General features: G+C 36.7%; 18 protein-coding genes, 1 long non-coding RNA gene and 1 pseudogene across 34 annotated transcripts in view; 3 read left to right on the top strand and 17 right to left on the bottom strand.

The window, feature by feature from the left end:
• LOC114732496 (protein N-lysine methyltransferase METTL21A-like) overlaps positions 1-816 on the top strand; it is a 1,057-nt gene extending 241 nt beyond the window's left edge. The window contains exon 1 of the mRNA XM_028919772.1: positions 1-816. This exon is cut by the window's left edge and continues 241 nt beyond it. Coding sequence (XP_028775605.1) covers positions 1-673 — 673 coding nt within the window. The 3' untranslated portion in view covers positions 674-816.
• Positions 817-1,175: 359 nt separating this feature from the next.
• On the bottom strand, positions 1,176-7,821 carry LOC114732497 (vacuolar sorting protein 39). The gene is made up of 12 exons (XM_028919773.1): positions 7,245-7,821; positions 6,798-7,009; positions 6,059-6,190; positions 5,806-5,949; positions 5,451-5,563; positions 4,630-5,059; positions 4,102-4,424; positions 3,478-3,700; positions 3,033-3,275; positions 2,413-2,859; positions 1,998-2,096; positions 1,176-1,724 (listed from the first exon to the last, which is right to left on the bottom strand). Exons 1-12 carry the CDS (start codon positions 7,678-7,680, stop codon positions 1,521-1,523), a joined length of 3,006 nt encoding a protein of 1,001 aa, XP_028775606.1. The 5' UTR covers positions 7,681-7,821; the 3' UTR covers positions 1,176-1,520.
• A 2,258-nt stretch (positions 7,822-10,079) lies between these two features.
• LOC114732500 (protein AE7-like 1) lies at positions 10,080-12,423 on the top strand. Its single transcript, XM_028919775.1, has 5 exons — positions 10,080-10,276; positions 10,558-10,663; positions 10,837-10,936; positions 11,711-11,756; positions 12,056-12,423. The coding sequence occupies exons 1-5, from the start codon at positions 10,165-10,167 to the stop codon at positions 12,154-12,156; spliced, it is 465 nt and encodes a 154-aa protein (XP_028775608.1). The 5' UTR covers positions 10,080-10,164; the 3' UTR covers positions 12,157-12,423.
• A 4,903-nt stretch (positions 12,424-17,326) lies between these two features.
• On the bottom strand, positions 17,327-19,266 carry LOC114732493 (uncharacterized). Of its 3 annotated transcripts, none has more exons than XR_003738987.1 (2): positions 19,076-19,266; positions 17,327-19,006 (listed from the first exon to the last, which is right to left on the bottom strand). It is a non-coding gene; the product is annotated as an uncharacterized LOC114732493 (long non-coding RNA). The 3 variants fall into 3 exon arrangements; XR_003738988.1 differs by having other exon boundaries at positions 17,327-18,993; XR_003738989.1 differs by having other exon boundaries at positions 17,327-18,960; positions 19,076-19,265.
• A 1,784-nt stretch (positions 19,267-21,050) lies between these two features.
• Positions 21,051-21,985, bottom strand: LOC114732492 (uncharacterized). Its single transcript, XM_028919765.1, has 3 exons — positions 21,763-21,985; positions 21,474-21,607; positions 21,051-21,330 (listed from the first exon to the last, which is right to left on the bottom strand). The coding sequence occupies exons 1-3, from the start codon at positions 21,939-21,941 to the stop codon at positions 21,257-21,259; spliced, it is 387 nt and encodes a 128-aa protein (XP_028775598.1). The 5' UTR covers positions 21,942-21,985; the 3' UTR covers positions 21,051-21,256.
• Positions 21,986-23,655: 1,670 nt separating this feature from the next.
• On the bottom strand, positions 23,656-31,550 carry LOC114732490 (succinate dehydrogenase [ubiquinone] flavoprotein subunit 1, mitochondrial-like). Its single transcript, XM_028919763.1, has 16 exons — positions 31,455-31,550; positions 30,934-31,101; positions 30,253-30,340; positions 29,814-29,960; positions 29,587-29,727; positions 29,157-29,242; positions 28,969-29,061; positions 28,816-28,879; positions 28,567-28,710; positions 27,116-27,303; positions 26,244-26,418; positions 25,990-26,160; positions 24,718-24,787; positions 24,519-24,639; positions 24,396-24,433; positions 23,656-23,974 (listed from the first exon to the last, which is right to left on the bottom strand). Exons 1-16 carry the CDS (start codon positions 31,548-31,550, stop codon positions 23,872-23,874), a joined length of 1,893 nt encoding a protein of 630 aa, XP_028775596.1. The 3' UTR covers positions 23,656-23,871.
• Positions 31,551-36,030: 4,480 nt separating this feature from the next.
• On the bottom strand, positions 36,031-40,522 carry LOC114732491 (cytochrome P450 90B1-like). The gene is made up of 8 exons (XM_028919764.1): positions 40,140-40,522; positions 39,747-40,071; positions 39,512-39,664; positions 39,178-39,426; positions 38,997-39,089; positions 38,800-38,878; positions 38,558-38,664; positions 36,031-36,586 (listed from the first exon to the last, which is right to left on the bottom strand). The coding sequence occupies exons 1-8, from the start codon at positions 40,337-40,339 to the stop codon at positions 36,350-36,352; spliced, it is 1,443 nt and encodes a 480-aa protein (XP_028775597.1). The 5' UTR covers positions 40,340-40,522; the 3' UTR covers positions 36,031-36,349.
• A 7,098-nt stretch (positions 40,523-47,620) lies between these two features.
• On the bottom strand, positions 47,621-53,485 carry LOC114732535 (ATP-dependent DNA helicase DDM1-like). Of its 3 annotated transcripts, none has more exons than XM_028919818.1 (16): positions 53,398-53,485; positions 53,194-53,291; positions 52,724-52,963; positions 52,535-52,630; positions 51,949-52,295; positions 51,670-51,859; positions 51,365-51,540; positions 50,702-50,771; positions 50,430-50,619; positions 50,237-50,329; positions 50,056-50,150; positions 49,853-49,972; positions 48,969-49,088; positions 48,779-48,877; positions 48,559-48,669; positions 47,621-48,164 (listed from the first exon to the last, which is right to left on the bottom strand). In XM_028919818.1, the coding sequence occupies exons 2-16, from the start codon at positions 53,254-53,256 to the stop codon at positions 47,952-47,954; spliced, it is 2,223 nt and encodes a 740-aa protein (XP_028775651.1). In that variant the 5' UTR covers positions 53,257-53,291; positions 53,398-53,485; the 3' UTR covers positions 47,621-47,951. The 3 variants fall into 3 exon arrangements, with proteins under 3 accessions (XP_028775651.1, XP_028775650.1, XP_028775652.1); XM_028919817.1 differs by having other exon boundaries at positions 53,194-53,264; XM_028919819.1 differs by lacking the exon at positions 53,398-53,485 and having other exon boundaries at positions 52,724-52,910; positions 53,194-53,252.
• A 3,528-nt stretch (positions 53,486-57,013) lies between these two features.
• On the bottom strand, positions 57,014-60,962 carry LOC114732512 (sulfite exporter TauE/SafE family protein 3). 2 transcript variants are annotated; one of them, XM_028919791.1, is made up of 12 exons: positions 60,523-60,962; positions 60,229-60,388; positions 59,862-60,062; positions 59,376-59,440; positions 59,243-59,282; positions 58,764-58,813; positions 58,592-58,678; positions 58,369-58,419; positions 58,021-58,242; positions 57,826-57,919; positions 57,419-57,559; positions 57,014-57,318 (listed from the first exon to the last, which is right to left on the bottom strand). In XM_028919791.1, the coding sequence occupies exons 1-12, from the start codon at positions 60,748-60,750 to the stop codon at positions 57,236-57,238; spliced, it is 1,422 nt and encodes a 473-aa protein (XP_028775624.1). In that variant the 5' UTR covers positions 60,751-60,962; the 3' UTR covers positions 57,014-57,235. The 2 variants fall into 2 exon arrangements, with proteins under 2 accessions (XP_028775624.1, XP_028775626.1); XM_028919793.1 differs by having other exon boundaries at positions 59,246-59,282; positions 60,523-60,961.
• Positions 60,963-63,401: 2,439 nt separating this feature from the next.
• On the bottom strand, positions 63,402-69,136 carry LOC114732509 (U1 small nuclear ribonucleoprotein 70 kDa). Its single transcript, XM_028919786.1, has 11 exons — positions 68,895-69,136; positions 68,339-68,453; positions 68,162-68,241; positions 67,178-67,253; positions 67,027-67,091; positions 66,869-66,931; positions 65,529-65,610; positions 65,293-65,455; positions 64,936-65,004; positions 64,048-64,710; positions 63,402-63,951 (listed from the first exon to the last, which is right to left on the bottom strand). The coding sequence occupies exons 1-10, from the start codon at positions 68,991-68,993 to the stop codon at positions 64,080-64,082; spliced, it is 1,443 nt and encodes a 480-aa protein (XP_028775619.1). The 5' UTR covers positions 68,994-69,136; the 3' UTR covers positions 63,402-63,951; positions 64,048-64,079.
• A 1,339-nt stretch (positions 69,137-70,475) lies between these two features.
• Positions 70,476-73,282, bottom strand: LOC114732531 (proline-rich receptor-like protein kinase PERK4). The gene is made up of 9 exons (XM_028919815.1): positions 73,159-73,282; positions 72,682-73,053; positions 72,514-72,600; positions 72,317-72,387; positions 72,140-72,216; positions 71,726-71,870; positions 71,038-71,199; positions 70,835-70,886; positions 70,476-70,579 (listed from the first exon to the last, which is right to left on the bottom strand). Exons 1-9 carry the CDS (start codon positions 73,280-73,282, stop codon positions 70,476-70,478), a joined length of 1,194 nt encoding a protein of 397 aa, XP_028775648.1.
• Positions 73,283-75,243: 1,961 nt separating this feature from the next.
• Positions 75,244-93,232, bottom strand: LOC114732513 (F-box protein At5g49610-like). Of its 8 annotated transcripts, none has more exons than XM_028919799.1 (4): positions 80,279-80,454; positions 79,871-80,030; positions 78,035-78,140; positions 75,245-76,759 (listed from the first exon to the last, which is right to left on the bottom strand). In XM_028919799.1, the coding sequence occupies exons 3-4, from the start codon at positions 78,119-78,121 to the stop codon at positions 75,605-75,607; spliced, it is 1,242 nt and encodes a 413-aa protein (XP_028775632.1). In that variant the 5' UTR covers positions 78,122-78,140; positions 79,871-80,030; positions 80,279-80,454; the 3' UTR covers positions 75,245-75,604. The 8 variants fall into 8 exon arrangements, with proteins under 8 accessions (XP_028775634.1, XP_028775632.1, XP_028775630.1 ...); XM_028919797.1 differs by having other exon boundaries at positions 79,871-80,024; XM_028919795.1 differs by lacking the exon at positions 80,279-80,454 and having other exon boundaries at positions 79,871-80,107.
• On the bottom strand, positions 89,494-92,949 carry LOC114732510 (acidic leucine-rich nuclear phosphoprotein 32-related protein). 4 transcript variants are annotated; one of them, XM_028919790.1, is made up of 3 exons: positions 91,850-92,949; positions 91,472-91,558; positions 89,494-90,304 (listed from the first exon to the last, which is right to left on the bottom strand). In XM_028919790.1, exons 1-3 carry the CDS (start codon positions 92,600-92,602, stop codon positions 90,005-90,007), a joined length of 1,140 nt encoding a protein of 379 aa, XP_028775623.1. In that variant the 5' UTR covers positions 92,603-92,949; the 3' UTR covers positions 89,494-90,004. The 4 variants fall into 4 exon arrangements, with proteins under 4 accessions (XP_028775623.1, XP_028775621.1, XP_028775622.1 ...); XM_028919788.1 differs by having other exon boundaries at positions 91,472-92,591; positions 92,755-92,947; XM_028919789.1 differs by having other exon boundaries at positions 91,514-92,948.
• Positions 93,233-96,340: 3,108 nt separating the features above from the next.
• Positions 96,341-102,885, bottom strand: LOC114732530 (probable polyol transporter 6). Its single transcript, XM_028919814.1, has 5 exons — positions 102,751-102,885; positions 101,224-102,611; positions 99,590-99,838; positions 99,277-99,492; positions 96,341-96,764 (listed from the first exon to the last, which is right to left on the bottom strand). Exons 1-5 carry the CDS (start codon positions 102,860-102,862, stop codon positions 96,690-96,692), a joined length of 2,040 nt encoding a protein of 679 aa, XP_028775647.1. The 5' UTR covers positions 102,863-102,885; the 3' UTR covers positions 96,341-96,689.
• Positions 102,886-106,259: 3,374 nt separating this feature from the next.
• On the bottom strand, positions 106,260-108,014 carry LOC114732529 (probable polyol transporter 6). The gene is made up of 3 exons (XM_028919813.1): positions 107,864-108,014; positions 107,112-107,758; positions 106,260-107,012 (listed from the first exon to the last, which is right to left on the bottom strand). The coding sequence occupies exons 1-3, from the start codon at positions 108,012-108,014 to the stop codon at positions 106,260-106,262; spliced, it is 1,551 nt and encodes a 516-aa protein (XP_028775646.1).
• A 2,208-nt stretch (positions 108,015-110,222) lies between these two features.
• Positions 110,223-112,030, bottom strand: LOC114732528 (probable polyol transporter 3). The gene is made up of 3 exons (XM_028919812.1): positions 111,925-112,030; positions 111,095-111,741; positions 110,223-110,975 (listed from the first exon to the last, which is right to left on the bottom strand). Exons 1-3 carry the CDS (start codon positions 112,028-112,030, stop codon positions 110,223-110,225), a joined length of 1,506 nt encoding a protein of 501 aa, XP_028775645.1.
• Positions 112,031-114,362: 2,332 nt separating this feature from the next.
• On the bottom strand, positions 114,363-116,240 carry LOC114732527 (probable polyol transporter 6; annotated as a pseudogene).
• Positions 116,241-120,790: 4,550 nt separating this feature from the next.
• On the top strand, positions 120,791-121,905 carry LOC114732548 (transcription repressor OFP7-like). The gene has a single exon (XM_028919834.1). The coding sequence runs from the start codon at positions 120,791-120,793 to the stop codon at positions 121,787-121,789; it is 999 nt and encodes a 332-aa protein (XP_028775667.1). The 3' UTR covers positions 121,790-121,905.
• Positions 121,906-125,596: 3,691 nt separating this feature from the next.
• Positions 125,597-127,161, bottom strand: LOC114732517 (pentatricopeptide repeat-containing protein At4g36680, mitochondrial). The gene has a single exon (XM_028919803.1). It carries the CDS (start codon positions 127,069-127,071, stop codon positions 125,881-125,883), a length of 1,191 nt encoding a protein of 396 aa, XP_028775636.1. The 5' UTR covers positions 127,072-127,161; the 3' UTR covers positions 125,597-125,880.
• A 741-nt stretch (positions 127,162-127,902) lies between these two features.
• On the bottom strand, positions 127,903-136,972 carry LOC114732516 (DNA-directed RNA polymerase III subunit RPC5). The gene is made up of 13 exons (XM_028919802.1): positions 136,467-136,972; positions 136,305-136,373; positions 136,073-136,180; positions 135,498-135,566; positions 134,665-134,829; positions 133,958-134,005; positions 133,469-133,575; positions 133,315-133,383; positions 132,680-132,731; positions 130,733-131,379; positions 129,865-130,062; positions 129,629-129,749; positions 127,903-128,600 (listed from the first exon to the last, which is right to left on the bottom strand). The coding sequence occupies exons 1-13, from the start codon at positions 136,824-136,826 to the stop codon at positions 128,523-128,525; spliced, it is 2,091 nt and encodes a 696-aa protein (XP_028775635.1). The 5' UTR covers positions 136,827-136,972; the 3' UTR covers positions 127,903-128,522.
• Positions 136,973-139,255: the final 2,283 nt, after the last annotated feature.

The raw sequence follows: 139,255 nt of genomic DNA, 5'->3' as shown, positions 1-139,255 counted from the left end.
GCACAGCCTCCGCTCGATTAACTCAACGGTCGTGATTCGGCAGCTCCCATCTGAAGGTCTCTCATTCCAGCTCTGGCCGGCAGCCACCACTTTGGTTTCCCTTCTGGATGGATACCGATGCGAATCTGCCAGTAGCCCTCTCACTTCCACACTCTCGGTATTTTCGGTTGATCCAAATCGCCGCCCACTAAATATCCTCGAGCTCGGATCCGGCACCGGCATCGTTGGAATTGTCGCCGCAATCACTCTTGGCGCCAATGTGACGGCCACGGACCTTCCTCATGTGGTCCCCAACATTCAATTCAACGCCAACGCCAACGCGGGCGTTTTGGCTTCCAGTGGTGGGGCAGTGAACGTGGCGCCGCTGAGGTGGGGTCACGCAGATGACGTGGAAGTGATTGGGCGGGATTTCGATGTTATTCTGGCATCGGATGTGGTTTATCACGACCACCTGTATGAGCCTCTCCTCCAAACACTGAGAATGCTCTTAGCGGGCAATCAGCGGAGGAAGGCGGTGTTCGTGATGGCCCACTTGAGGAGGTGGAAAAAGGAATCGGTTTTCTTCAAGAAGGCGAGGAAGCTTTTTGATGTTGACGTTTTACACCTGGATACCCCTTGCGAGGGATCCAGGGTTGGTGTTATTGTTTATCGTTTTGTTGGGAAGAAGGGTTAGCTTTCGAAATGATGCATCGCCCTGCTCTCGTTTTGGAACTGTTATTGCCAAAGAAAAACTTGTTTCTTTTCCAGAAAAAGTAAAATGCAAATATGCATCCTAACGTTCGATCAAATTTACGCAGCGCTTGTCATTTTCTCCAAGATATGCTTGCGAATGGGAGTGTGCTCATTTCAAGCCTCCTATTTCATAAGGACGCTTCTTTTCTGATTTTCTAGCGGTACCAGATTGCATCCTTTTGAAAAGCGAGCTAAAAAGCAAGGTTTCAAAGAACTAAAAACCCAAAAAACCTTCTTCCTTTCTTTTCTGGTTGTCTCTCGTGCAAACCCGCGAGACCAGAGTGCGGGAATACTATAACGAGCACAGATGAGGTCACCTTGATTGGGTGGCAAGTCAAATTGCGAACTCTCCCGCATATTTTGACTGGAAAAGGACCGGATATGTATTAGCTTTTTTTTTTTTTTTTGGGGACCTTCGGATGTATATTAGCTGGAGCCTAGCATAAAAGGGACAAAATCTGCTCTCCTTTAATGCTTCAAAATACACGAGTTTTGTGCATACAACAGCCTGAGCCAATATTTACACACTAGAAAATGAACGAGAGAAACACATCACGCCTGCAACATACCAAGCCTCACAATCCTTTTTTTTTTTTTTGTGGTTCAAAAAACCTCACAATTCAAAGTGCAAAGAAACGAGTACATGCTGATCTCCCCCCCAAAAAAAAAAAAGTACGGCATTGCATGATCATTGTAATTCTCCAACCAGCAGGTACTACGCGTAAAGAGAAGTTCAAAAAGGCAACTCGATCACCACTTGATATGACTAGACCCTTCAGTACCCGTATCTATATCCGCTTCCTCAATGACGACCCTTTAGCCACAGCTTTCATGCTCTGAGAATCTCGGAAACAGACGAAGTGCACGAGAGTTTTTCCATTGGGGTAGACTGCAAATACGCTAGTCCCTATCTTCTTATGGCAAAGCGAACACATGCTGTCTCCTGTTATCTTCACCGCTGCTTTCCTCTGATTATAGAGTTCATCTTTCACCTGCGCAGCGCAAATTGAACAATGATGAAAATATAGACAACTAGCTACGAAAACAGCAGCATCTGAATATGCAAGATCATACGGCACTGGTGCACTCTCAGAAACATAAAAGAAAATCAGAAAGAGATAATATAAAAAAAATGGAGCCACTAACATGTCTCTGCACCTGCGTGTACTGGATATGTTACAAGTTTCAACAATACCCCTCAACATTACCAACTTCACCTAAAATTATTACATAAATGGAACTCTGTATCCCTCATGGATGCATACCTGAAGGTTCTCGCTTTGTCTCAAGCTCTTGACCACTGAGTAATTACGGTACATTTCGCTAGATTTTCGCACAAGAGGTCCAAGAAATGGACGCAAGTTCTGCAGGCAACAGATAAAGTTACATTGCTTTATAAAACTGAAGCAACTCAATCATGTTGACAAGAAGGCATTTCTTAATGGACAGAAAAAGAAATAACCCAAGAAATGAAAACAAGTGATAGGTGGTCCAGCTGTGGAACAGCAACAAGAACTAGGCGGACATGATAGTTCTTGTGGCTTCCCTTTAGTGTTCTTGTGGTTACGCACCAAAACCAAGTTGCATGAAATATCGAGTCTATGACTGCCTCTCCCCACATCCCTGAAAAAGAAAAGGGACCGTTTGAAATTTAACTACTCATTAGTATAAGAATAATACCTGTAGTTTAGTTTCTCTTGGTAAAAGTTTGAGGGCCTGAGCTCCATTTATTCTATCCCATCGGCGACTTAACAAATCAAGGACTTCATCAAGCATGATCGTACTACCACCCTCCTCACTAATTTCATCCAGATCACCATCACTCCGGCTACTATCAGTGCTGCTCAAATTAACTTTTGTGTCCTCTGCACCTTCTATTGCCGCAATCTTTTTGCTTCCTCGGCCTGCTTTAGATTTTGAAGTCATATGGCTAACCTTTGGAATGCTTGTATTCTGGGTAGATAATAGATTCATGATTCTCTTTTCAAAGCTGTTAGTTGTCCTTTGTGGATTTAAATAGATTTGCAGAAGAGATAGGTATATGTTGCTGGTAGATTTTCCTGATGGATGATTTGTAGATTCATAAACCCGATCACAATAAGACAATGCTGATTCTGGAACATGAAGCTACAAATGAAGGGATAGTTATTTCCATAATATTCAAAAGTAAACAAATGAAATATTAACCAGTACTTGGCTACTTGCGCACAAATGAAAGAACCAAAATGCATTATGATTATCAGAAAATAACTACCACACCGAACTATCCGTGCACAAATGACTATATATATTTGATATACCTTATGAACATATAAGGACAGTGCCAATTCATGTTGGTTCATTTTACCCAACAGTATAGCACGCTCCTCATATAAAGCATCTGGTGGAAGACGTTTCAGTAGAGCTTCCGGATTGTATCCTGATATACCCTCCAAAGCAGACAATAATTTCTTCCTTGTCGGGGAGAAAGCTTTCTCATCCCATTTTTGTTGAGCACTTAAATCAGCATGCCACTCAAGTACTTCAGAAAGATAGATTTGTACCTAGATTGCAGAATACTCTGATTAAGTACTTCTTTTAGGCAACAAATGATAGTATACATGCTGACCATGAAGCAATTGATCTTGTATCACCAACAAGTTGTTACGGGAATTTATGTGCAGTTTCTACATAACCTGCCCCTCCTCAATCAAAAGAAAACGTGCAACACTAGAGCGATAGAATAAGATGCAACAGAGTCCTAACCATTTCATTTTGCAAATTTTTAGAGACAGCACTCTCATTCATTGCAAGCATGAGTTCCAAGTAAGTAGTCTGCATACTTGGAGAATGTTGCTTCAAATAGGAGTTCACCATATCTGCAGGAATATTTCCAGAGAGAAAGAGCTCAATAGTTTGTGTTGGACAGCTTTCAAGAACAAGCATTGAGTACTCCAGAACAAGCATGGGGTCTGAATTACACAGGGCTGCATCAGAAATCCATCAAATAACTGAGTACTTCATTTTCATGACAAATATGTACCCAAATTAAAATTTACATTTCAGAAGGATTTGGAATTGACGACAGATTGTTACCATAACGTACATTAAGTAACAAGTCTTTCTAATTAATCTCCTAAGTAACTACAGAAAAAATGTTCTCCAGCAGATCGGGATGCTATTGGAGGAAGATATCTGAATTATCGATGCAACCACTATATGATTAACGGTTATAAAATGTCATATATCAGATGCTACAGCCTGCTAAGCAATTTTTTAACGTGAGTTAATCTTGTGAAGAAGAGGGATTCAGCCATCACATCACAATCTTCAAAAAGCCAAAGGAAGAAGAATATGAAATAAATTTATCTTCCAAATTGAAATTTTACCTTGAGATACTCAATAATTGCCTCAGGCTTTAACTTATGTGTGACTTCGGATGGGTTTGACTTTGACTCCTCCACCAACTGATGAAGAAGCTCAAGAGCTTCTCGGTGCATTGAATTGCATTTGTAAAGTTCTAATAAAGCAACATTATTGCTGCCTTTACGAAGTATCTCCTCACATATATTCAGATCACAGTAGTTTGGAACTCTCAGTAGTTCTAGAGCAGAGGAAGATTGTCCAGTAAGAAGCAATGCTTGGAGAAGTGCAGTATCCAATAAAGAAGCCATCTCCCTAGCTCCTGAACTGACAGGAACACTACCGCGCCCCTGACACCAACAATTTACCAAGTCATATGATTTCAATACCAACTATGCCAATAAAATATTGTTAGACCACAACAGATGATTCAGCATACTAGAGGTCCCAAAGCTTCACCATAAATCCAGAACAAATCCCTTACAGAAAATCTGACAAGTTTACTATGTATATTTTTATCCCAACAGGACCCAAAAAAGGGACAGATTCCTTTACCTTGTTTGTTTTCTTAAACCTACTACTGTTATAGGATATTAGGTTGTCCCCAGCTGCATCTAAAACAACCTCCTCTGTCCCCTCAGCAGTGGCCTTCTCAATAACACTATATCTCTTTTTCTGCAAAAACTTTATGAGAGCCATAAGCATATTATGACTCATCTTTTTAGATTCAAGTGCTGCATCGGATTCTGACAAAGGTGGTGGCGGTAGGGTTTCCATATCATCTGACAGACCTGAAGAGCCTCTAGGGAGATATGCAGCATCCAAGGAAATGTCCCCCAACTTCTCTGGCTCAGTAACAATGGTTGTCTTAGGAAGGATAATGGATGGATACAGAGAAAGAACATAAGTTATATCTACTTGAGATGCAAGAAAATGTTCCATTGCCTCCTCATAGCTCCCATTTTCAAAAAGATAGTGAGCATATCTGTAACATGGTCATAAAAGTTTATTTCTAACAGAATATTTGCAGTAACTAGAATATGAGCAAGTAAAAGGAATATCCTTGCACAAGACCAATAAATATATCAAATATCAGGCATTCTCCTATGATATAAGCTTGTCCTTATCAATATGATAGCAAGCCAAATCCACGTTAGTTCAATTCTAAAATAAAATGCCTTATACTGATTCTACAATAACTAAATCTTACAAATTCAAGAGACAAGATTCAGCAGTTAATAAGCAAGACTCCCTGTTAAATAAAAATTTGTACTTCAAAAAAGAGGTCCTTAATGCAAAGAGCTAGGTCTTCTACAAACACAGTGCCTTGCCTAGTTTATTTCTTTAACAGGGAGTACCTAGTAGTAGCAAATCACCTTATATGGATTGAACCCTCCTTTGCAGCACGAAGATTTGACTCTTCGGGTGGAAGGAGTTTGCACAATGACAGAGCTTCTTCAAAGTCGCCAGATGCTGTTAATTGGACAATCTGCAACAGACAAGTAATATACTTAAGTCTCGGTATAGAACACAAGTAAGGAGATCATTTGGTAAGAGTTAAATGCAATGGCTCAAGGGGGCTGTCTGTGCCACAATTACATCAATCAGCTACCACAAAAGAATGATAACTATAATAAAACGGGTAAAAATGATTAAATTCTTTCTCATCTGCACTAGAATTCAAAAATAGGAACCACGGGAATCTATATCATATAATATAATTTACCACACCTGAGCTCCAATAGGAACAGGGAAGAGTCCATGAACAGAATTGTCTAATGCAAGAATCACAGAATTGTTGCTTTGCCGAAGATGTCGAACATTTCGAAGAACAACAGTCTGTATAAGTGGAAACGGGTCTCGAAGGGATCGAACCTGCAGTGCTTTAAAGTGCATCAATACATCTTCCACAGTAAAAGAATATCCAGGAATGATTTTCTTTCTAAGCAAAATGCATACAGTCAAACATTAAATGCTTAGTCACCTCTACAAATCTTGGCAGCAGGGCTATTCCATATGGTTTCCGAATTACAACTTCTGCAGGAGCCTCGGACCAACAAATCCTGCCCTCCGGAAGAAGTTTCCCATTTTGGTCCACAAAGACCCCAATGTTCTCCTAAAAATGCATCAATAGAAATCAGCTCCTCTGACTCAAGAATATAAACTATATGCAGTAACAATAATTGAAATGTTGAACTCAGCATAGACACAAAATCATGCTTGCAATCTGGCTATTGCATGCAGTTTCTTTTGACAGTCTGCCGAAAATGTTATCTTTTCATCCCCATATTAATATTAATATTAATATAATTATTAATAATTGATGACATTAAATATATTGAAGTTAATTTTATAATTTTAAGTTAATGTTCAATTAACATTATTGGCTCAAAATTTTGTGGTTAATGTTAAAAGTTGTTCACAGGAACAAAATTAAACAAACCTACAAAGTTATTAGGAAAGGAACCCGGCACGAGAGTCTGAATGGATTGATCATAAACACAAACAAACCATGGGAATACAACACATTGCAAAGTATGCATGGCAGTATATGAGGGCTTCTATGACTTTACCAAAATAGCATGAAAACCAAAGGGGGATCATCCATTCATATTGGCATTGCACATTCATGAAGCGGACGTCCTATACAAATTCAGGATTCTGCCAGAAGCGTGACCAGTTAAAAATGTCAAGACTACAACAGTTACTGAAGAAGACGATACCTTTCCAAGTAGAAGTTCCCCCGAAGGGAGAGAGACCACTAGAGGCGGCGCTAGTCTCCCAGAAGTAAATACCTCAGACAACGCGCCAGTTGTAGCATTCAGTATTACATATTCCCTTCTAATCCCCAGGCATATATTTTCACCGCACCAACACATCGACTTCACCACATCTGGAACACCCAATTCTTTCACCTCCACAAACCCTCTGCCACCTGAAGAACACCAACAAAACATTCATCAAGGAAGAAATATACAAGCCTCATTTGTACCCCAAGAAGTTTTCCGCATTGCCAAAAAGAGGGCTGCGATGTTTCAGCTATCTTGTAATTGCATATCAATTCCTCAGTTATCAGAGAAACAGAGAGTGCATGATCAAATATCTCCCATCTTGGTCATCGTATAGGAAGGAAAAGAGATAAAGGAACATTGTCGAACAAAAGGAATTACCATCGTGTCTGAAAATACAGACCCTCTTTTGCCTCGCAAAGCATAAGAAACCTCTTCGGTCATCCCAGGAGAAGACATTGGCGCCCTTGGCCTTGGTGATGACTGCTAAGGTTTCAAAATTAGGAAGACGGTGAAAAGCAATAGATTCGGAAAGTGAAAGCAGCAGCTCCCTGGATTCCAAGACCTCCATTGATAAGATAGGTTTCTTCGCGAAGCCAGTCAAGTTTCTTTCGAGCACGTAGGCTTCCTTCCGCAGCTCCTGAGCGTGTTGCTCGGCCGACGGAGACCTATCGGAATCGGATGATTCTGGAGCGTATATGCGGAGGGAGCCATCAGAACAGCCCAGGAGGAGCTTAGAGCCGTAAGATTCGACAGCTTCGATCTTTGAAGGACAATTGTCGAGGAGTTGGAAAGAATCGTAGGCACTGTGAACCATTCCGTCGTAGCTTCCTCCTTCTGATCGAGGAGCACGCAGTGAAAGCTTGGGAGAAACGACAGTGATTAAATGCGACGCCGTTTACTACATCAATCGGTCGTTTTTGACCCCCGCGTTATTATTGACTGCGAAGGGCCGGGAGGGCGGAGAAGGGTGAGCAAAAGCAGCAACAGCAAAGCTGGAAATGGTAAAGAGGCACATTTTGACGCGGCGATTGCCAGCAAACGGGTAAATACTTTTCTGTATTTAGTCTCTGAGTATTTATGTTTTTTTCCTAATCAACTCAACATAATTAAATAAGGGTACTTATACACTCTCTTAGATTTTCTTTATTTCTATCATAAAATACCTCTAAGTCTCTAACCATCACATTATCAGAATTAAGAGAAGCGGTCACGTTCTCAAAATAGAATAAATTTGTATTTTACCCACACTTATACTTTTTATATTTATGTTACATCCTCTCACATAATTAACATTTTAAATAATGATTATATTAAAAAAAAACTAACCATATGCGTTTTATAATGAAGATTGGAGGGAGTATTACTTATTACTTATCGTACATTTAATTCTTATGAAGTTTTTTTAACTTATTTTCCTACTCACTTGTTTTTGCCGTGCCGATACTTTTATTTTATCACAGTATACTGAAGAACATAGATAAAGATTGTGGTGAAATACGTGAAAGTGCAGTTGCCAATTGTACTAGTGAGCACTGAGAAGTGACTTGTAGGTTTCGTGAAGACAATTGGGTTTGTTTGCTTTAGCATTTCAACGGGAAAAAAAATAACTCATTAAACCAAAACGTGTGATGGCGCAGTGTGAATAAAATTAGAAATGTTTGTAATAACGTTGGAGTAATTTAATTTTTTAGATGAAAAGTCACGATAAGTTATAAGTAAAAATTTGAAACTTATGACTTTTAAAAAGTGGAAAGAGAAGATTACAAAAAAAAAATTGGATCACATGTTTAAAAAAATTTATCTTGAATCACATTATACCATCTTACTTGTATTTAAACTTAGACTTATATTTTTTATAGTACAAAATAAAAGCATCAAAATTTTCATATCAGTATATATATATACACACACTAATTATTAATATAAGAGCTAAATAACTAATTTATAAATATTAAAGAAATTAATTAAATTAATTATATATAATATATTCTCCTAAATCATGTGTATTGAAAGCCACCTTTTAATGAAATTCATCAACACGTGTGATTACTATGACATATGGATTACTTAAGAACAAAATAGATAAATATTAGAAATAAAATATACTAGAATATTATATTTGTAATTAAATTAAGTCTCCAATTAGTTTTTATATCAAAGAATGGAGGTAGTATTATTTAATAAAATTCATAACATTTTTAATTATTGTACATCTAAATTTGATCTTTTAATAATAATCCAAACAATTACTTTTACAAACTTACTTATGTACAAAAGTTAATCCAAATATAAACTATATCACTCAATCTAGTTTTTACAAAAATTAAATTAAAAATAATTGCTAATCCAAATGGGTACAATGTAAAAAAGATTGATTACGATAAGTTCATGGCTAACATTTTTAGATGTCGCCAACTCAAAATTCTTTTTTTTTTTTAAAATCATTCATTATTAACGTGTAATGTAAAAACTCTATTGACCTCAGTATTTATAAACTAAGATGGTGCAACTAACTCATGTATGCATTAAAATGACATCTGTTTTTCTTAAACGACTGTTTTCAAGTGATGGTAAAGGCTACTCATCCAAATTCCATGGATGCAATCAATTGGTAAATGGGAAATTATCCCATAAAATCTACTCAAATAAGAGGGGGCAAAGGATAAATTGAATATGTTATATTCCTTTATATAAAACACACGCTACAGGCTCTTCTTGAAAAATTTAATTTAGATATAAATTAATGAACTAAAATTTTTCATCAATGGCCCATGAGAATGAATATAAAAATCAATTTATTATTTTAATTTATTAGATGCAGAATTTTTAGCTCTTAATTATAAATATCACAGTCTTTTAAATAGGCAAATACCGCCAATAAGATGATGATGCAGTTGAAGGGGAGATTCTAATTAGCCAAGTAAATGTTGAACACTCGGCTTTTGAAAAAGATAACAAGGCCAGGGCTTAAACTGTGTAGAGCAAAACTAGATCAGGAACGATGGGACTGTAAAGGCTTCTAACTATCAAAGCTGCGTTGGGGCACTTGATAAATAACTAATTTGGACACCTGTTCGATTTTCCGAAGAAGCCCATGAAAACGATCCAATTTAGGAGTTGTTGACAACTCTAATCATAAATAGCCCAATTTTCACTTCTATTTACTTTTACTCCGGAACAATTTTTTATTTCTTTTTTTAAGTGTTGTGCATGTGAACGAGACTGCGGGTCCAGAACGAGAAAGCTCGGTGAGCTGAATACAGAACGAGACTGTGCGAGAGAAAGTAAGATTGAAGAGATGACTCTTGGTCTGATCAATGCGAACCCCGTAGTTCATGCGAAAAAGGAGAGAGTAGCTCGCACCGAAGATCTCCACGCCGATGATGCCGTGGACCCCCTTGAAATTTATGATATCCTGCGTGTTTTTTGACTTTTTTCTTCCTATTCTTCTTCCCTCTCCCCTCTTGGTTTTCCGTTTTCTTAGTTTAGATTTACTATTGCTATATATCTGGTACATGGGAAATTCTTTGATCGAGCTTCTGAAAATTGAAACTGAATTTGGAAAAATTGCAATTGATATGTAATTTTCCCCCATGGTTTCTTGGTAACAAAAGCGAGCACGGTACTAATTTTCGCCCTGCTTTTGTTATATCTGATGTGTTAACTGCGATCCTTGACTTAGAATCTGCAAATTTCGTGAGAGATATCAGGGATCCGGAACACCCTTATTCCTTAGAACAACTCAGCGTCCTTTCTGAGGAATCAATCACAGTTGATGACAAATTGGGCCGGATTCTGTGAGTAGAACACCCGTTTTTTCTTGTCAAATATTATTTCTCTCAATCTAGTCTAATTCAAATAGGAGTCTTTTCTGAGCAAATGCAATTGCTTGCCCACTTAATGGATGCTACTGAACTCTCTTTGTTTGAGTTTCTTTTGGTTTGCGCTTAATTTCTGTATTTCTGACTAGGATAACTTTCACACCAACTATCCAGCACTGCAGCATGGCAACAGTAATTGGTCTTTGTCTGAGAGTTAAGCTAAAACACTTTTTCCCTCCTCATTACAAGGTTGGTTCCTGGCTTCTCTGTCGATGACCTCTACATTCATTAATTGATTTGCCTACTACTACTACTTACAAATCAGGTTTTATAATTAGGACCGGAGGTAGTATTATTGAGAAAGTTATGCTTTCATTTCATGCAACTAGCAAGGTGAACAAGCAATTATGCGTCCTCTGTTTCATTTTTTATGAACTGTTCCATAGTTGTTTAAACACTTCTATTTTGAGGGGCCGGAATGGAGATTCCCCACAATTTCAAATGGTGCCCTGCTAGTGACCCATTTTCATACTCTTGAGGTCATATATAACCTATTAGAAGGTATCGGCATTCCGTCGGTACCACCTTAAAGGGAATGGAAAGCGCTGTTTCTTCACCTGGACTCAATTTCTCATGCATATGAAATTTTGGTCCAACCCACATTAAAGGGAATTAAATACTTCCTTCCGACTGGGGTGGAATTATACTGATTAAGTGCAACGCAGTATATTTTCTTTCGCTCCCAAGGTTGGTATCGCCGTCTCTGATATGACCTATTGTTTTTCTATATGATCAGTTCTAGTAGCATGATTGGGATGGCGTTGACGCCACCCCAAACACGCTGCAAATTTTCCATTTATCATTGTTGTACAGCACCTTTTTTTCCCACCTTCTCCGCCCCCACCACCCCCACCCCCCGGGCCAAAAAAATCTCATTCAGACCTGTTCTATTTGTCATAATCGTTACTGCATTTCTTATATCAGGCTATCTTTGTCATTCTCTAATCAGATTACTTCTTGTAGGTGGACATCAAAGTATCTCCAGGATCTCATGCCGATGAAGAATCAGGTGCTGCTGAACTTTTCTTTGAACAACATTTGCCTTTTTCTATGAATGACTGAAGTTATGCAGTCTTTATTCACTCTTCACCATTTGTGTTACTGACTCCCATATGAACAAATTGGAACATGGGAAGAGGCATTTCCATTACGGGCCCATGATTTTCTGATGAAAAAAACGAGCTCACTTTGTTAGGTTTCCGACTGTTGATGATGATCATGAGCTCCCTATATAAGTTTCTCATAGAATTCCTTCTTCTGGCGAACGCGTAACAATTTAATAACTCTGCATATTGGTTTGTGGCGCAGTCAATAAGCAGTTAAATGACAAGGAAAGGGTTGCTGCCGCCTTGGAGAATCCCAACCTCCGCCAGCTTGTTGACGAGTGTCTCTACTCAAATGAACTATGAAGAGTTCCATAACCTGCACAATAACTTACAGGGTGTTTGAGGCTGATGAATGCAAATAGTCACTTGTCTCTGGATGCTAGTTGTTTTTGTCCTCCTTCGAGCCGACCTTGGGTATAACCTTATGATCTTATACTGTATGTTGTAAATTAAAAAAATCATGCTCTTTTACCATATTCCAGCTGTCGTATGTAATATTTCTGTAATGAACACTATGATTGGCCCTGATATCTGATTATTATGTCTAGTAGCATGCTTCATGATTATGCACTTCGCTGATAGCTTTGGTAACTCAGTAAAGGAACGGAGAGATCAGAAAATTTTACCCTTTGAAAGTATTTTATACTTCGTCGGTGTCAAATAAAAATATGAACATTATTTACTCTGAAACAGATCTAACTAGTGGAAAAGGACTGGCCATTCTTAAATTATCAACTGCTTTCTTGCCTTCCCAGTTGCTACTGCTTAATTCCTCTGAATGAATGCAACTATCTCGCCTTTGAGGGCCCACTGAGTGTTGAGGATTTGTTTTATTTTTTATTATAACATATAAAATGAAAATATCAATGTGAAATTTGGAAGGAAAAAAAAGAAGAAGCAGGCTACTCAAAAATGGGGGAAAAAAAAACTAATAATGACTCATTTGAACTCTTTGCAAATATAGATAATCACCCGAGAGTGTATATATATTTCGGGCAAAAAACAAAAGTGTGTGTGTGTGTGTGTGTAATCACTTTGGTAAGTCGAAATTAAAAAAGAAAAAGAACTACAATGTCAACAAAACAAATTAGATCCCCGCACTTAGCAACCGAATAAAACAAAAAAATTTGGTTCGAGTAAAATTAAGAAGATCATGTACCAGACGAAGCCATGTTGAGCTCAACCAAGACACTCTAATCAGAGCCAAAACCAGGCGACTTTGACCCTAATAACCTATCTTCAATTCCAAATGCTGTGAAAGCTAACCCAGGATAAGGTCAAAAATAAAAAAAGTCTTCGAATCAAACAAGGAACATAGAGATAGAAAATCAAATATTATATCCTTTAGGTGATGAACATTTATGAATTGGCTTATACTTAAGTCGCTCTCATCGCCCACCCGCATGATGAAGCTAAGCGAGGGTAACAGCAACCGCTGTTGAGTATTCTGTTTCTTGTTCGGCCAAGAAACCTCATAAATATTAACAGCGTAATTGTGCATTACCTCACCAAACACCATAAAGCCATTTGTGTAGCTAACCAGGAAATAGAAGAAGCAGAAATACAAGAGGTGATGGAAGCCCGTGGAAGTTTTAGGTGGTTTTATTCACACAGGTCGGCCCTCCTATCGCAATCTGTGACTCCGGAATGTGCGAGAAGCAGTGGCTATGAGAGGCTAACTAAATCCATGAGATTACCCGGCGAGTGCGATCTCCGTGATGGGCGCAAGAAGGACATCAAGGTGGGTTTGGGTTTTCTAAGCAAGGTCTTCACCTTCAGAAAAATCCCCTCCGACCACGACAGGTTGCCGGTAGCGGTGTCGGCGGCAGAGAAGAAGCAAAAGAAACGATCCTCTTGGCTTCCAGAATCAGAGAGGAGGTGGCCGATACAGGGATGGTAATTGATTTTCCTGTTATTTCTATGTGCTACTGCAAACGAAAACTGAAATCAAGGATGGATTTCTGTGATGACAAACTCAATTGCAATTGCTTTTTCCCTGGTACAAGCGTTTTAGCTTGAACAACGAAGAGGATAGTGAAAATTTTTATGAGATCATGCAGCTGAAGGATAGGATTGAATGTACTCCCTCCCTCCATTGCTGTAGGAAATAATTTTTTAATATGGCTTCTTCCTGTTCATATGAAAATATTTAAAAGTTGTTCCTATTTTTTTTTAATTTCTCTTTTGACTGTCATTTAATTATTTACATTAATATCATTATATTTATTATGAATATTTTAAATTATTTTTAACCAATTCTTCCATAAATATGATTTAATTAGTTGTTTTTTTAACAAAAATGGAGGGTGTATTTTGTTGTTTCGTACATAAAAATAGGATATCCTTTTATGAGAGCGAGATTTCAGGAAATCCGTTATAGAGAGATCGATTTAGGACATGTTTGGATTGGTGTTGGGTAAAACTGATTTTTGTAACTAAAGTTAGAATAAAAATCAGTTAGTGTAATGCAATTTATGTTTGGATAGGTGCTTTTAAAAAGTCAGTTAAAAAAAGTAAAAGTTATTTGGATAATTAATAGAAAAGTTAGTTTAGTTGTAAAATGACTAAAAAGAGTATGGAGTAGTGTTTGAAATTTTATATTTTTAATATGATAATAGTTTAAAAAAACACGTAAAATTATTATGATAAAATATAAATAGTTTATCTGTGAAATTATAGAATAAAAATATTTGTTATGGAGAAAAATTTGAAAACACATTGTAGATAATTAATTAAATATATATATTGGACAAACATGAATATAAATTAAAATTTATTTGGTCTCTAATTAAAGTAAGTGGAATCACATAACTAATTAGATCGTAAGCTTTGCACAATTTTCCTATAAGTCAGTTAGAAAAGTTGATTCAGACTGCGTTGGATAAGTTAGAAAAGTTACCTTTTTCTATAAGTCATTTAGAAAATAAACCCCATCCAAACAATCTTTTGAGCTACAATAAACCAAAAACCTCAGTTTTTCGCTTTCCTGTGTGCTTTTACCATTTGCAACAGCAATCCAAACGAGCCCTTATTCTCAGGGATTGGCGTTTGATTTTGTAGAAAACACTTTTAAAAAATATTTTAATATTATTATTTTTAAAATTAGGGTTTGGTTCCATCCAGATCTAGTGAAATTGAAATAGGGGGTGTTTGGCTAACCCTAGAAGTGCTTTTCAGAAGCATTTTTTCGCAAATCGAGACAAACTCCTTCATATATTTATCTTGTATACTATAAAAGTACTTCTGAAACTATGATTTTGTTTTTACCCAAACAGCCCTGTAGTCATGACGCCTTCCTCCAATTATTGGTCCCGATAATATCAACTATTTAACTTGACTCCAGGTAAAAAGGATAAAAATCCAATTTTTACTATTAGCATTAAATTAAAAAATAAAATGTACAAGTTTTCACAATGTAAAATATGCTACATTCTATCACCGTAGTCTTTTAAATTTTCTAAGGAGCATTTGATTGACATCAAAACCGGAGGCATAAAAAGAATTCACTCAATTTTTTAAAAATTTTAAAAATATTTGATACTACATTTGAGTTCATAATAATTTTATCTAATTCAGCTTATTTTACATAATTCCATACGATATAAAATAAATATATAAGAAAAATTATCTCACCCATTCGACATAAAAGTTTTTCTAGTTGCATATCCACCGCACCCCTAAAAACAATTATATTTAATTTTTGACAATACCTCAAACAAAATGATCATGGATATTGAATTAATCAAACCATCACATCCTCAGCGCAGCTAATGGAATTACGAAAATTTCATGGTCACTAATCCCACTAAGAAAATATTTCACAAATCATTTGGATGACGACCATTCCCGGTAGAACATCAATTTTTCTGTGGAGGGTACTAATGAATGCATTGCGATTTGTAAAATAAGGTCTCGGCTTTTGGGTTGACTCCACAAATTAACTTATTTCGCACTTGCAAGATAAACGTCCTCACACAATAAAGCCTCAGCTCGAGTTTCACATATATTCATTAAATTAGTTAATTTTTAATTAAAAAGACAGATACTAATAGCTTAAAGTCATAAACAGGATTAAAGCACAACCACCTACATGCAACCTAGAACATTTGGGCCAACCCAGTAACCCACGAATCATTGGGCCAACAGAAAGAGCTCAACATCAAATAACATTCCTCGACCCAACCCTACCCGCAAACTACCTAGTTCATCAATCAATTATAAAAAATTATTTAAAATTACAGCTAGAACCAACAAGCAACAGAAAGATCCGGGTGGATTTGAACCACCATCCTCTCAAAGCTCTGCTCGAGTTAACAGACGCTTTAAGCGCTCTTCCATTTTCAGCTTACGGATCTATCAGCGGTTTCTGTAGCCAGACAGGGACGCCTATACCCCACTACCATTTTATACTTCAATACTATTGTTTAAAAATTGAAAAAAAAAACAAAAGAAAGATAGAAATTGGGGATCAATCTTAATAGTTTTTTCTCTTATGCCCTACGTAAATATTATTAAAACTTTGAAAATATAACATAAAAAATTTGGGAGAAATCCCCACTTTAAAAATTTACTGAAAAATGGCCCATAGAAATTGTGAAGAACGAAAACAGCAGCTTTTTCACATACAACATATCAAATCCATTTCCACGTACCATATTTAAATTTAAAATTTTAAATAAAAAGTTTGCTCAAAAATATTTTCAAATAGAATAAAACACAGAACGCAAATAAGAGAACTTAATAATTCCTGTTCAACAAAAACAATTTTACATTCATCACCAAAGGAAAATGCTTTTACACGCAAGACTAATTAAGGATACGCATGCAAGTGCCCATTCTATTCTATTCAAATTGTCACTAAGTTTCCATTTCAATAGGTATAAAGCATGGTTTAAACTTTTATGCACAGCTAAATCCCTTGCATACAATGTATTACGGCACTGAACATTCCATAAGCATATCCTTCACATAGCTTTAAGGATCGTTTTTCCAATTAATTTTTCAGACGAAGATTTTCCTTCCCTTGCTCAAAGACAAAGTCACTGAAATTGGGAAATCTGATCGAATTAAAAACCCAACTTAAAAAGAAACAGCATATTAAAATTACACTCGCTGTTCTAAACTTCCAAATTAAATATGCGCAAACGCATATTAATTCAGAATCTAGTTTATAACCAAAATTAAGGAGACAATTACGTCAAATGATTAGAAAAGGCAACGGCCGGATTTCCTCGCAAAACAAAGCTTTGCAGTTGTCTTCGCAAGTGCAAGACACAACTCCAAATTAAACATGCAAAATTGCCAATTAATCGGACAATGATACTAGGTAGGCTGGGAATCCCTTGAGAAGATATGTCCCAACCCTTATAACATCCCCCCTCCAAAAAAAAAAAAAAGAGAGTAAATTATAAGCAAAAATTATATAAATTATGTACGGAATAAAATTCAAATGAAATTAGAACTCACCCATCCGCAGGTCCAAATTCCATGCATTAGATATTCAAAAAGAGAGAGTTTAGTTTGAAAAAAAAATTCCAAAAGCAAGGCACCTAACCTACTAAGCGCCATGATGTCTTTCAACCATAAATAGCATGAATTAGAGGTTGACATCCAGACTGAGTTAATTGCAGCCAGCAATTACCACTAAAGATCGAACATCCTCGGGAAACCCTTCTTCGCCAGCGCAGGAAATCCTAAGCATGCTACCACAAACCACAATCTACATAATGTAAGAAACACAGTTGTGCATGGGATAACATCAATCATGTCCCCAACATAAATTGAATTACAAAGCTTGTGTACAATAAATTACAAAATCTGTGTACGCAAGACCAGGAACTTAACAGGAATGAGAACAATACCAGCAAACCGATATAAGGAAAAACGAAATCACGCGTGATCTCTCCATAAATGTAAGAACTGAATAGAATGAGGAGACATATTAAGCTTGCTTATTATGTACAAAAATTACCCTCGCTGAGCATACATGGAAGCTCATAACCAAAAGAATATGAATGCTCGAGACTTCCCGCACTTTCAATCCAGTCTATTAGTGAATCTGCATTACAAAGCTCGATTGCCGGGATAATACAAACTATAATCTTGTTGAGTACATACGAAGCATAATCTGGTTGAGTCAGACCAATAACAATGGTAATCAACAGGCGTCAAATTGGATATGCAAAAGCAACATAAGATTCAGGGACCTTGGCAACGACAATTAATGTTAATCTTGCGCTCCAAGACGAAACTGAAGCAACGGAGCAACTAAATGAATGATCACAAAGCAAACACTGAGGAATTTCATGTTCAATATGCGTACAATTGGACATTGTTTAAAAGATGATGTAAACTAACATTAATTTACCTTCGAAAAGAGGGCGTTCAATGAATACTTAAAAACTAAGAGGATCCGGTAGCAGTACTCAGGATACGGAAAATTGCTTGATTCAAGACGAAATATGTTGCAATAAAGAGAAATGATCGTTGTTTAAAAGACACAAAATTCTAAACCTCCTCAAGAGTCAGAAATAAATATCCAATAAATTGTAAGAGGGATTATAACTATATACCTTGTTAAATCGGCCGACGTATCCTTCGCGTCAGTTGTGGTATGCAGGCGAATGAGATAGCAAATAAGGAACGAACGTAAAGGAGCACACACCACACCAAAAAGAGGAGACCCCGGGCAAATTCCCGTGCGGTCTCCCCTTGAACCAAAAAAGACTAATTTTATTAAGATACTCTTTTGACCTGCCATGCAAGCGCACCTGTCATGGCAAAGGTCACATGACAAAGATCATTCAGCTATATGACATACCACTATAGCCCGCTCCTCCCAAAATCTCAAAATCCACCGCACAAACAGATTCCTCTCAGCTTCAGACGGATAATTCATATTACATCATCGAACATCTGGTAAAATACACAGAGAAAGGAACAACACAAATCTTCGAGCGCAACCATGTCTGATGCGTGCACCGATTAAACCACTGTAGGGCAAGAAAACCGTTAATCGTCCGCTGCAAGATCTACGTCGAGATCATCGATTCTTCGCTCACAATACAATACCTCTAGAGCCTTACAGAGAAAGGATTCAACGGTAGCCTACAAACAAACCCGTACGCGAACAACACCCGCCTGGAAAGTAGATCTGAGACAAGAAACCTCAAGCCAGGGGTAAAGGTAAGAATAAAAAGAAATATCACTTGTAAAATCAAACCTCCAGGAAGCGCCGACAAAAGCAAATATTGCTTGCAACGCCTGGAAACTGGCATCGGCTGGTAGATCTCCATCTGATCTATACGGATCCGGCGAGTAGAATGGATGACCGCCAGGAACACGAACAAGATCTGGGAATCACGGGAGACGAGACGGAAAAAGCAAATACCGCAGGACGGGGAGACAAGTGAACCCTAATGTTTCTTTTATAGGGGGCTGAAACGCAATGGACGGCTAAGATCACTTTACTTGTTGGTTAAGATAGGACCACGTGTCACAACTTGTTCCTCTTCTGTCGCTGACGCGGTGTTTGCTATCAGCCTCCAACATCATCTGTTTCTAGTCCTACTGAACATGTACAGACCACAAAAAAAATAAAAAAAGAGAAACGGAGGATTTAAGAACTAATTAATCTTTTTAAAATTTGAGAGAATTAAAAAAAAACAATAACCAGTGATATTTATAAGAGGTGACCATAAAAATTAAAATTATTTATAAGGACTAAATTTCAAACATAAATGTAAAAATATCATATTATCTCTATCCAAACCTAATATTTTTTCCTCTGTTCCTTTCTACAATTTGTTTTTAAACTAATACAAATCAACAAATTTCACTAAATTAAACCTGATTTTTTCAAAGTTTTCAACCTACCTTAAAACCAATTTAAAAAAATATGCAAACACTGTTTATTTATGTAAAAATTAAATTTTCATTTTCCTTATAAAATTAAAATTTTCTTTTTAAAATCAAAAATAAAAATTATACAATTTTATCAAAATTTAGATTATTATATAATTTATTATATATATGGCTTTAAAAAATTCAAAGACAATTTTTATTACTTATTATTTTTATTTTATAAGAAATTTATATCAGATTTTAAAATTAAAAATACATGTAGTGTTAAGAAGTTTAATGCAATCATTTTCTTTAAATTTTTAAAATTATTTATTTAATAAATTATATAATAATCTAAATTTTAATAAAATTATATAACTTTTATTTTCAATGAAAGTCTGCGATGTTTTATAAAGAAAATTTTAACTTTTGACAAAGAAAAATTAAACCTTAATTTTTACATGATTGAACGATGTTTGAGTTCTTTTAGTTGATTTTTATGTAAGTTGTAAATTTTGAGAGAAACCATGTTTAATTGAGTAAAATTTATTAATTCACATTGGTTTTAAAAATGAAATATAGGAAAAAATATAGGAGGCTAAATAGGAACAATGTAGTATTTTTAAATTTATATTTGAATATTTAGTTCTTTTAAACAACTTTAATTTTTATGATCCTTTCTCTTAAATATCACTCCTTATTAGTCCTCCTCCCTAATTCTCCTTTAAAATTTTAGCTTTTGTTCAGTAAATATCGTCTTGACTGTAGTTTCAAACTATCTTGATTAAACGTTCATGATCCATATCAATCAATTAGTACATTTGAAGATCATCAAAGTCTATAATACCAAGTTCTATATGTGTAACGATCCATAAATGCTATGATCGGTTATCCATGCGGAGAAAAGTAGTTTTCCATTTATCCAGGACCCATTTTATATGAGACAATACCTTAAAAGATATCATGAAAGAAATTATATTTTGCAAGCCACAAAAAGAAGGAAATTATATTTATTGATGCAACCGCCACCTTATAACTGAATCTGAATGCGATAACAGGCATCCCTTTCTGTAAACAAAATTCCTGCATTTTTGTGCTCGTGTATTTTATGTTGTATTGCTTTTTTAAAGGAGTAAAAGTCAACTATAAACCATCATTCAAAACAGGGTAAAACTTGAAAAACACATTTTCTGCTTCCGTCATTCTCCTACATAATCAAAAAGCTTAAGAATCAGCCGAGCTTTATGCAATGTTCGCTTTTAAAATATAGATTGTTCGGGTTTTGTTTAAATATAAAGTTCTGATGCGGGCATTATAATTCACTGAAAAATCTTATTTCGTCCCTATAGACGATTAGAAACAATATAAAAGAATACGTTATCAGGTAAAAGGGGTCTACAGGACCCCATGGAAGAGGCTTGATGATAGCTAACATGAAAGATGTTTACAACAGACCCCAAAAAAAAAAAAAAGAGTAAAAAACACATCGTAGAGAGAACAGTCAAGAGCACCAATATAGGGCTCAGTCACAGATATACATGAAAAAGGGCACATGAATAATCTAGCTGCTAGCGTTGGTCTGGTGCCTGGCTTTTTCCTTCTCCTTCACCTCACTTCCTTGCGTCTTGTCATAGGCTTCATGATCCCAATATAAAATCAAATTCAAGAAAATCATCAGTGCCAAATACAAGATCATTTCAGAAAAGAGAGAAGGCAGCCATGATTAGAAAAGTCGTAAACTTCTTGTTGATGTTTGATTAGTATACGAAAAGACAAACCTGGATGATTTTCGTGGATAAACTTATCTGTCTCAATCTTTGAATCCGACTCGTTTCCACCATAAATCCCACCAAAACCTTCCTCATCCGATCTTGTAGCATATCCTTCCCCAAAGGAATGAGACATCACATCCCTTCAAAAAGTAGAAATTAGTTAAAACATGCCATCACTATATGAGCACATTTATTAAGTCATCGCAGGCAGAATAAAAGATCGTCAGTAATCATAACATGCGCCCAAACACTACACATACCAAAAATGAAATTAGGAAGAGAAAAAGGAACACACCCATGTTTTTCATTTGGGTTGTGCGGAGGCTTGTCCATCTTACAACCACTATCGGGTTGCCCGGATACAGAGACTGATTGCGTTTGCCGGAATCTTAAGAGAGAAGTTTGCCGAGCAAGGCTGGAACGGGGGAAGGAGGAGGAAGGAGAAGCTCGAACAGTCTTGATGGCGTGAAACATCTTTGTCGGGTCTTAAGAACGATGAAGCCAAGTGGGGCACTTTATACGCACCGATTGAAACAGCCCCTAGAGTTTGGACACAACAGGATAGGGACAGCCACCGATTGAAGTGTCGCTCAGAATTCTGACCCTCGGCAAAATCTATTGCGTTCTATGTCTTCACACGTGGCGTGTTTTAGAGGACACGCGTCTTTCTATCGACAAAAGCCTTTTGCGTCTTCCTGCGTTGCTTTTAGCCGAAGAAACGGCACGTTGAAGCTTGAATCAGCTTCATTGCGCACATATAAAATATTACCAGTATCAAATTAGATGGGTGAGGGATGCGGATAACATATTAAAAGGAACCAACCACTATTCACTGGGTAAAGCCGTAAAGGTGCTCATTGATGATCTGTCAGGAGAAAACGATATAACTACTACACTTGTAACTCTACCCGAATCATATTCTATTAAAAACCCAAAAAAAAAAAAGTTGAAATTGGTTTTATTTTAGTTGCTTTTTGGCTGGAAGAGCATTAAGCTGGGGTTTAGCGTTTGAAGTTCTACGAAGTAGCACATAGGCGCTTCCTCCTTCCAGATGGTGGTTTACAGGACTCATGCGGAATATCAAAAGCAGAAGGCTCGCGTGCGACGTGCATGATGGGATGAATGAGTATGATCTAATATTGGTTGGTGCGTCTGTTTATATATTTGCTTGAATGTTGTGGTACCTTGATAAAATGCTCTGTGAATAGCTCTTCTACTTTTTTTCCTGGTTTCATGCTGACTTGACCTTTTTCATCAAAAAAAAAAAAAACGGTTTTGCCCATTAGGAAATGAGAATAAAAGAAAAGAGAGAGAAAACTTCGAGAAGAAAAAAAATAATGATGGACGGAATATGTTTTGAACAATTCAGGGATAAAAAGAAAGAGTCATTGGAGCCGTTTACCCAGCACTTTTGACGGTCATGGCGTCGGATCAAGCAGTCCCAATTAGCAATATACAGAAGAGAAATGAAAATAGTGGAACAAAAAAAAAATCCCGTTATTCATGCAGATGAAACTACTGCCAGCTCCTGGTAAGTATTTGTTGGTGTTTACCACGTGATACGTGGTAGCCACTTTCTCAGTTGGGTTTTTTTTTTTTGTTGTTCTTTTTGTTTTTTGCGATGTTTTAAACTCGACACACTGGAGTTCTAGAGGACAACCGGGAATGGCGGGTGTGATCGACGAGGCCGGGGCATTGTGTCTGGTCTGAGGCTTTCGTGATTACTTGAGACCCATTCAGCGAGAGGCGTACTTTCAGAGAGGGTAACATGAGCACCAATTGGCTGGCTAACTAGAGTGCTGTCCCCTGCAGCTCACATATCTGCCCTATGGAGATTGTGTTCGTGGACGCATGATAGCTGCCCACGGTTTGTCTTCACCCTAGATTTTTTCCCCACCTGTTTGGGTTTTGGCCCCGTTCGTTTAACCACACAAAAAATCCCTTATTTCATGCTTCTAAAATATAATGAAAGAGGTTTTCTAGAAGAATAAAAAGAGATGAACGTTTCCGTAATACCACCGAGCTTCCAGGGCCCGTGTAGTCAGTATCAGTATTGTGATAAAACGATCATATTGAAATTGATTTTCTGCGACAGGTGGGAAAAACATGCAACTCAACACACGAGACTGGCAGAACACTAATTTACATAACCAACAATTTTCTATCTACCGCCAAAAATAATTCTTTCCGTTGTGTTGCGATTATTTTGCACTGCAAATACAATGTAATTAAGAGTGCCTTGATATAATCAGTTCAGCGTTCATGATGAACGCTTCAGTTTATTCGCGGAATCAGGCATCTACAACACTTCTTGTTTTTCGCGTGTTTTCTTGTTTCCACTAGTCACTCGTTCCGCTCTAAAAATCCGCATAAGCCATACACAATAATTTAATGAGCACACTAATTAATACACACGAGCTTTAGGAGGGAATGATTCAACCTCATCATCCAATGTATTCATGTGCACCGGCCTGTAGTCCAAGCGGACCTTCTCATTCTCCCAGTATCTGCAAATCAAATGCTCAAATCTTAATTACAAAACAATGCATTGGCACAAACCTATATCTTTCTTAAAAAGAGTCACTACAACAAATTCTGCAAACCAACGAAAAATTCTTTCACGCTAACCGACCCAACAACCCCCGCCAAATTTGCAGATACTCAAATTTTCAATCAAAATATGGGTGCTCAAAATATTTTCACTGTAGATCAAATTTTCAATCAGTATTATTCCACTTCAGTCTCTGATTCGTCAACAGACTGGCTACTCAAAGGCTCAATTGTTCTTTAACAAGAATAAGCTTAAATGTATTGGAAAAGAGCTAGGATCAAGGTTCCCACAAGTAAAAGAGAGACTAAATTCTCTTTAAGTACCTTTATTGTTTAAGCAAATAAATAACCTTATCATAAAATTTGAAAATGACTTACCCTAATGTGTGCTTCAACCAATTCTCATCATCTCTTTTCTGCAGAATCAAACAAAGAATTCAACTACCATTATTATTGACGTTGAAGAAAATCCAGACAATTGATAGAAACTAAATCACTGACCGTAAAGTCCTCACGGGCATGTGCTCCTCTACTCTCTTTCCTGGCTTCAGCCGAGTGCATGGTGATGCAGGCATTTATCAAAAGGTTTTCCAACTCAAGAGTTTCAGTCAAGTCAGTGTTCCTGTAAATAAACTGTCAAGCAGAATGTCTTGAATAGTAATACTACCAATTCTTGTAACACTTGCAAAATAAGCTTTACCATATCAGACTACGGTCCTTCAACTTTACATCATGAAAGCTCTCCCATGCTTTATCAACTAATTGACAACCTGCCAATCAGCAACGGAGTTTAGAGGGAGGAGGTAAATACTGAACCGTCAAAAGTCTATATTGATTAAAAAACTATATTTAATACTTCCAAGTACATTTTCCTGCAGATAAATGAACAAGTTTTGATTATTAAAAAAAAAAAAAAATCTAGCTTAACCCTAGAGATTGACATCCTAATGGGCGTGGCTTGGTAAATGCAATATTTTAACTTACACGGCGTGTTTTTTCAACCAGCATCCTAGTTAGCATTTCTTCTCTCTCTCCACAACCACCACCCCCCCCCCCAAAAAAAAAAAAATTCTGTTCTGCTCTTCCCCAAGCCAACAAATTGGTGCTCGTAAGACCCAAAACTCTTCCCTTGGTTGAATCTCAATTTACCCTTGCTTTGGCCCCTTGATTGAATAAGCTTAAGTAGAGCTTTGAAGGGGAAATCGGAAGTTAAAATTGCCGCGCAGAAGATTTCCCTCTTCTCAATCTTAGTCAAGAAACGGATTTAAATCATTCAAAATCAAAGGCCCACAAACTTGTGAACTTTCTTCCTAGGAAGATGGATTATTTTCCCAATTGTTGCACTAATCATTACAATGGTTTGTTTCATTATATATATATATATATATATATATATATATTCCATGCTCCAGATAATCTAAAATAAATAACCGACGGATTAAACGATCTCTATCAAGATGACAGAAGTTGAAAGTCTAGAAATAATAGAAACAGAAACAGAAACAGAAACCATTGATCGTCTGTTTTGCGAACTGTGAAAATGAAGAGAAACTTTTCAATTTCGGTCTTCGCTGGAACATGAATCAAATTCAGAACCGGAAATAGAAAACAACAATCCTCTACTAAAGAAGAGAACATCAATTTCTGGACTTCACCAGCAGCATCAGACGGGAAGATCAATGGAGGGAGTCAATCACAGAGAGTGTGCGTGTTCAGGAAAAGAGGGGATTGAGAGAAGAAAATGACGAGTTGGAGGGGAGAGAAAAGTGCCAACTGCCAAGAAAGCAGGCCACAGATCATCCTTAACAGCATTAATGGTGTTATCCTCACTCTCTGGGAATACTTTTAGGGTGACTTTTATTAGGGCTAAAGCACGGTATGGACCATATAGAACTGGAGAGATTGAAAAGGATAATTGAGAAAAAGAAAGGAAGGCAAAGTGCTTGATCATATTTGATATAAAAATGTTTACCTTCTTCTAATGTTTCCTGTGTACGAAACACAGCAGCATTATTTTGCATTACTCGTTGCATATTTAATCTAATATTTGAAGTTGGTAATGAACCATTTGAATTTCTCAGCTTGTCCAGCCATGCAATTGTCTTTTGACCAGCATCCTTCTCCAGCGGCTTCTGTTTTGCTCCTGTAAAATGGAACGTAGACGCAATTTTATCGCAACCATTTCAACGCAAAAATCCAAAACAGTAACTCGGGAAAAAATCTTGCCTGGCCTTTGAATTTCTGCAACCCTATTTGCACAAGCTCTACCGAAAACAACGATGTCGAGAAGAGAATTTGCACCAAGCCTATTGGCGCCATGGACTGACGCACAGGCTGCTTCCCCAGCAGCCATCAGACCTGGTACTACTGCATCTGGATTGTCTCCTTTAATAGTAACCACCTAATAACATGACGGTAACTCAGCATTTTTCCTCCAACCGCCTAACCAACAATAAGGTAAAAAGCACAAAGCAAAATAGAATTCGTATTCACAATGAACAATATCATTCACGACTGTCCAAGTTAATTTCATTTTATTTTTATATTTTTTATGTTTATCATTAATAGATGTAAAAATTTAGAATAATCTTCTAACTATAATTTAAAAAAAAATTAGAAACTTCAAATCTGATTTAGATGGTCGAATCTCATTTTTGCTTTGAACATGCAAAAGCAGCTCAACGAGCTCTTATCTGGACTACACATAAAGGCTATTTTGCCTACTACACATGTAGCAAAATAAAACCAGGACTCTGACTGACTAAACCACCGTCCTGTGTTTCCACCGAAACAAAATAAATAATCCCAAGCCCACAGTCCAAACAAATGATCAAGAAAGAAAAGTCACTTGTGATCAATTAGCAGGGGCCGTGATTTGAATAACTACATTTGGAATTGTATCATCGTATGAACAGGAAAACATGTTTATTTAACAAATATTTTTGTGCAAATAAATTTGATTTTAAGGGACTAAAACCCTGCACAAATATTACAAAAATTCTGCCCACCTTAACCCCTCACACGGTTCCCTTTTCATTACTCCCATCCAAACCAACATCGCATGGCTTATTTCAGACTACTAGCTTTAGATTTCATACCTCTCCGTGATGGTTAGTGGGAATACCACCCATGTTATAGTGCACAGTTGGCAAAACAGGAATGGGTTCTTTTGTAACATCCACACCAGCAAATATAGCAGCAGTTTCAGAGATGCCAGGTAACCTTTCCTTAAGCACATCTGGGGGCAAGTGATTTAAATGTAGATAGATGTGATCCTTCAGAGGTCCTGCAAATTTATTCGACCATTATTGTAAACCTGTCCGACTTAAACAGAAGGAGCACGCGAAAAACTGAAAAACTAGCAGGACAAACATTCTTCTAAATAGAGAATACAAAGGTCATGGTTTCATGCTGATCAAACAAGCCACTAATTTAGAAGTTTAAAGAATAAACAGTGAGCGAGAGTGTTCTTTTTATAGAAGTATTTGATATATGGTACTGCTGGGTCAAATTTGAATACTGAGTCTTGCTTGAATCTGACCAAACAAATAATGTATTATACCCCCAAGGCATGTTGCACGAATTACCTACAAATTACCATATGACCAAGGTTAATAAATCAAAAACTACGAAAGATTTTTTCAATTATTTAGTAGTGAGCAATTTTTTTTTTATAACTTTATTTGGCTTCCAATTAGGCCTTCTATATTTCCTATTTTATGCATTCTTTTCTAAGAGTTTAAGTTACGTTTTCTTTCATTTTTGCTTTTAAGAGTTTATTTCAATGCAGGTTTAAATTGTAATTATTTTAATAATTGTATTTCAGGGTTCTATAAATAGTCCTAGGTAATTTTCATTATTAGAACTTTTGATGAATTATTATTGAGCTTATTTGCTTTCACTCTCCCCTCATCTCCCTACTTCTCCCTCCTCCAATTTCTCCCTCCTTTCTTCTACCTCCTCCATCTAGGGGTATCGCTACAAGGTCCCTCACGTTCCTTGCATGCTCCCATTACTGGAAAATCTCCCAAATTCCATAGTTTCAGATGTCAAATCATCCAACTTACCATGACACTGTATGCATCACCAGAAAATCAGCACATCCACCAAAGCATGTTGTCAAAGACTCTTCCAGACACCAACAAAGCTCTCCAGGTGTGGGCTTCGCATGCCACATGCACTGCATGCCTCATTCTAGGACCCAGTTTTGCAGCATTTTACATGAATAGATGTTTAAATATAAAAGATATTAATTGGATGTTTTTTATTACATATTTGTAAATATATTATACCGATACATGTCTGGTTGTGAAAAAGTGGGTCAGGCCAGGACGGGTATCTTACAACCCAGACACTTAGACCAGGTCCAGAATCTTAAAATACCTATAAAAGTACCCGTACCCAGACTCAAACGGGTAAATTATATGGGCACCCATAACGTCTATTGCCCATTGCTACTCTAAAAGCATTCAGACTTCTTATAACTCATGAATGGTCAAAAGAAGAAAAAACTTCCAACAAGTGGATTTAAAAATGAAAACTAGCATACCTACACCACGACCTTCCCGGATCTCCATAGTCATTGATCTCGAAACAACATCTCTTGATGCAAGATCCTTTGCAGTAGGAGCATACCGTTCCATGAATCGCTCACCTTCACTATTCCTAAGAATTCCACCTTCTCCACGAGAACCTAAAAGTCCAACAAGGAAATTAGAAACACTATTTCAACTTTGCTGGATAAGGGTGTAATACAAGTAACAGGTAGCACCAGCAGGTGAGAAAGTACACCACTAACCTTCTGTGATTAGGCAACCAGCTCCATATATACCTGTTGGATGAAATTGCACAAACTCCAGATCCTGCAAAATTCATGCCAAGAAATTGTGAAGGATACCAGACACACTCCATAAGATAACAGCAGAAAATTTCAATGGAAAAATGAAGAAACCTGAAGTGGGATCCCTGCACGTGCGACCATGGCATTACCATCTCCTGTGCAGGTATGTGCAGAGGTGGCAGAAAAGTATGCTCTTCCGTAACCCTGAATAAAATTTAGAAATTTGACACACAAGTCACATCCATAACAAAGGCAGGCAGATAAGAGTTTCACTGTCAAACATGCCAATAAAATCATACTCCTGTGGCCAAAATTGTTGAAGCAGCTTGGAACCGATGTAATGTTCCATCCTCCATGTTCAACGCAACTACTCCTTGGCAACTACCTAAATTTCCAATATAAATAATCAGGTTACTTTTCCATAAAATACAACACAGACCAAAAACAAAAATTGTTCACTTTTCACTGAATTTCCCTTGTGAACAATTTTCATGGGAACTCTTGATTGAAGAAAAAAAGTTGAGCTTATCAATACACATGATGAGTAAATGATGGTTTCAAGAAATTATAACTACAGAATGTCTAATTCATGTAGCACTGTATGGGCATTATTGTATATAAACTTTTACCCCTAACTGCCAGTGTATAACTGCTGAGACTTGGTTCAATTAATTGATAGCAGATTGTTCTGACTAAGAAGCAAGCCATTCATTCTATGCAACAACTTACCATCATTATCCATTAAAAGATCCAATGCAAAATATTCCACAAAAAATTGAGTATTATGTTTCATGGCCTGGCCATAGAGAGAGTGCAATAAAGCATGTCCAGTTCGATCAGCAGCACATGCACAACGGTATGCCTGCCCGCCTGTGCCACAACAGATTAAGGAAATCAAGTCAAGAACCCCTTTTAGATGAAGAACAAACCATTCCTGTTCCAGAGTCTGCACTCACCTTTTCCAAAGTTCAGGCTCTGACCACCAAATGCACGCTGGTATATTCTTCCATCCTCAGTTCGGGAAAATGGTAATCCATAATTCTCAAGCTCAATGACAGCTTTTGGCGCCTCTCTGCACATGTATTGGACGGCATCTTGATCTCCTGCACATCACAGATGGCAAGTATTCAGATTGAAACATATTATGTTGGTTCAGCCGTACTCATGCTAGCACAAGAATCAAAGAAGCCTTTAGACTTTTGGCAAATGCCATATAGCTGCATTTGCTGGAAAACAAGCACAGGAAATACATTCTCCTACCAACACATTCAACAATGAAATCAAAGTAACTCAATATATCATAACTTCCATTATAGCAAACGCTTGGGCATAGCTTATATTGAATTTTGCAGGGCAAATTGATGGAAGATTTCTGAGATTGAAAAAATTTAGTACCTAGCCAGTCACTTCCCTTGACTGTGTCATACATGTGCCACCTCCAGTCATCCTCTGTCATATTTCCCAGTGCAGCATTTATACCACCCTATAAAAATTTAAAATTTCCTTGATTATGGCCTGTCGGTTGGGTTGAAATAATTGGATAATCAGACATACTTTGGTGTGTCACGTGATACTTTATAATCATGAACCAGGTGAAGAAGCAGGAAGAATTCAAGGATATAGCATAACCTCAGACTTCATTGTTGTTCTTAAAACATCAGCAATAATGTGTCAAACAAAGATGAAATGGTGATTTGCAATTACCCAGAACAAAAATGGGTTGAATAAGACAAACAGGCCTGTTACAACAAAATCTAAAGTCTAATTTACACAAAGACTAAATATTACTTCGCCGTCATAGGAAACTGCTGGAACTCTATGGGTAGGGTTATCCAAAAATACATACATCTAGAACATAAAGAAATAACTACTGCGTATACAGATCACTTATGTCATGGGAGAACCCATCCACCGAAAAACTGAACATTAGCAGGAAGGATAGAGGGTTGATGGATTCAATTAACAAATATGAATCTAAACAGAAGTTATTGTACGTAGCCCTTAAACTAATGCATATAAAACATATAATGATATGACATGGAGTTATTGATAGCTTGAAATGTAAATGTATTAAACCTGAGCTGCAACCGTATGTGAACGAGTTGGGAAAAGCTTAGTAATGCAAGCAGTATTGAATCCATGTTCCGAGAGTCCAATAGCTGCTCTCAACCCCGCACCCCCGGCACCTACAACTATTGCATCATAAGTATGATCCACCACAGTGTATGAGGAGTTGCCCCCAGTCTGCAAGAGCAAAAGCAGGCACATTCAGCAAAATGCAACTCTGTCAAGAAACAAGGCGAATTCTGCTTCTGCCTAAATCAATCAACGTTGGATGAGAATTCCAAAATCCAGCCAGTTACAAGCTAAGCTTTGGAGTAAAGTCCATAAAGACCAGAACGGAAAATGATCAAAAACGCGTCCAGGACAAGTTGCTCAGACATTCAAATAAGGATAGTACAAAAGCAAAAGTTATGAAGGAGAAGCGGAGGAAAGACGGGTACAAAAATCCAAGAAAATAAAATCCAATAAATTTAACAACACCAAAAACCTAAGATTGGTACGTTATCAATGATCGAGGAAGAAAGAGATCGTACAGAGAAAAATCTCGAAATGTGAGACCGAAGAGAGTCATTGGGAATGGATCTCTTGGAAGCTGGTACGCGAAGACCACGAGCAACGCACCGCCACATTTCCTTAACACTGTCGCTCCACAAGCCCGAGCTGGCTTTCTGAGTCTTTTTGTACGTGTGCCTACCTCGAGACGCTCTTGTCCTGACTCTTCTGTCTCGCCGCGGCTTATTGTTGCCGCTCTTTTATAACTACCTCAGTTGATGCCTGACGAATTACTTAGACCGATGGTGGATGGGACTGGCCAAACCGAACAATTAACGATGTAACGGAGGCTGTTAAGAGAGTTGATACATTTATAAAGATAGTATGCCTAAAAACTGAAAGGGATGCATAATCTTGCTTCATATATAATATGTTTTCTACGTTAAAAACGAAAAATGTTTCTTTATTAGAATCGGACAGGTAAAATCGTTACTGGCAGTGGATGGTGCCCGAAACTCCGGCGTGTGTTGCAGATTCCTCTTCAAATAATGAGTGGTTGAAAAAACTTGTAAGATGATTCGAAACACATCAATATTTTTGTTTTGCCTATGGTTATTAATTGAAATCTGAAGCAATTTTGTTGCTCTTTTGATGTTCACCAACATCATTGGATCTGACTGTTGTGCCTAAAAAAAGGTGTGATATAATCATATATTAATTTCATTTGCATTGCAGAATGAATTTTATATTTAGGATTGGAGGTAATATTATTTTTAAGTCCTACTTATTAATCATTAATTATTATTATTATAAAAATACTGTAATCCAAAATAAAATCATAGCTATACCCGGGGGGGGGGGGATTTGTCTGCGCGGTCCGCGGGGAAGCCAGAAAGGAGGAATAGAGTTTGAGAGACGTGAGCGTCGAAAGAGAGTTTTGGATTGGAAGCCGGTACACGTAAAAGAACAAAAGAAGAACACGTGGCAACGCTGGAGTGAATTGAGAGCTGGGAAAGTGAAGAGGCCCTTGGTGCTCTCTCGGCCACGTCATATCCGACGGAGACGCCCCTCCCCTGGCCACGTTGCCTTCAACTCGACCGCAAGCATCCAAAGTCAGACACCCCTCCCCTCCCCAACATCTTTTCTCCAAGACCGACGCCCTAAGATATTTATCCCGTTATTGAATTTCAGAATATTATTACATTTTTCAGGTTCAAAAATTATGTACGCTTTTTAATGTTTTAATTACTATTCATAATGTTAAAATTTTTAAAAGCAACACTGGTTTAAAAAGTTAATGATATCTTATGTCCTGAATGGGAAATGACTCTCAGTAGGAGGGAGTTCGGGACTGAATTGTTTATGGGCCAATCATGAAGATACTGATTAAGAGGCAGCAACACTTCAGGTCTTAAATGTTGGGCCGAAGAATAAAAGTCTCAAGCTCAAGCCCATAAAAGGAGATGCTGGGTCATATTAAAAAAAATAGAACAAACATTTAGTAGTGCCAAAATTAAAAAATAGGTTTTTATGCCGACTACAAATATATAGATGTATATATATTCAGAATAATACATATTATATATTTCTCCAATCTTTAATATAAGACCTAGTTATTGAGTTGATTTTGCATCACTTTTTTTCCTGAATTATCCATGTCGATACTCTTTTGATCATAATCAAGTAATAAAGAAAAAGAAGATATTAAGAAAAATAATTATGATGTTTTTTAGAAAAAAAATATGTCATATTTTTTTACAATTAACTAATTTAATTAGTATTCTTAATCAATTCGAATTAGTTAATTAGGAGACCAGAGGCATATTATTGACATTTTTTAATGTTATGGAGACTTATTTCACCATGGATTCATACAACTCATTCGTCGTCTTAAACAAATCATTTGTAGAAGCAACCTTTGAGCTTGAACTTTCTGGCTTCGCGTGTTTATGTTACCATAATTAGGCTCTCATGATTTATGCGGCTTCATCTTCAGATTGAACAAGTAGCTGTGGCATATCACTTTATTTTTGTGATGATCATATTGATTTGTTTGGCTTGTTCAAGGTGACGATTTAACATCTAAATTAACGAAGTACCACACATATATCTGGACACGTAATCTGATGAATAGCTTGACGAACAATATCGTAGATTCCTGGTTGTTAATAAATAAACTAGGCATATGTTCGCGATATATACTAGGAGCTCAGCGAGTGCGTGAATGATTAAATTAAAGTAGCATGTTCCTTTTCTTGCAGGGCATATTTGTCCCAAGACACGGGGTAAAAACAAAGCCTTTTATGGCTTGAAGAAAGAAAATAATAGTAAGATGCAACAAATCATACACAAAAAGATAAACCAGTCAAGATATCGTAAACATATACGCCCTAGCACCAAAGGCGCCTGTACAGATTTGAAGTTTACAACAGCGTGGAATTTAAACATATTGGCTTTGCCGATCCCGGCTTATGCATGGAAGGACTATTTATACTCTCTCTCTCTCACGTGCATAATGATATACATATATATATATATATATATATATATATGCATATGTATATATTGGCTTTGCAGGTCCTCCCTTCTGTCTGCCTCGCGCAGGAAAAGGTCCTCTAATACCTCATTTTTTATGGTCTTTTGAAATGCATCAACTTCCCAAATTTTTTTTTTTGGTTATTAGATTCTACATGAAATAAGTGACATTTTGATATCTTATGAATAAAAATAGTATATTTTTTATATTTCCTTGTGATTTTGTAAAATAAAACACTCTAAAATTGTGCATTTTCATTTAAAAAATCATTAAAAAAACTGCACTATTTCTTGCTCATAAAATGTCAAAATATTACTTATTTTATATAAAATTTAATAGCAAAAAAAAAAAACACACAATCTGGGAGGTTGAGGGCATTAGAGGCCCTTGTCCACTTGTGCGCCAGGCCTACAATCCACAGAGATATATGGTTATATATTAAGAGAATGTTTAGGTAAAAATCACTTTTTAGAAAGTTTTTTTTTTTTTTAATGAACAAACACCCCACCTAAGGCAAACACGAACGCTAAATCAAAGATAGACGTGACTGCGATGGGTAAACCTTTAGGAAAATTGTAAATATCACAAAATTAAATTTATAAACAGGGGTCGTGGTCAAGGGGTCGGTCATGTGTTGGAAACGCTCTTCATCCCTTATTCCCAGAGACATTTAGTAATTCCTTGCTACTATAACAATATGGAAAACACACCCGTTCGCAAATGCAAAGATCGATTCAAAGAGATGGGTTCAAATACGCTTCCATATTACTAGAAACTGATGTAGGATTTGATCTTTGGGATTTTGATTCTAATATGTTCCATGTTAAAACTAGCCACGGGAAGAGTTCCTTTGATCTGGGCCCTTCTTAATGCGTGTGTTAGTATGTGCCTCTCCCCTCTTTAAAGTGCACCTTACCCTAATCTTACCAAGCCGAACAATTTTGGACGGCTCAACACTGCAATGCAACTTAAAGATGTTCAGTAGTAAATTATTAAACTCGTTATATGCATAAATGAGCGTGCTACTTTTCTTGCAGGCCATGTATAAGGATGAAAATAGGCCAGGCGGTCTGTCAGGAACCTGTGACCTGGCTTGTAAATGGCCTAACCTATTTAGATATCAAAACAAGCTTTGGCCTATAAAAAAGCTTGTTTACTTTATCAAGCCAGGCTTAGACCTAATAATAAGCTTGTTAGGCTTATCAGGCAGCCTGGGCCTGTTATCTTTTTTTTTTAAGATTAAAATTCTAAATAGACAGGTATTGAAATTTAACCAATTGCCCACTACCTTACCCTCGGTCAACAAGGTGGCTCCTTCTTATCTACCTATAGTTGTTATTTTAACCGAAATTAAAAACTATCAGTGCTCAGGGAGCATGAATACGTAGGGGGATATATATGATTGATCAAAGTGCTATTAATTATGCATATATATTGATATATAGTAATTGTACTTATTAATTACCTGAGGACCAAAAGGGTCTCTAACTACCCAAGCTTTTGCCTTTTACACCATTTTTTAATTTGTTTTTCATATCAGCTTTTTAATTTGTTTTTCATTTCTCAAGCAATAAGTATGGTTTGAAGAGGAAAGCAAATGTATAAATTTTGAATTCTAAAAATAATACCATTTCTTGCATTTATTAGTTATTAAATTTTGTTATGATCTTAACTAATACATATTTGTATTTATTAGTTATTAGCAAAAATAAATTGTATTACTTTGATAATTTCATATTTTCTGTTTGTATTTCAAATAAATTGGGTTGAATTATTGTAATTTTGAATTGATTTATGTGTGTTTGAAATTTGTTAAAAAAAACAAACCCCTTAACAAGCCACAGACTAGGCTTGATTATAGGCCAGGCTCAGGCCTAATAAAAGACCTTTCACAGGCCAAGGCCAGGTTTAGGCCAACAGGTCTCACCACAGGCTGGTCCTATTAAGAGTGAGGCTTGACCTGACCTGTTTCTACCCTTAGCCATGCATAGCTATTCCGAGATATGGGATAAATTCAAAACCGTTTTGCGGTCGGAAGAAATTAGGAAATAATAAGATATAATAAATCATGCACAACGAAAGATGAACCAATCAAGATATCATATATATTTACACGCGCACCCCAAAGGCGCATATACAGATCTAAAGTTTACAACAGTGTGGAATAAACTAAACTTCAACATATTGGCTTGCAGGTCCAGGCTTATGCATGGCAGGAATATTTATACTTTATATTCACACACACATACATATAATGAAGTGGTCTGATCTAATGAGTATGTTTCGTAATTTCTTTTTTTGGTTTTTTCAGTTTGTCTCCTTCTGGCAGACTTGTGCTCTAGCTAGGCCACATAGTCCATAGAGATATATGGGTATATATTAAAGGAAACACAAACACGATCAAATCAAAGATAGACGTTGGACCGTGATGGGTAAGCCTTTAGGAAAATCAACGAAAGGGTACACAAAAGCTTGATCTTGTTCAGCCAACTGCCATTCACAGTTGAGGATGAGATGGTGGATGAAAATCGCTATTTCTAGCTTCGCCAACTCTGATCCCGCGCAGTATCTCCCCCCTCCTCCAAACGGCATGAAGTTATTGCTCGTGCCTGTGCTGCCTCCACGACTCCCATTGTTCTGCGCAGTATCAATTATCAAATCAATAAATGAAGAGAGAGAGAGAGACTAGGGCCTGAGGAAAAAAAATCCAGAAATCTATATACTACCTCGGTTCTTAATATAAAATGTCATTTGATTTTTATTTTCGTTCTAAATATAAGATCTCAATCCACTTTATTTTTCATACTTATTCATTTTTTTTTAAGATAGTTCTTCTAATAATAATAGTTTTAACCAATAAACTTGATTAGCATAGATATTTTAAGAAAGACAATACCTATTTATTACAAATAACTAATTTAATTTATTTTCTTAATTTACTCAAATTAGTCAACTAACTCTTATATTTAGTACCGAAGGTAGTATCACCGAACGAGTATGGCTATTAATCATACGTAAGCAAGAAGAAGCAGAACTCATATGAGAAAGAGAGACTCAAAGGCCAATATCAAACAACCCGAGTCGTCTAAGGGCATATTGATAATGTTAGATTTGGTTTTAGAAGGTTGCTGACTTATGATGCCAGTATATCTGTCTGAGGTTCCTATCACCGTCTTCGTTATGGTTGGGTCCCTTTGCCCTTGGCTATCTATGAACTCTCAAACTGATCTCTTTGAATTTTTTTTCCCAGGTAAACATATGAGAATGGGCATAAGAAATTAAATCTGGTTTGGACCAGACAGGAGATAAAAGCACAGATGCAGGTGCAAGAGGGGAAGCCCACTTCCACATGGGCATTGATAGTATATAGGAAGAGAAACTGGCTAATTAGGCCCTGACCACACGTTCCAACGGAGCAAATATGATATGATCATCGTCTTCACGGCATCAGGTGGGGGACGCCAGCTCTTTGCTCCCTCATCGATCATGACACTTCATGCCCACAAAATATCCTTGGACACTTACCCAGACGTGCGGCTTCAGCTGATTTGACCACTGTTACTGGTTGGGTCCATTGATCAGTCCTCCATCGTAAGCCACAACCTTATTAATCTGTCTCCACGGTCTCACGCCCGATGTAAAAGCCATAATCGTCTTTGACGAGTTAGGATGATAGCATTTATGGATGAAAACACAATGTCGTTTAATTTGAAATAATTTACGCTGCTTTTTCTTTTCTTTCTTTATGTTACTCTACTCACCATTACTTCATTGCTTCAACATTTTCTTGATATGGGTAAGGGGTTGGAAGAGGAAAACGACAAGTGTACTGACACTAATTAATCATGAATATAGCTAGAGCCGTGATGAAAATGTCTTGCTTCCGAATGAGGATGATATGAGTAAAAGTCAACATTAATGAATGTTGAGTTGATGGAGGACTCTTTCAGCTTGTCAAAGCCGTACATTTATGCTGTACCTGGGTGTGGTCTGAAACGCCAGACTGAAAATCCTACTGTGTCCTAGAATGGAAGATGACGAGGGCTGGGATTGCGTGTAACACTAAACGACAATTTTAGCGAAATCCACAGCCTGTGAGGCTGTGGTACGCTGCGGGGACCCGCACACACCAATAGAATGAAGGAGAAGTTACTCCACATACATGTGTCAATGCATGCATTACGAACTAGAAACGATTTAAATTTCATTCATGCATGGAGCGCTGTACCTTTAATTAGATTCCTTAATACCACCTTTTATTCTGGTTATAAAAACAGTTAACTAATTTAAAGAGATTAAAAAAATAATTTGAACTAGTTATTTGTCCTAAATAGGTGTTGTCTTTCTAAAATATCCTTACTAATCAAGTGTATTGACTAGAACTATTATTGTTAGAAGGGCTATTTTAAAAAAAATGTATAAATATGAAAGACAAAATGGATAAGGATATTATATTTAGAATCAAAATAAAAATTAAATAAAGTCTTATATTAAGAATTGAAGATAGTATATGGTTGTAAGGAATGGGGTTTAGAAAAGTGAAAAGGGAGTATGATAAATATTATAAATCAGGCATACGGAGTGAGATTAATCGTAATAAGAACTCACTTGCCATCTCCATGGATCGAAGAGTTGAGGGTGGTCAAAATTTGAAGGATCAAGATGCACGGCGGCGAGAACCGGAAGGACTTTCCAACCACGTGGAATGTCATAGCCTTTCAAACATGAACAAACATTTTCAATATACATACCGAAAGGAATTTATACTATAATTTTTCTTCGACTCCAACAAACTGGTCCTTCTCTATTCTTTCTCTATGAAAGAAAATTTTCATTTTTTAAAGTCCTACCTTTGTACCGTATATCCTTGATAGCCTTCCTGTGAAGAAATCTCACCACGTTTCCCAGCCGAAGTGTTTCGTTGACGACCTTCAGGATACGAAGAGGAGCTTATCTTAATGGAGTGCGAATCGTACAATTATTAAATGAAAGGAAATCAGTCGAAAAGAAAAATTCCCATTTTTTTCTGTCATCTTTTGTGTCTTACCCAGTGAGTAAACTCCATCCGCCTGTAGTCATCCCAAGTCAATTCCACATCACCCGCTTCTCTTTTGGCTCTGGCAATTTCTCTGTGTTCTTCCTATTATTTCCCCGGAAAAAGAAAAGAGAATTCAGTAAAAATTTAGATTTTCATATACCGCACACGTGACATCGTCGTGCCTGCTTACCCTTAGCTGCTGGACAGCTCTAGGACAAGCCGGTAAAAAGTAAAGTGCCAGAGATATGGCTACGGATGAAGTTTCATGCCCAGCAAAAAGCAAGCTTAGAATCAGGTCAAGAACTTGTTCTGATGTCAGATTTGAATTCTTTAAAACCCAGCTTAGAAGGTCATCGTCCAAGCCTTTATCACCCCCTTTGATGTTTTGGTTTCTTTCTTCCATTTTCCTCTCTATGAACTTCAGTATGGTGAACCTAGACTGTAAAATTATGACACACACAATATCAAAAGCTAATATTTAACGGATACTGAACGGGGTTCATTAAATAGTTATGGATTATAACCTGTAAAGCCTTCCGGTATGCCGTTCCAGGTAAGTTCAGAGGCGCCGAAACCACCCCTTTCATGAAAGTGGCGTACGCTTTCTTCAACGCCTCTGCCTCAGGAGTTTCAGGTTCGAGGCTCAAGATATTCTTCACCATCAAGTTGAAGGTGAACTGCAATTTCGAAAGAAAGCATAAGAACTTATTACCGTTTCACCAGAAATCACAAAATCCACCAGCCTGAAATTTTGTTTACCTTCTTCGCTTCTTCTTGAGCGGAAAATTTAAAATCCTGCTTCCACGAGTTAAGAACAAGCAGGGCGTGCCTCTCCACGTCTTTCAGCATCGTTGTTCTGAGCATGGCATTGCTCATAAAGTTGAGCGCTATAGCTCTCATGTCTCTATGCATGTCGCCGACGACGACCAACATGGACCATTTTCCTAGTATTCCGCCAATGCTTTTTGGGTAGCTACATTCAAACAATTTTCCTTCGTTGTTAAATATGAACTTATTCAGCTCTGCATCTGCTGAAACAATCGCTGGCTCCCCAAACAATGACGACTTGAAGATTTTACCATACCTACAGAACAAGACACACTTTCTGAGTCGTTTCTATGAAAAAGAAGATTGAATTTGCTTTTGGTGTACCTTGCAATATGCTGTTCCATGAATTCTCCTATGGTCGTAGCAGGGTGTGGCCTCAAGTACCCAATAGTTTGCCCAACAAGAGGCCATCCCATTTGGCCGGGGGGGAGATTAAGCTTGGGTTGCTTTCTTCTGAAGAGAAGGATAATGGGGAGGGCTAGAATGAGAGAAAGAAGCCATAGATTGAGGTATGAATCAGACATGAGCGTCTTTTTGATTTGTCTGATTCTGTCGTTCTGATTTATAATACTAGTATATAGGTAGAAAGTGAAACAGAAAGACGTTTTTGCAGCTTCCTATAAATTGAGAAAAGCCTTAATCTTATGCTTCCGACAAAGAGTTTCCATTTTCTGGTTGTAACAAAATGCCTAAATCAAGTGATTTCAATGAAACTGTAAAGTCGATAGGCTGCTTTTATAAGCTTCTCCCGTGTCTTTAAGCGATAACAGCGGAAAGTGGCAACAAAATCGGCTTTACACTTGGGAGCATTACATTAAGGCATGATTATGAGAAAAGATATATTCAGAAACCAATCAGCAGACTCAATGTTCTTTGTGAATGATTATAAATAATTAGGTTGCGTGGCCTAAAAATATTCAGTTAATTAATTATTATAGATACCCTCGTCTTTTTCCGCGCACCTTTTCTATCACTAACTTTTTTTTTTTTTTTTTTTGAAGTTCATGGTATATAAGCCTTTCCTAGAAATATTTTAAAAACAAAACCAAAAAAAAAAAATCCAACATATATATATATATATATATCAGGAGACAGTGGACACGCTGTACTGGGTTTCCTAGCATCAAGAGTCACACAGGACAAGATGTTTCTGAAGTGCTTCCATCTACAAAAATTTTATGTTTTCATTGTTTCGTTTTCAAGAATCTTTGCGGGCACAGCACCTGTGCTGACTGTAGAGACACCACCTTATTTCTATTTGAATGTATCGATACGTCTTTAATTATTCCAACACCACAGACGTGGTTTTGTCTCTATAGTCTTGTTCTTCTGGATATGAGTTAATTTCGATGTACTTAAATAGTTAGGGTTGTGTTATGCTTAATTACGTGAAGATGACATGCACGGGACTGCAGAATTGGAGGGGAGGTAGGAATAAGAAGGAAGAAGTAACAACCGCATGGACAAAGCTACTCGTGCGGGTGACCTACAATCACGGTCATACGCCAATGATTGTTGCCACTTGCCACAACGCTCTAATGAGAGTGTGCCGCATGGCGGGACGGCACGTGCGGACATGCGCCCTTTCATTCCTTCATCATTATATACTACACCTGCTCTTAAATATAAGAACTAGTTGACTAATTTAAAAAGATTAAAAAAATAAGTTAAGTTAGTTATCTGTAATAAATAGATATTGTATTTTCTAAACTATTCTTGTTAATCAAATGTATTAGCTAGAACTATCATTATTAAAAGAACTATCTAAAAAAATATATCAATAAAAGAGATAAGGTGGATTGGGGTCTTATATTTAAGATTAAAATAAAAATTAAATAAGATATTATATTAAAAACTAGAGGTGGTATATGTATTTCATTTTCCGTTCTTAATACTGTTGTCACTTTTAACAACAACAAAAATGTTAACTCAACAAATTTAAAAGAGAACTCTATGATTATTGGGAAATTTGGTTAAAAACCCTTATTTAAAAACTTAATTGATTAAAATGATTTAAATTTGAGCGAGTGTAACTATAAACCAAGATTGTGTGCAACTTTTCTTTCATTATGTGTAATATATCTTTTGCTGTGTGTAAATAATTTTTGTTATATATTATTGATGATATGTTACACACAACAACAAAAAAAGTTATACTCAAGTTATAATTGTAGTGTTTAATTTTAGATCCTTTTAATCAATTAAATTTTTAAATGGAGATGTTTAACCAAATTTCTCAAGATTAAATGATTAGATTAAATCTTAATTTGTACTGTAGTGATGAAAGGGAAGGAGGGGGGCTATAACCCTATACCATAGCGTGACCACTTTAATAAAAGTGCTCCCCCCCCCCCCCAACTCCACAAAAGCCCCGTCGCCGTCCTCTCCTTCTGTGGTGAATTAATTGTCGGGTTATCGTACAAAGTACCACCCCACGGTCCTAGCTAGTTGTACTGTCAAAATCACTCCTGACATTCAGCCTGCCTGCGTTTTGATGACTTCGAACTGTGTGAAGCCTACAAACCGGATAACATAATGAAGGCAATCCCCAGGCTGCTGCTCCCCACCATATACCAACTGCTTTCTGCTCTCAATGTATATATACTGCAAATGCAATTGGTGGATGAACTGATTAACGCCAGTGTGATTTTAATTGACATCAACTTAAAAGGTCAAACCACTAACATGGTTTTTTTTTTTGACTCCTCTCTACTGTACTGTCACATATCTACTCAAAAGAAGATAATTAGGAAGACAGAAGTAAAGTGGTGGTTCATGGGGGACCTCGACGTTTATCGTGGCCTTCCGGGGGGCTACCCAAGCCTCAGTCTTTGACCCCTCTCACCCACATTCTCTCTGTGTTTCTCCATAACCTTGTTACTATTGCAACAACGTCTTTAAGCACTACTTTATTGTGCTATTTACACCCAACCATCGATTTCTTATATCACTAAAAGCATATAAAGAGACTAGAAGGAGAGAGAACATACTTCAGGTAAAAGGCATAAATAGAATTCAATAATTTAACGGTCCAGCGCGACACCAAACTTCGTTTATATGAGATTATGGGTTTGAATTTGTTTGCACTCAAATTGTTTCAACCTGCCTTTTGTACTTTAGGAAAAATAAAGCACATTATAACACATGCCATATTCATCAATTATCAAATACTCCTCCCTCCCAAGCATAGAAAGCAATACTTCTCCGGTCCTAAATATAAGACTTTTATAAGGGTACTTTATTTGTATCGGTCTTTGTGGTCTGAATCATGAAGGCCGCGTAGTTCTGCTGCATGCAAAAGCTAGTTGAGGTATGGAGTAGCTGCTAGCTGGGATAGATCCTCAACAACAGGTGGCCTCATTATACCTTCATGATTCAAATTGGATATGTCGTTACTCTATTGACTTTCAGTATTTCAAAATACTCGATCCTCACAGCGCGCACAGAGAGAGAGAGATGAAACCAAAGCTAAATTAGTGTTAAAGGGCTCATTTACTTTTGCTTTCGGCCAAGCCTCCTTGTAGTCCCCACCAACAAGCTAAGGTCATGCTTCAATTGAATAAATTATAGCATGCTTTGGATTATTGCAACCCCCCCTCCCCAAAAGATAATAATGAATACCCAAGTTCCTGCAAACACAACGCCATTAATCAAACTCAATGGAAGCTCTTTGTTTTTCCCCCCCTCAACAAGGCCACAGATTGAAACCGTGAGGTTACAAACAGATTACACAAAGTTCGAGCCTCAAATATTTTAACACCCAAATGGTGGATCATCAAAGTTTCGATAACAAACTGTTATGATCCGTTTGATGAGAGAGCCAGTCAATGGAATAATTTGTTTTTCTCGGAGAACATGGTCAGTGGAGACCTTCCAATCACGCATAAGGAGATTTTTGATCCTTTTGCTTCCATATGGGATGTATAACTTCATTAGAGCCGCGGTAGAATTCCAAAATATTCAGCAGCAGTGTTCTCTGATGATGGCTTAGATATTTTGTGAAGCCCTTTAACCAAAGAGACGAATCAGCCCACGGCAACTAAACCCAGCTAGCTCCAGCACTGTAACTTCGCATAATAAAAGTGCTTTGCTTTAATATGTGTTTCCTCCTTCTTGAGTAGTTCGACTCTCACTATCTTAAAGAAAGCAAATTTCACATGCATACATGTCACCGAAATGCATAAACTAGGATATATAAGGCGATTTATATATGCTCTTTTATATAGACCTAACCTGAATATTGAATGATTTCGAATATATTCTCATCCATCACGTCACGTGATTTAAGGAAGTTCCTTCTCTGAACTTACAATCCGACTAGGAATAGATATTGTGTGTGTGTGTGAAACAAATTATCTCTCTATAGCTTTAGGTTGCTGCCTTCAAGTTAAAGAAGGCGCAAAAAGTGAAACTTCAAAGAATTCTTAAGGATTTGTTATCCAAGTCCCCTGACTCTGAAGTAGAGTATATTAATAATTTAGCTTTCAATAAATGGTACTCCTCCGGTCTTTATTATAAGACCCAATTTGACTTTTTATTTGGTCATAATTATAAGACCCAATCCATTTTCTCTCTTATATTTATGCATTTTTTTCCAAGATAATCCTTCTAATAATGATAGTTTTAGCCAATATACTTAATTAGCAAGGATATTTTAGGAATAACAACACTTATTTATTATAAATAACCAACTTAACTTACTTCCTTAATCTCCTCAAATAAGTCAATTGGGTCTTATAATTAGGACCGGAGGAGTATATCAATTTAGTCTTTCAAAGATAATTCTCTAAATTTAGTCATCGAAGATTATACACTGCTCCCAATCAAAATGATCCTTAATTAGCCACAAAAAATATACCCCTCAAGTCTTTAATATAGGATTTAATTGTTGAGTTGATTTTGATCCTAAATATAATACCCATTTCTCATATTTATCAATTTTTTTTAAATTATCCCCATGGATATCCCCTCAATCATAATCTAGTGAAAGAGAGGGGAGGGTATTAAGGAAGATGATTATGGTATTTTAGGAAAAACATATCATATTTATTTTAATTAACTAATTTACCTAAATTCTTTAATTTAATCAGATTAATTAAATAGGTCTTATACTAAGAACTGAAGGTGTACTATTTTGATTCTAAAAGAAATAAATAACGGGAAAATCCATTGAGATTTTTTTCTCGAGTATCGAAATGAATAAAGATGATAAAAATTATAGAGACCAAATTTAATATTTTATTTTCGAAAAGCAAATGAAAAATACGATTCTTATAATATATTGATTTTCACACCCCGAGTTATGGCTTTTCAGTTCTACTACAATGAACCATGGTATAAAGTGAGGATGTGATGAGGTGCTTTCAGCTGCCCAACCCACTTATTAACGAAAGAGAAGCAGCATTTCATAAATTGGACCACCATTTAAATAATTATAGATTGTTCAGGTGGGATGGCAAGACACAATAATGAGAACCAATCAGTCCATCAAAGTCCAAACAAAAGAATATGATAAAAAGCAGGCATCAGTTTGTGCCTTTGTGGTGATGTTATTCACATTATTGTACCCCTGAACGGTAGAAGAGTTAGATGAGGTTTTGAGCTTGTGATTCACAGCCTAAGTTATGAAACGTAGAAGAATCATTATCATTCTTACTTCAGAGTTTTGAGAGGCAACACACAGATAGATGACAGATCTTTGGGCATTCATCTTCTTTTTGCAAGCGCAGCCATATTTCTTTCACTCTTGCTTATCGTGCTTCGTAACAAAATGGACACATACGTGCCGTTTAACAGGATGTCTCCCTAGTTTAAAATTCTCATTTTGATGTTTTGCTATGCTATGTACACCTATCGTTACCCAAGGAATCTGGACCTTAATGTTCCTTTCTAGTCTTTAATTTTTGTTTGAACATGAAGAAAAATAGAAAAGAGAGAACATTGGGGGGGAAAAACTTTTAAATGAAGGGTTAGTCTTTACAACAAAGTATAACCACTCTTCAAATCCTAAGGTCCCCTCTGTTGAGCAGCATTGAAAATAAGTGGTAGGGGTTGAGATTGCAATTGAGAAATATCATTAAAAAAAATTTAATATGAGTGATTGCTTGTTATATGATATTAGACAAACCATGAAGGTAACATTAGAAATAAGTAATTTCTCATGCTAAATATTTTTTTTCAATTTCAATTCTAAATTTTATTTCTTATTTTTAATACTTCGTACCAAACAAAATATAAGTGTTGCAGGAAAAAACCTCCCCCGGGGCCAGGCCTAGCAAACAACATTTGGTCGTCCACCACGATCAGCGACTATACATTCCACTTTGGGAACTGTTCACATCATCGACTATCTGACAACAAATTTAAACTTTTTCGATGACCTTGAACAATTTTGAAATAGAGCAAGCTGACATTTACATTTCACTAAAATAATGGTTATGAGAATGGCACGTCAAGTCAATTATTTAGGCTATAAATTAAGACGTCATATTCTTCTGTGGGGCAATCAACTGAGAAATTTTATATTCGTGAATTATAAACTATGCGTTCGCATATGATACAGCTACTGCTAGACCCTATCTTATTATGAGGTTGCCCAAGTTATTATCTTTACGTGAAAAAACAGAGCATGATAACGTCATTTTGTTCAACTATATTGGTTGTGAACGTCTCTTTCCCATGTTACTGATATTGATGTGTATAATGATTGACGAACTACAGAGTCCTGTGCTTTTCCAACGCGTGTGTATCGCACAGGAGGCAGTGTACATAATGATGGTATCGCCACAATGCTCAAATAGAGCATGGCAATATTTTCCTTGTCGGTGTTCTTATAACCCTGCATAGAAAGAAACTAGCGGTCACCGTGGCATGATTAGGGAAAAAAATTGTAAGTTCATAACTTATAAATAACATGATTTGTTTTAGAAATTTTGTAAATATATAGGAACTGTAATTTTATATTGATATATGCTAGTATATGTGAATATACGTTAAGCACATGATAAACCATAAAGCCCAAAAACAGTAATCAGACACGACGAGACAGAAATATAAAATACACACGACATCAGAACAAAATTGTTAAAGAAAGCAGCAAACGGGTCACAAAATCACAATGGGTCAGATTAGGATGCAAAATAATAAGGCAAAATTACAACAAAATCCTAAAAAAAATAATTACCAGAAAATCTTAATAACAACTTAAATAACTTGTAATCACAAGTCTTAAAATAAAAAATTACAACATCTAAAACTTAATTTGTAATTTTTTCCCTTCAAATCTCATTGTAATTTTCCTAAATAAAAATCAAAAAGGGAATACTTGTATGTGAAATAAGCACAATTATTATCATTATTATTTTTAACGAGATCAAAAAGTAGGCGCAATCATTATCAATAATCAGATAACACCGATAGGAATCATAAAATTGTAATAAATCATACTGCCACGTCCCTATATATAACACATAGCTGCCAATATTAAGCACGCTAAGGAATTTGTTTGTGTCTGAATAGTTCATTCTTTCTAAATTAGCCCCCAACTAAACAGAAATATTTTTTTTAAAAAAATAATTAAATAGGGATTTTTTGTTTAAAAAAACAACTTAAGATCAACTCCGCATGTTAGCATTTGACTAGCCACCGACTCGCTGGAAGAATCATATGACCTAGACCCATAACTGCTTAAGATACAACTCTAATATAATACGAACTCCAGTTCTGTTAATAAAACCCTGTTTGTAGACTACAAATGAAGTTTTATAAATAAAAGTATAGGACTGAAAATAGTAACATAGTAGAAGTCGAACCACTTCTCGTTATTGAACAGGATGTTTTCAAGGGTACACGAACGTTAAAATAGCTAAATATAAGAGCACCATTCCTGAACTATAATAAATTCCATTTAGAAAATTTACAAAATGAAAGCCATTGGGTGGCTCTGAATGCGGAAAGTTCTTCAAAGCATCATTCCTTATCTAGCCCATTTCGAATACAAACAAAATGAAAGGGCTATTCGACAACTACGTATTTGTGAAATATCATTCATTGAGACTAACTCGAAAAGCAGTTGTGTTACTGCAAAAGGAAGTATTTTTCAAAAGTATCTCAGGCTATGCAAATAGATAAGAGAAATTAGCTGTTAAGAGTAGAAAGCATGCTCCCAGTTGGAATCACCACCTCCCATCCAGGCCCTTTAAGAGGAATTTTGCTCGGACAATTTAAGTTACCAGAGACAAGATCACTGCGATCCAAAAGCTTCTCTAAGTCTTCATCACTAATATCTGTTTGGATCGCTTTGTCTTCAGCAGATTCTTCCTCTTGAAGCAATGCCAACAATTCCTCATCCTTATATCAGATCATGTACAAATTCCATATTAAAACTTGGCAACAAAGCTGAGAAATTATCTTAATCCCAACCATTAATATAAATGAACCTATAGCCAGATTTTCCAATCCTAATGCCCTCTTCATGCTTCCAACTTTACTACTGGAAGAGATCCCATATCCATGCTTTATTATATTATTAGACCCTTTTCTCACTATTTATGCGCTAGTTATATGAATACAATGATAACGTGAGAAAATGAGGCTTGCCGAGTTGCCGGACTTTTTAAAGACTATTCAGTAAAATGCATGCCTACTAACAGTGTAAAAGTAGTATGCTTAAGCTTGAACCACAGAAGATCAGAGGAAAGCAAAATTGAGAAATTAATGGAAAAGAAACTGCTAATGGACAAACCTCTTTGTTATCCATTGAGTTGGGCTTCATCCGTTCTTGATGAAATTGCCCCTTTCCAATCACCACATGCTCAAGCTTCAACTTGCTGAAAGCCCTTTTCAACATGCGACCCTGTAAAGAGAGTTCATTATATACATAATTTTCAAGGAACATGCACTTGATATCCTGATAGGCAAACATAAATCACATCACCAAACCACAATACAAGGTAGCCATGTACCTCCACGGAGTGAGCTGTAGCAAGCCTGTAAACATGAACAGGTTTAGTTTGACCTATTCTGTGACATCTATCCATGGCCTGTAAATCAATCTGAGGATTCTGGAGCATGATGAACTTATGTAAGCAAATGTACCATCAAAGATGTAAAATGAAATAAAGCATACAGTAAAATTCCAAAAAAAAAGGGTACCCAATCACTGTCATAAATGATACAAGTATCAGCTGCAGTAAGGTTGATTCCCAATCCCCCAGCCCTAGTACTGAGAAGAAAGATCCTGTAATTGCTATTCACATCATTGAACTCCTGAATCTGTAATGAGCAGGTGAAAAAAATCAATGAGCCAGAGAGGCATATATACGGCTAACATGAACTCAATATAATGCAACCACTGATAACATAACATAATTTTAATCCCTGATCAGAACCAATGTTTTTCAGAACAGATGCTAATCTCAGTAGTATATTGCAAGCAAGATTCTCGTCCCTAATTAAACCGATATTTTGCATGAACAAAAAGCTTGAATTGGACAAAAAACCAATGAATTAGCTGCAGTTCCAATATATTTTCTCTTTTAAATTGACTCGCCAATAAACTGGTCAGAAACTCCTGTTCTCTGTTTGTCTAAATCAAAATATTTAGCACTTGATAGCAGAAATTTATGGTATTTAATAGACTCTACTCAATCTGTGTAAGTATAGGTAATTATATCCATTTCAATATTATTTTACACTACATGTATTATTGTAAAATATTACACTTTATACATTTTAAAAAAAAATGTTTCAACTGCAGTTCAACTGTGATCAAAGCATAGCATCGTAAATAACTTCTTATTGCATATGAATAAGTGATCTGAATTTCAAAACATTACTCTCAAGGAACAAGTTGTTTGATGTTCCAATCCTGTCTGATGCTTACAATGCGCAAAGACAAGGAAAAACCCATTCAAGAAATTACAAAGAATTGAATGCAGCAAACAACTAGAAGATCAAACTAAACACTCCTTGGTAACAAAGGTGTCAAGGAAACTAATGCAATATAGTAGAAACTAGATTATATCATACAGCATAACCTGTCTTTTCCTCTCATCTAGCTTTACACTGCCATCAATTCTGCAGACTTCAAGGCCCCTTTCACTAAAATAGTAATCCATTATATCCAAAATTTTAGTCCACTGGCTGAAGATTAGAACCTGCAGCAAAGGCAATTACCAGTAAATAACAACTCTCCAACAAAAGAGGTGCACCGATGTAAATAGGATACTTTAAAACATACTTTGTGCTTCCGTGCAAATAAACGAGCCAACAGACGGTCTAGTAAACGGAATTTCCCACATTGTTCAACTATCTCATCGACAGGTGGATAGAGAACTATCAAGATAGCAAGAATACAACGTGGTCATCATAAAGCATCAATTCATTTTTGAAAAAAACAATTTAATTTTTAAGGTACATACACGAATCATCGAAGGCTGACTCTAAGAGGTCAGGATGATTACAGTTCTTTCTAAGCTGAATGACCAGATTACGAAGATTTTTGGAAGCACGTCCTGCAATAGAGCAACATAATACAAAATTGAGCTGGGGCACAGGAAAATTCTATGAAGACATCTCTTATTTCTTGATTGAAATCATGAAAGAAAATCTCACCCACTGCAGATTTTTCACGAAAATATTTCTCCAATGTCTTATTAATTAAATGTTCCTGAAAATTCTTCTGATGTTCAGTCATACTGGCATATATAATTATCTCTTTCTTTCGTGGTAACATCTGCTCAACATCACTCTTCATCCTTCGGAGAAGAAAGGGGCGCAAGATGGCATGGAGCTTAGCTACCACCTACATGCGATAAAAACCTTGAGCCTTCTGGTTCAAATATGCAAAGGATAAATTATACAGAAGCTGTCTTATTAATGCATGCCTGAGCTCTTCTTCCTTCTTCTAGTTCTTCTTTTGTTGCTCCATTACTGCACTTTCCTGACAGATTAAACCTACAAAGAAACTTGGTTAGATTAAGAAAGTAAATTCAAGGTTAACATGTGATGTTTCTGGCTGCAATTGAATGAATTTGACACCAATACTGTCAAATGGAAATACGCAATCATCTATACAGCTGAAAAATACAACAGTCGTACGCAAAAATGGAGGAGAAGCAAACCAGGCCCTGCATAATAAGATTTGATAAAACCACTTTTCAATGGAGAAATGTAAAAAAGGAAGCACCACAGGATTTACAAGAAAGACATCAAAAGGGCCAATAAAATTACATAAAAACCAACATAACATTTGTTCAAAACTTCCAGAGAAGGAGTAAATTAACTGGCAAATTCTATTTCAAAATAGGTGCCCATTGGAAAACCGGTCAAACTACCATTAAATGCTATAAAATTGATCCAAATCGCTTGCCTTCAATACTCAAGATATTTATTAATTATTATGCAGCTAAAAATACCCAAAAAGATTACACAACGGCAAAGTCATATACTATCAACAGTCACATTTGAAGACGCAACTCGCAGAAACTTGAGGAGACAAGCAAAACATGAAACGAACTTGGAATGACAAATAAGCAAAGAAAACTAACCATGACTCAAATTCTTCAAGGGATGAGAAAATGTCAGGTAAAATGAAGTTCAACAATGACCATAGCTCAGCCAGGTTATTCTGAAGAGGTGTCCCAGTTAAAAGAAGTTTATTTTCAACGGGCAAGAATTTCAACATCTGGACTAATTTGCATTTGGAGTTTTTGAGCCTGTGTCCCTTCATTAAAAGAAAATTACAGTTAGAATAACATAACCAAATACATTTGAAATATCAAATGAATTTTTGCTGATAGCATGCAACTAAAAAGAAAATCTCCAATCAATCACTCTCAAGTGAACATTTTACCTCGTCAATTACAACATATTTCCAATGGTAGAACCTGAGATATTTCTTAGCATCATTTAACGCAACTTCATAGGAAGTGATGACTATGGGAAATTTTGGGCCAATCGTTCTAGGCATATGCTTCCTTCGAATCTCATCTCTGTCCTTCTTGTCACCATGGTAAATAATTGCAGTGAGTGTTGGAGCAAACCTATATTCATGTATTGAAAACATAAGGTTCTACTACAAAACCATGACAACATATAATAGCATGGAAAACAAATTCTGTAGAACATTTACCGAGAAATTTCACTCATCCAATTAGAAAGGGTTGATAGAGGAGCAATTATCAAATATGGGCCATCCAAACCCTTCCCTTTCAGATGTGCAAGGAAACCGATAGTTTGGATTGTCTTCCCAAGACCCATTTGATCAGCCAAAATCCCATTCAGTCCATTTTGCCACAAGGAGATCAACCATTTGACACCCTTCATTTGATATTGCTTCAACTTTCCACCTGTCAACAGAGGTATGAGCTCTTTCTGTTCCTTATCAATTCTTTCCTCTTCCGTCAGGTTCATATCTTCAGCACTCTCACTTTCTTTAGATCTTGTAAGCATGGCAGCTACTGCCCTTTTGGCTTTCTTCTGAAATAATTTCAAACAATATAACATAATTAATTGCAACAACATCAAACTGGGTGCAAAAATCATAAAGGAGTGCAAAATAATCAACAAAGTTATATGGGAAGCAAAAGGCAATAATTGGTGCTTCTCACATCCGCTTCCTGTAGAAGCGTATCAGCATGACACTATTTAATTTCCCGGACACATTAAGTTAAAGGAATGAAAAAAAGTGAATATATGCAGTAACACTTCGAACTCACATTATTGTATTCTGATTTTGCTCTTCTTTTTGAGCCACGGCCCCTCTTTTTCTCAACCGGTTCCTCCTCTTGTTGGCCCTCTTGTTCACCGCCATTCTGGTAATCGAAATTCAAATATAAGATTCTGCAACAAGAAGAAATAAATTGGAATGCACAAAAAGTTAACACAATAAAAGCACAAGGAAATACAAGTGTGATGTCATCCATTTTCTCCAGCAAAAATTCCGAGTAAAGTTGGGTTTGCGTTAAAAGCTCATCCAACTTGCTAAATTGACTTTCATTAAGCTTTGGTGCCTCGTCTGGCTCATGTTTGGATTCCTCCTTCTCTTCCTTGATTCGAGTTTCCAAAAGCTGTTTTTCCTCTTCTTCCATTGACCTTGATATAAAAGAAGGCTCGTCATTCTTAACATCTACTTCCTCTGTCTCCATCTTCACATTTGAAAGGACCAGGAAAAATAGAAATACAACCCCCATAAGCAGTTCGTCGGAAAAACAGAAACACTAGCAACAGAAAAGTTCTGATAAATTCGGCGTTCCATTTCAGATTTACTGCCGAGTCTCCTGGTGGGAAGAAAGATAGTACTTACGAGAAACAAATACTTCCCAAGCAAGTATTTACTCCTGAGAAAGAACAAGGAGAACTATATACGAAACTATACCTCAGTCTTTTCTACCAAAGTCGGTGACTTTGTATCTCCATTGCTCTTCACTCCGTTCTCCATTCTGAGCCCTAAATCAAAGAAACAACACAAGATGTCTACAGAAAATCAGAAGAGCCAGGAAGAAAAATGACGTCAGAGGACACACGCCTTGATCGTTCAACATCAGGAGTGCTAGAGGTAACATTTGCATTGGCAAAATACCTAACAGAGGAATAATGGAGCAGCAGCAAGAGAAAAAAGAAGGAAGCAGAACGTGCGATTCGAACAGAACGGGTTTTCCTTTTAATCGCAGAGAAATGGAAGCCCTACGGGCCACGGGGAAGCCAGAAAAGATGGAATTGGACGACCGAAGCTGAAGAACAGCACTGAGAGGTGAAGGAAGCCAGCAGCAAGACCCGAAAAGGCGCTTTTAATGGGCGGGAAAGGCTATTTGACAAATTGCCCTCGTACTGGCGCCTTATTTACAGGGAAAACCAGACATATTGACAGCCAAGCTCGCTTTCTTCGGCCAACAGGTAGGGTCATTTATGGACAGTTGATTCCATTTTATTTGGACTTCCAGACAAGATTTAGACTAGAACATATTTTCAGGCTAAGCAAAATTAAAAAGGGAGTGGGAGACAAAGAAAGATCGGATATGTTTTGAAAATTTTGATTTTATTTTGCAGGGTGGTTAACTCCACGGAGCAATAAATTAATACGCAGCGCAATGGTTTAATAAAAAAAGTAGTTAATTAATTTAGATAGATTAAAAAAATTTATTAAATTTATTATTTTTTTATAATACTCTTACTACTCATGTATGTTGATTAAAACTACTTCTAATGAAATATTTAACATGTATAATTACTAAAATAACTATTTTGAAAAATATATAAATATAAGAGACAAAATGAATTGGGTTTTGTATTTAGAACCAAATTAAAAGTTAAACTAACTCTTATATTAAGGATGAAAGGCAGTATTATATACTACCTCCGATCGTTAATAGAAGATCCCATTTAACTTTTATTTTGATTCTAAATATAAGATCTCAGTCCACTTCTTTCATATTTATCTATTTTTTTCTAAGGTAATCCTTCTAATAATAGTAGTTCTAACCAATATACTTTATTAGTAAGAATATTTTAAAAAAGACAATATATGTTTATTATAAATAACTAATTTAACTAATTTAACTAATTTTTTTAATCTATTTAAATTAGTCAACTAGCTCTTATATTAAAAATAGTGGTAGTATTTTTCACAAGATTTACTTTATATTACCTTCAATTTTATTTATAAGATCTCGTTTGTAGATTATAAATAAGGTCTTATAATTTAAACACGTTTGGCCAGAATTTATATCGTCCCCAAACACAGCGTTGCCTCGTGGTTCGTTTCATCCCATCCGGAAACATCTGTCCTCCATTGAACACCGATCAAAGCGCTTTTTTAAAGTGCCAGGACAAGATGATGGGCACCAAAAGCAAAACGGAACTGCTAGAAAGTGAATAAAATAATAAAGAATTGCCTTTTCGAATTAATAAAAAAAACATTAGATTAAATTATTATTCTCGCGCGAGAAGATATCAAATTATTATTTGATTAACAGTTGTTGGCAAAAAAAAAAAATTATACTCATCCGGACCGTTATATATTTAGAACTGGATGAGTAATATTGTTAATTGCCAATTTGTTGGGAAACTAGTAATTCATTAGACACCGATTAAAATTACCTGGAAATGAACACGATTTCAATTGGCCCATAAACAAATCAACAACAATACTGTTGCGTAATGTCAAAACGATGTCAGTTAAAATTTTTGCAGTATATTTTTACCTACATCTTTTACGAAGATTATCAACATGCCACCTACATTTAATATAAAAGTAAATAACTAATTTATGAATATTAAAAATTAAATTAATTATTTATAATAAATAAATATTGTTTTTTAATGTAGTTACATCAAAACTATTTTGAATAAAAACTCCCTTTGATTATTATAAAGATTATTTATTAGAAGAAAAATAAAAATATATTAAAAATAAAATAAATTGAGACATTATATTTAAGATTAAATTAAATTTTCAATTAGTTTTTTATGTCGAGGAGTCTAAGCAGTAAATACCAATATTATTTGGTAAGGCACTTTCCATGCAATAAAATAACAAGCTAAGTGACCAAGTGCAGTAAGGTCTAAATATTCACTAAGACACATCATTGGACTTCACGTGGTCATCACTTCATTGACGCGTCAGCCCATGCAAGCTGGAGGCTTTATCACCCAGAAAACATGCCTTCTGTTTACATGGAAAAAATATGCACAGGTCTCGGAACAGGTCAGGGGTGTTCAAGGCCGGTCCGCCCCGGTCGGCCCGTTCTGATCCCGATCTTATTGGGACGGGATGGATTCCATCCTAAAATTTTTCGGGACGGGACAAAAAAGGAACCGGGACGGGGTCGTCCCGTCCCGGTCCTTTTTTTTTTTATCCTATTTATATAATATCATTTGTTTCATATTTTTTTAAGATTTGAGACTATTGTATGGAACTATGGATTATTTATTTAGAGTTTTTATATTTGTTAATGATTTGAGATTATTGATGATTAGAATTTTTAGCAAGTTTTTATCGTGTTAAAAGCTTTTGTTTAGAGTTTTTAATGACTATTATATGTAATATTTTGATATTTTGTTTAAGAGTGCCCAAACAAATAAAAAAGAAAATAAAAAATGTTTTTATAAGATTTAAGCTCAAAAAAATATAATTAAAAAAATCAGATTTTTAAAAAAATTTAAAAAAATTTCGGGACGTCCCGGATCCGTCCCGTCCCAACCGAGACCGGGACAACCTCGGGACGGGCTGGGAAATGGGACAGAAAATCTATCCCATTACTGTTTACCGGAACGGAACAGGGACGGGCCTGTCCCGGTCCCGATCCGTCCCGTGAACAGCCCTACAGGTTAATGTAATTTCCAAAGGACCATCGGATAATGTAATAGGATGGCAACCTCCAAACAGCGGTTGGGTTAAGGTTAACGTGGATGCTGCTGTTGCTCAGTCAACTATGAAAGCAGGATGTGGTGGAGCAATCAGAGACACGTCCGGCTCCTGGATTGTGGGGTTCTCTCATTTCACAGGGGACTACAATGTTAAAGAGGCTGAGGAGTGGGCAATCTTGAAGGGGTTAACTCTGGCATGGGAATTTGGTTTTAGGAAAGCTATTTTAGAATCAGATTCGAAAGTTACTATTGATGCGTTACAACGGGTGGCAATGCTGTCTTCATGCAACTCGGTGTTCATGCAATCTCGGTCCTTCATGAAATATTCATGGGATCTAGTCTTCATATACCCCGAAGGTCGAATATATATGCTCGCTGACTCGCTGGCAAAAGATCGTCTTTGTTCAGCACGTGTCCTACTCATTTGAGGAGAATTTCCGAAAACGATTTGCTGGGATCTAATCCCCCGAGTATTTAGTTTACTTTTTGGGCTTTTGTCCTCTTGTATAGGGAAAAAAAAAAAAGCCTTCTGTTCTTGTAAAAATGAGTCTAATATTTAATTCAGTTTTAAATGTAATATTTTAATTTTGTCTTTTAATTTTTTTTTTAAAAGAGTCCGTATAATACTTGTATACGTTAAATGTTCTATTACATAATAGTTTCAACTAATACATATTATTAGTAAGAGTATTACGAGGAAGATAACACCTATTTATTACAAATGATTAATTTAATAAATTTTTTTAATCTATTTAAATTAGTTAACTAGTTGTTATAATAGTATTGTTTAATTCTCACTTATACAGTGGTCATTATGACTCCACAATCCATTCATTACCAGGTCTAAAATAACCATTTATTTATCTTTTTATTTGACATTTAATGAACAAAGCTCAAAAAGATTCTACAAAAGGAATGGAAACAAAACAAAAGCAAATTACATAAATATTGCAAAGCCTTTTGTTTGCTTGAAGAAGAAGACGGACAAATAGACGACCGTGTTACCACCATGTCTGGAAAGATTGTCATTCAGAGAAAAAAGCACGAGACGCCTAAGTATGATGACAGAGATTCTCAAACCCCATATACTCTTTGTTTTCCATCTTCTCAACCATGTTCTCTATTCCCACCCCACCTGTAATACATACACCCAGAAATGGACGTGAGCTAACGAGCATGTTTGAATTATATAAAAACTACACGAAGAAAGGTATTAAGGGGATTACAGAAAGTACCTAAACTTATTGCGCTGACAAAAATAGTGAGTGCAAGTATGAAGATGATTATGGAAGCTCTGCCCAGGATTGCAATGATCCTTCTCACCACATGCTGTCCGGTGAATGCAGCAATGGTCGCCACCAGAACAAAATATGAAGCTGCGGCAAAGAGCATTGATCCCCCATAATAATCAGTGAGTTTCCCAGCATTTGACGTTAGATGATAAAAAAAGAGACAAAAGCCCTGGCAATGAGTATTTATGATGGGTCATAGCAGAAAAATAGAAGATCTTGCACCAAAAAGTTTAAGCTTTCACTTCCAGTCGAAATAATATTTTAGTGTATGTGCTTCACTGCTAGTTTTTTCTCACTTTTTCATCAACCTGAATAGTAGGATAATTTTGGTTTTATCTACTTTTCCCTACCGTAGGGTACTGGGAAGCGATCCAGAAGGTAATACTGCACCACTGACATGGAGGATGAGAAAGCCATAGAAAAGGTTGATGTTGCACTTGCTACCTGCGACAGAAGAAACGTATGTTTGCCGTAATTTTCATTTGTTAATGTTCCTTTGGGAAACGTAAAGATCAGTCACTGCGCGGGAATAGTTGAACTAGTACCTGAGGAGGAATTCCCATTTCCAGAAAGAGTGGTCCTAAAATAAAACCACCTCCAAGACCAAGCAATCCGCCAACCATGCCAGCTATAATTCCACAAGAACAGTAGAGACAGATCTGATGAAACTTCCAAACCGTGATTTCTTTTCCCTTCGAAGCGATCACTCTTTTTCCTTTGTAAAGGCATATGGCCTCAAAAAGCGTCACAGATACAGCAATAGGCACCTAAAAGTTATCAACAAATATTGTCATTCCTTGGATATCAAATTCTGTTTAGTTAAGAATCCAAATTGCTTATTGCCTGATTTATTCCCCTATAGGGAATGTCCTAATGTATTGGTTGTTAGTTACCTGCAATGAATTAAGAATCCAGTACGCAACGGAACAATTTTCAGTGTATGTCTGCATGAGCAAAAAGATTATCAGTAAACTTAAGGGAAGAACGTAAATTTTGACTGAAGTACAGCAAATTAGAGGTTGAAACATCATTTCTCAAAGACGGCTTTGAAAGCTACCAGCATTTCGTGGGGGACTCGTGCATTAGAAAAAGTTGTTTAGGGTATTGATAACTTACCTTGACAATCTGAACAACGAGAAAGCCTACCCAAACGTACATAAGAAGTGCAACTTCTTTCCAATGTATGTTTTTAATTAAAGGGACCTAAACACAAATTGATAAAACTAGGTTAAAAAACAACTAACTGAAGTAGTGATGAAAAATGACTCGAAATGACGCTGGGAATTACCTCTTCATCTTGGGCGTCAGCGGGGCCAGCTGGTAGTGATTTATATTCCTCTGGAGAAGCATTTGCAATATTTGGCAGTAAGTAGAATGCTGCTTTAGAATTTGGATTCTTTGAAATACTTGATCAAAAGGATAGGGTTGATATAAGAATCAGGTTATATGGCCTACTTCTACATATGTGGGTCTCACAAGAGTGGGCCCATCGTTTTTCTTATTTCTTTCTAATTTTACGGTAAATCGTTCTGGAGAATCCTCTTCATGTTATTTTAATAGCATCATGTAAAAAGCAAAAATTTCCATGACTAGTTTTACCATAGCTAGATTCCTTGTATGCATTTTGATATGCAAAAGTCTTAGTCCTCTGTGGTGCTTGGTCTCACAATTACAGTCAACTTTTTTTTTTTTTTTAAGTTTTCATATACTATTATATGTATAAATATACATATATATATATATGGAAGCAGGTTTTTGAGGACTTGCCACCTGGTTTAGACTCTGACTCAATCATCTTGGCCGCTTCCTGAAAATCGAACAGCATCATTCTTATAATCAATAGAGGTCATATGAGACTCCATCAATAATTAAAGCTTTTGAGTAAGAAAAGTAGTCGTACCCTTTTCATCATTGATTCCTTTTTCCATGTATCTATGCCTTTAAATAAAGCTTTTGATGATGTACCTACAACCAATTATACTGATGCTGAGAATCAACTAATCTATATTTATATTGAATATCGTGAATACTCGAATACTAAATCATGAATGTTATACAGTTCAGATTTTAGATTATGCTAGCAGTGGAAATTTGACGAATACAATATCAAAGTAATAAAATCAGTTCTTCGGTTACTTGGGGAGGAATAAAAAGAAAAGAGAAAAAATAAGAGGGAGGGTGAGAAAAAATCCTATATATATATATATATTGTCTCGCTCTCTTATATACCGCACACGGTGCATTACTATATAAAAGTTTGAATTTGATTGAAAAGGACGAAGCAATAAGATGTGTGGAAAAAGAATAGGATAATACGCAATTTGGATTAACATACATAGGTTGGAACAAGATTAAGGAACACAAGGAGGGGGGGAGAGTACTTTACCTAAGAACAGGATAATAAGCAAAACTGTGACCATCCAGTCAGCAAACATGACATTAAATGCGACCCCAATGCTGATTCCAAGCATTAACATAGGTTGGAAGAGCAAGGCCAAGTCATAATCTATAAGTGGCATCTCCAATGTTGGGTGTCTGAGCCTCAGATTATAGTAAACAGTCGACCCAGCAGCGCCCATGATCATACCTGTCATTACAAAATGACACAAAAATATTCAAACCTCAGAAACTGGCATTCAGGTCGAGTTCTGTTAATATTATAATATCAACTCTGCATGCATAAACATTTTGATCATTCATACTAGCTAGAACTCCAAGAAATTAAAATCCCAGAGACTACTATATATACTAACACTTGGAAATTGCCGTGGAAGACTTAGGATCAAAACCAACGATCAAAGTGAGCATAGGGACGAAAATGCCTCCGCCTCCTACACCTCCAACGCTGCCTAAAGCTGCTCCGAAAAACCCAATGATTGATCCTACTACAATTTTCCAACCAAACTTCATCTCCTGCACAAAACAGCCAGCACAACGTACCTTTAGAGTTGATGGGAAAATCCATAAAAAATAAAGAAATGATAAGTAGTATGGTACAACGAGATGCCGAAAGCTCATGGCATGCAGATATTTTCTGAAGAACTCACAGGCCAAACTGGTTCATAGGAAGACTTATCATTCTGCCACATGAATTCAATCACTCTAGCTAGAACTCCACGTCCCTCATCTCTCTCAACGACAAGATTGTCAGATTTCTTGTCTTTGATAATTCTCTCAGCTAAAGTGACGTTACAGATCATGAACAAGCTGCACAATAGAAGCCATGTTGCTTTTGCTGCTGCTCTTGAACTTTTCCGGTTCACCTGTACAGCCATGGATATGAAGTTTAGAGTTTAGATTACAATGCCGAATGGCGAATATGATGCTTCTGGATCCCTTGAGTTTTTCTTTTCCGCTGCGAACTGGTTTATGCTTTTGCAAGCATTGCTGAGAATAGGAAACTGCGAAAAGTGAGAAGTGCACTTGAGTACTTCTGCCAGTGTGTGTCTTTATAATAATAAATTCACTCTTTCTGTCTTGTTTTCTCTGGCCCCAATGGATCACATTGTGTAATTTACAGAAGGTTTTTGTTTTTGGGTGGGGGCATACGGACCGTTTTGTGCATAAGGAAGATAATTTTATAATTAAAAAATTTATTTTGTATGGCTAAATGAAGAAAACTACTGTTAAATAATAAAATTACATATGTCCTATTTTGTGTGAGAGAAATAGATTATTTTTCTTTTAACATGTCAAGCTGGCCTTAACATTTTCTCATACAGAAATTGGATATGTTTCCTCAACATGAAAAATTTTTCTTTTAAATTTTCTTATAGTAATGAGTTTCATTAGTAAATGCTTGGCTTCAAAAGCTGACTGATCCGCTACATTTAATTTTTAATTAGAACATCTTTTATATCTCTGTCTTATGAAAAAATTTTAATTAAAAATATATAACAGAAATAAAATGCATATTTTAAAAATTAAAAAAATTATAAATTTTCCTGCGTCCGGGGCATCAATATACGCCGAGGGTTTTCCTTTGGGCATGAACATAATTACCAATATGTAGGTGTGACAATCTAAGAAAATCTAGAAAATAAGAGATTTATTTTTCTATGTTGATTCTCAGTTTCTCACTCATGTTAACTTGGTTAAGGGACAGATATATTTGGAGGAGAAGCAGCAATGCAGCTTGTCGTATTGAAGAGTGCTTGCTTGTTGAAGTTTCGCGGAAGCAGGGTCCTAATTTTGATTGGGTTCAACTCAGCCCTCGTTCGTCTCTACTGTTTTTATCACCATGGAGTGTGTTATTCGAGGGCTCTCTTTCAGAAGGCAAGTTCTCTTGTTTAAACAAGACAACCTATAATAACAGAGGCACCTCTGGGATCTAACACAGCAAACAAGCCAATGTATGTTCCAGGAAATTTCATAGAAGAATCATTAAGCATTGTTTTTCGACGCGATTAATGAATAGTGAGAAGCTTCAAACTCAAGCATTTATTCTCTCTCTAGGATAAATTAAGGGACATGCCATTCCGACGGTTGTAGAGAATTTTTGAACCGGTACATGGCGAAGCCATGAAATTTCTTGGCAATTTCCACTGATTTTGGATTTTCTTGTACTTTTTCATAAAGCCAACTAAAAAAGACACTGAACATGCACAGGGTTCTTCCTGATTTGGTAAGTTTGCTTGTTTTAAGGGACTACTGACACTAAAAGATTTCTCACCTGACAAAACAAAGAGCTTGCGGGTTTAACCCCGAAAATATCTCCTCTTATAGATTTATTTGGATAGCCTATGGTCTATCATTTTATAGCAGTTACACCGCATCATATTTACTGAATGTGGTATTGTTCAGTTTAATTCATTAATAGTTCAAATTTGGTTATATGGGGAGTAATAGTACCTCATATTTAAGCATGAAGGGTGACGTGCCTTGTGCTAGCTAGATAATTACTCCAAGTGGCGGTGAGGGGCATATTAATTTTGTATTGGATTCTTAGTGAAGTGTTTGAGTGAAAATCAGACTATAATTTTAAAAATAATTTTACAACATATAAAATAAGTATATGAAAAAGTTTTATTTCGACTTGACACTTTTAGGAGAAACTAAACACCTCCTCAGTCAAACTAACTTTCCAGTAAAACTCGCCATATACGAAAACAGATCAATCTACTTCCCCCACCCTTCTAAAAGTGGGTACTAATCAATATATACATGTATGCATCTACACGTATATAACAGTATTATCTTTGATTCACGAGTAAATTTTGTATGGTTATGAAAGACTTGCATCGGGTAGGATTGTAGCTGTGCCATCTAGCTTAGATATTTTAGTAGCCTCGGCACTTCCACTTTTTTATAAAAATTATCTTGAAAACCGTGACAAAATAATTACGAGTACAATCAACATCTTTTTACTGCTGATCAAACGAAGAATTATCTTCTTTTATCTTTTCGGGAATTTAGTCACAAAATCCATATCAGAATCGAGACGTGCTTCGTTCATCCCAGCCTAAACTAGGAATTATCTTGAAATGAAGAATGCTATTCCATTAATGAATTTGAATAAACGGGCAAAGAAGACATCAAATCTTCTTCGATTGCTTTATGGATCCCGTTTGATCCAATCACCTAAGAGATGCAATGAATCAACACATCAAAACAGCGGGCGCTACTTAAACAAAAACCGTAGTATCAAAGAATTCTACTCCTATATTCCATACACTGTATGTAACGGCACCTACATTTGTATAGCACCATCAAAATGCTCTCGTTTTGCGCCTTAACTTTTCGTATCATCTAATCATTTTTTGGGGGCAGAGCAAATACCCTACATTCAAAAGTTGGCTCATAAATATCCATCATGCGTCCTCATCTAAAGCTAGATGACAAGGATGAAATTGACACGAACCCTTGGGGGGTAATCTACAAGACAGCAATATCAGTTCTCTTGGATAGGCTAAACTCCCATTAAATCTAGTCAAGTGAAACGATAGCTGAAGAAGCCTTGCACCAAACCTTGTGCAATTATAGGGCAAATAATTTAAACGACTGAGCATTTCTGACCCTCCTCGCCCTCAGTTAGGACTTCGCACAGAATACCTATAATATGGACACTTTCTAACCGGCAGAATCGCTGAAATAATCGCATACACAAATCCAATGCTGGTCGTTCTATATGTAAACAACATTGATGTTTCACCAGTTTAACCAAACGGAGTTCCAAGCATTACCCACAACCCAACGACATGATGAAAATACAAGACTCAGACGATTGTTCACCACAAATACATTAAAACGATCTTCTGTTTCTTAAACGTCTGCAGAAAAGACATCAAAACCCCAAATTAGCACCAGCACCATCAGTTCAATCATATCCCCAAAAACACCAAAGATTGAGTAACAGAGAACTACTAAGCTACAGCAATAAAGCAATCAAACGCAGACATCATAAATCCAGAATCAACTATTTCATGGAGATGATAGCAGCAACTAAGTTCTCCTGTGGTGACTGGATCATTCCATACCTGAAGTCAATTTCAGACATGTCAATAATGAATACCAAGATTCACGTCAACAAATGATCATGACAGGAATGCTGAAATGCAAATCATTGGTCTTACCATTGAAGTACAGAGATAATATGCTTTCAGTACTAGTAATCATACTCTCGAGAACGAGACCTCTCTGATTGACTTCTCTCCCGGTCACGAGATTCAGATACTGTGTGTTCCTTGTGGTAGTCGTCCTCCAGCCTATCAGGGTCAGGATATTGATCATAATCGTCACCATCTCCACGATCATAATGCCCTCGCCCTTGATGATGCTCATAGTGGTCATACTCCTCAGCATCCCGCCCAGGGTCCGCATGCCTATGTCCATGCTCAGGTTGATTGTACCATGCATGATTATCCTCAGGTTCATAGTCTCGCCCCCTTTCACCATGTCGGTCCCTCTCATGTTTGGAATCAACACGATCATAATCAGACTCCCTGTCATGCGAGCGTCCACGTTCAAGATCTTCATAGTCCCTATCCCTTTCACGATGGCGGTCACGATCCCTCTCCCTATCACGATCACGTCCTCGCTCCCGATCACGACCACGATCTCTATCTCGGTCACGACCACGATCTCTTTCCCTTTCTCTGTCTCTAGTCCTATCCCGATCTCTGTGATGTCTATCCTCCCTATGATCCCGAGTACGGCTCCTATCATGAGAGCGTTCACGTGATCGTTCCCGTTCTCTATCCTTGTCCCTCCCTCTTTCACGAGATTTTTCTCTATCCCTAAAATCATCTCAGCTACCATTAGTCACAATGAATGCCCATGTTCATGATCGACATTATAAAAACTTCACAAATGATTATTCAAAGAGCCCAATGTTAAAACAACTACTGCAGGAGAACTTTAAATTGAGATGCTCCTTCCATTTTTCTTCACCTTTTGTTTCTTTTTCCTACAATGGCTGAGCACACCAATTACAACTTGATAAATTGAAAATGACAACTTACCGATCAACCTGTCGTTCCTCCCGCACTTTTGGTTCTTCAGAACGAGAAGGTCCTGATTGCAGTTGTTCCCTAGAAATAAAGGCACTTAGAAATACACTTCAAGAAAAAAAGAAAACATCAAGCACACTCTATATCCGACATTCAATAAGTTAACCAAGTGTGTTACCTAATGATGTAGAACACAATACCTATACATTTATTCAATTACCAGACAAGATTTCCAAACCCCATGGGCCATACATAACGGAAGATAATGACAATACAGTCTCCTTTTTCACTTATCCATTCAATTAGTTAAATTCAACAAGCGAGTACCCTGACAACAAAGACACAAAAATTTGCAATCAGTCTGCTTACCTCCCAGAATACCGCTGATTAACTTCTTCACCCCCTACTCTTGTAGTACCAAGCCCACCGCCTAGTCGGCGAGGCCTCCAATTAGGAACAGTCCTTCCACGTTCAACATCCACAAGCACCCTTCTACCCTCAATTTTCCTACCATCAGCTTGCTTATAAGCAGCTGCATAATGAACAAAAGATGAGCTTGAAAGGCTACACAAAATGAAGAGAAATCAATTTGCCATCAAATGGACCTTTCATGTCCCTTGTGTGAAGGTACTCAATGAATGCATAACCCTTGGGTTTATTTGTGCTTTTGTCAGTAACCAATCGAACCTATATGATAAAAAAAGAAAAGGAGAACACAATCAGAAGAGAAAATTCAGGTCACAAGGGGAAAAAAATAGAAGATACTTTCTCACTTCAGAATTAACTAAAACATTACCAAAAGAAAAAGACTAATAGTTTAATCCTAAATGGCACGGCAGGCAGGCACTATGCCTAATTAGCCGTGCTCACCTTTAAATCACACTGCTCCCATCGCGAGATGCATCACCACCAGCAATAGTTGCAGAAAAACTGATGTATATGGGGCCAATTAACCACTTGTTGACTAGACTCCCCTTACCAGGGATGTTTGATTTTTTAAAATGACGTAAAGGAAAATAACTATAAATAATATAAAATATACCATGACATCCTCTCAACTGCTGAATTGTTTTTGATAGCCTTTAGAGCCAAAGATAAGATTTAGCAACATCAGAAGCATGCTAACTAAGAATTTAAACAACAGAGGAGGAGATGGCAATACTCCCGACATATTTTACCCAGTGCAGGAAAAGAACAGAAGTTGTCAGTCTCCTTTTCTTGCTCGAAAACAAGGCCAAAAGGCACAATTTCGCATCACTGCTCTGTCCAACTAAAATATTCAGCTATGCCATGCAGGAAGAAGCGCTTGAAACTGAGTGGGTTTGGTGGAAGTTTAAGAATCGTTTACCATTTGTTGAAAAAGATTACCTCCCCCTTACCAGGGACGCTTGTTGAGAAGCTATCTTAATGCTAAAATAACCCCTAAACATACCCAAGCCCCAGGAAGACCTTTTTTATCATCAACAACTAATGATCTATAAATTATGCGTAACTTGAGTAAACAAATTATGTATTATAATAAGTAACTGGTTAACCAACACTAAAGTAGAAACTCCAAAGAAACCATACATAATAGCAACTAGGTTACTGCTAAACCTTGAGAACCACTCTAGTAGCAAGAAAATTATACTAAAGCATTTTTCTTTTCAACAACGTGAACAACAAGGCACTTCATCATGATGACTAAACCAAATATGATTATCACAGGAAAATCGAAAAAATAAATAAATAAATAAAGGAAGTCCACAGCCGGAAAAGCTTCATATAATATCAAAACACAAAACACACGTGTATTTACTTTTGCAAATAAAAACTGTTGATATGGGCATGACACACATCTAGGGTTCATAACTTCTAATGATGCCAAGAAGTAAATAAAAATTACGATGCCTAACATGTAGGAAACTCTTACCGAACTCCTTTGGCAATACTCAAAAATACCTACCCGTTTGATTGGACCATATGACTCAAACTCCCTTTTGATTCTGCTCTCAGTCGTCTCATAACTCTGGAAAGAGTTGGTAACAATCAGATATGACAATTGACAAGGAATACACTAAAAGGAAGTGCAGCATCAAGACCATAATGAAGGGCATAGCTTACAAGTCTGGCCACAAACAGGGTCTTGTAGGGATCTCCTGAAATATTTGGGTCATTATGTGGATCATCTGCAAGAAAGCAGATATAAGAAAAACACCCAAGGAATATACAGGCACAAAAACTAATAATTCGATATCAATGTAGGATTCATCACATTTTTCTAGCTCTTCAGCAGCCTTTGCTGCTCCCTTCTCTAATCTTAGCTTGTGTATCCTAGCTCTTCTTTGCATCTGCATTACACAAAAATAAATTAAAATCATATGCAGATCTAAAGAGTATACTCTGCTCTTATATTTGCTATCATGATATATTAACACAAATAAGTTCCAAATAATTGTTATATATTAGCTGTACTTAAAGAAAGACAGACAGCCAGTAAACTAGAACCGAGTCAGTTCATTGAACATTTTAAAAATTAAAAAATTAAAGTCTTTCTCACATATGTTGAATAATTTAACAACTGATAAAAACTTATGTAAGGCCATGCGTGATCATGGTTTGCTCAATTAAACTTCTAGAGCTGATAAAAAAAGTGTTCATAGAGTAGCTATACATAACACAACACTTCGTATCATCCCTAAAACTTAGAGAGAGAAAAAAAGTTTCCAGGGCAAGTCTATGAGGCAAAACAGTAGTTACTACAATATAAACAAACATAAAACATTTGCAGAGCTTTCCCCAATGTGAAGCATAAAATGTAGAATTCAGGAGTGCACATTATAGTCTGATAGTAAGTAACTAGATTGGAAGTAAAGAACTCAACAAAAAGTCCACAAAAACAGAAATGTCACAATAAATTAATGATAACATTTGTAGTTGTCATTAGTTTAGTATAGCAATCAAATCTTGGTGAAACAAAGATACAAATCAATGTAACCCAATAAAAGAGACAAATCATGAAGACACTCCAGAGAAGCAAAATTTTCACTCTATCACGTGATTCTAAAGGAAATTCAAAGCCTCACAATTGGGGAACTTGCTTACAAAATAATTAGCAACAAATTTACACAACCAGGAATATGTTGCATCAAACCTCAAGAGAAAGGATGTCAGATGCGGCATCCACACACAACACTGAAATCATATTTAGCATAAATATTGTACACGAGTACTTAATCTCAGAAGAAGCAAACATTACCGGAGTCTCAGCTTCCTGGACAGGAGGAGAATATTCGGGATCTCCAGGTTCAGCGAATTTACTCACAAATTGTGCCATCCCTGGGGTTATAAAGAACGTAGGCATATCAATAATCATTCTTTAAAGCCTAAAACTGACGCCAAACAGATAAGAAACAAATAGAAAATGATTAAATACCTGTTAATGGCGGACATTTCCTTTTTTCTGGAGGTGCTTTATACTCTAGCGGAGGCCGAGGCTCAAACAGCTTCAAAAGATTAGCCGTGAGACCAGTAGGATGACTCTGTCCGATCTGTGATGCAATCGAATAATACACAGAAAGATATCAAACCATCGGTAAACGTATTCAAAACCTAGCTGCATGATTAATGAAGCTGCTACCGGTTTTGAAACAAGCGAAGCGTATTTGTTTTATTATAGTACAAATAATCAACTAAAAGAAGTAAAAATTAATTCTACGCCCCGCAAGAGTAAATCCCATCAGTGTACAGGAGTAAATAGGAAGAACCCTCTTCCTTCACAAACCAACTTACTGAAAACGACAAGAAAAAATTTCAAGTCATTAAGAAATTGCAGTAGATCGACATATCACAACATTTGAGATGTTTAAGATCAAGGATTGTGAGAAAACAGTAGCGATAAACCCTAGAGTTGGCGATGGATTATTTCTTTTTCCGGAAAAGGAACGCCAAAGTATCTCAAAATAAACATAAGAATGATGATGAAAACAGACCAGCTTGAGTTGGAGGACGTTGGCACGGTTCTGAGCTTTGGTGCGAGCCTGCACGGCGGCGTTTTGGTTTCGCATGAAAGCATCATTGAAGTCTCCCATGGCGAATCGATCGCAGCCGAAGTTACGCTCAGATTGCAAGATAATCACGACACGAGAGGTGCAAATTGAGTGGGAAAGCTTAAAGATGGGATCCGATTTGAGGCCGTCAGGCGCAGATAGAAGGCAGTAGAAGGCTATAAGCCCTGACGCGGCAGCTTGAGGAGCTCTGACTCCCCTCTCCGAAGTATTTATAGTATATTAGGGAGTGTTTAAATAAAAAACAAACCATGGTTTCAGAACTGCTTTTACGGATTACAAAGTAAATATGTGGAGGAAGGAGGTTATCTCGTTTTGTAAAAAAGTGCTTCTGAAACCACGATTTTGAAGCATCCAAACAGAGCCTTAGATAGTGTTTGGATAAAAACCAAACCATGGTTTCAGAAGTGCTTTTACGGATTACGAAGTAAATATGTGGAGGAGGTTACCTCGTTTTGCGGAAAAGTGCTTCTGAAACCACGGTTTTGGAGCACCCAAACAGAGCCTTAATCCCGTCAAAATTACTTTCTGCCGCGGACTACATATTTAGCTCTTTTTTGCTTTTCCTTCTCCTTCCTTTTAATAATTTATCTCTTGGGATAATAAATGGGCCGTTTAACATGATCTGTGATTGTAGCCACAGTAAACATAAACCATATTACGCATATTTTTGCAACATGTTCTTCGTATTAGTCATCAGAATGTGATTTATTATACCACTATTAGATAAATCAAAATCGGACCTGTACATTATATGGGGCATTCTTCTAATCACAGTTAATTAATTGAATAACCTAAATTTGACTGAATTTCAATAAGAATATATTTGAGCATAAATGGAATGTCATTTTTATATTTAGGACAATTTTTTATCCATAAATTAATGCCAACTATGTAAAAAGACGAGATTATCAAACATAAATTGCATTTTATTTACAATTAATAAATAAACATATTCCTCTGTGTAAAGAGTGACATGAATCAGATTTAGGTCATTCAATGATAACAAACCATTCGCTGTGTGTAAAGAATGACAAGAATTCTGTTGATATTATATTGCTTTTAATATAGACTTAAAACTTGGTGACAAATCAATTTAATTTATGATTTATGTTCATTCATACTTTTTGAATATTTACTATTAGATTTTCTTTCTTTTTTTAATATTTTAATATAATTTAAACAAGCCTATTCACACAAACATGACGTCAAGTTTGGTGGTTGATAATGTTGATGGCCCTTTAGTGGTCAATGCTCAGAAGTTGTTCCTACTTCTTCCCGTTCTGACCAATTGACTAATTTAAAAAGATTAAAAAAACAGGTTGAATTAGTTATTTGTCATAAATAGGTGCTGTCTTTTCTAAAATATCCTTATTAATCAAGTGTATTAATTAAAACTATCATTGTTAGGAGGATTACTTTGGAAAAAAATGTATAAATATGAGAGACAAAGTGGATTGGGGTCTTATATTTAGGATCAAAATAAAAATCAAATAGAGTCTTATATTAAGGATTGGAGGTAGTATTATCTTTCTGATTATCACTTTCCCGTTCAAAGGGATTCAAAATTGCCCACTCGTCACTGTGAATGATGTCATTTCCAGGCTTCTCTACATAGAATGTAGCAAAAAAAAAAATTAAAGGAAAAAAAAGCCTCAATTTGCTTTATATGTGCAGAAGAGAGCTGCGACTTGCAAAGTTGAACCCCAGCGTATTAAAACAAGTGAATAGTCTGTCGATTGAAGAGGCAAGAGTTAAAGAAATCTGCACATCTCAAGACATTCAACCAGCGATGAGCGATGACCCATGAGCACCTTACCACACACCAAGCATCGCAGACTAATTAAAATCATGAGGGGGTATACCCGCATCCATCAAATCCTCCTCTGATGCATTCCCCTCCAAAGCTAATAGAATCTACACGTATCACCACCGTAATAAAATTTATGTCATCCAAACATTTTAATTTGAGACAGAAAGTAAGTAATTCACTAATTCTTGCTGAGGCAAATTATAATTAATTATTGTCAGTCAGGTTAAGGGTGGAATAAGTTGAGGCTGTGTGTACCTGTCTCATGGTTGGGCGTTTTTTGGGAGAATGACGAATGCTGGCCGCAGCGCAAGCAGCAATGCGAGCAACTTGTTGATTATCGTAGTTTCTTTCCAAAAATGCGTCCACTAACTCTCTGAAGTTTCCATCTTCCAACCCTCGATTCAGCAGTGGTCGAGCCTGTTCATAGTGTGTGTAATACACATTAATGAAATATTACCTCTAGTACTTAATACAAGACCTAGTTGACTAATTTGGAGAGATTAAGAAAATTAGTTAAGTTAGTTATTTGTAATAAATATTTATTGTTTTTTTTTCTAAAATATCTTTGTTAGTCAAGTGTATTGACTAAAACTGTCATTATTATAAGAACTATCTTAAAAAAAAAAGAATAAATATGAGAGACAAAATGGATTATAGTCTTATATTTAAGACCAAAATAAAAGTCAAACAAACTTTTATGTTAAAGACTAGAAATAGTAATTTCCGATACTTTAGTCAGCAAGGCATGTTTTATACTTCTGTATTGACTTTTAACTGTTGGATGAAAATCTCTAGTTTCTTTTTTTTTTTTTTCATATTGCTGATAATCTGGTTTTGTTCAACATGGTGTGGTAGTTTTGAGAATATTATTAACTAAGAGAATAATTTATGGAAATTTACAACTCTGCCTAATGAAAGTAAGAGTGTGAGGGTAGGGGGTTACCCAGTCCACCAAGGTATCATCCAAGGCATGTGAGAGATCCATAGGCCGCTTCCCAGTCAAAAGTTCTAATAGCATTACCCCAAACGAGAAAACATCAGATTTTTCTGTCAACTTTCCACTCGATGCATATTCTGGAGCTAAGTACCTGCTCCACGTTAAAATCAAAGCTCTTCAATTATGCACAACATCTCTTTGCTCGTTAGCCCTTCCCATGCAAATGTCTCAAAGTCATGATTTAAATTAGGATAGTCACCTCTACTCGGTAAAATTTAAAATTAAATTGAATAGATTGCGCATTGCTTACATAAATAGGAAGCAAATCATACTAATTACTGATCGGAAAAAGGAAAGAAAAGAAGAAGAAAAAGTAGTGTACGTGCTGGCTGAAGAACAAAATGAAAAATAATTAATTACCCTAGTGTTCCCATAACGCAAGTTGAAACGTGAGTGTTATTATCGGATACCACCTTAGCCAAACCAAAATCTGCCACCTGCAGATTAAAATGCAATATAGTTAGTCTTGCGGGATTAGCCTTAACAGCAACAACATAAACGCATTATAGTATTAATTCATTGTTCCTAGAAGAGTACTTTGGCCTCAAAGCTTTCGTCAATCAGGACATTAGCTGCTTTGATATTGCGATGGACTATTCGGGGATCACCTGATAGTGCGTAAGAACACAATAAAAGCAAGCAATCAAACAGAATTGATGAATACGATCCCAGAGAATGGAAGACCGATCATAATTTAGCAGACTTTTTTTGGGGGCAAAAGTATGTGTTCTTACAATCTTCGTGAAGGTAGGTAAGCCCTTTGGCAATTCCTATTGCAATCTGTATCCTACGAGACCAACTCATGGGAGGCACCCCTTTTCCTGCCACATACCACAGTTAAACATATGCTTTTTGGTAACAGTAAAAAATGGAACGGTAACAGACCAAAATTACCAAGTTACCATGAAGATGATGTTCCAGATTGTAATTAGGAACAAATTCGTAAACGAGCATTCTTTTTCCACCATAAACACAGAATCCGAGGAGCAACACGAGGTGGCGATGATGAACACGAGCGATGGCCTCGCTCTCAGATTTGAAGGCCTCAAGTCCATTTGGACCTCCTTCTTTGAGGGTTTTAACTGCAATAGACTTTCCATTTGGTAAAACACCTTTATGCACGTAACCAAGTCCTCCTTCTCCTATCAAGTTCTCTTTCGCAAATCCTTTCGTCGCTAATGCCAATTCATCGTACATGAATGTACCCTCGCTTGCCTCTTTTACCACTTTCAATTCATCGTATCCTTGTTCCGGACTTTTTGTCTCCCAGATTGCTGTGCACTGTTATAAGTCTGACCGCCTGTGCCCACATACATTAATGTTTCTATAACAATACATTAAAGAGATGCAAAACTCGAGAAGATAAATTGTGGTGAGACCTTGTGCAAGAGGAGGATCTTCGTAATTACGAGCCTTCTTTCTTTTCTTGCAAATTGCATACAAAGCAATGGCAATAATAACAAGCCCCACGATTCCCAACACTGTTCCGACTGCTTTTGACATTATGTATTGTCAGGGTTGTTGCGTTTTCGAGTTTCCCGCCGAAAGGTTATGACCAGAAAAACCTCAATGCCGGGAACTTCATCCTTCCCTCACCCGATCCTTGATCGGATCTCTTTGTTGGGAAATCCCAGGAATACGTCAATGCCAAATCAATAATATATGCTCTTTGTCGATTCAAATCGTGGGATGTTTCGAAGTTATTGAGAATATATCTATCTGTTAGGGCTTATGGGTGGATAGACATGTGGCAAAATGAAATAAAAGTGAATAGGTGTCGCATCATCACATTTGCTTGGCTCGAGTCAAATTTAGATTCTTGCCATTTTCCTGACTGGTTCTCAACGTGCAACCGTTAATTTTCATTTATAAGATCATCTAGGAAACTTTAATTTCTCACAAATTATCATTTACTCATTTAAATATTAAAATCGAGGCCTTCACCTTCGCAAAGTTTGATTACAGCATAAATTTTAGGGAAAATTAGGCAGAAGGACTAAAAAAATTAGTATTTATTAAGAGGGATCTTTAAAAATTGTAATTAATTTGAAAGACCGAAAATTAAAATAAAATTTTATAATTATCAAATTATCCCTTATCAAATCCTTACACTATCTTCAACGCCCTCCTATCTCAATTTAACGATTAGTTATCAAGTCTCTCTCTCTCTCTCTGTATCTCTTTTTGATGTGCCCAAAGTTTTTATCAATAGCAATTGTCTCTTTGTAAATCCAGAACAAAGAAGACAAATTAAAAAGAATCAACTAGCAAACTATTTATTGGATGGTTCGTATATTCTGAACATTATTTTCCTTTCTTTAATTTATTTGTACTGAATGTTTTCTTATTTTCTCGTGGCCTCTATCGTACTGTTTAATCTGTGAACTGTAAGCATTAGTAATATGCTTACACTATTTATATGTATATGTTTCACATCCAATTTTATTACAATATATATTGTATGCAAATCCGGATGAATACGGACTAACAATGATGATAAGATAGGTAGTTGATCTGCTCACGACATTTTGTACAATTATATATCCAGGTTCAAATTGAGTTTCATGGTGATGGAGACAATGTAGGAGATAAGGTCTTGGGTAGCTAAGTAGCTTCAATGATTCGCGTCACTCATAGGATATATGCTTTGCTAAAGTGAACTTTTAACTTTTTGATACTTTCTTTGTTGCTTGATTTACTTGATATTAACCATATATTTTTTAAACCTATAACCGTTGAGCATTAGTTTGGTGTCATAATATTTGGTTTAACTTTCCTTAGTAATGCAATAATATTGTTCAAATTTCCTTATTAAGTTAACGAGGAGTTGTAACTACTTAAATTTTAATTCGTTAGTATCCTGGTTTGCTAATATTTGATTAAAAACATCCAATATAAAGACTTTTTGGATGAACATAAAAGTATATATTTGTACCTTCATTCAATCACAACTATACATATATATGAACATAGTCATGCTACTTATACAAAGCTTCTTAAATGAATATAAATATATTTCTTTCTGTTAACCAAAATATGAAAATCAGGAAATACTATCGCTTCGTAACCTTAGCTTCACTAATAATTTTTCCAACCTCATCAGAATTAGGGGCAAAATCGCAGCCATGCAAGCTGAATTTTTCCAACCTTATCGGAATGAAAAGCTAGTAGATGTAGATATAAATGACTGAAAAATAGGACTCTATTTTTTTGTTAATTGTTGTATTCAATTTTAAATTTTAATGGATAAATTTATATTTCAATTGATAACTAATAGTCAAATATTGAGATGGGTGTTGGAGATTATAAATTCATATTTTAATTTTTAGTCCTTCAAATTAATTACAATTTTTAAGATCCCTCTTAATAAATACCAATTTGTTTAGGTCCTTCTCCTCAATTTTTCCTAAATTTTAAGGGAATAGTATTTATGTTTTAATCGGTCCATCAATCAGTCCGCGCCAGAATTCGCCCGTGCCTTAGTGGTTAGGAGTTAAAACTTTAGAAGTAACTTTACGCATTGTTCAGAACCACTACATTAAACCACTTCAAGAGAAAGTATGACCCAAAAGGGATTGGGGAAAAAAAGGGAAGCTGCAGAAACTGAGAAACAAAGAGAAAAAAGTTACAAAAAGAAAAAAAGAAAAAAAAAGAAAGCAAAAGGATTGTCTTGACTCTTGACTGCTAAACAAGCTATTGAAGAGAACGTCCAAGAAGCCCCACAGGGAGAATAAGGAATTTTTCTAATAGGGGATCAGAATGGTTTTCCTTGGAGATCTTGTCTCCAGGTTGCCAGAACGGAAAGGTTAGAACTAGAATCCATTATCAGAGTTGAGCTGAGACATTTCTGATCTCTCTGTACATCTGGTGATGGCTCACAGGTAGCAGGCTGTTGACATAAGGCAGAAACTTTCCTCCTTCATAGATGCTTCTTAAGTCCAAAGATTCAGCGCTGTTCTCTTTGACATCATAGACCACCAGATTCCAGCCGGCAAGAACTGCGAATCTGTCTCCACTTAAACAAGGCAAGGCACGGAAACATTCCTCCTCCTCTTCATCATCATCTTGATTCACCGAATTTCCAACAGGGAACGAAATTGCGTGCTTCAGACCCATACACATACCCCCATATACTTCGAGGAGGCATTCGTTATTATCCAGCTTATAAGGCATGACATAGCATAACTCCCCACGACACTCGGTTAAAACGCCTTCTGGTCCTCTGTTAGCGGGAAGCGGAAAAATGCTATACAGTTCATACCTCATATCGAACGCCAGAACTTCACCACAGTAAGTCTCCCAGCAGGCATATCCCTTTATGTATAATCCATCTCCACAAAAGTTCGTGCTGATCAGGTCAGAGCATACTGTGTCCACAACCCTCCAAGTCCTGGACCTTGATGAGAAAATCTCAAAGCGAACAACAGGTTCGTTGATCATAGGAATAGCACAAACGAGCTCATAACTTGCTGTGAAGTTTAAGAGTGATGGTTCATGGGCAAGCACCAAAACTGATTCAGGTCCATGGTATAGATTTGGCTCGGGAATTACATGCCATTGCCTGTTAGCAGGGTTGCAGATGTAGTAACTATTGTCCCCCGAAGTACCTCGGCAGCAAATCAAACCATTGCATGTAGCCCTTACAATAACATATTCGGGCAAGAAATTGAGAGAGGGGCAAGCAACGCCATAAGCGCTTGAATCCAAAGAGATGAAGACAGGAAAAGTGTCGGGGCACTGATAAAGAAAACCACATGTCTCCTGGAAGCAGTAACTTTGTCGGTAAAGAAAGAAAGGATTACTTATCCACTCTTTCCATGCCTTGCAGACAGCTTTGAACCTGCAAAGTGATTTTGCAGGAAGAAATGGAAGAACATGCTTCTTTACAACATCTTCAATGGTCAAGTCTTTCTTATGCTCTGGGTAAAAACTTTCATGTGTAGCTTGCCATGATGCCCTCTTACGTGGAGCTTCAGGAAACTGCAACACAAGTAACATTGTCATGAAAACATCAAGATGCCAACCTGATCACTGCTTAACAAACCATTGAAGATTGTAATAGAGATTGGTAAGCGTAAAATTATATCAGGTTCACTCCCCTTACGTCACTGGTTTTGTTTCAAATTTCCACGTCAACAAATTACAACTTTTGAGTTTACCAAAGTAAAAATGCTAGTTTTTCTTTTTTGGCCGGGGTGGGGGGCGGTGGGGAACCATTAGATGCTAGTTGGGTTTAGAAGCACCTTCTTGACTAAAGGTCATGAAGGGAGACGGGATTTAGTTATATAAAGGGGGTCAAGATTGAAAAGCTTATATAATACAAGATTTGAATATACAGTACAAAGCATGTTAGTAAAGGTTGAAAACTCAGGGGCCATGCCCCCGCCAATTCCACTGCCCCAACTAAAGGGTTGATTTGAAAAGTCATCTCACTTAGAAAATTGGAAGCGTGATGCAGAGTGTTTGTAGTTTCCTGTTGGTAATCATCACAACCACGTTTTGGTTTTGATGGTTTTCCTATTTAGTTTAATCCACGTATAATAAAGAGTCTATGGAAGACAAGTTCCCTGATTTAAATATTAATGATACTGATGTTTATAAGAAAGCTGAATTCAGGGATTTTTTTTTTGGGGGGGGGGGGGGAGTGTTTGCCTGACCACTACATGATATTGCCTTGGCAGCTTGGGACTTAATTAAACAGAAAAGCATTAATTTGAATGAAGAAGATAATATTTGCTTGAAGCCTTATAAAACAGGTGAGTACTCTCGATCGCCAATACTAGGATTGTTTGGCTAGATATTGGTCATAAGGTTACTTGATAGAAACTTATTTGGGGAAATCAGAACATTCCTAGATATAATTTCATCTAATGATTAGTATTGGGAAAAAAACTTGGTTGTGAGAAGTTTGTGACGCAGATGGGAAATCACTACTAATGTTTTTGTAGCATTTGTAAAGATATCTGGAAAGACGTTCTTAGGAGGTGCAGAATTTATAGAAGCCCTAGTTGTTGGACTAGAGAAATTAGTTGGTTCTACGAGACAGCAAATGGGAAGAATTTCGAAGCAAGGGCTAGAAGAGTAGCACCAGTTTCAAGATTACTTAGAACTGCATGAGCTTGGACTTGTTTTCAAAATAGAATTATTTCGCATCCCCCCTTTTATTTACTAGCATATTTCTGCAAACATACTGCCATTTAACAATATATATCATAAACGTCTACACTCCCAGAAATAAAGCAGCTTCAAACATACCTGATCAGATGCTAAACCGTACATCTCTGGAGTGTTCTGAGCAGAAAAATCTCCAGTATCAGATGCCAGGTAATCTTGGTTATCCATGAGCTCTGAATTATTATTGCTAAGGAAATACCAATAAACTCTGGTTAGAAGTTTATGAATTAAAAAAAAATATATGCCTTACTAGCAAAGAAGAAGTTTGAAGCACAAAACATTAGGTAAGGACAGAAATCATAGATCCATAAAAGGGATGAACAATAGAAATCGTACAAAGGTCATTTCTGCTCTCGTATGATACTATTCATTCTCGGGGGGGGGGGGGGGAAGGAAAGACGGGCCGGCACAAAAATGCAGATGGCTGAAGCAATTACAGCTATATCATTTATTCTAGTGGACGACGAACAATCCACTAGTTAGGAATCTGTACTTTATCAGAAAAAGGGAAATCCCCGCACTAGTATTTTTTATTCAACAATATAAATTATACCCCGTTTTACACTCAGGATCTTTTTACAGGTAATCAATACTGACGAGCAAACAATCTCATGAAAGCTAACCTTGTACATTCAACTATAATTACCTCAAAATTACCAAATAAGGTCTATGAGAATAATCATTATGAAAAAACAATAAGAATCATAAATAATCTACGCGCGACCACATTTTGACCCCCTTTGTCCTGCATAAGAAGACAGAGAGGAAGCAAAAAGGTAACAACTTTTGCCGCTACGAAATCCTCAGTGATGACTTCTGTTACATTTGTCGGTGAAACAATTCCACTATATTACTATCATATGCGTACGCACGTACATATTCATATATTGAACTCAATGTCAAACAAGCGCAGTAGCAAATGTCAAATTGAAAGCAGCCAAGCCAAACAAGAAGTAGTAAATGTTCATCAATGAAAAACCACCAATAACTAACTGAATACCACATTGTACTTCTTTGTCCTATAAGCCGAGGAACATATCAGAAAACAGAAACCAGTATGGTTCTTCCATATGGGGAGAAAAGGGGTGAATGTGGACCCAGGGCAGAGTGGAGAGCAGCATGTAATTTGTAAAAATCAATTTAAAATCATTCATTTTCATGTATCTTCAAACTTTCCCTTCGAACGAACAGAGCACTACAAAGAAAACGATTAAAGTTCGTGCTGATTACATAATTAACAAAAAGAGAACCCAATCCACAATCTGTCAACCAGAGAAGAAAACAAAGTGCGACGAAAATAAAGGTAAGCCCTCAAACTTCTATTATCATTTTTCAAAGACCACCTGTTACACGACCCAAGAAAAGAACGCAGGGAATCCAGAAGTGGGCAATTCAAATCGAGGAGTGGGATTGGAAATGTGCAAGAGGAGTCCTCATAATGATTAAATAAACCAGGAAGATAAGGTATAATGAACATTAAAGTAAACTCTACCTCTTTTCTTTTCAATTGCAAAAGGCTGGTTGCTAAAACGACAAAAAAAAAAAAAGGGAATCCATAAGCGGGCAATTGAGTAATGGGGTTCAAGAAAAGGTAACATGGATCGTCATAATGGCTCAATAAACTTATTTCCCGTACTATGAAATGAAATCATCCGCGAAGAAAATTCAATTCCATGTGTTCTTGAAAAACTTGGAGAATCCACAGCCCAGAAATATCCTATTTGCTTGCCTCCCAAAGCCCAAACTAATTCACAGATAGACAGATTTCTTTCCACAGGCAGACAAGAGCCGGAACGATCGAATTTTAAAGCTTAAAAAGCGCAGCAAGAAGACCTCAAAATGATATCATAATATAAGAATCAAGAGGCTTCAACAGAAATAGAAAGCACAGAGAGAGGGCCTCCCTAAGCAATATACCTTTATCGTCAGCGAAGAGGCAAGGATCCTTTCTTCACGGCAGTCACAGAGAGGGGGACGGTAGCCAGCGTGCTTTGCAAGTTTGTGAGAGTGTTGACTACTCTGTAAGTCCAAAGATCACAACGCGACGCCAACTGGGCTTTGCCGCAAAATCCTGCAACTATTTCTTTTTTGATATTATTATAAATCCGACACGTGGCCCAGTTACATAGGCTGAATGGATGCAAGCGTCTATGCGAAGTCGTCGCCACCATTAGCGAGAGAGAGAGATCAAACGTGACAAAAAAGAAAAATAATTCAATGCATAATCCTTCACAAGCGTAGAGCTTTTACCACATACGATCTAAAAATGTCGCGAAAAATCACAACATTAAAATATGGTCAATTAAGGTAGGGTTCGAGTCTTACCTTAATTGAGTCGTCCGAGCAAGAGAGTAACAGGAATTAATTGATGAACCCTAGTTGGATAGCTGATTTGGGAAAAGAAAATTCTCACCGAAAAATGAGAAACAGAACGTGCCTGCTCATTCGTAAATAATCAATCGCGATAGAATTATTAAGAATGAGAAGGTAAAACCGGTTGATTCATCCTTTTTTTTTTTTTTTGAGAATGCTCACAATTCTAGAAAATGAAGGTCGAGAATCAAACATAAAATTAAGTGATTTCCCTTCTTTTTTCCTGTCCTCACCCACTCGATTATTGCATTCCATATGTGACGTTGGGGAGAAATGCAACGAACAATTACCACGTGAACCCCCAATCACGAGACTAGTGAGATGCGACGGCGTTCCTTTAGTGCATTTTGTTGTTATCTGTATCGCTATTCGAGATAATAATGGCATAATAACTTGTATTCATGACACCGTTCGATAGGAACGAGGGAAGTGAATTTATTTTCTTCAATTCTCCTACACAATTTATTATGTCTTTAATTGTTATTTAATTCTCCCTCCCTTCTTATTCATCGGCTTCAAATTTTTTTAAAAAATCTATTTTATAAATTTTAATTTGTGTTTGTCTTAGTATTTACTCTATTATTTTTCCCAATGCTACTCTTAATTATTTTTTTCTTATCACATTTTCTTACAAATTCTCTTTTATCATTTTTCTCATTTATTATAAGGACATATTTAAAAATAAAATTATATTTTAATTTATTTATTACTTTTAACTAATTGTTATCTTTTTAATTTATTTATCGTTTTTAACTAATTGTTCGTTATCTGTAAATTAGTTATTTGAAATTTATAATAAAAATTTTTAGATGGGTCAAAATGTAGTTTTAGCTTTTAAATTTTATTTTCAATTCTATAAACGAAATTATTATAAGTCAAAATATTATTACCTCCGGTTCTAATTATAAGAGCCAGTTGACTAATTTAAAGAGATTAAGGAAGTAAGTTGAGTTAGTTATTTGTCCTAAATAGGTGTTGTTTTTTCTAAAATATCCTTACTAATCAAGTGTATTGACTAGAACTATCATTGTTAGAAGGGTTACTTTAGAAAAAAAATTATAAATATAAAAAACAAAGTGAATTGGGATCTTATATTTAGAATCAAAATAAAAATCAAATAGAATCTTATATTAGAAACCGGAGGTAGTATATTGCAACTGCATGATATGTTAAGGCGCTGATTTTTGTTTTTTTGATGTACTTGTTAAGGCGCTTATAGAGTACTAGTAAGATGATTGGGAAAATGACATTGAGGTCCCATGCAACACAAAATACTACAAAAAGGTCCCAGGAAATTTGGTAATGATTCTGAAGTCCCAAAGGGACTTCAGTGCAATTTGATGAATTACAAAATGACGCCTCTGCCCCTGGTGAAATGCCTTGTTTTTCAGTCTGAAATGAACACTCTGTACGCAGGAAGCAAGAGAGAAAAAACCCAAACTTCATTCTGCTTCTTCTCCCATTCCCATCTGAAAATCTCATCCACTCTATTAATGTTAATCATTGGCAAAAATCGCTTGTGTTTTTGGTTTGGTGTGTGTTTGGTCATTCAAGTTGGGGTTTTATTATAGGTGGGTAGGGTGATTATGGGTGTTCTGTTTCTGGGTATATTGTGGGTGGATTGAAGGTGGGTTTGCTCTGTCTGGGCATGGTTTAGGGGGAACTGATGAGAAAGATGAAGGTTGCTGTGATTAGAAACCCTTACTGCGAAATAGGAAAATATGTTGTCAATAGAGCCGCGACAGTTGTCAATATAGCTCCTTGACTTGTCAATAATAACAGCATTGTACAGATTTACATTAACTGATTTTTTAAATTTTTTACACAAAGGCCATGACCTTCTGTACCTTGACTCATTGGTAGAGGTCACAAAAAGAGGAAGAAGAGGCAACAAAGAAGGGTGAGTAGTTACATGAGGCAAAACAAAAAAAAAAAGCCACTTTGATCCTAGACAAATGATGGCAAAAGAATTTTTTCATAAATAGAAGTGACATAAATTTTTTGGTAGATGTCACAACACACACAAATAATTAGTTTAATACTGGATACATGCAACTATTTGCTTTTTTAATGGGGTTATAAAATCAGTGTAATTACCTGTATATGAAGTTGTAAATGAAAGTTAGCTGTGTATTACATTCTGATGCATAGTTTGTTGTCATTATCCACACTCTTCATTGTCAATACATGCTTCGTCACTTGTCACTCACTGCACCATCAGTTGTCAATTAATGTACTGATATAAATTTTAAAAAAAAATATGATTTTGATTATATAATGTTATACAACGTCATACAATATCACTAATTCCTCAAAACTAATATATTTTTTATAATATGATATAGAATAGCTATTAAAAGTCAATAATCACTGATATGAAATCATAAAATCACTTGTCATAAACAACATATTCACTTGTTAATGGTTTTCAGTGTGTAACATCTTAAATTTTACTCCAAGTATTTAAATATTTAAAAATTAGAAGAAAAAAATAAAAGGGTCCCAAACTGTTATTTTCTCCATTTACCTAGGGTCTTTAACTTCAGTTTACCCCGAGTGTTTTCTTTTTACCTTCCCCCGTCTTTCTTTTCTCTTCTTCTTCTCTCTCTCCGCGTTCTGGCTTCTGGCGTCGCTCTCTTCCTCCCGTTTCTTTCTCCATCATTACAGATCATTTTGGTAAATAAAATTACTTCTAATTACAAAACTTCCTTCATGAAAGTTGTTCTACTCAGTCAGATCTACCTAACAATAGTAATTTTGTGTTGCTTAGAGGAAATTTTTGGTATAGAGTTTGGAGAAAGTATTTAGTTTTGATGAATGTTAACCATAGTATTGTAGATCTATTACAGTAGATCATTTCTACCGGTTTAGATTTGTTATTTGTTAATTTTAGTATTTAAAAATTTATTTTTAATAAAAAAATGTTATTTATGAGATATATTATATTTATACGATTAAAATTAAGTTAAATAATTTATTTGAGTTGTTTGATATGTTATTGAGACTTTAATCGGTTTAGTTTTGTTTATTGGGTGACTGGAGGTTTTAAAATAATTATTGTAGTTAAAGTTCATTATTTATGAAAATATATATATGCCATTAAAATTTTGATTAGATTATTTATATATATAAATATTTGAGACACTATTGAATTTTTGATGGTTCGGTTTTGAGGTTTAAATTTCAAATGAGATTTTTAGAATTTAGAATATACTAATTTCATATTTAGAAATTTTAGAAAATTCTTTTTATTAAAGTAAATAAGTTGAGGGATGTAAATAAATAATTTGGCTTGTTAGAAAATTACCAATTAGTTCTAAAGTACTTAATTTTGGATTATAAGAGTTGTGAGAATTTAGAATGATAATTAAATTAAATTAGGAATTTAACTAATATATATAAGCTTAATTAATTAGCTTATATTAATTTGTGGTTATATTAATGGTGTAGATTGATTATTGGATTGTCGGTTTGAGCACGGGGTTGACTTTGTAGTAATTCTTTTTATAGCCTTGGTGAAAGGTAACCACTTTCCACTTGTTATGTATGCTTGTATGATGTTTGTGAGTGATTTCGAATTATATGAGATTCTTGAAATGCCATTGAATTATTATTTGAGCAATGAAAGGCATCATTGTTGAAATTGCCTTGAGATACTTTATGTTATTGAAAAATAGTATGAAATTATGAATTTATAATTTGTCATGTGGAACAAGAATTTATTGAGAAATGGTTTGAGGACTGATGTTGATTATTGAAATTTCGAAATCTCGATTTTGGTAAATGTGAAAGTTATTATGTTATTGGTAAATGATTATTCTCATGAGTATAAATACGAGAGGGGACGGTGAACGTTGATTTGTGGGAGACATGTTATAGGGAGAATAAGGGGGTGAATTTTTGTACATATTATAGAGGTAATAAGGTGGGAGGACGCCAGATGTACACTGGTTGATCCTTTGGCCCTATCATGTGTTGTAGGGCGTATGACACTCCGCTAGTGGACTAGAGGGGGAACCCATGGTCTGATCTTGTGCTCTGTGGATTTTGGCCTATTCACATCACTTGATCAGTGAGCTTATTATGTTGAACTACCAGTCACATGGGACAGTACTAGCCCATGGGTTCAGTCAGAGGAAATAAGGTGTGAGGAAATAAGGTGGAATTGAGAGTAAGACATTGCATTTTGATATGTATATGTATATATATATAACCATGTGACAATTGTGAATGTTATGATTTTAGTAACTGTTCCACTTGACACCTCTCAAGCACTTACTTGTATGCTTATTGAGTAGGATTGTTGGTTACTGAGGCTTTTGTCTCACCCCGTGGTTTAACATTTTCAGATAATAGCTCTAGGGCTGGTCCGTCAGGGAAGGCAGCAAAGGCTTAGCTATCAAGTTTATCTTGTATAGCCTCCTTTTAGTCATGTGATGAGTATTGTATATTGCCACATATAGCTCTTTTTGCATACTCTGATTTAATCGAGACTTATGGTCTTAGTTACTTTTGTTGCTGGGTTGCTTGGGTCTGTAAGCTGTGAACCCACAATAACTTTTGAAAGTAGTTGACTACTGTTGGTTTGGACAAATTTTATTCTGAAAATATCATATTATGGGCTTAGAGATGAATTGTGATGTGCTGGGCTTTGCAAAGCCCAAGGCCCAGTTATTGTGAAATATTATTAGTTACGGTATTCATATAATTTGCTTAGTAAAACTCTTATAATCATGATAGACATTTTGAATAATTAGTTCAGGTCTTTTCTATCATGATTAACATTCTTGGCGAATTAAATTTCTTTTTATAACCATGGTAGCCTTTTCAAATATTATACTAAGATTCTTTTCTACCATGGTTAGTGTTATTAAATTTGGAGTTTAAAAAGGTTAGTAACAGGTTAGAGATAACTGATGTTACACAGTGTAACTTGGCATGTTAGATTCTGCTGTCATTTCAATTGTCATTATTCGCACCCTACATTGTTATTAGACCTATTATAACTTGTCAATGGAGCATTGTAACTTGTCAATTAATTTGCTGATATAAATTGTCAACAATATGAATTCAAGTTACATAACCTGTTTTAGTATCATATGATATCTTTAATTACTCTGTCATATTATATTTTGATTATATTGTCATATATAATTATTATTAATGAAGTGTTAATGATGGCACTATGACTTGTCAATGGAAGCATTATGATTTATCAATGGTGGCACTATGACTTATCAATGGTAGCACACTGACTTGTCAATGGTAGCACTGTGACTTGTTGTTCACCGAATAACTTCTCGAAAGGTTTGGGCACTGCGGCGGATATGATTAGGTGCCCCGGTGCCTTACACAGAATGGCAACTCCTTGGGACAGATGGGGGTGCCGCAACAGATATGGTCAGACGCCGCAGCGGATTATCAGTTGTCAATGGTGGCACACTAACTTGTCAATGGTGGCACTGTAACTTGCCAATAGAGTACTGTGACTTATTAATGTAGGCACTGTCTCTTATCAATTGAACATAAATCTGAGTAACACCTTCTTCTTAATAATTATATTTTAATGCAAATATCACTTAACATTATAAATAAATGACACCTCCAGTTATAAAAATTTTGAACATTAATTATTAATATTCACACATTCATTTGTTATAAAATTGTTATATCACTTGTTATTAACTTCTATTATATTATTTGTTATTTTGGATAACTCAGGTTGTTAATTTCTACGCCAGATGCTGTTGAGCTATACACAACTGAGAATTTCAAAAGAAATGAGTCACTTTCTTTTCTAGCAATTGATGATATAATTTCCTTCAATTCTTCATAACTTGTGCCCTCCTTTATATTGTTGTTCTTACACTACCTCCCACATATCTCATATCATCTTCTCTATCATTTATAAACTTTCTCTCTATGTGAACAAGCAAAATATATGCTTTTCAGATGTATTCGCTATCAGTAATTTAAACCTGCATCAAGAATCATGCAACTGTCATTGACAAGTTAAGGAGCTACGTTGACAACTGTCGTGGCATACATTGACAACTATCACGGCATGATTGACAACACAATATCCCATTTCGTGCTAAGAGTTTCTACCCACATTAAACTTCATCTTTTTCTTCCTTTGCTACTAAACTAACATCAGCACAGAGCAAAACCATTAACAAGTGAATATGTTGTTTATGACAAGTGATTTTATGATTTCATATCAGTGATTATTGACTTTTAATAGCTATTCTATATCATATTATAAAAAATATATTAGTTTTGAGGAATTAGTGATATTGTATGACGTTGTATAACATTATATAATCAAAATCATATTTTTTTTAAAATTTATATCAGTACATTAATTGACAACTGATGGTGCAGTGAGTGACAAGTGACGAAGCATGTATTGACAATGAAGGGTGTGGATAATGACAACAAACTATGCATCAGAATGTAATACACAGCTAACTTTCATTTACAACTTCATATACAGGTAATTACACTGATTTTATAACCCCATTAAAAAAACAAATAGTTGCATGTATCCAGTATTAAACTAATTATTTGTGTGTGTTGTGACATCTACCAAAAAAATTTATGTCACTTCTATTTATGAAAAAATTCTTTTGCCATCATTTGTCTAGGATCAAAGTGGCTTTTTTTTTTTTGTTTTGCCTCATGTAACTACTCACCCTTCTTTGTTGCCTCTTCTTCCTCTTTTTGTGACCTCTACCAATGAGTCAAGGTACAGAATGTGTACATCATGGTCAATGCTATATTGTGTAAAAAATTTAAAAAATCAGTTAATGTAAATCTGTACAATGCTATTATTATTGACAAGTCAATGAGCTATATTGACAACTGTCGCGGCTCTATTGACAACATATTTTCCTATTTCGCAGTAAGGGTTTCTAATCACACCAACCTTCATCTTTCTCATCAGTTCCCCCCTAAACCATGCCCAGACAGAGCAAACCCACCTTCAATCCACCCACATATACCCAGAAACAGAACACCATAATCACCCTACCCACCTATAATAAAACCCCAACTTGAATGACCAACACACACCAAACCAAAAACACAAGCGATTTTTGCCAATGATTAACATTAATAGAGTGGATGAGATTTTCAGATGGGAATGGGAGAGAGCAGAATGAAGTTTGGGTTTTTTCTCTCTTATTTAGGATCAAAATAAAATCAAATAGAGCCTTATATTAAGAATCGGAGTAGTATATTGCAACTGCGTGATATGTTAAAGGCGCTGATTTTGTTTTTTTGATGTACTTGTTAAGGCGCTTATAGAGTACTAGTAAGATGATTTTCTCATGGCTGACACGGGAAAAAGGAACTCTGGTTCCCATGATTTTTCTACTGTTTGGCACTGTATATCCTCCCCATAGTACCCTTGATAACCCCATCTAAGGGAGAGATTCGACCGGTATAATGGAAAAAGGGAGCGGAAGATAAAGAAATCACTCAGCTAAAAATCAGACACATTTAAAGAAAATAAAAATGAGAGGATAAAAGCCAGTTTGGATCGTTAATCAATTATGATAGCTCAAATGATAATTTTCTTGAAGAATATCCAAACACCATATGTACATACTTCAAGCAATGTACATTTATGTTAAAATCATTTATGAACCCCAAAGCTTAACACTCAAACGTCAATCAATTATCAATATAAACCTAATATCTCTATTTTTTGGGCCAAATTATAAATCTGATACCCCATAAATTACTGTACAAAATAATTCTCTTGTACTACCTCCAGTCCTAATTATAAGAGCTAGTTAACTAATTTGAGGAGACTAAAAAAAGAAGTTAAGTTAATTGTTTGTAATAAATGTATATTGTCTTTCCTAAAATATCCTTACTAATTAAATTTATTGGTTATAACTACTATTGTTAAGAGAATCATTTTTAAAAAATGTATAAATATGAAAAACAAAGTGGATCAGGCTCTTATATTTTAGGTAGTATGTTGAAATTGAAATCAATTGTGAAAAGAGTAATTGAATAATACTTTAGCTCGCTGTGTTGCCAAATTTTTTAACATTAAATATTTTTTAAAAAAATTGTTTGCCTTATTGCCTAAATTTTAGAATCGTTTTCTCTCACACCTGGAAATTCACAAATTTTTATAGCGAATATTAGAAAACTAGAATATAAACCTGACACTTTGGGGGTGTTTGGCAAAACCAAAACCACGGTTTCAGAATCACTTTTCCGCAAAACGAGGTAACCTCCTCCACATATTTACTTCGTAATCCGTAAAAGCACTTCTGAAACCATGGTTTGGTTTCTATCCAAACACCCCCTTTGTCACTGAATAAAGGAACAATATCAGCGTTTGCCAGCACAGTCGATGGCGGTCCATACATTCCAAATTCCATTGGATTCAATTTAATTCTAAATATAAAATTTTAATTAATTTTATTTTTTATATTTATCTATTTTTTAAATACAATTCTTATAATAGTTATACATATTAAATATTTTATCAAATGATAATTTTAATTAATTAATTAATAAAAATAACACTTATTTATTACAAATAACTAATTTAATTAATTTTATCAATCTACTTAATATTAAATGAGATTCCAAAAAAAGTGCAAAAATGTGCGCGTAGACCTTAGTACAAGAGTCCAAAGAGAGGAAGCACAAAAGAGCCAGGTGAAGTCGCTAACAAACTGACGACGTGGTCCACGTCAGCCGGTGAAAAGCCGGTCCGACTCGACTAATGGTCCCCCCTTTACCAAAAAAAAAAAAAAAACAGACGATGTCCCTTCCTCGTACAATGGCATTATTATTATTATTATTAATACTAATAATTCCCAATTAATCAGCAGTAGCTCCCAAGATGAAAATGCCAATCGCCGCCCATTCCAAGCTTTACATGCTCACTTCCGACCCACGTGCCAAAAGGCGGATTTACCTGAATTACACATGCATACCCACGCATCAGATTCTTGTTCGGGATTAAAAACATAAAAATCCGTCAAAGACTGGTTGGACAAAAGAGATGTCATACCTATCCGAGGGCCCCATTCGTCTCACATGACCTGGCAGTTCGCCAGGCTCAACGAATATAGCGCAACTTGAAACGGAGAGTAATTCATCGTCTTGTTGCAATAATTTATGAAAGCGCCACGTCATTACTACGGATCACCCGCTTTGATTGATCGAATCATTTCACAAAAACTTATCTACAACTGTTTTACACGCTTCAATTCTTCAAGGGGGGAATTAAAATAAAAACAAGTCCTCCGAACCCCCAAATAAAAAAAAAAGCCAAAAAAAATGGGAAAAAAAAGGGGTGAAACGGGCTTCTCCCCCACCCCTACTCGCGGTTTTCTTCCCCACAAATCAGTTCCCCCATATGCCAACATCTGCATCGAGAAAATGGGCGGCAAATCCCATCTAACTGTCATTTGAAAACAAGAGTAACGGCTATATGTGAAAGGCCAGCAGGGAAAAAACGCCAACGACTTTTTGAACTAAACATGCCACCCAACATACAATTCCTTCCCCTAATATATCTTATGTCCAGGAGTTCTAAATTCCTAAAGACTAACCATCATTCTATCCAAAGTGAAGTTTTCCCTGCTTCCAACACTTGGAAGACATCAAAACAACATGAACATTGAGACACGTCAGAATGGCGCCTCAGTGGTGCTTCTTTGATGACTTACTGTGTGCTACCCCATCATCGTTATCATCATTCTTCTCGCCATCCTCATCCTCATCTCCATCATCATCCCTCTTCCTCTTGAGGTTTGAAGAACCTGGCGGCAACACCTGAACATCGTCCTCGTCATCAACTTCTTCCTCATCTTCGCCATCATCATCATCTACTTCTTCCTCATTCTGACCATCGTTTCCAATATCCATCTCACCACTCCTGGTATTAACTGCCTCGGACTGCCCCACTGGCTGAACAAGATATCCTGCACCGTAATCTTCTTCCTGAAATTTTTTTTTAAAAAAATAATAAATTAAATTAATATTCATTATTAAAATAATTGATAAAGGGCACAAAATTCCAATAAAAGCAGAAAAATCGGAGCATAAAACAAAGCTTCACAGTGCATCAATTTCCTACAACACAGGCAGAAATAACTGAAGCATTCCAGAAATTCTAATTTGGCATTTTTTAATCCTCCCGTTAATTCTAGAAAACAGTTAAAAGAACACATCACAAAATTACAGGAAACAACGATGAATTTCTAAGCTTCACTTTTCAACACACACACAATGATATCCAAAATCCACAAGCTCAGCAAATAAAACAGAGACGACGTTTTCAGTTACCATATTACACCATACCTGCCAGTTTAACAACAAAACTAATTCACTAAGTTTCAGGACATGCACCTTGAGTTAGAACACTTTTTTTTTTTTTAAAAAAGGGTCGCCAGTCACTGGCCTATATCGGATTGTAATAAAAGCATTAACCATTAATCAATAAGAATAAAGCAAATCCCAAGCCTTTTATGTTCCCGCCTTATTCCTAGATACAAGTAGGTAAACTCAGTTGCGAGACAACAAACATATCCTGGGTGTTATTTGACTCAGCATGCTCAAAAATGCATGCAAGCCAAAACACCTCACCCAGCCGAGGGAGAACAAAGTAAAAACAACTATTAAAACAACAATAGCACTATCAACGGCTAGGTGGTTTCTCGTTTTCCAAAGTAGATGCCTCCATGTGGACTATCTGAGTAATATAATAGTCTCAGATCACCCCCAATAAACCACCCTACAGCTCTCCAAAAAATGAAACAAGGAATAAAAATAATGATTAAGCAAGTAACAGTTAAGACACCAGGCTGAAGCACTCTGTGAAGCCATGCAGAAAAACCTTTATAAAAAGAAACAAAACAAAGCAAAAGTTAACAGAACAGGATTAAAATTTAGCAGCGAGCAGTCAACACGATTTTATCATAATCAGTAACAATTAAAACTCTCTACTCTTCAACAATCAGGCATCAATCAATAAATCAATCAATCCAACAGAGAAAATTAGCAGACACAGATATTAAGAAGAGATAACAAACCACTCAAGCACATGTAAACAATAAATAAATGGCATGCACGATAAGGATGAAAGTTCAAGCAGAAGGGCTATATTACTTCATCATCATCTTCAAACTCTCCATCATCTTCAACACCTACCTCATCTTCACCAGTCTCTCCATTGTCATCTTCATCTCCAACATCCTCACCTTGTTCATGCCCATCAATCTCCCCTTCGGTGCTAGTCAAGCGGCCAGTACTCTCAGGCGCTGCAAAATCCCCCTCATCATTGTCCACTTCCTCCTCTTCCTCATCATCATCGTCCTCATCATCCTCATCATATTCAACTCCATCCTCCTCGTCATCACTGTCTTCAATTTCATGAACCTCAACCACGTCGTCAACCACGTCGTCATCATCCCCCTCCTCTTCATCAATCTCCTCCCCTGAATCATTCTCTTCTTCCTCATCACCATCCTCGTCATCCTCTTCAACATCACCCACCGCCGGTGCAACCCGAAATCCATTGGCTTGATGGCTTGAGCCATTCGTTCTCCTTGAGGTTTCGGTCTCCTCCTCATCAGCGTCACTTTCTTCATCCTCCTCAGCATCCACAACCCCATCAACCCCCTCGCTATGTCCGTTGTTCATTCCAAATGGACGATCCTCCCCATCGATTTCTCCACTCCCGGGGTCGTCCTCATCGTCCTCATCCTCGTCTTCCTCATCATCAGACTCGGGTCTCTCGTTCTCTTCCGCATCCATCTTATCCAAGTACTTTAGCGATTTAATCAACCCAAAAACCCTAGATCGATAATCCTTGACCCGCGTGACAGGACACTCGTACAGATCCAGTGAAACAAGCTTCAGCTGTGCAAGTGGTGCAAGATCTTCAATATATTGAATCCGATTATTCGAAAGATCTAGATCCCGCAGGGAATCAAGCCCCGCTTGAACAAGAAATTCGAGGCCTCCAGCAATTCGGTTGTCGGAAAGGATCAACTTCTGAAGATTCCGAAGCCTGGGAAACTGCTCAAGCGACGAAACACCTATGTTGGCAATAGAAAGGTGCTGAAGGTTCTGAAATCTCTCTAGCAGGCTCGGAGGTGGCAACCGACCTTGTATACACTTAACTGCACCATCAAGGGTTAGGGTTCGAGCAGAGGCGTGGTCCGTCTCGCCCTCTAAAGCTGTCTCCACAGCCCTTTCCCAGATCTCATCCATCAAATAGGAAATCCTATATCTCATACACAGCCAAAACCACAAATATAAACACTTAAATATGGAGCCTCTATACAAATCAACTAAGTAACTCTATCAATCTTAAGAATCGCAGGAGTCTAAACTGCAGCTACGAAATTTGGATGAACCAACGAGCTTCCGCAAAGCAAAAATCTAACCCAGAGCGGCGGTTCAATAGCAGCCCGAAAAAGGAAACCCTAAATTTGCAGCTGGTACGGTCTCTACGATGGAAAATCAAATAGTCGGAGAGGAAACAATAATTCGCATAGCCAGACCTCTCTCTTTCTCTCTCAAATTTCTCTCTCTTTCTTCTATTGGCAAAGGGAGACGAGTCGGGATAAACCTCTGGGCAACGGACTCGCGGTTCGGGTCTAGGGTTCTTGGGGACAAAGGCTAGGCCTTGTGGTTCTAGGCGTTAGGGGCTGATCAGGGCCCGTAGTAGCCGTTGGATTTCCCATGCCAGGGATCGGTGAGGTGGAATAAGATGTATGGCTAGGATTCAATGTTTGTGTGTTTGTTTTCGAGAAGGGTGTAGGCTGTGCAGAAGCGCGGATCGGGGTCGCCTTCGACACGTCAGCGATTATGCAAATATCGGTGAAGGTGCACATATGCCTCCGCGTCTAACTAAATTTACGAGATTGCCATCCTCGTCGAAACTAGCTTTGCGTCTTTGCCCTTGAACCGTGAACGAAAGTTTGGGGCAAGAAACCGCAACGATTCCGCTTTCGGGGCCCGAATCAATGTTTCCTTTCTCCCGGATCAGTGAGCAGAATAAATAACTAAATTACTTGAAATTTTTTAAAAAATAAATAAATTACTTGCTAAAATCAAGAAAGAAAAAACCAAACCAAACACTAAACTAGCAAAACAGTAATTTAAAAGTCATCTGAGAATCGGATCAAACCGGTTATATTAAAATAATATAATTTAATTAAAAATAACAAAATATAATAATATTAATAATTACAAATAACAAAATACGAGAAAATATAACAATAATTTGATTAAAATAATAATAAAGTGCAATGATGTTGAGAATTTTGATTTTTACAATTTATCAATAATTAAAATTAATAATTATTAATATCAAAATTATTATTAAAATTTATTTAAATCTATAGTGATTGAGATATTATGAGCTCAATTAAAAAACAAATGACTAATAGCAACATAATCATGTGAATCGGTTTATATTTGGTTTTTACCAGTTTTCACCACTTCATCTCGATTTGATCAATTTGATACTGGTTTAACACCCAAACCAAACCAAACTACTAGTTGATTTACCTATTTTCTTACTGAGCCAGTCAAATCTGGTTTCTTGTTTCTTGGCTGGAATAGATATTATAAATTAGTGTAAAATTATACTTTCCATACTCGTGAGCAGCATAACTACTTATATTTGGTATGGATACTAATTAAGAATGTTAATAAGTTGATGATTGATATTAATTTGTCGATGAAATTCACCCCAGGTCAGCGACATTGTTGTGCAATGTCAACTTTTTAATAAGTGAAATTAGGATTAAGTAAAATCTAACCCCAAGAATTATATTTGTGATACAACAATATTTATAATATATACAAATAAATTGGGAAACCCTGTCTATCTTGATAATGAATTTTCACAACTTTTAAACAACTTCTTGTATATTCTATAATGAATTTTCTATCGGAATCATTCTATTGAAATTAGATCAATTACCATATTTACGGCCGTTAAAATTTTAAACATCTTACGATAATATTTTTTTACCGACCCACAATGAAGAGCGGTGAGAAATGTCTCCATTTACTGGCTTTCTCCGGTTCCCCTCCATTGAGCCCAAGCTCACTCTTTTCTTAATAAAACAAAACCTGGGCCATTCTTTTTTTCCATGTTGGAACTTCTTTTCAATTACTCTAGTTAGGTGTGCAATAGCAGCACACATTTGTTCCCCATGTCTCATCTTCTGCCATAGTCGTGCCCCTCTCTTTTCCTTCGGGTTCCATCACTAATCCAGTTTCTCATAAATTACAAAACTTTCAGCTAGCGAGTTCAATGAAAGAAAGACAGAAAGAACCTTGCTCTGGAAATGTGAAGGAAACTACAGTGTTTTCTTCTTATATACTTCGGTCCTTAATATAAGACCTGTTTGATTTTTATTTTGGTTCTAAATATAAGACCCTGATCCACTTTGTCTCTCATATTTATGCATTTTTTCCTAAGGTAGTTCTTTTAATAATTATAGTTTTAGCTAATATAGTTGATTAGTAAGGATATTTTAGGAAAGATAACACCTATTTATTACAAATAACTAAGTTAACTTCTTTCTTTAATCTCTTCAAATTAGTCAATTGGGTCTTATAATTAGGACCGGAGGTAGTACATAAGTTCTTGACATGTTACATGGCTTTGGCCCCAACAAAACGCTAAATAACAGGTTACATTAATCTGTATCAACACAGAAAATCACTTTATCAAATCTTCAAGATTGTCAGAAACATATGTACTGAAATGTATTGGAAGAGTTGAGTTTGACTCAAAAAGGGTTCTACTTCAAAAGGAAGAACGCCGATCAAAAGCAAAGTAGTGGTAAGTTCCCTGACTATTGCTACATCTCTGTTCAAATCAAAGCACCCAAATTTCTCATAACTAAAACCCCGGAGAGTACTCCTAGAAGATGAGAGATGGGGATCGAATGCAGCGGAGGCACGTAATAACAAAGCAGCAAATGAGGGGTGGGGTTGAGGCATGTTTTTGTTTTTAGGAACAGCTTGCACACAAGAGACAGGGAGTAGCTGAAAAGAAGTCCCAACAGCCCCGATTGAAAAAAAAGAATGACCTAGATTTTATTTTAGTAAGAAAACGGCGAGGTTGGGCTCAATGGAGAGGAAATGGAGACATTCAGAGAAGGTAAAAATTCGTATCTCTTGGACAAATAGTTAAAGATTTAATTCCTAGAGGCATGGAACAATCTCCTTCAGCCACTGATTTTTTTTCCTTCATATTTTTAAATAAAGTTCGTTAAATATGCTACCAAAAAAGTAGGAAAAAATTAGTTACAAATACTATATAAATTCCCACCTTTACTTTTTGATATACCGGATATAAACAGCTAAATTTATTTTAAGATATAATTATTTTTTTTACTTCTTAATAAAATACTAAAATTTGAAAATAATAATGTTTCTGTGTCTGGTGCCAAAATAATACACTTCATTAAATAAATAAGTTGAATAACGTCATTTACAAAATAAAATAAAAAAAGATGCAGCTTGGTCAATCTATTTTAACATTTTTTCGGTCAAAAATGCAAATAAAACATTAAAACACAACAAATATTCCCCGCTTTAGTAGTGAGACATTCTTTTCGACTTTATTCTTCTTCTTCCCTTGCTTTCCATGTCCCCTCTTTTTTGTTGCTCTGCCATTTGTTATCTCTCAGATTTAAAGCAAACTATACCAATTTTCATGGGTAGTTAAATCATGTTTTAAGGAAAAAATTTCAAATATTAAGAACGTCAGATATAATTTTCTCTTTTATCAACTCAAATATGCAATATATTCATAATGATAAAAAATATAATTTTCCAAATATAGCAAAATATAATTTAACCCTTCACCAAATGCTCCATTTACGCTGGCTACTTAATAAGCATATTGTGAAAACTAAAAGAATCAAGGAACTGCCTATATAGGAAGGACTCAGAAATAAGGGAGGGGAGGTTGATCTCGTAAACTTAAAAATGAAGCAGGGATAATTGATCTGACTATCCAGGAGACTCCTGAGAATCTATTATCAAAAGATAAAGTGGATTTTGCTATGATCTTAACGAGCTGAACCTCGAGAAACATTCTTTGGCACGAAATAATCTGCCCAAAAAGGTCGTGCTCCAAATTTACTATCCCTTGTATTGTGAAGATTTTGAATGACCAAAAAATTTGGAAAAATACAACCTATAATAATAAAATGCATAATTTATCCTGCTCTAAAAGCATTGTAAGCGTACTATGGCTTGGTGGATCACTGCCTCTTCACAAACTTCTCGCAGCGCATGGGCATTTTTAATTACAAATCATGCCCTTCGATGCTCTCAATTCTTCTTATCTTTAAGCTCCAGTAATTGTTGCTGCTTCTTTACCTTTTTGTTGTTGCTTCAGGCTTTTGCTAAATTCTTGTGCTCTCTGCAGTGATTATACATGGTGAAAAATATAAGGCCATAGCAGAAGCATGCATCAGATTTCAAATTATATTATGGTCGCTGAAAAGCTTGGATAAATTAGCGCAAGTTCATAATGTTAATGCCTTAAAATATAAATTGGCGAGACTTGTGGTTTCATTAAGATTCTGATTCTCCCTCACTTCAATGTAATATACTAATTTCCCTCATGCGCCTTACCCTCACTCCCAAACACAAATAGATAGAGAAGAAAAAGTTACATTATACTATATCAACGACATCCAGGCAAGAAAAGTTATAGTCTTCACATAAATAAGACCGCACATTTAAACCAACTAGTAAATTTAACTTTCAATTCCAAAACAAAGGCCAATTATTGTGTATTTTGCCATCATCGTGCCACGAATATATAAAGCTCAGAACCAAAACTCATCATTTTTCTACATAGAGTCAAGAGAAATGAAAGAAACCCTCAGCCACTACAACTCTACAAGTTTGAGTTTTCCCCATGTCCGGCAAATATTTAAACTTGGAAGTTGGAAGAAACAACTAAAATACATTAAGGTGCCAGCAGAATTAAGCAAACTACGCCATTAGAATCACAATGTCCAGTCTGCTTTTTTGTATTAGCCACACAAGAAAGCTGATCTTAGCATATATCACTTTCAAATTGAAATTGTTTGAAGAAGTATATCCTCCTAACAACCCTTTTGGTTTGAGACTATTTCATTCCAAAAGCTTAAGTTATTAAGGAAAGAAACCTCAAGAATGGTTTTCATTATCATCCCTAACATGGTTTTCCATCATCTTAACTGAATATTCCACTGTACCACTCCACGTAAGCACCAGTCTTGTTTCATTACTACATATCCGGGACACTACTTCTGAAACAACCACTTGAAGAAGGATTCATCAATAAGACTCTTATCAACTCATCATGATGCAGTAAAACCTTAAAAATAGAAATACAAGTCTAGCAAATCGCCCTAACATGCTGTGGTCATTTTCAAAAGAAACAAAAAGAAACAACAATCACCAGGTACTTGAAGGTTATTACGAGTTCTTACAGGAAAAAAGTGATCCATGAACTACAAAGTGTTTTCATTACCTAAACCAGTATAAAGCATATATTCGTTGGTATGCTCACTTTTCTCCAGTTACACTCTCTCATCTGAGCAAAAGCAAAAATAGCCCTGAGCTGAACCTCTAAAGCTGAGCACTACCTAAGGAATGTTGGTGACAAATCTCAAAAGGGTTGCAGTAAGAAGGGCTGCTGGGAAGTTAACAATCTCAAGGGTTACAGCAAGAATTTTTTTTCCTTCTCTAATTAACATACTGTTAGAGGATTGATTCACGCACTTATCTGAACGCAGTTGATATTTTATTTACTTCTGTTAGTATTACAGAACCTCTAACTTAAAAAACTTGGGTCATATATTTGCATGGGATATGATTCACTGAAATCTCAAAATTTGCACAACTTTTGGAAAAAGTTTAGTACAACTCTTCCACTGAGAAACATGAAACATCTACAGAACCAGGCCATAGTATATAACATCAGCAAAATGAAGCGATATTCAGTGACTGAGAAAGACATGCACAGATGCCAATAATACTACCTCCGGTCCTAATTATAAGAGCCAGTTGACTAATTTGAGGAGATTAAGAAAGTAAGTTGAGTTAGTTGTTTGTTATAAATAGGTATTGTCTTTCCTAAAATATCCTTGCTAATGAAGTGTATTGACTAGAACTCTTATTATTAGAAGGGTTACTTTGGAAAAAAATATATAAATATAAGAAACAAAGTGGATTGGGATCTTATATTTAGGATCAAAATAAAAATCAAATAGGATCTTATATTAAGGATTGGAGGTAGTATCAGACAATTAAAACAATTCAAAAGAAGCTATTTTTTGAGTGAAGATAAAAATGAAATTGCTTCGCCTCCATCGCATGTCCAAAACCAAGATAGCCCAAACGTCAATTCAAGACAATTGAATACGATAGCAAAGAATGATGACAGAATGATATAGACCTGTTGTCAATTTGGACAAACTGGTCAAGTGATATACACAAGTCACATTCCGGCATCAATCTCCTAATCAACCCGTTCTTCCAATATTCATTTAAAGAACAGGATTGAAGATGGCGCTAATAACTAGTTAAGTGAGTTCGATTAACCCCAACAACCATTTCTAAAATTCTGCACAACGAAACTCCATATGGATTATATCCGATAAAAGATTCGAGCAGTTTTTAGTTCCTTTTGACGTCACCAAGAATTTTGACCACGCAGGGCACCGGCGAGAGGGGGAAAACAAAGGAAAAAAAAGAAAGCTAAGCAATGCCCCTGGAACTGACAGCAATGTATTTCCTGATAACGACACGATTGCACAGAAGTTTAAATTCTTCCTTTAACACCATACCGCAAAACCAATATTCTAAAAACAACACAGTAAATAAACTTAAAAAGAGGCCCTGCCAAAGAGATCAAAGATTACGAGAGAAGTACCAACCGTTGATTGGATGGGAGGGGAGTCGAAATCAATGGAGCGCACAGACATCTTGGCGATCTCCGTGATGGCGGCCTCTCTGACCCCAGGCGCATCACTAGTTAGCACTTCATAAGCTGCCTCGAATGCCTCCTGCCAGAATCGCGGTAATCTGATCCGACGGCTGTTGGTGTATACATCCCACATGTGTTTCACCACCTTCTCCCTCTCTTCCATTTCCTGGACCACAAAACCAAAATTCCCAGTAAATTCCACACAACTCCTTCATATTCTGCATGAAATTCACAGCAGAGATCCAAACGGAAAACCAACTTACAAGGACATCAAGGTCGTCATGGATGGGAGTATCGAGGTCCTTGGACAAACTGTTGAGACTTCCGGACCACCGAAGAGATACAGTACCGGTGAACATGGACCAAAGTGCGAGAAGCAAAATGGCAGCTAACGCCCAGAATTTATACTTCCCTTTCCCAAACAAACCCGAATCGGCACTTTCCTTCTTCGCAAAGGCTGTGGTTGTTGGGAGTGCGTCATCATCTTTCATTTCTTCGTTCAGAGGAGATATTCAAGGTAGGTCTTAATCCAATTCTGATATTAGAAGATGACACTTTCCTATTTCCGTGATCGCTGCATCACTGTCAGGCGGACTCAGATTTGCGAAATGTGAGATGAGTCCGATCTCATATATGCGAGCGTGTTACTGGGATATACACTGACGAGAGAGATAAAAGAATTTCTTTATATTCAACATGGCTTCGCCCCAAATCCAATAATCATACCGCAGGCGGGGAACCAAATCACATCTTTTTAAGCCAATGTGGACGCCACATCAATGCCTATGACTTTTGATTATAGTGGCCCTGCCGAAGAGAAATGAATAATTTTATCGGAAAACGTCTTTGAGAGTGAGAAAAGGCAACCGACGTTAAACGTCACCGTTTGACTTATTCTGTTTTTGACCGGATTCTCATTCTGTTATTGTTTGACGTTTAATGATCGAGTTATTGTTGTTGGATTGATTTGGCCAATTCCTACTATAGCACCATGTTGGCGGTTGGTTAGATTGCTAACCTAACAAATTTTTTTTTTTTTTACCAGCATTGCTAGCCTAACAATTTGCTACACAAAACCAAAAATAGATTACATTATTCTTTAGACCATTTGATGTCTTGTGGTATATTAAAATGTTTCAAGCTATGGCATAGCATGTTTTGACCAAGAAATTAATAGTCTGCAGGCCTAACTCTTGTTAATTTTATAGTTTAAATGCATTGTATTTAATAATTTCATAACATTCTTTCACGTCGGTATTTTTTTTTTTTGGGGGGAAACCAGCGCTACACTGTTGATTTGTTTTGTCCTGCAAATTGATTTTTTTTTTTAATGCTATGTGAATTTCTATGCAACTTCTATGTACTTCGTATAATATATTAGTATACTATTGTCTACTGATGCTAGTATAATATAAGAAGTACTACATCCGATCCTAATTATAAGAGCCAGTTAACTAATTTGAGAAGATTAAGAAAGTAAGTTGAGTTAATTATTTGTCCTAAATAGATGTTGTCTTTCCTAAAATATCTTTGCTAATCAAGTGTATTGACTAGAATTTTATTATTAGAAGCGTTACTTTGGAAAAAAAATGTATAAATATGAGAGACAAAGTAGATTGGGGTCTTATATTTAGGACCAAAATAAAAGTCAAATAGGGTCTTATATTAAGGACCGGAGGTAGTATAATATAAAAAGTCATATTATCAAATATCGATACAATAATACGCATTATCCGCATAATATCCAGAAAAGGGGGGGGGTTCGCGGGAACAATTCCCCTCACTGAGCTCTATGCGTGGTGGCAGGTGGCTACAATCTTGCAGCCAACCTCTTGTTATATCCCGACTGCAGAATTTTTTTTTTTTTTAACAAAAAAGAAGGTCCTTCTCGTCAAACATTATTTGCAGGATCAGTTCCAAAGGCCCCAGTTCTGGAATTATTATTTTTAGTAAAAAGTTTCTCCATCTCTTCCAAGGACTTGCCTTTGGTTTCTGGGAGGAAAAAGAAGAAGAAGGCCCAAGCCAATGCAGATATTCCGGCAAACATGAAGAAGCTCCCACCAATAGTGATTGTCTTGTTGATGGAAATAAAGCTCATGGAAACACTCGCATTCACCACTCTGTTCACAGCAACTCCTATACTCGCCCCTTGCGCTCTCAGCTTCAAAGGGAATACCTCAGAGCTGTAGACCCAAGTGACCGGCCCAAGCCCAATGTTAAAGAACCCAACAGTAGTGTAGGTGGACGCTATGCTCAGGCCCAAGGCCCATACCAGTTTCGTTGTAGAATGATCTGACATAGTCAGGCTGAACCCCAATACTGAAAGGGCACAGATCATCCCTCCCAGACTTATTAGCAAGAGGCGTCTTCTTCCAACTTTGTCTAGCAACACCGTGGCTATGATCAGACAGGCAACCTTTGTAAAACCGATTCCAATCACTGTGAGTAAGAGCTTGTCCTTAGAGGTGACGCCGGCTTGCTTGAAGATTCTTGGGCTATATAACATCACGGCCTCTATGCCAGTCGCGTGCTCAAAGAAGTGAATCCCAACGACCGTAATCAGCATCCATCGAACACAAGGCGAAGGCCTTAAAATCAGTTCTTTCAAGACACTTTCACCTTGACACTTTGTAGAAACCTTAACAACGTCCTCTTGGCAGGCCTCGTCAATCCCAGCAGCGACTTTTATATCCTTGAAGCGTAGTTCTGCTTCTTCTGTGGTATTGGAAATCTGCAGCAAGACTTTCTTGGCTTTTCCAAGTTTGCCTCGCATGACTAGCCACCTTGGAGATTCTGGCATTCTTAGAATGCCAAGAGCTAAAGCAAGAGAAGGAATCGCTGCGATGCCAAGCATCAATCTCCATCCAAGTCTTAAAGGCAATTTGCCGAAGAAGTAGTTGGAGACATAGCCAAGAAGGATGCCTATGCCGATACAAAGCTCAGGAAGAGAGGTGAGAAAACCACGCGATGAGGCAGAGGAAATTTCTGCAGAATAAACTGGGGCTACGAGAAGGGCAAACCCTACGCCAATACCAGCAGTGCACCTTCCTGCCATCAGAACTAAGTAGTTTGGGCCGTAGCCCATGAGAAGCGAACCGAGCAGGAAGAGGATGGATGCGAGGACGATGGAGTACCTACGACCTATATAATCAGAGGTTCTTCCGGCAGTCAAAGTGCCTACTAATGCGCACAGGTTAAGGATTCCTGCTAGAATCTCCACTTGCGTGTCGCTGATTTTCAGGTCTTCCTTTATGAATATCATAGCTCCGCTCATGACACCCGTATCTGAAAGTCACGTATATAACAACATATCTTGCATGAGCTTTTCATTTTGAACTGGCAAGTGAATATTATAGTTAATAAAGGAGTTCTAATTGAGGTTCATGTTGAAAGAGAGAAGAGGGGGATTGATATAATTTAATACCATAGCCAAATATAATGGATATCATGGAAGCGACGATAGCACAGGCAGAAGCATATTTGTTGAAGCTAATGTCATCTTCTCCTCCACCTTTGGTCGCTGCAGCCTTCACCATACTAAAAGATCTGTGCTTCTCTCTTCCTCCCTATATCTTTAACTGCTTTCTCAGTGTGTTTATGTCTGTACTTGAGGCTTTGAGACTCTTATATAGCGGATGGTGAATTATAAAAATACATTTCCTCCTTGTTGGGTGAATAGTTTCAGTGGTTCCCACTATCCCCAGACAACGCACTCGCCATACAGATTATTGAACGAGACAAAATAAAATCTCAGATCAGCCAGATTTCTTTTGTATTTGTGGGAAGAAGAAAAAATGTATAATAATGACTATGAAATTTCATCAATACCGACCCTCATAATTATTAGTATTCAAAATCTTGGCTGGTATAAGAAAATCGTTCAAGTATTCTAGTCAGTTCAGATATGAGTTGACCAAATCGGACCTGTTTCTTGATCAAATCCGTTCCGCTTGATATGCCGCTGTGCAGGAGGCAATCAGCTCTGAAGAAGTAGGTATCCAAAATGTTAACAGTTGCAATGTATAGTATATTCATGGTGAACTGTTAGGGAGGCTCTAGATATTTTTTCTCAGTCCGTGGTGGGTAGTGGATGTTATACGTGCGCCGTCGCTGTCAATATAAAATGGGACTGAAGATCCATGGGTAACAAGAAAAGAGTATATTAATTCCTTCTGTATGACTTTGTGATGGCGATGACTTATGCTTTGCCAAATTCCAATCACATGCAATAGCCACCCAATTTCTGAACCATATTATGAACAATTATTCCCTTGTCTAATGTTTGGATCATAAATAAAAGCCAGTTATAGAAGGAGGCCAGGACCACAAGTGCTTGAAGCCAGAGCCAGAAAATCGGCTCATCATATATAGCTGGCTTCTGATGGGAACTCTTAAACCAACGATCGAGCGCACTTAACATCTTTGCTTGAGCCAGCACTGATTTATTCACAATTGCTTTATATATATAGGCAGTTTTCAAGTTTAAACTTTACAGGGCATTTGTGAAGCCTCAAAATTAATACATGTTTTTCTCAAAGTTGATATTTTGATGGGTTAATTTACAGCAGCCACGTGAAACACGTTGATACAAATAATGCATCCAAAAGTAATCCAACAGATCATACGTGCTCTCATCATCACTAGATATCTCTCATGCGATGAACCTTTTAAGCTGCTCGAATGACTTATAGGAACATGTCTCGCCCTTTCGATTTTCCACCATTTATAGTGGGATGAGCACTGGACAATATTTCGATAAGGATTTAGGTAGTACCTTGGGGGGGTATACCTCAGAACAATTTTTCATACGATTCATCTGACACGATGAACTTAGCAGAAAGAGACTTGACATGTTTGTGAGGAGCAATGATTATTGTTTTGAACTTAAGTTCCCACTATATAGGCTCCCAAAATATACATAGGTACACACACACACACACGCACATGACATAATCTGACATCAGAGTTGTGCGAGACACATACAGAATGGTGAAAGGGAGCTACCACTGGAACTTTAGAGGAAAAAAGCATTGGTTTCTTTATTGGTTAGACCTTTGAACTCAATGTTGGATAAAACCGAAAGGGAAAATTCCTATCAAAAAGGGGATGGTAATTCGGCCGGTGAAGGTTGTATTCAAAGAGCCTGAGTGCGTTCAGAATCCACGATGAAAAGGGGTAGAGAAAAGAACAACATAGTGGGCCAACCGTATTAATGACTTTATACAGAGTGCGATTTAGTGAAGTCTTATTTCCCGGCTGTGAGTAGCATGGAAGGGATATCAAATCTTGTTTCTGTAATATCTGTATCTCACCCCACAATTTTGCAGGAAACTAATTTTAAACCCAACATCTCAGTGCGGATGCCACTTGACAAATAAGAAATTGAACTTTTATCCTCCGAGATTGTGTGACAATCCTTTGATTTGACAAAAAGCGGCCTTAAATTCAAATGAAATTAAAGCACCATGCCAAGAGCTGACCAGTTTCTTTTAACTACCATTGCGATCATCATATTGGCAATGGCCCGGAGATAATCCCCAAATGAACGTGTTTTGCCAATTTGCCGATGGGTTCGTTTGGAATAGCCGTAAAAAAAGTAACTTATTCTTAATATGATTTTTAGTAAAGCGAGGTTGAGTAAAAATTAGATTAAGTAATGTGATTTATGTTTAGATTAACTTTTATAAAAGTTAGTTTGTAAAGTAAAAAAATTGTTTGGATTATGATTAAATAAATAAATTTAGTTTGTAAAATGACCAAAATAGGTATGATTTTTATTAAATAATTAAAATAAAAAATATGAATTTATAAATATAATAATTTTAAATTATTATAATATGAAGAAGCTATATTTAATGAATAAAATATATTTAAATTACAAATCATAATAATGTGAAAATTCTTGAACCAAATAATATTACATAATTAATTGGATCAGCATAATTTATCTAAATATAAAATTAAAATAATATTAAAAATTAAAAAATATAAAAACTGTTAAAAATATTTTCACTTAAGAAAATATTAAAAATAAATAACTAGAAACTGATTGAAAAAGCATAAAAAATATAGAGAGAAGTATAAAAATATTATAAACATAAGGGTAAAAATGTTTTTTAACTTTAAAAAGCTGTTTTTGCATAAGTTATAAGTAAGTTTTAGGTGCTATTAAAATTATGTTTAAAAAAGTAGCTTTTGACATATAAGTTAGATTGGCTAAAAACTATAACAAGTAGCTTCTAAATTTACAAACCGACTTATCATCTCTATAAGTTACTTTTTTTCCCCTTCAATCGTGTTGCCAAACAGGCACAACATCTAAGAGATAGACCAATTACAACTTCTTGAATCAATATTTGAATAGTCATCACAAATAATCAAGTACCGGATTCCTACTTTACAGTACGTCCTAAAAATTGTACGATTTGCACAGAATCTGAACGATGATAAAGTTGATTAAAAAAACTCAACACTGACAAAATAATTTAAACAATTTAATGAACAGGACAAGGCGGATCAGTTAGTGTACTTTTATTCTGAAAAAAAAAAGAAGAAAATTTTAGTTTTATCAAATATTTATTCAACTTGGGCCGGGTGGCAGATTGAACTATAGAGAAGGCGTATTTCATCTGAGGAAAATTAAATCGTTGCTAGAAACAAATTTTTTCCACGAAGAAATTGAAATTCTTCCATTTAAGTATTGACACATACGTGTAACACGATAAAATTGGATTTGCCTCAGCATTAAAACTTGAAAGCCCCCATTACAATCCTTTCTTTAATTCCAAAATTCAAGCGTGTTATCGGCACAATTGAAAATGATCCTCGTTATTCATATTCATGCATTTTAAATAAACATAAGTATATATTGGAAGGCATACATATACCACATACGGTATACTAATGAACTAATCTGCCGTCTGTAATACGCAACTATGGGTCAGTAGTATTACTTTCTGCTTTATCCATCTGGACCTCCGGCGTGCAACGTCCACCAAAGATGATCTCCATGTCTTCTAGAGATCTTCCTTTCGTCTCAGGCAAGAAGAAATAGTAGAACAACCAAGCTAACACGGTGATACCAGTAAACATGAAGAAAGTCCCACTCATGGTTATGTTCTTATAAATTGTTATAAAACTCATAATCACTGTCACACCCGCGATTCTGTTCACAAGCACACAGATTCCAATCCCTTGAGCTCTAAGCCTCAAAGGGAATATCTCGGAGCTATAAACCCACGTCGCAGGCCCCATTCCAAGAGCCGCGAAACCTACAAAGGCATAAACGGAGACGATAACTAAACTTACTGGCCATAATAACTTGTCTTTAGAATGTCCCACGATTGTCAAGCAAACACTCAATCCTACCAAGCTGACCACCATACCCCCTGCGCTGATCAGCAGCATAACCCTCCTCCCTGCTCTGTCCAGCAAGGTCCCAGAAATGAATGTACATATAACTTTGATGATTCCGATTCCAAGTGTGGCTAGAAGGAGCTTGCTCGTGCTGGAGATTCCTGCTTTCCCGAAGACCCTGGGACTGTATAACAGCATGGCATCATTTCCACAAAGACGCTGGAACGCGTGGAGTGCTATGCCTGCCATTAGAATTCTTCGTACTGAAGGTGAAGGCTTACAAAACAGTTCTTTCAAAGCTCCTCCTCCACTCATGGTCTTCTTTGGCACCTGCTTAATCATGCGTCGTACGTAAAAACATTAAAACTCAAGTCTTGAAACAATGTAGTTACATGTCACCTTCAATTACTGTTATGGTGTATTAATTACCGTGACAACGTCTTGGTTGGAATTTTCATCGATACCAACGGCGATCTTGATGTCCCGCAAGCGCTTTTCGGCTTCATGGTGAGAGTTTGAGACAAGTAAAAGAACCCTTCTGGCCTCACCCACACGACCTTGCATGACCAGCCACCTCGGAGACTCCACCATTGTTAACATGATAAGGGCTAGGGCAAGGGAAGGGAGTGCTGCAACGCCGAGCATCATCCTCCATCCGAGCAGGAGGCTCATCTTTCCGAAAAAGTAGTTTGAGACGTAGCCAAGCAAGATTCCCACGTTTATGAACAAGCTTGGGAATGACGTCAGAAAGCCTCTGGAAGAAGGAGGTGAGATCTCTGAGCAGTAAACAGGTGCTATGACCAATGCAAAGCCCGCCCCAATTCCTGAAGTGCATCTTCCGATCATTAGGATTGGGTATGAAGGGCCGTAGCCCATCAGGATGGAGCCGGACATGAAGATGAGGGAAGCTGCCATGATTGTGTAGCGCCGACCGATGACGTCGGAGATTCTGCCGGCGACCATGGATCCAGGGAGGGCAAAGGCGTTTAAGATGCCTGCCAGGAGCTGTACCTGTTGATCATTGATTTTAAGCTCCTCCTTTATGAATAGTAGAGCTCCGGACATGACACTAGTGACTGCATGTGGAATTAGCAAATTTTCATATGTGGTGGCCCGAGTAATATATGAAATCAGTGGGTCATAGTAATTTTATATATGTATGAGCAAGCAATTGAACTCACCATAGCCATGAATAATTGAGATAACGGTGGCAACAATAACAGAAGTGCAGGCATACATGTTAAGCCTTTTCAAACTCTCATGATCATTTACATCGATAACGTTCTTCGTTGGTTCTGGGAAGTGTCCGTTAGTTTCTTTTGCCCCGGACATCTTATGATCTTCTAAATTCATATCTACAGAGTTATCGATGATTCGTTGATCTCCTTATATAAGGAGAGAAGCAGTTCCTTGAATTTGCAATACGTTAATTGTAACTGGTGAGGACCGAAACAAAATCCTTTTCCCTTTTCAATAACTCTCTGTAAATGACTTTTTAAGGTGATCGGAGGGGTGCTAACTATAGCTCCTGGTGTTGGCCACTCTAATCAAGATATGATTTATTAAAAGATGCTAACATATTTTTCCTTTGGAATTAGTTACTAATTTTACTCTATTTTTAAAAATTCAAAATAATACCATATTTAACCTATAAAAGGGAATGAAAATAATAATAACAATAACACTTGAGTTTAGTCAAATATACCGTATGTGTATATTTAAGCCACGCAATGGCACAATATTATTTGGACATGAGGGGTTTTGAGCGCATATGAACATATATAGTTTATTAAACTCAAGAAGCCAAATGGCTTATAAATGGTACTAGTTTTTTGACTTCCGGGGGAGCTCCATGTTGCTCGTAACAAATTTCTCTCTAAATTTTAACACAGAGCAATAATCACATTTCTGTTTTTTTTTTTTTTTACTCATTATCGTGTTTATTCTTCTCAAAGAATTTTCAATTATTTCTTCCAAAGAATAAAAAAAATATTTTTGGTTTATATTCATCATCTGTCACTGACCATGACTCAATTACCTTTATATTTTTTGTCACAGCGCACGTCCCATATAACTATATTTATATATGTACGTTTAACTTTTCATCAATAGATCTGGCCAAATATAAATGTATATACATAGACATATATATATATATATTACTTTGTAATTCTTCGTCCCCTCAAATAAACCAAATGCATCTATAGAAGTTAAAATGAGAAGTATTGTGCTACTACATTATTGATGGAATATGATTTAGTTACCATTGCCGCCATCACGCATGCATAATGAAGATGGCCAACCAAAAAGAGGTTTTTGAAACTACCTCTGGATGGTTCCAAGCAATGCGAAAGCAGATTTGTCTCAAAAGGCGTCAAAACTCGTTTTCAACAAGAAACAAAATATTAATAAGTAGGTTTTGACCAAAACCAATGAGTTTACAGCACACGCCAAATCTTAAGTGAACGTGTTTTGCGAGTTTGCAAATTTGATTAACATTAATTTTCATTTAATTAAGGTTGTTATGATTTGTTCATAAAATGTGTAAATAGTCATATATCGACAGTTGGATCTTATTTACTGTTATTACTCTAGACCTATTTGTGATCAAAGTTTAAACAATATTTGAATTTTTTATCTGAATGTATATTTTCTTAAGACTTCTACCTTTTTTCCATACAACGGAAAAGATTTAACACTTCTGCCTTCCCGTGCACAAAAAATAGAGATTGATCTGAACACTATTTCATATGATTTCATTTAAATAGTCTGCTTTACATGTGCATATATATCATCGGCCTTTGACTCACTTAGACTCAGTAGATTGGGCTCCTAATAACTATCGGCTTTACGTTACACGAGTTCATCAGTCCAGTTACTTGCACTAATAGACCATGCAAGATCCTGCAAAATCTTTGACATTTGCGTAAAACAGATAGAATTCAGAAAACGTATACGATCCGAACAAGTAATCTTGTAGGCTAGCTGCTTATGTGTGCAAAGCGAAATGAGAATGATTTCCATTTTTCATTCCCATCAAGTCATGGTTTCGGGTAAAAGTTTAAATGGTCACTCTTAAAATTAAAATTAAAAATAATGAAAATTATACCATGGCTAAATCATACTTGATGGGAACTATTTTTTTCAATGAAAATTATATCCGTCCCCTTTACTTCATCTTTAGGTGATGAAATTATCCATGTTCTTTTAAAACCCATTTTAAATTATTGTTTTTATAATGTTAAGAACAAAATTCAATGTTTCATGTTATATCAAGAATAGCATCGATTCCGCATGCATGTGCGCGCGCTAGAACTCGCGAAATCCTATAGCTGCAATTAGAATTCTTCGCATGGAAGGCGAATGCTACAAACAAAGAGTTTTTCCAAAGGAAAAAGTTCAAGGCTCCAACTGGACTCCTTTGCAAGTAGATTAAGAAGATCTTCCATTCAAATTCATGCATTTTTAAATAAACATAATTAGAAGGCATATATGCATAAACCACATACGGTATGCTAATCTGTCATCTGTAATAGGCAACTATGGGTCAGTAGTATTGCACAGTGCTCTGGCCATTTGAACCTCCGACTTACAACGTCCGCCAAAGATGATCTCCATGTCTTCCAGAGATCTTCCCTTTGTCTCAGGCAAGAAGAAATAGTAGAACAACCAAGCTAACACGGTGGTTCCAGCAAACATAAAGAAAGTCCCACTCATGGTTATGTTCTCATAAATTGTTATAAAACTCATAATCACTGCCACCCCGGCGATTCTGTTCACAACCACGCAGATTCCAAGACCTTGTGCTCTAAGCCTCAAAGGCAATATCTCGGAGCTATAAACCCACGTCACAGGCCCTGCTCCAACAGACATAAAAGCCACGAAGGCATAAACGGCGACGATAATTAAGCTTATTGGCCACAATAGATTCTCTCCAGAGTGTCCCACGATTGTCAAGGAAATGCTCAGTCCTATCAAGCTGACCACCATACCCGCTGCGCTGATCAGCAGCAGAACTCTCCTCCCTACTCTGTCCAGCAAGGTCCCCGAAATGAATGTACATATAACTTTGATGATTCCAATTCCAAGTGTGGCTAAAAGGAGCTTGCTCTTGTCGGTGATTCCCGCTCTCTCGAAGATTCTGGGACTGTATAACAGAATGGTGTCGATTCCGCATATACGCTGGAAAGCGTGGACTGCTACGGCTGTAATTATAATTCTTCGCACGGTAGGTGAAGGCTTACAAAGGAGTTCTTTCAAAGCCCCTCCTCCACTCCTGGTTTTCTTTGGAACCTGCTTAATTATGCGTCGTACGTAAATGAAAACATTAAAACACAAGTTTTGAAACAATGTATATAGTTACTTGTCCAAGAATGAAACTAATCTTCAATTACTGATATGTTAGTAATTACCGCAACAACGTCTTGACCCAGATTTTCATCGATCCCAGCTGCGATCTTTATGGCCCGCAAGCGCTTTTCAGCTTCGGGTTCAGAGTTTGAGACTAGTAAAAGCACCTTTTTGGCCTCACCCATACGACCTTGCATGACCAACCACCTCGGAGACTCCACCATTCTTAGCATGAGAAGGGCCAGAGCTAGCGAAGGGATTGCTGAAACGCCAAGCATCATCCTCCATCCGAGCTTGAGGCTCAGAGTTTTGAAGGAGTAGTTTGAAACGTAGCCAAGCAAGATTCCGATGTTCATGGACAGGCTTATGAACGACGTCAGAAAGCCTCTGAAGGAAGTTGGTGAGATCTCTGCGCAGTAAACAGGTGCTATGACCAATGCAAAGCCCACTCCCAATCCTGAAGCGCATCTTCCGATCATCAGGATTGGGTACGATGGGCTGTAGCCCATCAGAATTGAGCCCAACAAGAAGATGAGGGAAGCTGCGATGATGGTGTAGCGCCGACCAATGACGTCGGAGATTCTGCCGGCGGCTAGAGATCCTGGAAGCGCACAAGCGTTTAAAATGCCTGCTAGAAGCTGTACTTGTTGATCACTGATTTTAAGCTCCTCCTTTATGAATAGAAGAGCTCCGGAAATTACACTCGTGGCTGAGAAGAAGAATTTGGAATTAGCAAGTTTTTCGTATTAGGTTGCGAATATTCTCGAGCACAGTTACCTTGTTGAATTAATCAATTCATTGTAGATTAAAGCTCTTGTGTCTTTTTGTTACCTTTTATTTTCCAAACAAATTGTAATTGTGTGTGTGTGTGTGGGAGAGAAGGAGAACTCACTGTAACCATATATAATTGAGATAACGGTGGCAACTACAACAGAAGCGCAGGCGTACTTGTTAAGCTTTTTCAGACTTTCGTCATCTGCGTTGATCACATTCTCCATTGGTTCTGGGAATTTGATCAACTAAATTCATAGATGCAGTTACATGTTATGAATGATTCTTATACTGGGGAGAGAAGCTCTTTTAATTTGGCAATATGTTGACAAATAGTATACCACGCTACTCTATTAAAGAATAAGCTATCTCCAATCCTTAATGTAATAGTTATTTTAACTCTTAATTTGTTACTAAATATAAGATCTTAGTTCATTTTGTCTTCAATATTTATCTATTTTGCACTCAATTAATCCTTATAGTAGTTGTATAAGCTAAGAAGTTACTATCAATACGTAATTCAAATAAACATGATCAATAATAGTATTTTATGTGAGACTACATCTATTTACTATAAATAATTAACTAAACTAATTTTGTTAATTTAATCTCTCTAACTTGGTTAACTAAGTTTTATAGGTAGTGCTATATTGCATCACCTGTATCATTAAAAAAAAAAAAAAACATCTGAAGGAGATCGTTGTCTCCATCTCGTGCAAATTTTTAATAGGGTCTCTATAAATGACTCCTAGGGTGATAGGAGAGGATACTAACAACTGATGTTGGCCATTCTTACAAGCAAAGATGCAATCGAAAGACGTCAACAACTTAACATGCACTTAGTTCCGCTTTGTTCTTTTCCCAGAAAAACAAAGAAAAACCGCTATATTTAACTAATCTGAATGGAGCTTGGGGCCAATTAAAATAAAAAAAAAAAAAAAGCTTATACGAGTATTTAAGCAATGATATTTAATGTTGGGCTTGAGTTGAAAGCATATGAACTTGATTTATTAAACATAAGAAGACAAGTGACTTACAAATGGTATTTCCTCCGTTTCAAAATATATATTTTTTAAATTGTAATACATAAATTAAGATTTAAGAAATACAATCAACATATTAAATTTATATTGACTACATCATCAAATTTGCTCTCGTAAAGAATTTTCTTGCACGCTCATATCACTCAGATAAATAAAAATATAATACAACAATAATTGAAAAAACTGTCTTGAACTTTTAAAAAGACCTGGCAAAAGAAACTTAAAAAGACATACAAGATGAAAGAAAAATTTTCTCTTAAGGCCATCTACATTGTGATGTGAAACGGAGGGCGTAGTACGACTTTTAGAAATAATATTCCCTTTTTCTATGAAAAAAAATATAATTATATCTTTCAAAAAGTCACATTACCTTAAATATACGTAATGACATCATTAGCGATGGAGGTTTCTAATCTCAAAGAATATAAACAATATTGTGGATCTACATTCATCGTTATTAGTTTGAGGACCTCTACGTTTTATTTTGTCACGATTAATACACGTGCCATGTAACTATATTAGTATATTTATATAAATTTAGCTTTTCAAAATAGATCTAGCCAGAAAAAAAAAATAATATTGCTTTTTTAAGTTTTCGTCCCTCAAATGAACAAAATGCATCTAGTTGAAATGACAAATAGTGATCAAGAACTGGATCATTACTCATATTTTTTGTCATCACTAATTAGATCTAAATTATAACGAAGAGTAGAGGTACCAAGGCAGAGTTGGCTTGGTAGTGTAAAGGCCCACTTGATTCCCCTAAATCCCAAGTTTGAGTCCTACGAGCACCTATGCTGGGGAGGAATAGCTACGATTCTACGAACACCCAACCGGATTAGTAGTTTTTAATTTAAATATTAATCTAAACATGCACAATTTCATAAGTCTGCGTTTGCATGCGGATCTCATAGGCCTTTGATTTATAAGGTGTTTGAATTAGCTTTTCAAAAGTGATTTTTTGGCATTCAAGATAAGTACTATCTCTGATTTTTAATATAAAAATTAATTGACTAATTTAAGCAGATTAAAAAAATTAAACAAGTTAATTATTTATAATAAATATGTGTTATATTTTCTAAAATATTCTTATTAATGAAATGCATTCGCTAGAATTATCATTATTGCAAGAAATGCTTTAAAAAATAAATAAATACAAAAAACAAAATATATTGAGGTCTCATATTTAGAACCAAAATAAAATTAAACAAATTCTTATATTAAAAATCAAATATAGTATATGAGAAAAGTTTTTTTTTTTTTTTGGTTGCCGGGATTTCTGCATACGCTGAGACTCGAACTCGAGACCTTACTTAAAGTGTACCAAGCCGCTTACCACTGGACCAACCCCTGTTGGTAGAAGAGTTTTATTTTGATTTATATTAAAACACTTTTTTAAGTGTTTTTAGGATTTTCGAAGCACCCCCTCCTCAGTCAAATGTTTTCGAACTGGGCTTGTAACTATCGGCCCACATCACATGAACTGGAAAAAAAAAAAAAACAACGAAGGCAGCTATTAATAATTGCAACCTGCAGGTTGATCCGTTTGAACCTCCGACTTGGGAGATTTATCAAAGACGGCCTCCATGTCCTCCAACGACCTTCCCTTTGTCTCCGGCAGGAAGACATTGTAGAAACACCAAGCTATGGCGGTGGCCCCGGTAAAGACAAAGAATATTCCGCCCATCGTTATCTTCTTATAAACTGTTATGAACGTCATAACCACCGCCACCCCCATAATTCTGTTCACAACCGCGCAGATTGCGAGCCCCTGTGCTCTCAGCCTCAGAGGAAATATCTCGGAGCTATAAACCCACGTCACAGGCCCCAATCCGATTCCCATAAAAGCCACAAACGCATACACAGCCACGATGCTGAAGCTTACTGCCCACTGCAGCTCCTCTCTAGAATGTTCCACCATGGTCAAGCACACACCCAATCCTAACAAGCTCACCACAATACCTCCCGAGCTGACGAGCAGCAGAACCCTCCTCCCCACCCTGTCCAACAAGAAGGCTGCCATGAATGTGCATATAGTTTTGCTAATTCCCATTCCAAGCGTGGCTAGCAGCAGCTTGCTCTTGTCGGTGATGCCTGCTTTCTGGAATATTCTAGGCGTGTATACCAGAACGCATGGAATCCACTTAGCTGCATAAACAAGTGCAATCCCGCCGCCGCAATTAGAATTCTCCTTACTGAAGCTGAAGGCTTGCACAATAGGACTTTCAAAGCTCCTGCCCCACCCCTGCTTTGCTTAGGCACCTGAATATTATATTAATCCACACAATCAACGACAGGCCATTACTGCATGTTGAATAGATATGTATGTATGTATAAAAGCCAAGTAGCCGCAAAAGGATATATATTTAAAACTAGAGAATGAAACAAATCTTTAGTTCTTGTTATGGTGTTAATTTTCGTACCGGAACGATGTCTTGGTCGCAATTTGCATCGATGCCAGCAGCAATTTTTATATCCCTCAAGCGCTCTGTGACTTCGCGGTCAGAATTAGAGACAAGTAGAAGAATCTTTCTGGCGTCACCGACACGGCCTTGCATGACCAACCACCTGGGAGACTCCACCATTTTTAACATGAGAATGGCTAGACCTAGCGAAGGGATTGCCGTGACACCAATCATTATCCTCCATCCCAGTGTGAGGCTCAACTTTCCAAACACATAGTTTGAGGCGTAGCCAAGCAGGAGTCCTATGTTGATGGACAATTCCGGCACGGAAGTTAGAAAGCCTCTGGAGGAAGCCGGTGAGATCTCGGCGCAGTAGACCGGTGCTATCAGCATCGCGAAGCCCACCCCAAATCCTGAAATGCATCTTCCGATCATTAGGACTGGGTATGATGGGCCGTAGCCCATCACGATGGAGCCCAACGTGAAGAGGAGGGAAGCTACGATAATGGTGTAGCGCCGACCGATGACGTCGGAGATTCTGCCGGCGGCCAAGGATCCTGGAAGTGCGCAAGCGTTTAAGATGCCTGCAAGCAGCTGTACTTGCGGGTCACTGATTTTAAGATCGTCCTTTATGAATAATAGGGCTCCGGACATAACTGCTGTGACTGAAGAGAACATAATATCCGGTTAGCAACAAAGAAAATTGATGTTTCAATCTCATCATCTCGTACTTTCATAATGAATTAATTTAAACCATGTATTGATATATGCTCTCATGTGTTTTTTTCCGACTTATTTTTCGGACAAAATTCCAAGGTAGGAACTTGTTGGTCGTCGTATGATAACAATGATTATATCGGCGAGAACGAGAACTCACCGTAACCATATATCATGGAGATGATAGAAGCAGCTACCACAGAAGCGCAAGCATACTTGTTGAGTTTTTGCCAACTTTCTTCAGTTTCATCGACACCATTCTCCCCTGCCATTTGGAATCGTTCCTCCCCCCCCCCTCTTGCCACTGACTTTATTTGTCGTTGTGCTTCTGTGATCTTAATATTACAGCTATATATATATGTATATATATCTGATCCTTATACTTTATATGGAGAGAGTTTTCTATCTGGAATATGCTAAAAAAGTGTATAACGATATTTTTAAAATGAGTCGAGTCTTAATCTACTCGGTAAGAAATCATTCATTGTAATATTTCTCAATGTCTAAGAGATTACTTAATACATAATATATTTTTTGTGAGCATTGATTTTTTTTAATCTAGCTAGTATCCCCAGTTAATTATAAGACTTTCTAATTAATTAACCCGATTCTTATAACTAATTATTTTTATTGAGAACAATTTTAATATTTTACAAAAGAAAAACTTTAACTAACTTTATTAATCTGTGTAAAACTGTTATTTGGTTTATATCGAAAATAAAAGGAATATAAACAAAGGTCAAAGAGAAAGCACAAAAGCTACCTCTTGGATCATATTTCCCCTCCCTAAAATTCTCTTGGACTGACTCTTCAAGGTGATCGGAGAGCTATATCAGTTTATTGAACGATGTCATCTAGTTTTCCATCGCAACACACGCTTCATTTAATTATATATATACAAATATATATTTACATTAGTTTAATTTAGTCTTTCATCAATGGATTCAGCCGGAAAATATGAATCTATTTTTCTAAATTTCCTGCCCGATCGACAATGAACAAAACGTTTCTATAGGAGCTGAAATGACAAATATTGAGCCGCAACACATGTATGTGCTAGGCCCCACGTACGCTTTGAACGAAGGGGCTTGTTTCACTTTGAAAACATTAATCAGCATATATACCAGTTGATGATGAAAGGACGAGATGAGAGGCGCTTTTGCCATCGCATCTAACTATCTTATTATTGAATATGAAGTGGGAGATTTTAGGCATCATGAAAGTGTCTGTTAACTGGGTTCTAGCTTTCCCCTGAAATCAAAAGCCCCACCTTTTGTACATATAACAGTCAAATGATGATGAAGGAAACGACGACCCTGTAGAAACTCGACCGTTTCCTTCTCTTCAAGTATTGATGGCTATTAAATCCCCCTGTTCATGCATGGTGTACTCGTCGTCCTTTATTTCTGCTTTTGCATCTAGTTTATCAGAGTGAATATTACTTCCTGTTGTTTTTATTTCTCGAACCGACTCTTCCATAATTATTCTCTATCTTCGCTACTATTCATACCTGATATAGGAAGTTTTCTAACCGGCCAATACTTAAGCAGTATATATATGACGCTGTTATTTTTAGAAAGTATAGGTCTTAATCTCCGCTGAAAGAAACTGGTTTAACACATACTGAAATTCTCCATCTCATGATCTGAGGTATTATTATTTAATATACAAATAAAAGGTGGAAGAGAAAGCGCTGCCTCTTCAACCTTATTTTGCCCCCGAAACTCTCTTGGAATGACTCTTCAAGCAGATGATTAGAGAAGTATTCGGTTTAATTAGCCTTTTTAATGGAATTTGTAATTAAGATGAGATTTTTTTTCCAATGAAATTATTTATAATATACTTTATTCTTAAAAGAAGGAATTAAGGCTGAGAATTAAACTTCTGTGCACATATTTAAGAAATGAGAGTTTCCTCATATCTACTTTAATTAACTGGATGTAAACCAAATTTGTCTGATGATCTTCATGTTAGATGTGGAGTTTTATGACAAGACAAATTTGATTAACTATAGCTTGAGATTTTTTGTGTTGGAAAAAAAGTAGAGGTTGCACGTCTTTTCAATGAAACTTTATTTTTTCATCGCAACAGGCATTTCATTCAACCATATATTTATACACAAAATATGAAAGCTTAAAAAAAAATTCTCCTTCCAATAAACAATGTATTTCTATAGAAGCTAAAATGAAAAATATTGCCCACACAGAACTTATGCTTGATGAAGCTATTCTGGGAAAACTACATTTTAATTTAAATATTAAAAAAATACCAATTAGCTGTAGATGTTAAAAGAGAAATTAAAGCCTAAAACTTTGTCAAACGAGTGAAGACTAAATGTCTCTTAAAAGCAAAAACAAACAAAGAAAGGAATCAAAAAGACGTGCATATAGATGATTTTGTTCCCTTGGATCCGCACCTCCATGTTCTTGAAGAGGTGCTTCTTTGGATTGACTTTTCTTATGTTGCACCAACATCCACAGATTCAACATTCTACAACCCACAAAGCTATATCCAGGCCCCACGCTTTGAATGAGTTGGCTTCTTTTTTCCTTTTTCACAATATTAGCATTCATTCAAGCTACAATATAATGATGAAAGGACGAGAGGTTCTTTTGCTTTCGCAACTGACCATCTTCTTATTGTCCATGGCAAAAGATTACCAATGAAGTGCCAGATTTTTATGCATCATGCATGAAGGCGACCACTCTTTCGACTTCTGATCCGTTTTATGATTCAGGTGCTTGCTGCGTTCTGACGGCCGGCCCCTCCACTGCGTACCCATACATATATATTACCACTGTGTTTTCACTTTCAACCTTCCCTTCTCAGTCTCATCAGCTGATAATTAGCCTTTCTTCATCACTTTCAACCATTCAAGATTAAAAACTGACACATATAACTAATAAATTAAAGCTGAAGATAAATTAACTGATGTGTGTTGACTTTTCTTGAAGCACATGCGTATTTCAGGCTGCATACGTTTTGAAAATTAATTAGGAAACCATGCATTTAAAGTTCATGGTAACACAAACATGTAGGGGCCTCGTTAAGTTCTGCATCTGGTGGTGGAATCATGGCTGCTCTGCACAACAATGATGTTCTGTCCAATAATTCCCAACCTCTTGGCATTTACCGGGCGAGTTCTGTTGTGTCCTTTCCTTCAAAATTAAACCCGGAAAGGGGGAAAAAAATTAAAAAAGAGGAAGAGTAATGAATTAGATCGCGAAAAAAAAAAAACAAAACAAATTTGTTAAAGTAGTGTTGTGTGTGTGTCATGTTTGGAACTTTGGTAAGCGTTTGCTGGAAAACTTGGAATTGAAATGAAGATATGAATATTTGGGTGGGAAAAGGAATGTTAGGTTCAGTAACATATAGTGAACAAAGCAATGTGTGTGGCTGGATGAACAGAAACAAAAATTAATGGGCAGGCTCTGAATTTTGGGGGATCGGACAAGGACAACAAAGGCTCCAGGTGAATGCAGAATGGGAGCACGACAGACCACGTTTTATTCTTTGTTCTTCTTTCATCAGCCAAAGAATCCATCCCATCCGATCCCATCCCAGTACGGCTTGATTCGAGCATAGATCATCTTCACCACTACTGTCTCTCTCCTTCAAGCCCACCTTTTGAGAATCCCTTTCCTTTGCCGTCAAATGAACATATTTTCAATTTCATGACAAATCATCAAAGGAAGGTCAGTGTGCTGAAGTTGAATACTGTTGGTTATATGTTCATGATGCACGCTTATATTATATTATGAACAGCTTCTACACTAATAAACATTTCAATCCCATTTTGACGCTAAGTTGGGTGATAAAGAGTAGAACTGTGTAGGGGCAAATGCTACCACCATGCTATTACTTTTCTTCTAGCCAAAAGATTATTGGGCATTAAAAAATGTCCTCTTTTCAAACTTTGAATAACCCATTCCATGATTTCAACATGAGGGGAAAATGATTGACGTCCAAATGACTGATGACACCAGAGGGCAAGGTCAAAAGAAAACTAAATTAAAAGGAAAAAGAAAAAGAACACCAGAGGAAACAATTATAGTTTGACGCGCGCTTTTCGATGGATTGTAAAGGCAAAGCTTTTTGTTTAAAAAAAAAATTAAAAAATCAAGAATTTTAGTATTTTAGTTAGGAAAAGAACATATTTTTTAATCAGGCTTCAAACCTGAACCCTGAAAGCAGTGCTAATTGCTAAAGAAAAGATTATGAACGCACTGTTTTTTTTACTGCCCAGTACAGTGTTTTCGGAAGCTTCACTTGCACAAACAAGGTATCTATATATGTATGTCAGTATGGACAGAGTGATAGTTTATTATGATAATTTTTCGAAGCTATACCTTAAATATCTCCTTTTAAAAAACAGATGACAGAAGTTATGAACCAAATGCCTCGGTCGACTGGTAAAAATTTTTTGTCCGAACACGTTTCAAATGAGCTTCCACAATTTTTATCATGCATACATTAAAATTTGTTCATCTTAGCTTCCATTTGTTCAAGTCGAATATCAATGACAAAAATGCCGAGTCGAACTAAATTTCAACTACTCTCAACCTAACTTTCATTTTTTAAAAACTAACATATGAGTATCTCGTTGCATAATTTTTTTAATTAACAAAATATAAGATTCTTAACTGGTGTTATTAGAAGATACTGTCTTTTTTTCTTTTGTCTTTCCTAGCTATATTAGCTAGCTTCATTTATCCAAGGCGCCTCTTTTTGGGGGGACAAACTGATAGATGGGCGAGCTCTACTATATAAAAGGAACCTGGCCTTTTTACGGGCAAACGGCTCCGGGAGAAGCAGGGAGAAAATGGCCAAACGTTTGAAGTTTAGAATATGCCGTGTCTTTCAGTCTTGCCGATCCAAAGACCCATCTGTACTACCCTCCAACCCAGTCCCTTGCCTCCTCCCAGTCACACCCACTAAACCTCATCGCTCCTCGCTCCGCAGCCACGTATCGTCTGCCTTTGAATCTGTTGGCTGTGGCTTCCGACCAAGACCCACCCTCTCCGAAGCCGATGAACGCCGCAACGAACCCCAGGACTTCCGATGGGAACAACAAGACAAATGGCACGTCGTCGCCAAGGTATGCGCCCCAGACAACAATACCACATCTCGCCGCAAAATCTACAGCTCCTCAGTCTCCGGTGCCTCCGATGACGACGACGACGACATCTTGCCTCTCCCACCGCCACGTCGTGCGAGGAAGAAGAAAGGACGGGTTAAGAAGAAGAAAACGACACCGAGGTTTCGGGTGAGCACCTCCTCCGCTGACAGCTGTGGCTTGTTTAGCAGCGATGGCCACAACGATATGGACGAAGAAGAGACGGAAACCCTAGTTTCGTCTTCTAGAAGCTTCTCCACAGACTCTTCTTCCGTCGAGTTGAACTCTCACTTGGGGAGTATTTGCGAGACGGCAAATCAGCACCAGGGAGTCAAGAAGACGAAGCCAAAATCAACGAAGAAGAAGAAGAAAAAGTGTAAGAAAAAGAAAGATGGAAGAGCAAGCTTTTCATCGTCGCCGGCGAGGGTGTCGATGCTATTGCGGCTGATACCGTGCAGCGTGGAGGGGAAGGTGAGGGAGAGCTTTGCAGTGGTGAAGAGATCGGAGGATCCTTACGAGGATTTCAGGAGGTCGATGATGGAGATGGTTTTGGAGAAGCAGATTTTTGAGGAGGCGGATTTGGAGCAACTCTTACATTGTTTCTTGTCTCTTAATTCCAGCGAACATCATGGGGTTATTGTCCAGGTTTTCGCTGAGATCTGGCAGGCTTTGTTCACTTCTGCACCAACAACATTTAGAGAATGAAATACTTGCATGTTTTTAAGTAGTATTCTAAGTTTCATTATCATTTTATCAATGTACCTTCTCATCTAAGGATGAGACGGATCAAAGGTAGGAGTACTCTAACTTTTGGTGAAGTTTCACTTGAAAATCTCCCATCTCCTCGTTCCCATAGTTTTTCACGATTATAAATGGAAATTGGATTACGGATGGGATCCGGTACATTTTCTCTCGGACTGATGGGAGGAAGATGATGGCTCTAAGCAAAGAGCAGTGGCGAATGGCTGCTGTGTCTAAATTGGCAATGAAGTTTTTTCATCTCATGACTAAGGAATTAATGTGCATATACGAAATCGGGTTATATATCACCTGTCCCTACGAAGCATTTACTAATTAAAAGATGTCTCTGAATGATAAATAAACACCAACTTTATCTTAACCTGTCTCCGGTAACAATCATCGTAATCAATCACTAGCCTCTATTTTATTATTTATATATAGAGTAGTAATAATAATGCATGGGAAGTTGTTTGGCTTTGTTCTCTCCCCCTTTTTGAGGGAGAAAGACCCGTAAACGGAGGCCCTAGACAACGCGGGGTTCATTGGATCCTATCTATTTCACTTTCGGTTAGACTGATATTTATATTATTTATTCTTTCTTTTTTTTTTATGTCAGTTCACCTCTGATAGGTACTCCAAACACCAAAAGAAGGAAAATGTCTGTCTTGATCACGGTTTTAATTTTCTGGGCCTTCAGTGATCTATAAATCTTCATTTTACATATTCTCTTCCTAGTGGGCCTCTTCATACATACCTAATTTTTCACCAATAGAGATTCATCAGCGGCAACAAACATGACGAACAATACATGTAAAGCCGATGGAGAACTCCTCTCCTCACCACGCAAGTTTGGGGCTTTGAGATGGCCACTCCCCTGGAGGTTTTCCTTCCTCGGTACTTCGTTGCTGGGTAGTTCCTGGTCGTATATATCGTACGTTGTGCATATCTATCGCTGTCCCTTTGCATTATGTCAAAACTCAAAAGAAGAGCAACCATCTGAAAGACCATCCCCACCTTCTAATTAGTTTTCGTGAAGTTCACGTCATCGGAATAAAACAAAAGATCAAAGCATGCCATTGATACAACTTACTGGAAGAAGTAAAATTCAGTGAATTCCTCGCTCCCACGGTATCAGACGCTTCTTGCTGTGAGATCAATAAATGGCGCACTCATTCCCAAATAAACGACAACTCTTTGTTCAGTCTGCGACAAGCATGAGATAAGAACACGGGAAGAGAAAGATTGACACTGATGATGGTATTGGAGAAGAGAGATGGGTGTTTTGCATCATGCGTACGACGGTGAGCCTGTTGGATTCTTTGTCGTATCACAGCATGCTGTTTCCTTCTCTCTTCTTTTGGTTTAATCAGTGGGCCTACCCGAGTCAGTAGTGAGTCACAGTATCGCGGGGATTCAGTTCTCTTTCCACCCTTCGATGCAACCTAACACATATTAACCTACGCCTCGGGATTTGTATCTCTGATGAATGTGGCTGCCTTCGTGATTTATGGTTTCGAGCGGGAATCGTAAGGAGAAGCTTTATTAATTTTCTTGTGCCGGACGGCTCCTCTTTTACTGGCCCGCTTGCTGACCCAAAAACGGGAACTTTGAGTTGGTGTTATTTTGTGGATACGTATGAGTGAGCGTGTTGATGTAAAATTCAAATCTCTTCTCTCTGTTTTTTTTTTAAGAAAAAAAAAATAGGATGTACAATGATACAATCCATTATGAAACTGCCGTACTTTCATCTTCATCTTTGACAGGACATTATCTATATACTTTTTTTTAAAGAGAGCCTATTTAACTATTTTAGTTGGATTAAAAAAATTAAATAAGATAGTTAATTATAAGAAATATGATATTTTTTTTCAAAATATCATAATAATTTTTTTTATATTCTTATTTCCTCTCCTACTTGAATAGGCTTAATTTAGGAATATAAAAAATAAATCTTACATTTAGAATCAAGATTAATTTAATAATTAGATCTTATATTAAATATGAGAGGAACACATATGTAAATCCCTTCAAATTAAGATTCAACCTTGTATTTTTCTGAGTCTTAAGTCATGTCCTTGTTAAAAAGATTACGAGGCCTTTCAATGATCAATTTGTCAATACCAAATCACCGATAACTAAGCAAAAGTACTGAGAATTGCGCCAGACATCAACTCAATTCACCTGAAACTCAATGCAAATGCATGATGTTACTCCACTCTTAGAAGAAATATATTCAATCTTTTTAACGTTGGTAGCATATTATACACTGAAATTATTTTTCATTTTATATTTTTTTTTTCAACCTTGAGTATCTATACAAGTAGTCAAGTACATGGGGATTACGGCTAGTTTTAAATTTATACACACCCACTTTGTTATTATTAGTTTTTTTTCTTTTTGGTTAAAGAATTAACATTGAGGAGTGGCTTTAACGATTCAATCTGGTTACCTTCGCTGGCGACGTATATTGGGCTGGAAAAGAAGCCAATCCGCGACGGGGAATTATTATACAAGGGATGAGCCGAAACCCCAATATTTAAGCAAAGACGGCATATTAGGGTCGTGACTCTGCCGAGGAATACCGCAGTAATGATATTTAATAATGTATTAAATACAGAACAAATCGGCTTTCCGTCTGCAATAGAAGCGATTAAGAAGGTGTTTGGGTAAGATCAAAACTATGATTTCAGAAGTGTTTTTACAGTGTACGAGATAAATATGTAAAGGAGTTTATCTCGTTGCAAAAAAATACTTCTGAAAAATGCTTATTGGGCTTCCCAAACACCCCTTAAATCATAGAACGGAAAATAGAACAAACCGACAGGAGCAGCTTGAACGAAAAAGCTCCTATGATAACTTCCAAGTTACAGCGCTTGGGGATTGGTTCACCTAAAACTAGAAGGCTCAAACCACTTGCAATTAGACATCTCATCTTAATTATTCAAAAAATGATGATGGAAGGCAAAAACTGGACTAATCTGTTGAGTTCAATGGTAGTGTCCATTAACGTTAACAAAGTGGTCATGGCATAGGCATTGAAGGAGGCAAAAACACAGCCTATGATCTCCTAGTAGTTGCCCCAGAGTTCATTTTATTTGAAGCAAACGGTCAGATATTGTAACAGGTCCGAGTTTAAGGAAGACGCAGCGTCCTTTCTAAGAGAAGATCCTTAGGTTGGCCACAGCGATAGGGTCAATTTGCTTTGAAATGCCCTGACGAACACGTAGCGGAAAACTGGTTTCGAACCATTTCTTTTGCTATTCGCGACATTCTGGCAAGTTCTCCTGTTTGTTCTTCTATCCTTGACGTTAAATATAGATGGCCATCATCCATCACAAATACTAACATGGGATGTCAATGTTGATTTAAAAAAAAAAAAAAAAAAAACCCAAAAACAGGATCTATGTGAAAGGCTGAAGATCTAACTGTCAATTTTCAAAATTTTATGGAATGCAAGTAAAATCAGAGGCAAAAAGGACGCTGCATCTCCCCACCCTTTTCAATGCACTCGTAGCAGGATTGCTTCAAATTGCAGTGCTCCAGTAACCAAGTGGCAAAGCTATCAGACTCCCCTAGCTTCATCCACGACGACCGGAGCGTCAAAATTCCCAAGTCAATCACAATTAAAATAGCTATCTTTGAATCGTCGGAAAAAAAAACAATTCGGGAAAAGGGCGTAACGTGACACAAGCCTGATTCTGGACCAAAGGACATAAAAACAGGGGGGCCGCAACAGAGATTCAGAGGAGCAGCTGAAAACAAAAGGCAATCTTCAAAATTAAAACACAAATCAATTGCCAAAAATATAATGCGAAGCAGGATGATTTGTACGATTCAAAACTTATTGTATTGAAGCTTTCGCACTCTTTCAAGCTCATCATATATAAATATTTGCCGGCTTGTAAAATTGAAATTTTGACTTCCAGAGCCAAGATGTGGAGCAATAGGGCTGCCCATAAGGCTCCTTACCCTACAATCCAATCAAAGCCGGGGCCGGAGTAGAGATAACGTTCCACTCAGTGACCTGTGACTCTGAGAAGAATCCACAATATAACTTAAGCTGAAGCTTTTTCCGCCTTATCAGACTCGGCACTAACAGAGGTCAGATTAAGATTTTCCTCAACCTTTGCCCACGCTTTCAACATATGGGGAGGAAACTTCTTCTTCATAGTTCGAATCAGTCCTTTAGCCTCTTTCTTCCTTCCTTTCTCCACTAACCCTTCCGCCAAAATCTTCAGCGTATTAAATTCTGGAATCTTGTGTATTGCTACGCTCTTCTTGAAAACTTTATATCCTTCCTCGTAATACCCGTTTCTACACAAATAATATACCAGAGATCTAAATGTTGCAGCGTTGGGTTTGCACCCATTTTCGCGCAGTCCCTTAAAAACCGCTTTCGCTTCATCCACCATTCCGGACTTCAAATAGCAAGTCATCAAGGAATTATAAGTAACAATGTCAGCTTTAATGCCAGCATTTGTCATTTCATCAATCATGGCTTTTACTTCTTCCGGCTTTCCCTTTTGCTCAAACATAAGCCTAACATTATAAGCCGCGGCATCCACACAACCCTTCTTATGCATTAAATTCCACAGCTTCTCAGCTTCGTCACGTTTCCCCTTCCTGTACAAAGCATCCAATATTGTAGTGTATGTAACTACGGTGACCTCCACGCCCTTCTCGTCCGCCTCTTTCACAAGCTCAAGCGCCTTCTCAGGTTGACTTACTACGCAAAACGACTTCACTAAAATACCGTAAGAAATCTTGTCTGGCGCCAAGCCATACTTCTTGGGAATTTCATCGAACAGCAACGGCACCTTCTCAAAAAGTTTCGATTCAATGCAAGCAGATAAGAGGGCATTAAAGGAAAGAGCAGACCTTGGAGTACCCAAATCGTCCATTTGATTATAAGTATTCAATGCATGGTCGAACATACCGGCTCGACCATAGGAACGAATCAAGGTGGATAAGAATGGCTCCTGGGTGGCTGCGGGGTCATTCTTGCGGGACTCAATGAGATTCTCGACATCAGAGAAGCGGCCAGACTTAGCCAGACAGCGTACCGTGAGATCTTGTACGTAGCGGGAGGATTCAGGGGAGGCGAATGTTTTGGAAACGGAAGAGTATATTTTAAGAGCCTCGTCTGGGTCGTATTCGGTCCGAAGCTTTGATTTTGCTTTTGAGATTGAAGGGGAGGTGGTGGAATAATGACGTATAAGGCGTATCACAGCAGTCTTGTGCGACATCTTTAGGGTTTAGCAGCGGAAGAAGAACGGCACCGAGTCGAACAGAACTACTCGCGATTGAAAGGCGCTGCTATTTTTTTTTCTCCCCGGTGATCTAAAAGGAGACGCTGTTAGTAGGGTTTTACAGCGGAGGTCAGAGTGCCATTACCCGCAGCTTCAAAACAAACAGGTATTATATCATAGTGTTATCAATTATCGTTATCAGTATATATAATAACCACACACCCTGAAAGTCACCAGTGTATTTCATTTCAAATTTTATACCATGTATAGAAATGTTGTTTAAATAGAAAAATATCTAGTTCCTCATATACATCATGCCAAGTTCTCCATGTGTATATATGATTAAAAAATTTAAAATAATAAATATAAAAATTTCACCTATTCTGTTTAAAAAATCAATTTAACATTTTTCTTATTTTACCTCACTACAACATCTTGAAAAAGAGTTAGCCAAAAAAATCCTAAAAAAAATCACCAAATACTTAGATCAATTGAGAGGAGTTATTTCACCCTAATCAAAAGTCATAGGTTCGATCTTTTGAGAACGCAACAGCATGTAAATAATATGATCGCAATCCCTATAAGTCTTATTATGACCTAATTCAAATTAGTCTTATACCGACTGCATATGCAAAAATAAATCCTGAAAAAAAAATTAATCTCACTTTCTTTAGAAATTTTCCAATTTTCTGCCGTATCATTTCCCCAACTATATTCACACAAGTGATTATATATCATTAATAGTAATACTTTAGAGTCCAACTATTTCTTGCGAGTTTGAAGAAGACGACCATTTTTTTTTATCGCGAATCACTTTCAGGGAGTATCTAATGGGAAAATTAAAAAGTTCTTTATTACAGATACCCTTTCCGATGCAGTAATTAAGAAAGATAAAGGGTATACAATTAACATTCCCCTAGGGTCTGCTGATTTAATTGATTGATATCAAAGTAAATAACATTCTAAAGGTTAGTATCTCTATCACCAAAGACTTGGGACTTGAGAAGTGCAAGCTCGAGCACAAAGTCTTAACCGGAATTCCAAATCACACTCATGCAATAAGCAGATGAAGCGGAAAGTATGATCATGTATATCACTGATCAAATCTGTCCTGTGGATCCGCGAAGATGGTCCGTCACTGGGCAGCTAAATATTTTCTCCCTCTTTTTGGTGGGTGAAAGGGAATCGAACAAACTATTAAGGAGATGAGGCAGAAACTGAATTACTTCTTCAATAAACCAACGGTTTAAGCCTAAACAGGTGTACAGGAATATATAAGCAAGGGGGGGAAAAGTGGGGATATGGGATGAGATAATGGGATTACGGCAATTCTGACTTTCCCAACAAGTCTTGATAATGATTGCGCTTTTCCCTTCTTCCAAGAAATGAAGCAGGGATCACGAATGAGCTCGATGATGTATGTCAATATGATTGATCAGTAGTAGGACCTACAATTTTTGCATAGTACGATCATCTGTTTTCAAGACCCATACAGAACCTCTTGAGACACATAACTCGTTCATGACCTGTGGCAAACGAATAAAGTAAAACAAGACATTACTTAATTAAGATATTGATAGTTGAAAGGATGATAACGGCCTGCTGCAATATTAAAGAAACAGAACAGAAAAGATAGCACAGTAGAAATAAGTGAAGGGAAATCCTAAAAGGTTTTGATATCAACAATCAAAAGGAAACCAAATCAATGTATAAAGCCCACAATGATTCCAAAGCCCATTCCCCAATACAAACAAATCAGCAATGATCTAGCACGAGTCACACAGAAAGACAACACATGAGCACTTTACATTCGAGAGGCTAGAACTCTCAGCACAAAGGGTATTTAAAATGCATCTTACTTTCCCCATACCAAAAGACTTCTTTAAACCAAAAGGTGGCTCTCAACTACTCCATCCACACCTCATGCCCCATGACTGAGCATAGAGTCCCACTAGTCCACCACTTCCTTTCCCTTATAGTCAGGACCCTTGGGAATAATCTTCTTCACCAGCATATCATTCCATTCCACCCCTTGTGTCATCCTTGGTGTCCTCTAGTATGTCTTAGCAAAACCAGCAGCTATTATCAAAGCATTTTACATCATCTTCTAGCATTCGGAACATTTTGAGGTGAATTGCCGATATTTCACTGGATATGGCAGTGCAGCTACGCATATAATTAATTATCCTGTCTAAAGCCATCAGTTTTATCCAAGAGCAAGGACCGCTATTAGTCATTAACACTCCCAAAAACCAGTTTAAGCCTTTAAAACAGTGGAAGATGTTTAATTTCCAGTGTGCTCCTGCTCCCCATACTACAAGGAATTATATGACACACTGGATGCATATTTCACCATAATACTAAAGAATCCACATATTTTTGGCGCAAAACTTCCTCGTTTCACACATCATAGAATAATGTTATCAGTTAACCCCAAAAAAAATAAAACTCGATCAAAAGCCAATAATTTGGCAATCAGGTTAGCGTAATATACTACAGCCACCACGTATATTTAATCAAGAAAACATGGACTCATGAAAATAATATTATATACCTTGCTATACTCGCTGTTAGTGACCTCCCTATTGAGTTTTCTTTTGGCAGCTTCAAGTACCTCAGCTTTCCTTAGCTTGGCATTGGGTCCACTTCCACGCAGCATATCAATTACAACATCCCTGCAAGAACCAACTAAATGAATTTAGCAACAAAAACTTTTACAATGTACAGCGGATCATCAACAACATTGATATTTTCTGTTTCCTGTGGGGTGGTATTAGGAGAGATAGCAACCTAAAATGCTCATTCGGTGATGACTTCAGGACATAAAAACCATGGATATTGGACGCAGTTTCGCTTATGACGGCCTGCAATTCTTCTGGTGGAGCATCAAGTCCAAGTGCTGCATCTATAGCAACTTTAGCAGCTGACTTTGGCTGCATGGACTGGGAAACCGCCATTCCACGCAATTCATTGCATATTTTTTGAAAGCTAGCAGAATAAATGAAAATGAGATAATACAATCGCATCCAAAGCAACAAGATGAAAATAGAAACCTTTTATTAAGAGAATTTTACATCCCTAATGAAAGCAGGATCCATGGGCTGACATCCAAAATGAAGTCAAGAAAGAAATTCTATTATATCAAAAATGAAAGAATAATAATATGCAGTGAAAAGGACCTGTTTTGGGGTTACACTCCACCCATAAGCAAAATAGGACTGGTGATGAGAGCACATTGCCCCCTTGCCCTCCTTCCTCCATTTAAAACTACTAAAACGAGCAGATAGAAATTGTAGCAAAACTTCATATTAACATTTTTTTTTGACCGTTTGAACAGTACTTGCTATAAACACATTTTCTATCATTGAGTTCTCAAGGAAATAATTTAAGGAGAATCAGAACTAAGGAAATTAACAAATTCTAGGGAAACATTCTGGACCTGGTGTATTATACATCCTAGTTTCCTAAATATAAATGCAGGGGAAAGCTAAGAAGGTGACGCATTTCAGCTTCAAACCTTTCCACCTTTAAAATTGTGCTTGGAAATGATTTCATAAATTTATTTTCTAAAATAATAAAACAAGATAGAACCAAACAGAACTGCCGTACACTAGGCAGACATCTAAATATAGGAGACTCCACAAGGCCATAACCATACCTGCAAACAGGATGAGTTTGGAAGAGTTTTTTAAGGGCAATTGGAAGAGCATGTCGGGTGTCACTTGACATGGTCATCCTCATAGGAGGTACTCCACCTACACTTGTTGCATGTTTATCAGAAGTCGCTACCTGTCCAGGCTTACTGCCTTGGCCAAGCTTTGGTACAGCATTTTTACGAGGTTCACCTTTTCCAACTTTGTAAACAGCACCATATACCCGCTCTTCCATGCCCTCCATAATGCCTTTATACTTTGCAACAATACTGGGATAGCGTTTTATGAATGATTCATCAGGATGCTCTCTGAACTTCCAATAGTCAATAGGTTGCACGCTAGATTTCCAATCTTCAGTTCTTTTCTCACCGAGAACATTCAGAAAGTTTTTTATATGATTACTAAGATGTTTATTAAGATCATTTCGAACGTTGAATTGGGAAAGCTGAACCTTCAAATTCTTACTAAACAGGAGCAGTGCAAAATCTCTGGCCAAACTTTCCACACCACCCTCAGGATATAACAATGCACTTTTTGGAGCCCAGAGTCCTTGCACTAATAGTGCATGTTGCTGCAGGAATTCCAGAAGTTGCTCCTCAGAGTATTCAGGAGCAAAGTGCTTAATAGCACTAAAACGGTGTAGTGAAGAACCCTATCAGTCAAAAAGCAAACAAATGGATGGAATATTACACAGCTCTGCTGAGAACACTGCAAATATACACACTTCAATCTTTCTTCCTTCCTTCTTTTTTGTGTTTGAGAGTAGCATAAATGAAAAATAGCAACCACATAGTAATTCGAATTGAGAATAATTCTTAAGGGGGGCAAACAAGCATCTCTGGCTTTTGGCATGTTATGAATGAGGAACTACATGCATGCCAATTTATTCACCAATAGATATGGTTACTCAATCATGATGCTCCGCTATTGGCAAATGAGAAGAAACAAAACTTTAACAACAAACTTTCAAAGCCAATTGTCAAAACCTGGTTACCATAAGAAAGATGCTGACTTCATCCTTGCAGAGGATGGTAAACGGTTCATTGGTAAGACTGGATATTGAACATTTATGTTGGTGGATATGCTGATGACAATGCTTTTGGCAATGAGACATGGGGGAATACGGCAAGGATAGTACTTGTGAGAGAATCAAAGAGCAAGGTCAACTAAAAGCTCAAGTTCACATCATAATATTAAAGACAATAGAAGCAGGTTCAAATAGTGCACAAGATGTTCCATGATATTCAATGGAGAAGACGGGAAGAGATGACAGCCGCAAAACTAATCTACTGATTAATTAATGGTCCCTAGTGTTGTATAGTATTTACTATTCTTTGAGAAATACAGAATCATATTAAATATCGCTGTTAGAATTGTAAATAAAAACTGATGGGTCAAGTTTTTATACTCAAAGACCAAACAATAAACTAAGTGTGATGATACAGTACGCTGAGACATTTCTTTTATTAACTTAATTATGTAACATTTATTATTATTTGGCAATAGAGGTAGCTTCGGAATTAATTAGGGATCAAATATTTAATTGAGGATTTGAATAAAGCCTTTGAGTATTGGATTATGTCTGCATATCAGACCTACCGCCTACGGTCGGGTTAAACCATATATTTCATTTGAATGTGCATAGTCAATCTTAGAGGTAACCTCTTTGTATTATTGAACACTGAATCAAAATTTGAAGTTTGTTCCTTCTTGTTTCTTTTCCCTTCAGTTCCCTTCAAAATCAGAACAAAAGTGGAATCCTGTTTTTTCCATCCTCCGGCGTAAAATAGTTGCCACAAAAGTTATTAAATGTAATTCTCCCTTAAGAGCAAAGTGAAAATAAATGAAATCAAAATAATCAAGAATTACCCTAAGAAAAAAGCGTAGGCAGTATGATATCCATACATTACAGCAGAAAGATAGAGATTATACTGAAATAAATTGGGACAAACCTCAACAAGTAATTTCTTAAGACGTTCTTCTGGAGGTAAGGATAGCAGATACCTGAAATAGCACCCATTCATAATAGTAAAAATAGTAAATCCACTCGTTGCATTTGCAATATCAGCAACAAAAGCCATCAAATCAATAAGGGTAGTCTAAGGCAAATCAACATGTTACAAAGCACCTTAAGAAAAAATATACCGCTCTACAGAAGAAGGATGAGCACAATCAAGATGAAAGCAACCCTACTTATGTTGAATAGGTAAATGAGATTTCCAGGATGTTTTCTTTAAGTCGTCTTGGGTACAATAAAACTGATCAATTTCCAAGAATCTGGGGAAAGTAGCTATCCATCTACTTGAGGAAAATTTTTCAAAATATCAATTATTTGATTAATTGTGATTAATTTTGACTCCCAGGCAACTGCCCTAGTGCCATGGCTTTTTATCTTTATATTTTTTAATGAGGTTTGAATTGACTGACAATTCCGCCAGACCTGCTAGCTTGCTGAGGTCTCAAGATAGGAACTAAAAGGAAAGTGAAGTGGGCAGAAAATATAAAATAAAAAAATTCACAACAGCTCACTGAGTCAGTGCCACATACCAAGAAACTGAATACGCAGGATATTAAAGGAAGACCATACCTTCTAGAAGGACCCTTGGATAACATGCTGTTGCTCACTCCAGGACATAGAGAAGCAACGTAATCGTACCTTTAAATCATTAACAGAACCTTATAAAACAAATAAACTTCCAAATTCAAACAAAGGACTGAGTCCATAGGATACAAATTCTTACGGGCTCATTGTAAAGTTTATGGGAGAACTCTCTTGTGCCACCATCTGCCGCAAATATCTAGATGAAAGATCACTTTTGGAGCTATGGTACTTGAGAGGAACCCAGTACTGGATAAGAAAAGGACAAAATGAATGATAGCAAAATGGATAAAAAGAAAGATAAAAAACCATATCATAAACAAAATTTGACACAACCCATGCGGCCAACATATAGAAAACGAAGAAACAGTGTGCTTCTTCAGGACAACAATTTTTCAGGTCAGCAATTCAATTAAAGCAAACATAGGCCCTATATCGGCAGACGGAAAACATAGATACAAATAGTGTCCAACTTTTAAAAGTGAGTGTGAGTGACGATTACCAAAAGCTAAACATATGATAACAAACCCACTTCACAAGCTACTATATGATTAATTAAAATGCATAATTGCCATAATAATTTATAAGATAACCAAAACAAGACTGCAGATTACAGTTTCAATAGTTTTACCTCATCACCATCACTTTTTTCCCCGACTGAAGATTCCATCTGCTTATTCTGCAATAAGTAAAATAACATAATTTCATGAATCAATTGGAGATCACCAAATATGTTGCCACACGGAAGCAGCAAATTTATCAATAAAACTTTCAAGAAGAAATACAGTAACCTTGTAATAAGTGTGTAAGACAACTTGTGAATGAGCCGTTTAAATAATGAGATACCACAATATGTAGTCTTTTTTCAAATAAATTTGGCACAAAAGGCAACTCATGACAATATCCAAGCTGCAATACTGCATAAATAATTGCCAAAGACGCATATAAGCATATAACACCAAGCTGATTAAGACAGGGGAGAAGGAGCAGCCGAAACACCAAGCAAAGATACCTTTAGGAATTTATCATATCTATTCCTTTATATTACCGCAAAATAGGGTTCCAGTGCTTTTTTTTGGGGGGGGGTGGTTTGTGGGGAGTATATTGTACATAAGTTTCAACTTAGATTTTGTCAACACAACTGTGCATTCCCATGAAAATCATAATAGTACACTTAACTGTAAAAAGTTTTAGCCTCTGAAAAGGCGTCTACAAGGTAAAATAGATATACACTAAACGGCAAAAAACGCTCTTATGCCACTACATTGCACTGGATGTTGATAATACACAAGGTGACAGCTAAACCTAATTTCATACACGTAATTATCAGTTAAATACCTGCTTCTTTGATGTAGCAACAGACTTTTCTTCAGCGGAATTCTCAATTTTGATAGTGGCATTACTGCTAGTAGAGATATTGGCCTTTCTTTTTGAGCCACCAGAGTTAAAATGTTCTAAGGATGGTCTAAGCTGCACGACTGCATGAATAGGATGCAGGAGTAACTGCAACACAAAATGAAGCAAGTAAATTCAAAAATTTCTCAAGCAATGGAGAAATAATGGGCTCGTAATATATAAACAAATACTCCCTCTGGACCTCTGTATAAGAAACATATAACTGTTTTACATGGACCAAGGAATATAGTTAAGATCAATCAAAATGTTTGAGATTTCATTTTATTAACCATATTGGTTGTTTGACAAGGGGGCTGAATGTGATGATGCCGACTTAATTATAGTCAATTAATGAGGATAAAAAGAAGTTTATAATAAGTACACAAGAAAATGGAGGTCCAGAGGGAGTACTTCCAAGTAATAGACAAATAATGGATCTGTTATGTTTATCTATGCTATATAATCAGCAATTTGTCAGTATGCAGAGGTACTTCCAATACAATGTTATGTAAGTGACCATCATCTTCCAACTTTAGAGGAGCATTTAGTGGAAAAGGGATCCTCATAGAAACAGTTGAACGTATAAAACTTTCATTAGGGGAAAAATTGAAGTGAACCAGTGGCTTCAGATTATCATATACCAAAAGAGCACTTTATTGGTGAATTATTCAAAGTAAAGGTGCTCAGCAATAAATCAATATACATACCTAACATAATGCAGTATAATCATCTAACCCTGAAACTTAAAGGCCAAAATAGATTATGAAACTTAATACCTTATTACCCACAAGAAGCCCAACAGCATATCCATTTGTACAAGGTGGCTTCCACGAAGTCGATAAAGTCTGAATAGAAATAAAAAAATAATTAAAAAAAAGACACTAACACCATGATGCATGTGAATCCCACGATTGAGTAGTATTCTGGTTCTGCTGATTTTAAAAATTTTATCCCACGTATTATCGAGCTTCACAGATATGCCTTTAAGTCCTGAACTCCTGGACTCCTAGTTACTGAGTGATTATTTCTCACCACGAACTACTGATGATCAAAATACAGAACAGAAATACACAATTATGTTGTTCAATCTAATTCTAATTGGTGTATAGATTTAGAAGCATCTTTAGGTCAATAGCCTAAGGACTTCCGCAAGAGATGAATCAGATTACTCCTAGGATGAAAGGAGGGGCATATTATATGTATAACAGAGACGAGGTTGCGAAAACTCACCTCAACCCTCTCAATGCCAATTACAGAATATTGATCTCGGACACTTTGATATATAAATATGGTATTAGAAACCTAACTACAGCTAATATTCTTTAGAGAAGTAAAAAGATGGAAGAATGACCTGTTTCGTCATCTTAAGTTTGCTAGCAAACTCCCTGTCATGATTACTAGACTCCATGTCAATAGATAAATCAACCTCTACTTCTGAACTATCAGGTTTCAACCTGACCTACACAAAGGAAAGAAAACCATATAAAACAAAGTTAAACGAATGTAGCACACAGAGAGAGAGGACTCTCCATGTTCGCGAAATGTATGAACATATCAGTCTAGAAATAAGTAAAATATCGCACCTCTTCACATCGATCATCCAATTCATACGGTCTCCAACAAGGTCTCAGAGGATATTGCAGAACATATAACTGAAATGACAAACCAGAAGTAGACGCTGAAGAAATGAGTGTGTATGAGAGAGACAGAGAGTAAACAATCCAAAATGAAACTCACTGACAGACCTGAGTGTCAGTGGCAATAGAAGGTGTGAAGAAGACGTCAATTTCCCGCACAACTGTATCTTCGGCGCTGTCTTCATCCATAGGTTCATCTTGTTCGGGTTTATCATCACCCTCTGACTTGGGGTCCACGTCCATTTTAATGGCGCCATTGGGAGCCGAGGATTCTTCCTCTTTCGTTTTGGCATTCACTGAATCAAATTCTCGCGGTTCAGGTTTAGACCATGATTCAGGGGCTTCAGTCTTGGGTGCAGATTCTTGTGGTTCCAGTTTAGGTTTTAATTTAAGCTTTGATGATTTAGGCGCGAATCTGGAGACTCGAGAAGGAAGCTTGGTCGGCGCATCCAGGTCGTCAAGGTCCATATTGGAGCTCTACTTCTGTGCCGCTCCTGTCCAGTGTACACAACTCTAGTGGAGAATTGGTGGGAAACGGTTACTGGAAAGAGAGCAAGTGCTCCGAGGCTTTTGGTGAGGTTTGGAGTTTACGGATGGCAAATCGGCAACGAATTTTCCCGGGCCGAAATGACGAGACCGAGGGCGGCGAAAAAGGGTTTAAAAAGAAATAAGAAGAAATTGGGCATGCGCAGGTTGCCCCGTATTTGGTTTCCCGGGAATTTGAGGCTGGCCCATTGGATTTATCAGTATTTGATTAATTTTATTAAAAAAAAGGAATAGTTATAGTTATTACATAAACAATTGGTTAGTTAAGATTTATTAGATTTGATTAAATCACGATAAAATCGTGAATGATGATAACATTATTAAATTTCATTATTTATATCCATGACTGTAATATAAGATATTTATATGTGGAAATTTATTAACAGATGTTAGATGTGGTAATGCAGGGTGGCGGTGCGAATACGGGTCAGCCCGCGGCGGTGCGGGCCCAAGTAGCCTGCACCTTGGCGGGCTGGCAAAACCTCCAAGGCCCGCTGGCCCGCCTACATATTCTTTTTTTTGTAATAAAAACTATTATTCTTAATATAGGTTGAGCTTAATTTGAAATGTTAAAATCAGGCTTTGAATCTTGAATTTGAGTAGTGAGTTATGATAAAATAAGGTGAAGATTAATTTATAATTTAAGAATATATTTTTAAAAACTAATATATTTTTTATAAATAATTAATTTAACTAATTTTTTTATTCAAAGTAATTTAGTTTTCTTATCCAAATTAATTAAGTAGATATTTTATGTATAAATGTATAAGTATCACATGTTTATTTAATTTTATAAAGGCTTTTATAGTGACACAACAAATAAATGAGAAATAAAAGATGGACGATGATCTTCGTATAACTACACACAGAATCACAAATATATAAAGTGTTTAATTACTTATGTAATGATATGAAAGAGGCGATGTTTAATTGTTCATGTGGAATTTGAGGGTCAAAATATTTTAACTATATTAGGAATTATATAAAAAAAATTATAAAAAAAGTGGGCCAGCCCGCCAGCCGCGGTAGAGCAGGCTCAAAACAGTGCGGGCTAGAATAGCCTGCACCTTGGCAGGCTGGCATATTGCCAACCTGAGCCCGCTTTTTTTGGCGGGTTGGCAAGGCTCAACCTGTATTACCAGCTCTAACAGACGTGCACCATTTAAACAAAAACCAAAGAGACCTGTTTAGTATTACAAAAATTTGATCTCATATTTTCAAAAAATTAAGTACCTTTTTACAAGAAGGCAAATGATAATTTATTTTTTTTCCTCGACACAAAAGCCAAAAATAATTTCCGTGTTGTGTATTTTTATTCTTAATTCATTCTTCTTGGACACCAACAGGCCCTGGGACCTAGGGCGAATATGGGCCCAAAACTGCCAAGCGGTGTCCGCCTTTTGAATTTGGCCTGTCTTGTCCACCCAGGCTCCGGAATTATTGCGATGATGTTTCAATTATAGTCTTCATAAAAGATACACATAACCACTCAAAAAAAAAGAAAAAAGATACACATAATATTTTAACAATTTAAAATATTTAAAAAAGGTTTAAATTTTTATGAAAAAATTATCTACCAACAAAATTGTTTGGGCTTTTATTTTAGCATATAAAATAATGATTATGAATTAGACGCCGTTAATTTAACTTATTCCAAGTTTATAAACTGTTTTTGTATTGCTCAATCTTGTGATCAATATTTAATTATTTTATAATAACATGTTTAAGGATGTGTAGATCAATGTCAAAAATGAGTAAGAAAAAAATTGCACAGCCTTTCTGACCTGGAATAGGATGTAAAAAATTTTAGATTTCAAAATAAGGAGCACAGCATAACTTGAATATTTTTACGTGGAAGGCAACTCAGCCCACCTTAAAAACAGAGTCTTTTTATACCTTTTTTTTTAAACATATTTATTATCAGTTTTTCAATGGAAAAGATGACACCGTGTATAAACTTTTAAAATGTAATATCACATGTTTGATTGTTTGGGAGATATTAATACGCAATGATTAACCTAATTTAAACCAATTCAAATTGACTCAAGTGACTCTCATCAGTATGGCCTAGAGGCTACACCCATTTAGCAGCACAGCAGTGAGATGGAATAAGAACAACCATGTCCCTGTTCAGCCGCCAATCTATTCTCTTGACGGATCCGTTAACGCGGATGAAATGTGGAGGATCTTTATTATTTGGGTTCAAACTTTTCCCCTTTCTGCAACATCCTAGCAGTGGCAGGCCAGTAAAGTAGATCACGCATCTGAAAATCACTAGAAAAGAGACATATAATTTGATAAAGGGGGCGGATGGATCTGATTTGCTTGCTGAGTCTAATCAAGGGATGCCA

The sequence above is a fragment of the Neltuma alba genome, unplaced genomic scaffold (assembly GCF_004799145.2).
Source record: "Neltuma alba isolate B1F8T4 unplaced genomic scaffold, ASM479914v2 tig00012917_pilon, whole genome shotgun sequence".
Classification (NCBI taxonomy): Eukaryota; Viridiplantae; Streptophyta; class Magnoliopsida; order Fabales; family Fabaceae; genus Neltuma; species Neltuma alba.
The sequence above is the reverse complement of the archived record's forward strand: the minus strand, read 5'-3'. Positions and strand labels throughout refer to the sequence as shown.

Coding starts and splice junctions, on each gene's coding strand:
- LOC114732509 (XM_028919786.1), bottom strand. CDS start 68,993: ATGGGAGACTTCAATGATGCTTTCATGCGAAACCAAAACGCCGCCGTG. Junction 68,454..68,894: donor ACGTCCTCCAACTCAAGCTG/GTCTGTTTTCAT, acceptor ATTGCATCACAG/ATCGGACAGAGTCATCCTAC. Junction 65,611..66,868: donor CATATGGTCCAATCAAACGG/GTAGGTATTTTT, acceptor TTTATCATATAG/GTTCGATTGGTTACTGACAA.
- LOC114732531 (XM_028919815.1), bottom strand. CDS start 73,282: ATGTCAAAAGCAGTCGGAACAGTGTTGGGAATCGTGGGGCTTGTTATT. Junction 71,200..71,725: donor ATGATACCTTGGTGGACTGG/GTAACCCCCTAC, acceptor CACTATGAACAG/GCTCGACCACTGCTGAATCG. Junction 70,887..71,037: donor AACGCCCAACCATGAGACAG/GTACACACAGCC, acceptor TGATACGTGTAG/ATTCTATTAGCTTTGGAGGG.
- LOC114732491 (XM_028919764.1), bottom strand. CDS start 40,339: ATGTCTGATTCATACCTCAATCTATGGCTTCTTTCTCTCATTCTAGCC. Junction 39,090..39,177: donor GAGCTGTCCAGCAGCTAAGG/GTAAGCAGGCAC, acceptor GGGAAATAATAG/GAAGAACACAGAGAAATTGC. Junction 38,665..38,799: donor CAAGGATATACGGTACAAAG/GTAGGACTTTAA, acceptor CATGTTTGAAAG/GCTATGACATTCCACGTGGT.
- LOC114732517 (XM_028919803.1), bottom strand. CDS start 127,071: ATGTCGCACAAGACTGCTGTGATACGCCTTATACGTCATTATTCCACC.
- LOC114732492 (XM_028919765.1), bottom strand. CDS start 21,941: ATGTTTCACGCCATCAAGACTGTTCGAGCTTCTCCTTCCTCCTCCTTC. Junction 21,608..21,762: donor AACCCAAATGAAAAACATGG/GTGTGTTCCTTT, acceptor TACTTTTTGAAG/GGATGTGATGTCTCATTCCT. Junction 21,331..21,473: donor TATCCACGAAAATCATCCAG/GTTTGTCTTTTC, acceptor GGGATCATGAAG/CCTATGACAAGACGCAAGGA.
- LOC114732548 (XM_028919834.1), top strand. CDS start 120,791: ATGGCCAAACGTTTGAAGTTTAGAATATGCCGTGTCTTTCAGTCTTGC.
- LOC114732497 (XM_028919773.1), bottom strand. CDS start 7,680: ATGGTTCACAGTGCCTACGATTCTTTCCAACTCCTCGACAATTGTCCT. Junction 6,191..6,797: donor GGGAACTTCTACTTGGAAAG/GTATCGTCTTCT, acceptor ATGCATTTTTAG/GAGAACATTGGGGTCTTTGT. Junction 5,564..5,805: donor CTGTTCCTATTGGAGCTCAG/GTGTGGTAAATT, acceptor TGTCTGTTGCAG/ATTGTCCAATTAACAGCATC.
- LOC114732530 (XM_028919814.1), bottom strand. CDS start 102,862: ATGGTGAAGGCTGCAGCGACCAAAGGTGGAGGAGAAGATGACATTAGC. Junction 102,612..102,750: donor ATCCATTATATTTGGCTATG/GTATTAAATTAT, acceptor CGTGACTTTCAG/ATACGGGTGTCATGAGCGGA. Junction 96,765..99,276: donor CCCCTCCCATCCAATCAACG/GTTGGTACTTCT, acceptor TAATCACTGCAG/AGAGCACAAGAATTTAGCAA.
- LOC114732490 (XM_028919763.1), bottom strand. CDS start 31,550: ATGTGGCGGTGCGTTGCTCGTGGTCTTCGCGTACCAGCTTCCAAGAGA. Junction 28,711..28,815: donor TGGTTGCCTAATCACAGAAG/GTTAGTGGTGTA, acceptor TTGGACTTTTAG/GTTCTCGTGGAGAAGGTGGA. Junction 24,640..24,717: donor AAGGACCGTAGTCTGATATG/GTAAAGCTTATT, acceptor GTTTATTTACAG/GAACACTGACTTGACTGAAA.
- LOC114732512 (XM_028919791.1), bottom strand. CDS start 60,750: ATGGCTGTACAGGTGAACCGGAAAAGTTCAAGAGCAGCAGCAAAAGCA. Junction 58,814..59,242: donor GTCAGAGTCTAAACCAGGTG/GCAAGTCCTCAA, acceptor ATGCTTCTCCAG/AGGAATATAAATCACTACCA. Junction 57,560..57,825: donor TCGCTTCCCAGTACCCTACG/GTAGGGAAAAGT, acceptor TCTTTGCCGCAG/CTTCATATTTTGTTCTGGTG.
- LOC114732516 (XM_028919802.1), bottom strand. CDS start 136,826: ATGGACCTTGACGACCTGGATGCGCCGACCAAGCTTCCTTCTCGAGTC. Junction 133,576..133,957: donor AAAAAAGTGATGGTGATGAG/GTAAAACTATTG, acceptor TTTCTTATCCAG/TACTGGGTTCCTCTCAAGTA. Junction 132,732..133,314: donor TCCAAGGGTCCTTCTAGAAG/GTATGGTCTTCC, acceptor GTGCTATTTCAG/GTATCTGCTATCCTTACCTC.
- LOC114732513 (XM_028919799.1), bottom strand. CDS start 78,121: ATGGATAACCAAGATTACCTGGCATCTGATACTGGAGATTTTTCTGCT. Junction 76,760..78,034: donor ACGGTTTAGCATCTGATCAG/GTATGTTTGAAG, acceptor CTTGTGTTGCAG/TTTCCTGAAGCTCCACGTAA.
- LOC114732510 (XM_028919787.1), bottom strand. CDS start 92,602: ATGAGATATAGGATTTCCTATTTGATGGATGAGATCTGGGAAAGGGCT. Junction 90,305..91,471: donor AGTTTGAAGATGATGATGAA/GTAATATAGCCC, acceptor AAAAAATTTCAG/GAAGAAGATTACGGTGCAGG.
- LOC114732500 (XM_028919775.1), top strand. CDS start 10,165: ATGACTCTTGGTCTGATCAATGCGAACCCCGTAGTTCATGCGAAAAAG. Junction 10,277..10,557: donor GGACCCCCTTGAAATTTATG/ATATCCTGCGTG, acceptor TAGAATCTGCAA/ATTTCGTGAGAGATATCAGG. Junction 10,937..11,710: donor TTTTCCCTCCTCATTACAAG/GTTGGTTCCTGG, acceptor TACTTCTTGTAG/GTGGACATCAAAGTATCTCC.
- LOC114732529 (XM_028919813.1), bottom strand. CDS start 108,014: ATGTCCGGGGCAAAAGAAACTAACGGACACTTCCCAGAACCAACGAAG. Junction 107,759..107,863: donor CTCAATTATTCATGGCTATG/GTGAGTTCAATT, acceptor TTCCACATGCAG/TCACTAGTGTCATGTCCGGA. Junction 107,013..107,111: donor CCAACCAAGACGTTGTCACG/GTAATTAATACA, acceptor ATGATTAAGCAG/GTGCCAAAGAAGACCATGAG.
- LOC114732535 (XM_028919818.1), bottom strand. CDS start 53,256: ATGGAGAACGGAGTGAAGAGCAATGGAGATACAAAGTCACCGACTTTG. Junction 49,973..50,055: donor TATTTGCACGGAAGCACAAA/GTATGTTTTAAA, acceptor CCTTTGCTGCAG/GTTCTAATCTTCAGCCAGTG. Junction 48,878..48,968: donor TCATTTATGACAGTGATTGG/GTACCCTTTTTT, acceptor ATCATGCTCCAG/AATCCTCAGATTGATTTACA.
- LOC114732528 (XM_028919812.1), bottom strand. CDS start 112,030: ATGGAGAATGTGATCAACGCAGATGACGAAAGTCTGAAAAAGCTTAAC. Junction 111,742..111,924: donor CTCAATTATATATGGTTACA/GTGAGTTCTCCT, acceptor TCTTCTTCTCAG/CCACGAGTGTAATTTCCGGA. Junction 110,976..111,094: donor TGGGTCAAGACGTTGTTGCG/GTAATTACTAAC, acceptor ATAATTAAGCAG/GTTCCAAAGAAAACCAGGAG.